General features: G+C 49.6%; 6 protein-coding genes and 1 pseudogene across 7 annotated transcripts in view; 2 read left to right on the top strand and 5 right to left on the bottom strand.

The window, feature by feature from the left end:
* Window positions 1–5785: 5785 nt before the first annotated feature.
* On the bottom strand, window positions 5786–9463 carry LOC123825879 (galanin like peptide). The gene is made up of 4 exons (XM_045849534.1): window positions 9380–9463; window positions 7839–7896; window positions 7061–7138; window positions 5786–5841 (listed from the first exon to the last, which is right to left on the bottom strand). Exons 1-4 carry the CDS (start codon window positions 9461–9463, stop codon window positions 5786–5788), a joined length of 276 nt encoding a protein of 91 aa, XP_045705490.1.
* Window positions 9464–21442: 11979 nt separating this feature from the next.
* Window positions 21443–31448, bottom strand: ZNF444 (zinc finger protein 444). 2 transcript variants are annotated; one of them, XM_045851138.1, is made up of 4 exons: window positions 31356–31448; window positions 28159–28503; window positions 24243–24327; window positions 21443–22555 (listed from the first exon to the last, which is right to left on the bottom strand). In XM_045851138.1, the coding sequence occupies exons 2-4, from the start codon at window positions 28468–28470 to the stop codon at window positions 21969–21971; spliced, it is 984 nt and encodes a 327-aa protein (XP_045707094.1). In that variant the 5' UTR covers window positions 28471–28503; window positions 31356–31448; the 3' UTR covers window positions 21443–21968. The 2 variants fall into 2 exon arrangements, with proteins under 2 accessions (XP_045707094.1, XP_045707093.1); XM_045851137.1 differs by lacking the exon at window positions 31356–31448 and adding an exon at window positions 31169–31341.
* A 13156-nt stretch (window positions 31449–44604) lies between these two features.
* Window positions 44605–61826, top strand: ZNF787 (zinc finger protein 787). The gene is made up of 3 exons (XM_045850906.1): window positions 44605–44764; window positions 54809–54897; window positions 60169–61826. Exons 2-3 carry the CDS (start codon window positions 54819–54821, stop codon window positions 61233–61235), a joined length of 1146 nt encoding a protein of 381 aa, XP_045706862.1. The 5' UTR covers window positions 44605–44764; window positions 54809–54818; the 3' UTR covers window positions 61236–61826.
* A 5371-nt stretch (window positions 61827–67197) lies between these two features.
* Window positions 67198–94180, bottom strand: NLRP5 (NLR family pyrin domain containing 5). The gene is made up of 12 exons (XM_045849531.1): window positions 94117–94180; window positions 90913–90990; window positions 89411–89467; window positions 86898–88497; window positions 85499–85669; window positions 82852–83019; window positions 78740–78910; window positions 76632–76802; window positions 73238–73408; window positions 72042–72212; window positions 70158–70328; window positions 67198–67996 (listed from the first exon to the last, which is right to left on the bottom strand). Exons 1-12 carry the CDS (start codon window positions 94178–94180, stop codon window positions 67813–67815), a joined length of 3177 nt encoding a protein of 1058 aa, XP_045705487.1. The 3' UTR covers window positions 67198–67812.
* Window positions 72540–72636, bottom strand: LOC123826916 (annotated as a pseudogene).
* Window positions 94181–102394: 8214 nt separating the features above from the next.
* Window positions 102395–120488, bottom strand: NLRP8 (NLR family pyrin domain containing 8). The gene is made up of 10 exons (XM_045849524.1): window positions 120125–120488; window positions 117460–117534; window positions 112494–114090; window positions 111775–111945; window positions 110375–110542; window positions 109373–109525; window positions 106989–107159; window positions 105840–106010; window positions 103849–104019; window positions 102395–102524 (listed from the first exon to the last, which is right to left on the bottom strand). The coding sequence occupies exons 1-10, from the start codon at window positions 120486–120488 to the stop codon at window positions 102395–102397; spliced, it is 3171 nt and encodes a 1056-aa protein (XP_045705480.1).
* Window positions 120489–127587: 7099 nt separating this feature from the next.
* The window catches only part of NLRP13 (NLR family pyrin domain containing 13), a 14491-nt gene continuing 1076 nt past the window's right edge, over window positions 127588–141002 (top strand). Inside the window, exons 1-8 of the mRNA XM_045849515.1 lie at window positions 127588–127888; window positions 128643–128705; window positions 129891–131475; window positions 132509–132676; window positions 133774–133941; window positions 135153–135323; window positions 137879–138049; window positions 139735–139905. Coding sequence (XP_045705471.1) covers window positions 127588–127888; window positions 128643–128705; window positions 129891–131475; window positions 132509–132676; window positions 133774–133941; window positions 135153–135323; window positions 137879–138049; window positions 139735–139905 — 2798 coding nt within the window. The remainder of the gene's footprint in view (window positions 127889–128642; window positions 128706–129890; window positions 131476–132508; window positions 132677–133773; window positions 133942–135152; window positions 135324–137878; window positions 138050–139734; window positions 139906–141002) is intronic.

Genomic DNA, 141002 nt, shown 5'->3' with positions numbered 1-141002 from the left:
TCTAGTCTAGTGAATTACGGTATTTATCATACAGCTGAAGTGTTTGAAGGAATCAAGATATACAAAGCCGTAGACAAATATCACAAAGAAATAGAGATCTACAGGTTCTAACCAGTTTGAGATCGATCACCTACGTTTTTGTTAGTTGTAAATGATTTTTTAAAAACCTTTTTTAAAATTTATTTTGATTGCGTTTATTGGGGTGACATTAGTTAATAAAATTACATAGGATTCAAGGGTACAATTTTACAACAGATCCTCTGTCCCTTGTAATGTGATCAGTGGGTTGGGCATTGTCTAGCAAAGCGAAAGGTCCGGCGTTTGATTCGCGGTCAGGGCAAATGCCTGGGTTGGCGGTTCCGTCCCTGGTCGGGACATGTACAAGAGGCAACCCAGTGATATTTCTTTCTCACATCAATGTTCCTCTCCCTCTCTTTCTCCCTCCCTTCCCCTGTCTCTAAAAATAAATAAATAAAAATAGAAAAATAAAACACAAATAAAATAAGATGTCCTTCCTTCCCCTCTCTCTAAAAATACATAAACATTTTAAAATAAAAAATAAAGAAAATGACAAAGTTTGAGAAGAACGTGTTTCTGAGAAGATACATAGCAAACCAGAGGCTGAACACCAGGAGAGGAAAACAATGATCTCATACCAACTTAGCAAACCAAGATATTGAACAAGTGAATAGTGACTATTCATACACAAAGAAGAGTCATTTTAAAAACATTTAAATCTGTTTTTAGTGTCTTGAAATTAATACATTAAACTGTTGTTCAAAATAGATTCAATGACTGGTTTGATATTAGTCAACTTAACCTCTTCTAAAAACTAGAGAGACAAAAATGGAAATAGTTTTTTAAGCCCTGGCTGGGTCCTCAGTGGGTTAGAAAGTCCAGCCCATATGCCAGGGTTTTGGATTCAACCTCCAGTCAGAGTGCCTTCAGGAATCAACCAATGAATGCAGAAATAAGTGGAACCACAGATTGATTTCTCTCTCCCTTCCTCTACCTCTGTAAAATCAATACACTTTTAAAATTAGTTTTTTAAAAATAAAAACAATAGAAACCAGGAAAAAGCACACAGATACCACTTTCCATTTCATTCTCCCCAGGGTTGGGAAAGGGGGGTTTATAGAGAGAGTGGGACTCTACATGGACCTTGGTTTTTGTTCCTGCAAATTAGACGCTATAAAATCTGAAAAACTATAATGGGGAGGGTGGGCTATGAATGTTTTTGTTTGAATCACTGAGTCAATGTTGAACTTTAATCAAGGAGTGGGTGTAATTGGATCAGTGGTTTGGAAAATTCCTAGTGTTGATCAAATCAGAACAAATCCATTCAAATAGCGAGTTGTTTGTGGCAGGTTAACAGTAAACCAGTTTTTTATTTAACCTTTTAGATGAATTGGAGAGTGGTTGGCTTTGGACTGATTTTGGTTTAGATATATATGGAATCTTAAAACCAGTCTTTCAACCCTACGAATCTCAAACTCCTTGTGAGTAGAATGGGACTGGGGAGGTTATTCTGTACCTTGTGTGGGGTGTAGAAGAGTAGAAGGTTGTTTTGACCCCCAAATTGTAATGATTATTTTCTGATGTTTTCTGGCCTTTTTTCCCCCTTAGAACAATGGAAGTTATGTCCACAAGTCAGCATGAATAATGACGAGACCCAGAATTAACTGGGCTCTGCCCCACACCACCATCTACCTACCCAATGCATCTGACTCTTTCTTTCTAAAAATTCATCTCTTAGTGCGTAGCCTTCAAAAATATTGTTTTTGAACTCCACATTTTTAGAGCCAGTTTAAGTTCACAGCACTCTGACCTTCATTATTTTAATTTTAGATCTGCTGTAAAGTCTCAACTGAGCTAAAAATGGCTAATTTTGGCAGGTCTATAAAAACTCTGAGCTCATTTTGTTTCAGCATAGAATGTTCACGAATCCTTCTTAACGAAGAGATGGGAAGTCATCAAGGATCCAGCCATGTCCCTGACCAGACAGAATGCCTCCTTAAATGTCTCCATAGCAAATCTATCCCTGGAAATATTGATTTGTTTGCTTTGCTTTCCCACCCAGCACCCCTAGTCTCTCTGCTCTGCTTATCCAAATACAATCTATTTAGTTAATAGTTTTGTGCCCTTGCTGCCTTCCTGTTTTAGGAGGGGTATGTAAGATGAAATCACTAGGGATCTGGATGAAAGCTCACGGGAACTCCCTAATCATCATTTCTTCAAATATTTCATCCTCTCCATTTGTATTTTCTCCTCTTTGGGGGAAGTCCTGTTCTCCTACAAATCCTATTACTGCACTAATTTCTTTATACCTTCTGGTTGCAAGAAAAGTCTTCTATATCATCTTCTTCTCTTTAATTTGTTTTTCTGTTGCATTCATTCTACCCTATGTCCCAACTAATGTTTTTTTTTATTTTACCTATTATATATAATAGGTAAAATATATGTATTTTAACTGATATTCAACTACATTGATGTTTTTAAATTTTATTCTTATTGCTTTTGGCTGATTCCTTTCCTGATGTTTGTTATTTGTATTCATATTTCTTGAATGATGGTTCAAATAGTCCTGTTTCTGAAAGTATCTACACCAGTGGTTTTTTTTTCCTTTTTTTTCCTTATCTTTGGTTTGTGCTCCATTTTTATAGTCTTTACTTTCTGGGTTAGTTTTCTTATTTGGCCTGTGAGTTAATATCCTTTTGCATGGGGATTCTCACTTCAGGATAACTGCGTGGACCGAATGGATACTTGTAAAATGTCTAGTGGACATCAGGCAATGTCTAGACATTTTTGGTTGTCACATGGGGGAAAGGATGCTCTTGCCATCTAGTGAGTGGGAGGCCAGGCACACCGCTCAACACCCTGCAATGCACAGGACGGCCCCACAACAAAGTGGTCCCCTCCAAAATGTCAGTAGTGCTAAGGCTGAGAAAGCCTGGGATTAGGGTAGTGTCTGTAGTTGATAAACCTGGCAGAGCATGTTCAGCTGGAGACTAATCCGTTTTAGTAGCAACACCCTAGGGGAGAGATAAGGGGATCAATCCACTGTTAACTCTCTCTTTATTGTAATGCTACCACTAAAATTGCAAATGTGGCACCCTCCACACACCCCTCCACATGGAGATTAGCTTTGAAAACATTCACTCCTTAAACATCAGATAATAGAATCACTTTAGCCCAAAGAACAAACAAAAAAATCTGGTTGGTGCCTTTGCCCCACCCTCAGAGAGTTATTTGGCCTGGAGCGAGGCTTAGATAGGATTTTTTTTTCTCTCTCTCTCTGTCTTTGCAGAGAGAGGAGAAGAAGGAAGGGAGAGAAACATCAGTGTGAGAAGGAAACTTTAGTCAGTTGCCTCTCCTATACTCACTGATCAGGAACCCAACCCACCAACACACATATGTGCCCTGAGCAGGAATCAAAGCAGCCACCTTTCACTTTGGAGGACAATGCCCTCTCCACTGAGCCACACAGGTCAGGGCTTAGAGAGGGTTTTTTTAAAGGCTTCTCCAAGAGACATGGAATATTATTCAGCTTTAAAAAAAAAAAAAGAGGAAGTCCTCCCAGGTTGGGGTGGCTCAGTGGATTGAGTGCTGAACTGTGAATGGAAGGATCACCCCATTCAAGGCACATGTCTGAGTTGCATGCCAGATCCCCAGTAAGGGGCGCACAAGAAGCAACCACACATTAATGTTTCTCTCCCTCTTCTTCTCCTTCCCTTCCCCTTTCTCTAAAAATAAAATAAATAAATTCTAAACAAAAAAAGAGGAAATCCTCTCACACACTGTAACACAGATGAACCTTCAGGACATTATGCTCAGTGAAATAAACTAGACTCAAAAGCACAAATACTGGGATTGGAGACGGAAAGGAGAATGGTGAGTGCCGGGTGCTGGGGGAGGGAGGGGGAGCTGTTGTTTGATGAAGACAGAGTGTCTGTTTTGCAAGATGAGAAAAGCTCTGGAGACAGAGACGGGCGGTGGTGATGGTTGAACCATATTATGAAGGTGCTTAATATCGGTAGTAACTCTGGACTGTGCGCTTAAAATGGTTCAGATGATAAACTTCATGTTACATGTAGTTTATCACAACCAAACCATTTCTAAGTATTTTTAAAAGACTAGTTTGGGGAAGTGGATGAAGGAAGGACGGTGGCCAGACAAGTGTGCACCTCTCTCCTCCTTCCTCAGGTGTGTCTTTCACCTGACTCCTCTGAGCACAGGAGATGGGTCTCTCACCTGCCGGGAGTCACCAGGACACATGAAGGGTGACTCACACCTGGAATGAGGGTCTTCTGTCCTTTCAAAGACCTCCCTGTCTCCCACTGTGCATTGTAGCCAAGGGTGGCCAGATGGTGAAAATGAAGCACAGGTCTCCCCCTCCCCCGGCAATATTCTCTTCCCCTCCCACTGGTTGAGTGCAACCAAAGACAAGACTCTAAGTGACAGGTGAACCGCTATGTAGAATGAATCTGGGTGTCTCCGTCATGAGAAGAGCATCCCTGGCTGACTGGAGATACCCTCCTGGGACATTGGGTGAAGAAGAAAACATTTTTATTGTGTTGGAGTTATTGCAGCTAGGATTGGCTAACTTTCCAGGTCAAGGGTGAAATAATAAACATTTCAGGCTTGCCTTGGTTGGGTAGCTCAGTTGGTTAGAGCATTGTGCCGATATGCTAAGGTTGCAGGTTCAATCCCTTGTCAGGGCACATACAAGAAGAAGGCATAAATTCATGGAACAACAAATCCATGTTTTTATCTCCCTCAAATTAATAAACAAAAATTTTTAAAAGACATTTTAGGCTTTGCAGCCTCTGCCTACATCATTCTGCTTTGTTCTTTCTCTACCACTTGAAAGTGTAAAACTTGCTCTGGCCCCTGTGGCTCAATTGGTTGAAGCATTCACCAGTACACCAAAAGGTTGGGGGTTCAGTTCCCAGTCTGGGCATATGACTGGGTTGTGGTTTCCACACTCTAGTCCAGGCACATATGGGAGAAGGCCTACCGATGTTTTTCTCTCACATCAATGTTTCTCTCTCTCCCTTTCTCTCTCTCTCTGAACTCAATGGAAAAAAATGTCCTCAGGTGAGGATAAAACAAACAAACAAACAACTAATGGACCATGAAACACAGAGAAGGTCAGATACCCAGGAATGGACAACAGCCAGAAACTGGAATTAAATTTAGGTCCTTTCATTAGATAACCCAAGATCTCTTGTTTCCAAAAACTTATTCCCACACCTGACCCTATCATCCTTGATTTTGCTACCCCCAATAAATTACCATACTAATTAATAAAAGAAGACATTGATTATTTTGGAAAAATTATTCTCTCCATTCTGCTTCATACCTTGAAAGGCAAGCATGATATATTTTGGAGAATCTTTTCAAGTCAAGATGTCATAGCCTCTCTGAGTGGAAAGGCACATTAATATTGTATCATTCAAGAGCTCATGTTCTGATCAAATGATTCCCAAAGAAGACAGGTACTTCCAATGGACTGCAGGAATGCTTCCCTATTGGCCCCAGAATTTGCTAAGTGGTTCCAGAATTATTCTTGACTCTGTTCACTTACTTTATACTTTTTCCTAAAATAAATCAGTAAAACCTGACACAGGTCAGGGACTTTGGAGACAAATTCACCAAATGTTCCAAATTTTCTTCATGAAATCTGGGGATGGGATTTCAGGATCTTTGTCTGGGTAGAGGGGTCTAGACTGGGTCTCAGAAGGAGTCACAGAGGAGAATGATGAGGAGTAGAATCTGGAGATGCCTATGAAGGCAGGACCACTTCCTCCTTGGGGATGTTCTTGTGGAGCACACCCAGATCTGGGGGCAAGAAAGAGGTGGATTTAGACTAGGTGTGCGCCCCACTACTCCCTGAGCTTGGGGGTGGAACTGGGGAGAAAGACCTCTTTAGTTCATCTCAGATCCAACAGCCTTCCCTTTCCTCCCCCTTTTTCCATTTTTGTTCAACCTTTTCTTTGTTTTCATCCACCCACACATTCCCCTGTCCCAACTCCATGTTTTATTTATTTTTTTAAAGTTATTGATTGACTTGAGAGAGAGAGAAACATCAATTTATTGTTCCACTTATTTATACACTCATTGGTTGATACCTGTGTGTTCCCTGAACTAACACCAAACCTGTAACCTTGGTGCATTGGGACGACACTCTAACCAGCTGAGCTGCTCTGCCAAGACTCCACCTCTATGTCAAGAAGCCACATGTTGGTTATGGGTATTTTCAAGGTTGGGCAGAAACGAGTGAATTCAGAAGACATGGCATCTCCTGGGTGGTAAATGTTCAATATATGCTTTTCAAATGAATTAAGTGCAGTTGAAATAAAACCATGGGGTTAATTTCAAAAAAGTAGAGAAGGAAATGGAATGGGGCTGAACAACCAACTGTAGGAAGGCAAGCAAAGCTGGAGCTTGAGCATTGATCTTGATCATGGCTGGGTGGGATGGTGGCATGTGCAGCCTATACTCGGGCATTTAGTTCAGTTACTTAACAAATATTTACTAAGGACTCATTATACTAGGCAGTGAGCAAGACAAAGGAGCTCTCTCCTCAAATGGAGCTGTAGATTTTATTGGGAGAAGGTGGAGAATGAACAGATAAATATATGAAGCAAGGAGGAGTCATACAGTGATCAATGTTACTGTTGGAATATAATGAGATGGAAAAAAATAGAGAAAAAGGAGCTTTGTTTCAGGGAAAACATCTGAGGAGGAAGTGGAGACTGAAATGATTTCTGAAGGACAGGAAGGATCTGGCAGTGCAAAGCTCTACAACCAGAACTTTCTAGACTGAGCCAATAGTGGATGCAAAGCTCCCAGAGTGAAAGGGACCCAGTGTTTCAAGAAAGTAGATTTCAGGCCAGATGGACATTCTGAGTTGAGAGTAGGGGTGGTGGTTGTAAGGGGGGTTCATGGTGGATCCCTGTTTCTTCTCCACCCTCCCTGACTTTCAGTGCTCTGTCTGCCACTTCACTTTTCTCCTTCTCATGTTTATTTCTTTCTCCCATATGTCCCCTGCCTTTACCTCCAATCTCTGGTTTGGCGAAAGTCTCCTTCCAAGTCCTCCTGGAGACAGGCTGAGGGTGGAAATAGGGCAACTCATCTAGGAACAAAGCCAAAAATCAGTCTGTCTTCAACAGGACTTTATACTACTTCCTTATTTTCTTGGGATTAAAGTACTAAGTGGATCTCATTGAGGGGTGATTTTGCCCCCCTCGGGACAATTGACAATGTCTGCAGACATTTTGGTCATCACAACTTGGAGTTTGTTTTGCCCTCTAGTGGGGGAAGGCCAAGATGCTGCTAAACACCCCCTAATGCACAGGATGCCCCCACAGTACAGGAGGACCCAGCCCCAAATGTGAACACTGCAGAAGCTGAAAATCCTGCCTCAGATACACTCCACTGACCCCATTTTTTCAGGTGCCAACCATGAGAAAATCAGGTCCCATTCACAGGCTGCACTCACTGTGGACATACTCCGGTGTGCAAACCCCTGTGCACTTCTGAGATCCTATCCCTCAAGATGTGGAGTGAGAAGGGGAGGGAAATCTCAAAGATATTACATGGTCAGGCAAGAAGAGGAAATAGCAGGAGCTGGGGCAACCAGGGGGAAGTGGCTGGGGAGGGGGTCTTGAAAGTGTATAACTTTACAAATAACAACCATGACTCATTTTGTTCCTCCCCTATGCTGACTCCTGTCTGAGCATTTGAACAGTCTTCCAAGGAGTGCATGGCCCCCGCAGCGGTCAATTCCCAAAGACTCAGTGGGGACAGGGAGGGCAGTAATGAAGGTGACTCACCGGTGGCCTTCCACAGGGTCTGTAGGGTTGTCACCTTCTTCCCGTCCTGCTCAGCACTCTGGAGCAGGAGCACTGGGGCTGAGAATTGGAAGGAGAACAAGGCTGGGTGGTCCTTGGAGGGTAATGATAACTCTGTTGTGACCATCCCTACTTGCCAGTGAGGAAGGACACTGTGACTCTGGGAAGGAAATTCACCTGCTCACAAGGACCACTCCAAGTGGCAGAAATGGCATCTGAACATGCCTGGATCCATCTGGATCCGGGTCTCAGGTGCCTTCCACCACACCATGGTGGGAGGCAGGGTTTGCTTGGATCATCAAATGAGGACCAGGATAAACCCTGCTCTGAGCTCCACAGGGGTTCTCCTCATGTCACGAGATTGCCACTAGGCAGCACATTGACAAGCACCCAGTAAGGATGTTCATGGAGACATGGGGAGTGAGGGATGGAGGAGTTTTCCCAACATCCTTATGAGGCAAGAGCCATCTTGTACCCATTGCAACAGATGAAGAAACTGAGGGAGGTGAAAGTCACACACCAAGCAAGTGGCAGAGCTGGGACTTGAACCCAGTGCTCTGACTTCAGCTTGGGAATGAAACCCGTGGACTTTAGTGGATGTGGGTTGAGGGTCCAAGCCTGCCAGGGATGGAGCGCTCAGAGAGGCTCACTCACCGGGACCCAGAAGGTAGCCAGCACTCTGGGCGACCAGCCGCCTCAGCCCTGGACAGAGATGGAGAGATCAAGACCCAAAGAGACAGAGAAGGTGGCGGGCACCCCACAAGTCAGGGGTAATGTCAATGTGCCACCTCCCCCCTCCCAGGATCTTGCAAGGATGAACTCAGTTCACCCTCTAGTTCTTTAAAAATTTATTTGAGAGAGAGAGGAAGTAGGGGCAGGGGGAGAGAGAGAGATAGATCAACTTGTTTTTCCACTTATTTATGCACTCTTTGGTTGCTTCTTGTATGTGCCCTGACAGGGGATTGAAACCACAACCTTGGCATATCAGGACGATGCTCTAACCAACAGAGCTAACAGTTCAGTAGTTTTACAAAGAACTTCCAGGGACAAAGGGATTAAGCAGTTTTGCCAGAATTCCTGCTGCTAAAAAGTTGCAGAACCAGGATTTGTACCTCAGTGGGGGTCTCCACCGCCCAGAACCAGAGATCCTCACAGTGTGGTCTGGGACACGAGTTAGGGGTTAGGGACCAGGGCTCCTGAAGGGAAAGGCTGAGGTGGGACTGAGTCCTCCGCATGTGGACCACGCCCTCCCCTGGGGCAGTTAGGCCGGCTCCGGGGGGTGGGGGGAGCGGGGGGCTTGGGTGGCGTCTTCCGGAGCGGGAGCGATGCTAATCTTCAGGACGTTTTTTCCTTTGAGTAAACTGAACCCTGACGCCCTGGACTTCAGCTGGATTCTCTAGTCTACCCCCGTGAGCCAAGGAGAGGAAGTCAACTCCTTGTCTTTCTGGACCTATTTTTACATCTTTCCCCCCACGCCCGGGCTCAGCCAGAAACATCAGAAACCGGTGCTGGAGGCGGCTCACCCAGGGCCGCGGTAGCAAGTAGGGGGTCACCACCAGGCTGAGCAGGACAGTGAGCAGCAGGACCGGACAGACAGACGGAGCCATCGCTGGGCCGCAGGGCTGAGCGTCTGCAGCAGAACACCTCCGAGAGAGGGTGGTGAGTTTTTTATTTCAATTTTGGGGGCATAATCAACATGCAGAAAAAAAGTACACATTGTAAAAACTGCAAAGAGATGGTGGTGAGTTTATTTTATTTTAGCTTTGAGGAGTATAATCAACATGCAAAAACATTGCACACTTTTATTTCATTGTAGCTTTTGGGGGGTATAATCAACATGCAAACAATGTCAAAGTCATCATTTTGCTGAGTTTGGATGCAGGCACATGCCCGGGGAAGCCCATCAACCACCCTCAAGGCAAGAGCCAGCCTTGAAATGCCTGACAAAATCTCCTTGTGTTTGTTTTAGCTATTTGTTTGTTGTGTCAACATGAGAGCCATTAGCCTGACGTGTTTTTCTTCCTGTTTTATTGAGGTTATAATTGACATTAGCTTTCAAGTGTTCAGCATAATTACTTAGCTCACATATACTGCAAAATGATTACTGCAATAAATTCAGTTCACGTGCATCAGGTTAGGTATGAAAATCTTTGTTTCCTGTGATGAGAACATTTCAGATCTACTCCCTCAGCCACGTTCAAATACAGTGTCGTTAGCTAGAGTTACATTATGCCCCCAGCACCAATTTTTCTTGTAACTGGAAGTTTATGCCTTTTGACCCCCTCCCCCACCTCCACCTCTGTCAACCACCACAACCCGATCTTTTCTGTGAAGTTTTGTTTGTTTTAAATCCTCACCCAGAAATAAATTTATTCATTTTAGAGAGTGAGAAGAGGGAGAAACAGCAATCAGTTCCCTCCCGTATGCGTCCCAACCAGGATTAAACCCTCAACCTTTTGGTGTTTCAGCCAACTGAGCCACTCGGCCAGGGCTATGATTTTTTTTTTTATTCCACTCACAAATGAGCTCATACCATTACAGCATTTGTTTTTCACTGTCTGAAAGTGCCTCATTGTCAGACAGTCCTCCCACCCATTCCCAGCCCTGCCCTGTCCCCTGCACCCCTGCCACCGCTGACCCCCCTCCCCGGTGCTCCACCTCCCTGGAGTTGGTCTAGGTCTCCTGGCTCTGCGAGTCCAGCTCTGTGACACCAGCTTTTATGCCTCTGGAGAGGCCAAGAGGACGAGGCCGTGGTGGAGGGTGAGGAGGTGAGGGGAGGACAGCCAGTGCGGAGGATGGGTGTGGGTGAGGAGTCACCCACGCCAGGGGCTTTTATTCACTGGCCGGTGAAGTCGGGACAGGGACGCATCCCACAGGGAAGAGTTTCTCTGCCTCAGTTTCCCCCTTTCTATCCCAGATGCATGCTGCCTTCCTCCTCCCTCTATGACTAGTGTTGCAGACTCTGAGTTTTATTCAAGAATCATGCCCTGCCCCCAGCCTGGCCAGGTGGCCCAGATGGTTGGAGCATCATGACATAGACCAAAAGGTTGCATGTTCAATCCCCACTTCAGAGCATATACCTGGGTTGTGGGTTCAATCCCAGGTCAGTGCACAGACAGAGGTGTCTGATCAATGTTTCTCTTTCACACTGATATTTCTCTCTTTCTCTCTAAAAGCAATGAAAAAAATGTTTTTGAGTGAGGATTAAAAAAAAAAAAGAATCACTCCCTCTGTCTCTCTGTATCCGAGTAGGTTTGTGCCTCAATTTCTCCCGGGTGTCCCTGCAGCTGCATGAGTCTCTTGCCATCTTGCTGCCTCCATTTCTCCTCTCCTGTGTGAAACACCTTGTTTGGACCCCAGTCAGTATTTGCTGGGTGAACAAATCAAATGTGTGTCTGTGCCCTGGCTGGTGCAGCTCAGTGGATTGAGTACAGGCTGCGAACCAAAGAGTCGGTGGTTTGATTCCCAGTCAGAGAACATTCCTGGGTTGTGGGCCAGGTCCCCAGTGGGAGATGCACGAGAGGTGACCACACACTGATGTTTCTCTCCCTTTCTTTCTTCTTCCCTTCCCCTCTCTCTAAAAATAAATAAATAAAATTTATTAAAAAATGTGTGTCTCCATATGTGATGTTCTCTCTCCTTCTCTGTTTTTCTTTTCTTAATTTTTGAACATTTATTTCTCAGTGACACTGAACATACTGAACTATATTAGTTTCAGGTACACAGCCCAGTGATGAGATGTTTACCTACCTCGTGAAGTGATCACACTGGTATTCCCAGTGCCTGCCTGGCCCCATCCACAGTTAATACAATATTATTGATTATATTCCATGGACTGTTTCTGTTTTTCTTTCTTTTTTAAAAAGTCATTGATTAGAGAGAGAGAAATTTGTTGTGCCACTTGTTTATACACTCATTGGTTGATTGTTTATTTTTAAGATTTTGTTTATTTATTTTTAGAGAGAAGGGAAGGGAGGGAAAGAGGGAGAGAAACATCAATGTGTGGTTGCCTCTCATGCGCCCCCTACTGGGAACCTGACCTGAACCCAGGCATGTGCCCTGACTGGGAATTGAACCAGGGACCCTTTGGTTCACAGGCCAGCACTCAATCCACTGAGCCATACCAGCCAGAGCTCTTTGGTTGATTCTTATAAGTGACCAGACTGGAGGTCAAACTCACAACCATGGCATATGGGGCTGACGCTCTGACCAATGGAACCACCTGACCAGGGCCTGTTTTTCGATGTACCTCTCTCAGTCTTTCTCTCCCTCTTGGGCCCAGCGGCCGCAGTTTGTCAGAAGAAAGAACCTTGAACGAAGAGGGCATGTCCCCCTGGCCCTGCCCTTTGCTTCTCCAATGCCTGACCAGTCTCCTCATCTCTGTGGGGTGCTCTGGGGTGCACAGCCCCCGAGACCCTGGCCCATTTTCTGCCATCTGTGTCTCCCTCTCTGTCTTCATTGCATCCTCCCACCCCCAAGAAGGGGCCTTTCTGGTCCCAATCCTGCGAGGAGTGAGAGGAGAAACTGAGGACTTCAAGCAAAGAGCCTTGTGGGCTCCTGACCTGATTTGGCTCCTTACCCTCAGTTGCCTGTGCCTGGTCAGGAGAAGGAGTGTGGGGGGCAGGGGGGTCTGCTGCTAGGAGGGCAAGTAACAAGGGGCTGTAAATGGCTTTGCTTGGAAAGAGGCTGGAGGAGGAGGGGGGCTTTGGGCTAGGGATGGAGAGAGGGACAGATGGTGCTGAGGGGAGGTGGTTACCTGGAGACTGACGGAGGCTTGGAGAAAACAGTCATAAGACCTCACATCCCCTTTAGTTTATGTTTATTTTTTTATTGCTTTAATTTGTTATTCCACTTATGTATTCACTGGTTGCTTTAAAATTTTTTTTTACTTACTGATTTGAAAGAGAGAGATTTGCTGTTCCACTTATTGATTCATTCATTGGCTAATTCAGTTTTAAAAATATGTAGTTATAAATTTATTTATTTATTTACTTACTTATTTATGTGGCCGAGATGTTTGCTGGTGATAACTTTTTGAAAACATCCATATTTTGTCATCACCTTTCTTTTTTTGTTTTTTTAGTTTAATATTTATTGTATTTTTTACGTTACTTTATTCCCTTATGCCCTACTCTGTATGTGGAATCTAATGAACCAACAAAGAAAAATGGAGACAGTCTCATAGATGGAGAGCAGGATGACAGCTAGTGCGGGGGAGGAGGTTAGCAGGTAGAGGGATTGAGCAAGAAGGAAAAAGGACTCACAGACCTGGACAAAAGTGTGGCTGAATCTTGTAGGTGCCTTGACTGGAGATTGAACCCACAACCTTGGTGTATCAGAATGATGCTTTAACAGAGTTACTCAGCCAGGACTGACCCCACACCCTCTTTAGCCAGTTTGTGAGAATTAAATACAGAGGGTCCAAATCTCATGCAAACCCCCCCAAAAGGTGTGGACACCCGCCGCTCTTTTCCTATTACAGTTACTGAGCTGAGTTTCCGCCTTGAACTCACGCCCTGAGCAGTAATGTGGAAACGTGGACATGAACGCCCATTTCCCTGGGCTGGGCACTGGAGCTGTGTCTGATGTGTATTTGGCTCCTGTTGGCAATGAGTCTGCGGGACTTAATCAGAATAGCTGCAGTTTCTCTCTGTGCTGCAGGGGACCTTATGCTGTGCCCGGCCCCAGGGGCACGGCAGGGCCTGGGGTCCAGGCTGATCCTTCCTTGTTTCCTCCTTTTCTCCTTCCATGCTTCCTTCCACAGAAGGGATTTTGTGCCTCAATGTACCAGGTCCCTGTCCACAACCAGTTAAGCCCCTGACGTAATTATTCCAGCCAGCGAGAGGAAAAAATATTTGCATTTCTTTGGATAAATACCCAAAAGTGGAATTGCTGGGTCCTTCTTTGTCTCTTGCTAGAGCTTTTTTTAAATTTATTTTTTCCATCACAATTTATCTCCCCTATACCCTCTGCCACCTCCACCCACACCACTCCCTCCTCCAATCACCACACTGTTATCCGTGCATCCATTAGTTCTTTGTTTGTTTGTTTTTTGCTCAATCCTTTTCCCCCTTTCCCCCAGTCTTTGTTTATTTTTGTATTAAAATATTTTATTTATTTATTCTTAGAGAGAGGGGAAGGAAAAAAGAAAGAGAGGGAGAGGAACTTCGATGTATGGTTGCCTCTCACACTCCCCCTACTGGGGACCTGGCCCACAACCCAGGCATGTGTCCTGACTGGGAATCAAACCAGCAACCCTTTGGTTTGCAGGCCGGCACTCAACCCCCTGAGCCACACCAGCCAGGGCTCTCCAGCCTTTGTTTTAGAGTGTATTTTGTCTGATATAAGTGTTGCTACCCCAGCTTTTTTGTTTCCCTTTGGATATCTTTTCCATTCATTTACTTTCAGTCCATGTGTGTCTTTCCACTGGAAGTGAGTCCTTGCAGACAACATATGTGAGGGTCTTGTTTTATTATCCATCCAGCCACCATATGCCTTTTGATTGGAGCCTTTAATCCACTCACGTATAAAGTAACTATTGATAGGTATGTATTTATTGCCATTTTATTATTCATATTTTAATTTTCCCCCTTCATCTTAAAGTAGTCCCTGTAACATTTCTTGCAAAGCTGGTTTGGTGGTGATGAACTTTGTCAGCTTTTTCTCATCTGGGAACCAGACGGTGATACTAGTGTATTCACCCAAGCAGAATGCACCTCGCTCAGGGCAGGAACTTGACTTGTTCACTGCAGCACCTTCAGTGCTTTGAGTTAAAATCAGCACCCAGCCCTGGCTGGTATAGCTCAGGGGACTGAGTGCCAGCCTGCAAACCAAAGGGTCTCCAGTTCGATTCCCAGTCAGGGTACATGCCTGGGTTGCAGGCCAAGTCTGCAGTGGGGAGTGCATGAGAGGCAACCACACATTGATGCTTCTCTCCTTCTCTTTCTCCTTCCCTTCCCCTCTCTCTAAAAAAAAAAGTAAAGTCAGTGACTAGAATTCTTGTCTTCAACTGTCATTGGGGAGAGAGACACTGATTGTGACACCCAGAGAAAGGGTCACGATGTCCCAAGCTTGAAGCCACAGGGAGACAGGATGTCCTGGTAGTTTCTACCTTGAATGTGGGGGCCCCAAAGGGCCTAGGGAGGTGTCTCTGTCCACTCCTAAGAGTTTTTGGGTTTATCAATGGTGTGTGTGTAGCTCCCTGTCTCCAAAATTATGACGGGGAATCTTCTTTCCTGCAGCCCCTGCCCTCCACACACACGCTCTGCGTCTGCCGGGAACAGTCATTCACATCCGCAGAAACGAATAATCCACTCCATTCATCTTCTACCAAGTACGTGAAGAAGTGAGGTAGGAGCGGGTAGCCTGTCCCCCACAGATAATGTATTTAAATATCGAGAGGATCAACACTCTAAACTGGGAGAGAGAAGGGAGAGCTGGAGCAGGAAGCAGGAAGGACAGGGTTTCCTTTCTGTCTGCTGCCTCTACTTTAGATTTAGAATACTGGGAGAACATGTGAGGAACAGAGATAGGGTGGATAGAGATAGATAGATAGATAGATAGATAGATAGGAGAAGATATAGATGATAGATGATAGGTAGATGATTGATAGATAGCTGATAGAGGTTGATCATTGATAGAAATAGATATAGACAGGTAATAGATGATATAGGTAGATCACAGGTAAATGATGGACAGAGGGATAGACAGGCAGATAGATAAAGATATAGATAGTAGATGATATAAATCATAGATAGATAGATGATGGATAGACTTATGAGTGATAGATGAATGCACGGATAGAAATGGAAGACCACTGAAAGCTACATAGCTAAATAATAGTATGGGATCTTAATCGTATCTGTCTTAGAGTTTTGTGAAGATTAAATAAGTTAGTAAATTTAAAGCATTCAAAGCAGTGCCTGCCACCTAGATGACACTCAAAAAATAGGTGAAATGACCAGGTAGGTACCTAACTAGATATGTGAATGGATGGATGTATGGAATGATGGATGATGAATAATAAATGGATGGATGCATGATAAATAGATAAATGGATGATGGATGGATGGATGGATGATGAATAATAAATGGATGGATGCATGCATGATAGATAAATGGATAGATGATGGGTGGATGGATGGATGGAAGGAATGATGGATGGATGGATGGAATGATGGATGGATGGATGGATCAGCAAAACAGACAAAAAGAGAAGACAACACAGAGGGTCCGAAAGCATATGTGCATCTACAATTAGATTCACACTGCTCCTCTGAGTTAAGGGACAGAACGCCCACACTTCCTGAGCAATGTGACATGCTAAAGACGGCAGCTGCTGCATCAGACCTCTCCTCTGCACCAGACACTGTGCTCCCACCTGTATATGTACCAATGCATTTAATCTGAAAAGTAGCCCTGGATCCCAGGTAGTATGATGGCCTCATTTCTCATGGGGGAAACATAGGTTCCGAGAGCTAAGAAAACATGCCCAAGATCATAGATCTCTTTCCAAAGGGACAGAGGCGAGATCCACGCCCAGATGGGCCAGCTCCTGGGCCAGCAGCTCTAACAGGCTGAATCTTAGGTTCCACCTCCAATCACATCAAGTGGGCAATGACCATCTCAGTGCGTCCATAGTTCTGGGAATTCCCGATTCATTGGTCAGGCTCACATCCGATTCAACATTGAGACATTATCATATCTCCTGCAGCCTTTTAAAAATGTTTCACAGCTGAATGTCCACTCACTTTTTGAAGGTGAAGACGTGCTCTTGTTCCCATCACCGCTGTTGTCATCAGCAGCCAACACGCCCCCATCTGTGAGGACGCCGGTCCACCAATCAGCACTCCCCATCACACCTCTGCCGCCAGCTCGGCTGCAAGATCAGCCTCAGGGGGTGGAGCAAAACCTTGCATGGCCTTGGCAGGCTGTGTTTCCTTCACTAACAACTATGGCTCCCACGACTTTTCAGGGACGGCTGGGCCTGGGGGGGAATTGTTGACTGTGATGATAGAAGAGGGGGTCTCTTTCTCAATAGCCATGTGCATGTTTTCGAATGTTCCCTCCCTTTGAGGTAGAAAAACCCACGTCCACGTTCTGTGTGGGCCAGCAACGTGGTGTTCACAGAACTCTCCCAAGATTTAAAAACACAGACCCACATTCATCTTTGAAACTTCACCAAAGAATTCCCCTCATGTACACATACAATAAAACTTGAAAGAGGGTTCTGTAAGGTTTACCTGGGGATCGAACTCACAGTCTTTTGGTGTACAGGACTACACTCCAACCGAGGGGTCAGGCCAGGGCCTCCTTATTTTAGACCAAAATGAAGGGGTTACAATGAATTCTGCAGGGGTCACGGGGTACTATTGTTTGGGTGGGGGTTCTGCATCAGGATGAAGACCCTCTTCCCTTTCCTGCCCATCATCCACTCAATTGCAAACTCGAATGATGACAGTGTAGAGGTCAGACCTTTCACATGAAGACCTGGATTTCCATGTTCCTACCATATGTCTGGGGGTCTGTAAACACTGGACCCAAGACTCCAAATGGCAGCCACCTGCTAGGGCTCTTGACAGGGCTTGTTCTTCCCAATTCACCGAAGACCTCACCAGCCCTATTGTCACCTCGAGGCTCTGGTATATTTCACTTGGATTCTCTGCCCTAGAAACTCTCCGGTGCCTAAGATTAAAAGGCGAATGCAAAACTTTCCCTTGGGTTTTGTGATGGGAAGTTGGGTACGTGCCATGGTGTTGAGCGGGCTGCCTGCCCTGGGATCACACCCTCCCTGGTGACTTTGTGTCCCGGCAGCTCTCAGCCCCTGGGCAGTGGTGTATCTTTCTGCCTCTGCCTCACATCCCATCCGCCTCACGTTCTGCTGCTTCCTCCATGGATTGGAGGAAGAAATAAATCAGATTATTTTTTTAAAACAACAATATCCTCACATAGCAGTTATAAGTACAATTGAAGATGGCGAACCCTGCATATAAAGCAGGTGAGGAAGGGGGCCTCTGTCAAAGATCATAATCCTATTAACAGTAATCATCACGCCCTGGCTGTTGTGGCTCAGTGGATTGAGCACAGACCTGTGAACCAACAGGTCCCCAGTTCAATTCCCAGTCAGGGCACATGCCTGGGTTGCAGGCCAGGTCCCCAGTAGGGGGTATGCAAAAGGCAACCACACATTGATGTTTCTCTCCTTCTCTTTCTTCTTCTCTTCCCCTCTCTAAAGAATCTTTAAAAAAAAATAGTCATCAGCAGCACTTACTGAATTCTGAGTGCTGTGCTCAGGACATATGTTCCTGACCAAGGATGAACACAGAGGCTCAGAGAAGTTAAGTCACTTCCCCAAGATTGCACAGCAAGTAAGCAATCAGATTGAAACCCAAGCATCTGGGCTCTGGGGCCTCTTTGCATCAACATCAGGCAATCGTGCTTCCCAGCAGTGGTCAGCTGTTTACCGATTACGGAACAGGGGACCATGGTTGGCTCCCAGGTCACCCTCACGTGGGAGGGGGGAAGTGGCTGGCCTCTTCCCTGAACTACTGACTCACTCTTACCTGCATCGCATGCCCCCACACCCCCCACCAACTCAGCAGCCAAGACCCTGCTTTGAAAGTATAAATCGGATGGTGCACCTCAGGCCTAAAACCTTCCAATACCTTCCCAGCATGCCAAAAATAAACTACACTCTCACGAACACTCGTGACTCAGCTCCTTCCACGACGCCCCTCCTGGTCTGCAGGCGCTGGCTCACTCCTCCCAGTGGTCTTGGTCCTGGCTGGCCCCTCTCCCTGCACTGCTGTCCCAGCGTCACCCAGGCCCCTCCTCAGAGCCTTCCCTGGCTACTCGATCTCCACTTCCCCCCCAAAATGCCGTCTTAATCCTATCACCCTCCTTGACTACTTTTCCTTCATTTTCATTGCAGACACTATTGTAGATGTCCCCACTTACCTCCCCGCTCCCCCGTGTCTGTCAGCACACCATTGTCTGTGTCTGTGGGTCATGCACAAATCCTTTGGCTAATCCCTTCGCCTTCTTTTATCCAGTTCCCCCACCCCTCTGACAGCTGTCCGTCTACTCCATGTGTCCATGCCTCTAGTTCTGTTTTGTTCCTCAGCTTATTTTGTTCATTAGATCCCACACACAAGTGAGATCATATGGCATTTGTCTTCCTCTGACTGACTTATTTCATTGAGCATAATACTGTCCAGGTCCATTCACACTGTCACAAAAGGTAAGACTTCCTTTTTATGGCTGCATAGTGTTCCATTGTGTAAATGTACCACAGCTTTTTTTTTTTTTTTTTACCACTCATCTACTGAGCATTATTTATAATAGTTAGGACCTGGAAACAGCTTCCTTTACTTTTTAAATCAGATTGATCACTATTGCAACCCCCCCTATTTAGGCATCTGTTGGTTTTCTGTCTTCCTTCTCCCCCAGGGCGTTAGTGCATAAGTGCAGCTGCACAGGGTCTTTGTTTTAGCTCTCTTCTGACACCTGGCCATGCAGGTGCTCACGAGACAGTTGCATCACAACCACAATCCAGACTCTGCAATGTGGCTTTGCAACTCGGGCATCGAGAGGAAGGGTCCTTCCTAACCTTTGAACATTGGCTGGCCCACACTGACCGAGGTGGTGGCAAGTTGTGCTGGTTTCACAAGGCTTGCACACCTGCGCTGTCCCTGCCACTGCCACCAGGCAAGTCCAGCCCAGCCTGCTGGGCAGTGGAGGTCTGGTCTTAGATGAGGCTGATTTTTGCTTAGTGTTAACTTGCTATGCCTCTCTCCTCGTCTCTTCCTCATGCCCAGGGTCACACGTGAGAGTATTCGGAAGCCGTGGGTTTAGTTTCAAGCTATGATAAGCAGGTCAACACACACAGCTTGACCTACAGGAGGAAGGTCAAGAGAAAGACATAGTTTTGGGGTTTATTCTGGCAGTGGACCAACTGGGGAGCAGTCACCCATGTGAGATGCAATGAAGATGGCCCAGGTTACCCTGTCACTCACCTCCTCACACAGCAAGTGGAAGGGGGCTGGGCCTGGTGCTGACCCCAGTACCTGGGCAAAGAGAGGGATATGAGGTACGTGTGGCAGCCAGAGAGATGGGAAAACTCAGCTCACCTCTGTGGGGTCCAGACCCCAGGGAGGTGGAGCAGAGAGGACACCATCGCCACAGCCCCATCTGGAGCCTCTGGCCACCTGCTGGTTCCCGAGAAGACTTCCACAGGCCCAAGTCTGGCTCCTCCTTACTACAGAAGCAGCCTGTTGACAAAACCACAGCCCAGACTTTCCACACCAGCAGCCTGGCCACTTCCTCTCTCTGTGTGCCTCAGTTTCCCGGTCTGTTTAAGGGTAACAGTGCTGGTGTCCTTCGTTATGACTGAGTTAGTGAAGCCCTGGAAAGAGGACCTGGCCCACAGGAGATACCAGTTTTGCTCTTATCAGAACCCCTTCCACAGAGCCCGGCCTGGCCTGATCCCCTCCACCCTGGCCATATTTTGAGGTACTGCAGCTGATGATGTATCATCTCCAAGCAAGTTTCCTCTGTTAGAAGGCAGGCATAGTAACAAGGACCTCCCAAAGCACCTGTGGGTGCTCACACTGGACCAGGCCACACTCAGCATTTTGCACTCATTCCCTTGCTGAAATCCCAAACCTGTGCCCTGTCCAGGACCCTTATTAGCTGTCTTGTAAGGGGACACTAAGGCCAGCACCCTGTTGGTCACATTGCCCCTTGAGATGGCCTGACACCCACACCTTGCTTGCTGCTTGGGCACTTTCCCACCTTACGGGTCTTGAAAAGGGGCGTCTCTGCTGTACACACTTGACAGTCAGCTAGTTGCTTTCCCAGACTCCCTTGCAGCTAGGGCATGGCCCCTGGCCTGGGTTTTACTTGCCAGAAATACCAGCATCTCCTGGGAGAGGGCAGGACCTGGGCCTCAGGACATATCTGAACCGAGGGCACAGGGTGAGGGCACTGGTCTGCACTTGAGAGAAAGCCACCACCAGTCTCACCCCCCCACCCCACCCCCGCTTAGAGGGCCCCAGACTCATGACTGCTAGGCCTGTACCCCAACCCCAGGTGACTAGCCTCCTCTCCTGGCAAAATAAGCCACCCAGGAGACCTTCTGAGTGATACTTGGGGGTGGTCCCCTACAAAAAACGGGGTGACACAACCCAATAGTCTTAGCAAGAGATATGGGTACCATTACTTAGTTATGGAGGTAGAAGCAAACTCAGAGAGGAGTGTCACCTAACATTACACAGCCAAGAAGGGTTGAGACTGGTACCCGAGCAGGCTTGGCCCTGAGCCAGGTCCCTTCCCCGGCCCTCGTCCCTGCCCCTGTGAGACAAGATGCAGGTGACTGCTTCCAGGGCCCCGGGCAGGTTTGACGGAGAATGTGCAGGAGCATCTCCCACTGCAGAGATGAAGGAGCATTCATCTCCTGTCACTTCTCATGGGGTGCCCTCTAGACTCCACAGGAACTGCTAACCGAGGGCTGTGCCCAGGCTCCCAGGCCCCCCTGCCCCAGGCGGCCCTGGAGAGCGGGCCTACGACAGAGCCTGGGACTCCGACAGTGCAGCTCATCGGTGACTTTATTGCTCTGCAGATGCTGGTGAATCGTCGCTTCCAACGTGCCCCCCAGAGCCCACATCTCTGTCCATCTCCTACTTTCCTGGGGCACAAGGAGGAGTGAGACCAAGGAGGCCACAGCCAGACCCCTCCCCTGAACCCCAAGCTGCCCTGTGGGGGTCTCCAAGGGACAAGACCGAGACCCTGCCTCCAGCCCCCTCTCCACCCACGAGCCTGCCTGCTGCTCCGGCCCTGTGCTCCTCTTCGTGGCTCCCAGCCCACCTCGCTGCCCTCCCCGGTACAGGGCAAGTGGAGGGAGGGGGCAGTGGGGAGAGGAGAGCACAACGTGGAAGCACCTCTCACAGGGTGAGACTGGGTGTGAGGTCAGGAGGGGTGCAAGAGGGGGAGCTGAACCAGAAAATGAGATTCGGGACAGAAAAAGCTGGGAAGGAACCGAGAACTAGGGCATCGGATGCTTTAGGTTTAAACAAGGGAGAGGAGAGGCGAGGAGCGGGTCCTGGAAGCAGGCAGCTACCCCAGGGGCCACGGCGGGAAGGGCCCCCCACCCTCCGGCCCCGGCGCGCCTGGTGTGCCCGTGGTGCTAGCCGCCCGGCCGTGGATGCGCTGGTGGCGCAGCACGTGCTCTCGGCGCCCAAAGCCCTTGCCACACTCCCAGCAGGCGAACGGCCGTGCGCCCGAGTGCGTCTTACGGTGGCGCACCAGGTGCTCGCGCCAGTAGAAGGTTTTGCCGCACTCGCAGCAGGCATGCGGCTTCTCGCGGGCAGGCAGCGGGCGCAGGGCTGGCCCGGGGATGCCGGGGTGCGTGCCGCGGTGACGCCGCAGGTGCTCCTTGCGCCGGAAGGCCTTGCCGCACTCTGGGCAGGCGTGCGGCTTCTCGTTCGAGTGGCTCTGCCGGTGGCGCAGCAGGTGCGCAGGCTTCAGGGAGGCCTTGCCGCACTCTGGGCAGGACACGGTGCCTGCGGAGGCCAGGAAGGTGGGCAGGCCAGGCGCAGGCAGGGCAGGCGGGTCCAGCTGGGGGCTGTCTGGCTCCTGCTTGTAGGGGCGTGTGGCCTGGGCGTCCCCCGGGGCCAGCTCCTCAGTCCCTGGGGCAGCATCTCCTGCCGGGCAAAGGCACAGTCAGGGTGGGGCGCCATGCAAGGCAGAGAGGGCAGGACCGGGCTGAGGTGGAATGAAGGGGGTGGAAGTGCTTAACCTCAAGGTGCATTGGAGTGGGCTTCACATTCATCCCTGCGACCTCCACAGCAGTGCCTGGTGCAGAGTCAGTGCCCACCACAGACGTGCGGGTGGGTGCATGGGTGAGGGGAATGGGGGACATGGCACAGGATACAGAAGAGGGGGTGGAAGGGAGAAGTGATGGGTGAATGGCAGGTCAGCGGGTGGAGGGGTAGAGGGGAAAAGGGGTAATAAACAGCCGAGTCAGGATGGGCGGGTAGGTGGCTGCTTGGCTGGGTGATGTCCAAGGGGCGGGCAAGAGTCTGACTGGCTATTCGGGGGCCAAATGGGAGGGTGGATGAGTGGCCAGACATGACCCACATTTCCTTTCTCCAGTTTTCCAAACCACTCTGCAGAGCTCCGAAGAGGCACGCTACGTTTGTTTTCTTACACCAGGGCAGGCATGACCAAAATAATAGTCGCCAACAACCACTGCCTCCCCCATGGGCCTGGGGCCTTGCCAGGCACTTCTGCTGCACCAGCTCTCGCCTTCTGCCAGCGTCCCGGCAGGAGCAGGCCCGGTCACTGTCCCCCCGCCCCCAACGCACACAGGGGGCACCCTGAGCTCAGAGGCCTTTCCTAGGGCCCTGCCCAGCCCCGAATTCCCACCCCAGATCTCGGCCCCTTTCCCCCAGGCCCACGGCACCTGGCACGTTGTGGTTCCTCCGTCTTTGCCTTTTCGATGATGTTTCCAGTGGTTTCCCTGAGATGATGGACTCCCAAGAAGGGCCACCTGCCTGTCCTCCATCCTCCCTGGGTCCCCACCCTCCCCGTGACCCCTGCCCTCCCCAGGTCCCTCCCTCTTTGTGGCCTCCATCCTGCTGTCCCCACATTCAACCTTGAGATGACCCTCAAGCTGCTTTGTTCTGCGCCTATGCCCTCTACCACCTGAAGCACTGCACCTGGGCTCCCAGAACTTGGTTCCACACTGACCACCACACTCTGTCACCCCGTGGTGGACACCCACTCTGTCCCCCTCCTTTGACAAGGTTCAGCCTCATTCCCCTTCCTCACCCTCAGGCGTGTGGTCCAGACAGGGCTGGCTCCAGCCCCAGTTGCCGCCCCCCAACCACCCCACCCACAGGTGTGTGCCAGGCCTGTGTGCACTTGGGGCTGGGTGCTGCTCCTCTGGCCACAGCACCCAGATCGGGAACAAGAGGACTCAGTCGGAGCCGAGGAGACGCGACCTGGGGACTCCGTGCAACTAGCTGAGAGCATGAGTGCAAAGGTCCAGGGTCAGACTGCCCAGCACAGTCCCAGCTCTGCTGGCACCTGACCTCAGGTGAGCTACCTTACTTCCGTAGCATGTCTGCAGCGACAGCATGTGGAGGACGCAGTGGGATTTCAGCTCGCTGGCCAGAGCCACACCTGGCTCCTACATCCCCAGTGCTGCTGTCCTGCCTGTCCACCCCCACTATGCCCTCTGGGGTGGGGGTGCTGAATGCATCTCTAGCCCCTGGGGCCTGGGGCAGGGTCTGGCACACAGCAGGCAAGCCAGGGACACTCACTGAACAGATGAGTGACAGGAGGGGTGCCCCACCTTGGGCTGCGAGAAAGGGGCCAGCTGCTCACCTAATGGAGTCACCCCACCATCTTCTTTTTGGAGGCCGACCCCAGAGCCGTCTGTCACATCGCGAGGGGCCCTCATCGCTGGTCCCTGAAACGAGACACCGCATTCTGAATTGAGAAACCTGAGGGATGGCCTCGACTTTCCTCCTCCTATTTCCCCACCACCTTCAACCACTCACCACATCCCGCCACCCGCCCGCCCTGGGGGCAGCCGGCTTCCCTGTGGAGGACATGCAGCCACCCCGAGTGAGGCCTGGCCTTGGCCGACACCTCAACTGCAACTTCCGGAGACCCCGAGCCAGACCCGCTGCGAGTTCCTGACCCACAGAAACCGTGAGAGATACTGAACATTCTGTTAATCCACTACATTTGGGGCGGTGTTACGCAGCAACAGGTAACAGATACACCTGCTCTGAATATGGCCTTCACTTCTCACTGCCCTTTGCAAACTCTGTGACAAAATTCAGAAGAAAAACACACAAGCTACTTTCAACTCAGGGAAAGAAATAATAAAGTGAGCTCAGAATGGGAATCTCCTGCCCTAACGGTGGACAGCTCCAAGTAGGGTGGCTGCGGTCAGCAAGACCTGCCTATTTCTGGCTCCTTCACACTCCGGTCACGGTTTCCCAAACCCCTGTCCCCAAGGAAAAGATCAGAATTCCCCCAGTGCTGATGCAGGGTTGGCTCACGAGTCACCCGCATCCAACTTGCTTCCTTCCACTGTGCGGGTTTCGAATGCTTTCCGACTGAAGTGACAGTTAGGGCAAGAACCAGCCATGCCCAAAACCTCATCAGCTGGCAAGAGGACTCAGCAGGAAACTCCGGACCTTCCACGAAAGCACCTTGTTTGGGATGTAAAAATGCCTGCCCGTGGTGAGGGCGGTGGCAGGATGGGCAATCTGCGATCACCTTCCTGCACACCGGGAGCTGACCACTCTAGTGCACACCAGGCTGTGATGAGCCTGCTGCTTCGGCGGCGGCCCTGCCGCCCCCTCCAGCCCCACCTCTGGCCGGGCCCTCACCTGGAACTCTGAGACCACACCACCGCCACCGCACACAGCTCGTGTGACCTGGGTGTGCCAGGCTCTCAGACCTCCACTCTTTGGCCTGGAACACCCCTTCCCAGCCCCTTCACCATCTACTTAGGGAGCTGACCGAGCCCCCTGTCCCTGCCACACACGTGGTTTACAACCCTGCTACACAGGGGCATCCCCTGGTCTGGCACCTCTCACAGCGCACTTTTTAGCAGGTTCACTGCGGCCTTACAGATGTATGAGAAACACGTATGTTTAAAGCCTGTAAACCAGTGAGTTTCAACACACGTATCCACTCCGGCGGCCGCCCGTGCAGTTGAGGTGGCGAGCCCTCTGGTGGTGCTGGAAGTCCCCGTGTGCGTGCCTGACCCGCCCCCCTCTGGCCTCCGGAGCACAACCATGGAGGATTTCCCCCACTGCAGAAGGTGCTTCGTTTTCTAGAACTTTATACAAATGGAACCACACAGCCAACGCCTTTCAGGCGTCTGGTTTCTTTCATATAACATTGTTTCGCCATCAGGACACTGGCCTACGGTTTTCTTGTCACGTCTTCGGTTTCAGGATCGGGGTGATGCTGGCCCCACAGAACGAGCTGGAAGCCGTCCCTCCTCTTCATCTTCTGGGAACAGTCTGTGTGGACTCGCTGTCCTTTCTCCCTGATCTGTCAGACTCCCCCGACGGGGTCGCCTGGGCCCATCCGTCTCCTCCAACAGATGATGGAGGGCTCTGGGGGGACTGCAGGGGCACAGGGACTGGCCTCGGTGGGGGTCCCTGCTGCCGATCCTTTAATAAATAACAGCTTTATGGAGATACGATTCATATACCGCAGGAATCGCCCACTTAAAATAGAACTCAGTCTATTTGTGTCTAGGATACTCCCGAGCTGTGCCACCATCACCACAATCCATTTTAGAATACCCCCGTCCCCTCCAAAATAAACCTCAAACCCATCGGCAGACCTCCCCCTTCCTCTCGGCCAGCTGCTGGGAGCCACTGGTTCACTTCCTGCCTCTGTGGACCTGCTGCTTTGGGAGGCTTCACAGAAATGCAGTCACACAGGACCTTTTGCTGTTCACGTAACGTTTTCAGCGTGCATCTATACAGCAGCATGTCCTTCGTTCCTTTTCACCGCCAAGTAATACTCCACTGCGCGACCATCCACGCTGGGTATACCCACCCCAGCCTGGCGCACCCACTCCCCAGCTATCAGGAGTGACACCACCCAGCCGTCCGTCATGCCCTATGTGTACGCTGTCTGGGCCGACGTACATTGTCCTTTCTCTTGGGTGTGCACCCAGGAGGGGACAGGCTGGCTCCATGGCACAGCAAATCCTCACTTAGTGTCATCGACAGATTCTGTGGCTTTCGGCGAAACAACGTATAATGCAGCCAACGTGACCACAGGCTTGTTGATATGCACAAGTTCAGTTCCTGCAGCATCTCACCGATGTTGAAGGAGACATCATTCCCGGACCGCCCGCAGCCCCACGTCTAACCCTTCGGGGGAATTGACTGCCAGACAGTTTTCCTAGACGGCTGCCTCATTTGACCTTCCAACCACCACAGAAGTGGGTTCCAGCTCCTGGCACCTCAGAAGCTAGATGATGAGTGAGTGGATGGATGGATGGATGTCAAACCATTGGCCTGTGCCCCAAAGAAGAGGACCAGCCATGGGAGTGTGGGGCATGCAGGGAGGGGTTGTCGTGAGGCCAACCACGGCCCCAGTTGCCTCCAGCCACAGACCTGCTCGTGGGACCAGCAGTGAGTTACCCACCACCCCGTCGGTTCAGAGGGGGCTGGGCGGCACAGGGTCTCACCCCAAGTCTCTGCTCAGACGGATGGAGGCCGAGCACGTGGCACAGAGACCTCCCCAGCTCCCTGGTCAGCACGTCGGAGACAGGAGGCCAGGAAGCCACAGTGCTGGCAGGCTCTCCAGCAACTCCTGGGCATGTCCAAGTCTCAGCACTTTCCCTTCTCTGGAGGACCCCCAGGCGTCCTGGGGCCCTCTGGTTTGGGGGTCACAGACAGAAGCCAGACTGTGCAGAGGCTGAGCACTGCCCACAGAGCAGCCACGGGCGCTTAGGGATCAGAAGCAGGAATCTAGAGCCATGGCACATGGGTTCTATCCCCCCCACCGCCCCCTAACTAGCTGTGTGACTTTGGACAAGTCGCTTGACCCTTCTGAGCCTTGTGTCTTCATCTGTGGAACAGTGAGAACAATGGTGCCCAGTCCTTACCCCACAGGACAGTGGGGAGTCCGGAAGGCTGTGCTGACAGCGGGATTTATGGGGGCTTATTGGCTAGGTTGTTTCAGGGAAACCTCCAGAGGGGGTGGAAATTGAGTGAGGTCAGCCTCGGTGGTCCGCTGTGCCTCCACAGCGGGCCCCCCAACAAAGACCCTGGACACCAGGCTCCTAGAGCTCCCCTGGTGGGTGACGCTCGGTGCCCTCTGCAGGACCCCTGAAGGGGAGACCAGGAGCTGTGGGCATTGGGCTCCCCCAGACCTGCCCCACCACCTCCTCCTGGGGCTGACCCTTCTATGTGACAATCCACTCCCGGGGGGCAGCTTTACAGGAGCTCTGAGTCCTTCTATTGGAGTATCAAACTAAGGGTCGTCCTGCAGGCACCCAGGGATGTCAGAGGGAGGGGGTCTTGGGGACTGTGCCCTCGACATTACACTGCTGGCCTGATGCTCCCGCCCACAGTGTCCCCGCTGGGACCTGTTCTGTGTGCTGGCTTATGGGGGACTGTCACTCCCATGGGCCGAGGACCAGACCATCAGGAGAGGAGATGGAAGGCTGTGAGGGGCAGGCCTGTCTCTGACCCCAGGGAGGTAGCAGTGGAGGGATGCGGGCATGTGTGTGTGCGCGCGCGCTCATGCTCACCCAGAGCTCCTCCAGCAGGGCCAGGGCCTCCTCGCCGCTCTGGGGCCGCCGACTGCACACCCAGGCCTGGACGTCCGCGGGGAAGGCACTCAGGAACTGCTCCAGCACCAGCAGCTCCAGCATCTGCTCCTTGGTGCGCACCTCGGGCTGCAGCCAGTCTCGGCACAGCGCGCGCAGCAGGCCCAGCGCCTCACGGGGGCCCGGTGCGTCGCCCAGGTGGAAGTGGCGGAAACGGTGCCACGGGGAGTTCAGGGCCAGGACCTCCGCGGCCTGGACCTCCTGCTTCACGGGCTGCGGGGACGGAGCCTCCATGGGGGCGGGCAGAACCCAGGGCGACCACAGCACCTGTGGGGAGGGATTTCCAGCACAGTGAGAGCCCGGCCCAGTCATTCTAGAAGCCATCACCTCCTGTCATTGAGGGGAGGGCAGCAAGGGTGCAGGTGGACACTCTAGTATCCCCTCTTAGAAGCAGAGTGACCTGGTATAAGCAGTGTCCTCTCTCTCTGCCTCAGTTTCCTCCCCTACAAAACAAAGTGCTCACCTGCCTGGTATGCCTGAGGGAGGGCGGCCCCCCAGGTGGGGGAGCCAGGGGTGCTGCTAAGTATCCGACAGTGCACATGCTGCTGAGGCCAAGACACCCTGGCCTGGAAGTGTGGCCCTTGAATGGTCTAGGGACGCTGGGGGTGCCGAGACCCTCCCAGGACACGGCGAGGTCAGAACTGTTGTTATCATCACACTAAGATGTCATCTGCCTCTTTCCCTCGCGTGTCCCTGTATCTACGGTGGGGTCCTCGGAGGCTGACGGCCGCAGGCTGCACACACAGCAGATACGAACACCCAGTCTCTCAAGTCAGACTTTGGAGAGATGCGGGAGGAAGAAAGCTGCTTTTCCAACTCTTCCTTTCGGAAAACATGATTTTTTTTCATCATAAAAATGTTATATGCGAACACAGGAAGGCAGATCACTGCTACTTCTAAATGCGTTAGTCCTGTGAAATTCGCTTGGCCCTCGTTTCTAATGTGATACATGCTCAAAGCCCTAACTCCCATAAACAAAACTGCTTTTGGACCTTTAATAGCTTTTAAGGCTATAAAGAGGTCCTGAGTTCCAATTGTGAACCCCTGGCCCGGAGCTGGGGTCAGCAAGCGGCCACCTGGGGGCAGATTCTGCCTGGGAGCCTTTTTATTTATTTATTTTTTAATTAAAAAAAAAAAAGATTTTATTTATTTATTTTTTAGAGAGGGAAGGGAGGGAGAAAGAGAGAGAAACATCAATGTGCGGTTGCTGGGGGTCATGGCCTGCAACCCAGGCATGTACCCTGACTGGGAATCGAACCTGCGATGCTTTGGTTCGCAGCCCAAGCTCAATCCACTGAGCTACGCCAGTCAGAGCTTTTAATTTTTTTTAATGACCTGCTTTTTAATTTTTTTAATGACCTGCTTTTTAATTTTGTTTTAATGACCTGGCTGGCGTAGCTCAGAGGATTGAGCTCGGGCTGCGGACCAAAGTGTTGCAGGTTCGATTCCCAGTCAGGGCACGTGCCTGGGATGTAGGCCATGGACCCCCAGCAACCACACATCGATGTTTCTCTCTCTCTTTCTCCCTCCCTTCCCTCTCTAAAAATAAATAAATTTTTAAAAAGTTGAGTTTCTCAAAAGAAAGTACTTTAAAAATAATTTTTTTAATGATGCAGGCTGGATTAATTAAATGGCTAAGAAATAAGCTCTGTCACTTCCAACTTCCAGCTCTGCCACCGATCTGCTGTGTGATCATGGACACACGACTTGCCCTCTCTGGGCTTAATTTCTCCACTTGTAATACAGGACTCATCACGGCTCCTTCCCCACAAGGAGTTTGGGAAGTGGGCAGCACTTAGAGCTCAGCCAACATCCGTCTCCTCCAGGTTCCTAACCTCCACCCTGTGGAGTTTGGGCTAGATTATTCTGTTGTGGCAGGCGTCCTTTGCCACAGAAACGTTGAACTTCTATCCACCAGACACCAGTAGGATCTTCCCAGTTGTGACAAGCAACATATCTCCAGATATCGCCCCGTGTCCCCTGGGGACAAATATTGACTCAGAGCACCAGGGCTCCAGAGCAAATGCCAGCTCTGCCACCGACCCACTAGTTGACCTTGGACAAGGGACACCCGCACCTTTGACACATCGCACCTCTGCTCCTGGACCTAAAAATCACACTAGCCCAAGAGTCGCGGAAAAAGTCGCAGAAGTTCAACATTTTCTGTGGCAAAGGACTCATGCTGAGGACAGCACCTGGGCTAAGCAAGAGTTAAGTTATTTCAATTATTGGGGGCGGGGGCGGAGCGGATGCTGCTATTAACAAAATAAGCACATGCATTTAAAATCTAGCTACAAAGTAGAATAGGCGTAAACATAGGAAACAAAAGATGGTGGTTACTGGCTGACTCGGGTAGATGAGGGGCGCGGGCGGCCTCCGATGATGATAGCAAACACAGACCTAATTAATGAATTCACTCCCTTGCAACAAGCTGAGGAAGTGGGAGGCTCTTCTTCAAAAAAGAAAAAAAAACCGAGGAAGAAATCATCAGGGATCACACAAGGTATAAAAAAGGGTGTGAAAAAGGCACACAAAAGGAACCACCTGCGCCCATCCAGGTGGGGGCCACGACCTACCCCTAAACCTGCTTCCCCCAAACCTTTCCCACGGGTCCAGGAGGTCCCACACTGGTCCTTAGGGCCCAGCGCCCATCCTAGCGGGGATCCCCGCCCCCACTTCCTAGGCCCTCCCCAACTCCGCTCCCTCCGTTTCCAACTCTTCCCCGAGACCCCCCACCTCAGGGGTCCACAACCCTCCCCCTCCCTCTTCCGCTCGCTCTCCCATCGCTCGCTCCCACCGCCCCCTTCACCCCGGGCCCCTTTTTATACCCTCCCCCAACTCGCCCATCCCTTCCTCCGCCGGCTTCCAGCACCCTCTCCCCAAAGTCTGATCGTCTCCACAAATCCCTCCCTTATTTTCTCCCCTTACTCACCTTACTCTCCCAGGCGGATCCCCCTAAGACCCCCCTCACCTCCTCGCACATGCGCAATAAGCTCACAGGGACTCCATGCCCCAGCAGGCTTTGCGCCAAACTCTTGTGTGACCCTCCCCACCAAATACTCCTGGAGACCTAGTGTGTCGTTCCCTTGACGAACCACCCCCAGCCCTACGGGCCTCACCAGCACTACATTTCCCAGGTCGCCTCGCGGCAATGGTGGCTTTCCATTGGCTCTCGTCTTACGGACTAGCGCTCGCCCGTCCCCGAAAGGTTTCTCCAGCCAGAACTACATTTCCCAAGATGCAGCGAGTGCTGCCTGCGGCCTATTGGCCTTCGCAAACCCGGCCTTCCCTGGCACACTGAACTTTGGACTACATTTCCCAGAAGGCAGAAAGGGTTTCTCATTGGTTCGCACGCGGAACCTGAGCATACGCGGACGTGAGAACGGGGGGGGCGGAGCCGAGGGAGGGAGAAAGAGCGGCGTTGTCGTGGAGACCCGAGGAGGCTGGACGCTGCTGGGCACTGGAGAAATGAGGCCCCTGACCTGAGGACCGGGCGGACGAAGAAGGAGGAAGGGCCCGGACTGGAGCTCTGGCTAATCATTGCGTGCGCGGTGCATTTCCTTGACAACTGGTCGCCTCTCACCCCTCCTCCACATGGCGAAACTAACGAGGTCCCTGGTCAGTGCGGGGTCCGGACTTTATCCAGGCACCCCGGTTCCTCTCTTCTACGTGTACCTGGCACCCTGGCCTCAGTTTCCCTTTTGTGAATTGGGCGAGGGTACTACGTGCCACATGTCCCCGACGTGTCTCCATCAGACACAGTGACTGCCTCAGTTTCCCCATCTCAGAAATGGGAACAAGTGTGAGACAGGGCTGGAGCTCCGAATGTGGCGGGTTCCAGGCGGCGTAGACCCCAGAGAAGCCATCGCCGCGTCTACACCAAGTGTCCTGCCCTGGGTGGCGTGGGTGAGACAGACCCACGGATACGGGACGACATGGGACAGCGGCAGGAACAAGCAGTGCTTAAGTGGACAGTAACTAGGGCTTCGCCAGCTAGTGGTTGACGGCTGAGTTACACCTTTCCGTCCCAGGCTGGGTGGCAGCCAACCCCTCTTCGGGGCCTCACCTCCCGCCACTTCTCTGTCCTGCCGGATCTCTAGTTCACGAGTTTCAGCTGCACCGGTCTTTCCGCTCCGGGGAGCATAGGTCCTGTCCCTGCTCTGATCCCAATGCCCTCTTGACTCTCCACTTGAACTGGTGTGTTTGTTTTTTTTTAACAAGTGACATTTAATATTACTTTGTATTAGTTTCAGATGTACAGCGTATTGGTTAGACAATCATATAGTACTTCACGAAGTGTTCCCCGGTATTTCCAGTACTCTGGCCCCATCCATAACTATTACAATATTATTGGCTATATTCCCTGTGCCTAGTACCCTGGCTACATCCCTGTGACTAGTCTCATTTGTATTTCTTAATCCCTTCACCTTTTTCACCCGCCCCCCCCCTCCGCCAGCTCCCTGTGTCAACTGTGTCCATTGTATCTATGAGTTTGTTTTGGTTTCGTTCATTTATTTTGTATTTAGATTGCACATATAAGTGAAATCATATTTGTCTTACTCGTATTTTACTTAGCTTAATACCATCCACGTTGTCACAAATGGTGAGATTTCATTCTTTTTTGGTGATTAAGTAATATTCTATCGTATATGTGTGCCACAGGTTTAAAAAAATTGATTTTAGGGGGAGAAAAGAAAAAAAACGCACCATTTTTTTGGTTCCACTTACTTATGCATTCATTGGTTGATTTCTGTATGTGCACTGAGAATAAAACCTGCAACATTGGGGTATCAGGACAATGCTGTACCCAACTGAGCTACCCAGCCAGGGCTACACCATGACTTTTTCATCCACTCATCTTCTGATGGGCATTTAGGTTGTTTCCAAAACTTAGCTGTTGTCAATTATCCTGCAATGAACATGGGGATGCATATGTCTTTTCAATACAGTGTTTTGGACTGTTTTCAGATAAATACCCAGAATCCACTTGGATTTTCTAATAGGTATCTCAACCAAAGAAAATATCTCACCGCCCCCCTCTGTCATCTCCCTCAGTAAAGAAACTTCCTTCTCCCCCTACTACTCTTCCATCTTAGCAAATAGATCCATCATTCACCCAAATGTCCAGGGCAAACAGGGAAAGGTCCCCCCTCATTGTCCTGTGCCATCACCCCCAACATCATATCCAGGCACAGGTCCTGCTGGCTCCATCTGCAAAACAGAGTCAGCATGGGTCTGCTGCTGGCCACCTTATCCCCTGGTCTCAGTCCCTGTGACTGTCGCCTGAGCAAGGGCATGGGCCCATGGTCCTGTTCCCGCCATGGCCACCTCCCACCCCTGTACCCCAGTCCCTTGTGCAGCCAGAGCAATCTTGTTCTTTTAATTGTAAAGTGCACGTAACATAAAGTTTACCATTTTAACCGTTGCCAAGGATACAGCTCCATGGTGTTCGCATTGTTGTGACAACCAGCATCACCATGCAGCCACAGAGCTCTTGTCACGGTCCCAAACTGACACCCCATCCCCATTCCCCACTCCTCCCCCTCCGCCAGCTGCTGGCACTCACCACTCCACTTGTTCTGTCCATGAATTTGACCTATTGAGGCAGGATAGTAAGAAGCAGGTAAAAATTCCAAGGCAAGTGGAATGGGAAAACAGAGAAGACAATTAAACAAGGCCAAACAACCCGAACAATTTACAACTGGCTAGTGAATCGCAAGAGCTTACCTTCCTTAACAAGGGACACTTGAGAACAAATGGTTTATACTTCTCTTCCGTGACCAGAGAATACACAGCTGAATCACCCTGGTCAGGGAGATAGGGGACAGAGACCCCATTAATGCCATTTTTTGCCAGATAAACCCAAGAACAGATGAAGCCAGGGGAACAAACAGCAAAAACTTGATTAGAGCCAGGCAGACCCAAGATAAATGTAAAGCAGTGAAGCTGACCAGAGAATAATCCCAAACTCCCGTATACGCTCACTTTGATGCATCAGCATATTCAAAACACACCTGGAAAGCTGATGAATATTCTGCTGAAACCCTCCCCTAAGATTCTCACCTGCAGAAGAGAGAAAAAGCCCTCAAACAAAGACCCGGTATGGGCTCACTGTAGCACAGACCCATGCCTTTTCCTCAGCGTGAAATTGTTACTTTCTTTCTCCTAAACGCTAAGTAAGGGTCCTCATGAGACCTGCAGCCAGGGAAGTGGTAGGCAGTGGCAGCCAGAGCTGGGCTTACCCTCATCCTGTCTCCAAGGCCCATTTTTCTCGGACTTCCCAGTGAGCTGACAGCAGCCCCACCCTTGGCTCACTCCTTCCCTACAACTTCTCTAGGGAGCCAAAGTAGCCAGCCGAGGCTCTCTCCTGTTGCTTTGTCTACCCTAAGTCCTTCCCTTAAGTGTCATTGTCCTCTGCTTCAACAAACATCTTCTCACAGTCACCTGGACTCGTGTTGTGAAGTCTTTCCTGCACAAAGTGAAGAGCCCACACACTACAGGCTGGCCTGAGACAGACCCACTCCCGGCCAGTCGCCATCCAGTGACACTGGAGAGTCACATAACAGTTGTCCTTTTGGGACTGTTGTTTCATGGAGTGTGACATCCTCCAGGTTCATCCTTGTTGTAGCATCTGTCAGAATCTCTGGTTTTGTTTTTTTTAAGATTTTATTTATTTTTAGAGAGAGGGGAAGGGAGGGCGAAAGAGAGGGAATGAAACATCAATGTGTGCTTGCCTCTCACGCCCCACTACTGGGGACCTGGCCTGCAACCCAGGTATGTGACCTGACTGGGAATCGAACCAGGGACCCTTTGGTTCACAGGCCCATGCTCAATCTACTGAGCTACACCAGTCAGGGCTAGAATTTCTGTGTTGTTTTTTTTTAATCCTCACCCAAAGATATGTTTATTTATTTTAGAGAGGAAGGGAGAGAGAAACATCGATCAGTTGCCTCCTGTATGTGCCTCCACGGAAATGAACCCACAATCTAGGTATGTGCCCTGACTTGGGAATTGAACCTGCAAACTTTTGGTGTATAGGACGACACTGCAACTAACTGAGCAACCTGGCCAGGACAAAATTTTTGTCTTTTTTTACAGCTGAATAATATTCTATTGTATGGCTGGGCCACATTGTATTAGTCCATCCATCGGACAGCTCTTCTTAAAACAAGCGGAGCCCTGGCTGGTGTGGCTCAGTGGCTTGAGCTCTGGCCTGTGAACCAAAGGGTCACCAGTTCGATTCCCAGTCAGGGCACATGCCTGGGTTGCAGGCCAGGTCCCCACTGGAGGGCACACAAGAAGCAACTACACACTAATATTTCCCTCCCTTTCTCCCTCCCTTCCCCCTGTCTAAAAATAAATAAAAACCTTTAAAACAGAACTTAAGTACAATCATGTCACCCTTTTGCTTAAAATTGCCCAGCACAAACCCTTGACCCTGGTCTGCAAAGCCCCACATAATTGTACCCCTTCCATCCCAGAATTCCTCTGGGTGCCTTTGTGCAAATAAGAAAAGGGCGCTCCTGAGAAGGGCCACGGGCCTGAGCCAGGTAGATGAGGAGGGTGCAGCTCCCATTCCTGCTGGGCTGGGTGCCAGTAGGGACCGTGCAAGGGTTCAGCAGAGCCTCAGCCCAGCACCACCCCCGGGGCATGATTGCTGAGCCCCACCCCGTGGGCCGCACACGCAGGTGCCTCTGAGTCAGGTGCCTAGAGCTGCACCTGGAAACCCATTGGAAATGCAAATTCTCAGCCCCCACCGCAGCTGCCTCAGACCCACTGAATCAGAAACAACACCTTTGTTTTTCTTTAGTTGACCTACAGCTGAGAACTAATCAGAGCCAGCCCAACGTGGATGCAAAGTCGAATCCCCACACCCACCACGGAGTGAAAACAGCTGATTTGACCACACCACGTCCTGTCCCATGCTCATGTACTGGGTGCCCCCTATAAAGCAGATGCTGGGCAAGCCTGGGGCGGGGGGGTTGGTGGGGGATACAAACTCCGGGTCCATTCCGAGTTCCCAGCGCTCACTGCACGTGGGTGTGTGCAAGACCGCCACCCAACACCCCCTACCCCAGCTGGGACACTCCTGGCAAACCAGGTGATAGGTGTGTTCATCTGTCCTGGAGATCACGTGCCCTCAGGGTCCCAGGGAAACAATGAGACACCCCCCCCCCAACACACACACCACTCTAAAAAAGAGGCCGAGTTTATTGGCCTACGCAGAGCTTGACGCTGCATTCTTGCCAGTGACTGGCAGAGGCCGAGGCGGTGTTCTGGCCAACGAGTGTGAAGGCAATTTCGTGGGCAAGGCTATCCCAGCTCTTAAAAGAGAGGTGTCCTGGCGTGTGTCTGTCTGTGGATGATGCTTTGAACTGTGGGAGTCATCAGGGTGCCCTGAGCAGAGGGAGGAGCGACAGGGGACTGATGGGGAGCGGAGCGAGCCCACCTCTTACCTCCCAATTTTCGTTGCGGGAAATAAGAAGTCACCTGGAGCCGCTCTGTTCTTGAACCCAGAAGTGACAAAAGTCACACGCCCATCCAGGGTCCATTTTGTGGGATGTACAGTTGTCCAGAGCCCCAAGCAGAGTTTAATGCTCTCTGTGGCCATCCCGAAATTGCTTTCTAAATTTTTTAAAAAGATTTTATTTTTTAGAGAGAAGGGAAAGGAGGGAGAAAGGGAGAGAAACATCAATGTGTAGTTGTTCCTCACATGCCCCCTACTGGGGACCTGGCCTGCAACCCAGGCATGTACCCTGACTGGGAAACGAGCCGGTGACCCTTGGGTTCGCAGGCCCATGCTCATAAAATTTTTATTGATTGATTTCAGAGATCAATATGTTCCACTTGTTGATGCATTCCTTGGTTGAATTGTGCATGTGCCCCCAACAGAGGATCGAACCCACAACTTTGGTGTATCCAGGACGATGCCCTAACCAATTCAGCTACCAAGCCAGGGCATCCTAAAATCTTAAGGATTTTTTTTTTTAAAACTTGTGTCTCTGCATTTTTTCATCTGCTCTGGGCCCCACACATTAAGTAGCCATTCCCCTAACATCACACTGCTGATTTGTGCAGTATTTTCACGCCAGCACCATCTCTTCAGCCCTAAAACGCATCATCAACCTGCTCAACCTGCATGAGTGCAATGAAGGGGCGACTCCCTGGCTGTCCTTCCTCCTCTTCTTCACCAGCTAACTTGCTACATCCCTCGGAGTTCAAGTGTCGCCTCTTCTTTAAAGCCTTCCCAGAACCTCCCCACCCCCCCAACTCCAATAAACCTGAGAAGCACCGCTTCTGAGCTTCCCCAGTGCCCTTTCTCTCTCCATCTCCTGCCTGGACTGTTTATTTGGTGTGTCTGGCCCGCCTACCAAACGAGTGAACCAAATAACAGTGTTGCCAGCTCCCAGGTGGGGCCTACTGCGTAAACAAGGACCGAGAAAAAGTGCTTCTCGCCCTAATTCCCAGGCCCCGGGGGGCGAGAATTCCTTTGGCAGCCCACACCCTACCCAAGCCAGCCTGCTCCTTTGTAGCACCGCTATAATTATTACCCAAAATAATAATTAACGTTTCTCTTTGTGTGGGGCTCCAGAGCCGGCAGGTACAGGAGGGTGCGGAGGGGTCATCCTTGGGTCTCCACCCCCGCACGCACCCGGAGGCTCAGGCACTGTTTGGTGGATAAATGGATGATAAATGAGCAGGTGAACGCAAGAGTGGGCAAAATGCTGGAACACAAGCAGGGCAAGCCCCTGTCAGTCTGCAGCCCACAGGGAGGACAGCTGGGGGCCTGGGTTGGAGCCTGAGTCATGTTCTCCCAGCCCCAGGAAACACTCGAGAATGAATAATTAAATTGTGAATGAATTGCTTAATGATGGGCTGCCCACAGATCAAAGTGTCAGCCTTGTTTACAGCGGCTCGGGGAGGTTGGTTGGCGCACCTTCCCCAGAGGAGGCAGAGGTGGAGCCGGAGCAAGGTTTGGCGACCAGAGATGGCGGCCGGTCGGGGGGCCTGCTCGCTACCTGGCTCGGCTCCGGGAGGACCCTGGGCCAGCCCAGACCGTAGGTCTTCTCCTGGCCAGACACGCTGTTCCCGGTACACAGAGGCAGTGAGCAGAGGCTACCACAGGGAGGAGTCAGGCAGACACTGACAGGCTCAGGGGTCCGCGTGTCTGCGGGGTGGGGTGTTTTACAAATTTCAACGAGTAGGTCACTTTGCGGATGTGAAATCCACCCATAAAGAGGGCCGACTGTGTCTTACAAGTAACATTTAGTTTCTTTCCGCAAGAGAGAATCCTGCCCTGGCCTGGTGGGTCAGTTGGTTGGAGCATCGTCTCACATACCCAGAGGTTGTGGGTTGGATCTCTGCTCGCGCGTGTGCGAGAGGCAGCTGGTCAGTGTTTCTCTCTCCCTTCCTCTCTCTCTCAAATCAATAAGCATATCCTTAGGGTGAGGAAGAGAGAGAGAGAGAGAGAGAGAGAATCAATCCTAATCAAAGCTGATAAATATGAAGCACAGGGTGCTGTGTGAAGTAGACTTTTCCCAGTGCTGCTGATTCAAGGATGTGAAGAGCTGGTGGAAGGGTTAGTGCCTTTCTACAGAGGTTCCTGAGGATCCAAAAGCAGCCGAGAGAAAGAGAGAGAGAGAGAGACATGCAATAGACTAAGACATAGAGATAAAGATAGAGAGATGAACATAGACACACAGAGATATAGTCATGGATATAAAATATTAGAGGGAGCCCTGGCTGGTGTGGCTCAGTGGATTGAGCAGGAGCTGTGAATCAAAGGGTCGCTGGTTCGATTCCCAGTCAGGGCACATGCCTGGGTTGCAGGCCAGGTCCCCAGTAGGGGGCATGCAGAGACAACCACATATTGATGTTTCTCTCCCTCCCTTTCCCCCTCCCTTCCCCTCTCTCTAAAAATAAATAAAATCTTAAAAATATTAGAAGGAGATAGAGAGTGGGAAAGAGAACCCCAGTGGGGCTGGACTGAGTTCGGGGTTGCCCTTCACTGCCCTCCAGGGACCCCAGGGGCCAGGGAGGTGTGAGGTCAGGTCAGCTGTAGCACCAGCAACCCCATTCATCTATGTGCCGTGAGCACTTATTTTAGAAATGAACCCCTTCAGCAAAGATAAAGAGAAGCATCTCTTGGTCCTTTTCAAGCTCTGGGCATTCAGGTTGAATGTTTCATAGCTCCAAGAACATGCCACCACCCAGAGAGCAAAGCAACAGATTTTACAGTTTATTTACACCAGGTTATACCACTTATGAGTTCTCGTTAATGGTCTTGTAACATTTTGTAATTGCCGAAGCAGTTTCTCCTGAAACATGCTGATGTGTAAGAGGCTGTCATATATTTGTCTTGTCAAACAGGATCATAATATATTTTTAAAATTAATGAAAAGCTTATTAAGTTGGCTTTATAGTTAAGGGAGTCTTTGAGGAGTTTTTGTTTTTGGTAATCTTCTCAGGTGTGAGGAATTTTAGGGAACAGAAAGTGACATCAATAGCCAATTCAGGCTCCTTTGGGGATTTTTTTTTGAAGAGGTGCTTTATTATTATTTTTAAAGATTTTATTTATTTATTTAGAGAGAGGGGAAGGGAAGGAGTAAGAGAGGGAGAGAAACATCACTGTGTGGTTGTTCCTCACATGTCCCCAACTGGGGGCCCAGCCTGCAACCCAGGCATGTGCCCTGACTGGAAATCGAACCAGTGACCCTTTGGCTCACAGGCCGATGCTCAATCCACTGAGCCACACCGGCCAGGACAAAAAAAAAATTTTTTAATTAAACTCAACCACCTATTGGCTCCCTATCTCAGTTTCTACGTTCTGACCCCATATATTCCAAATCCCTCTTTGCATGCAACCTGGGACCCTAGCTCAGGGTTACCACCCTCTGCAGAGTCTTGAAATGTCTGCCTTTCCTTCTGCTGGTGTCCTGATCTAAATTCTTGTATATCGGGGGACAAAAGCTGAAACTCAGCAGCGACGGTGAAAGGTGGTGGGAACACCTCAAGGAGGTGGAGCACATCAGGGAAGCTCTCTGGTACCTTCCCAGGGCCACAGGCTAGTGTTACCTTGCGGGTCCGTGTAGGGGGACCCCGAGGCATGCAAGGGTTGGGATGAAAGGTCTTGGAGGTCAGTGTGAACAGCTCTGGCTTCCTCCTTAACAGGAGTGTTGTGGATGGAGCATTAGAAAGCTCTTCCTGGGGCTACTGGGGGGAGAGATTGAAGGCAGGGAGGATGGGACAGAGCCCAAAATGGTGGCCTGGAGCTGGGAGAGGGCTCAGCAAGCTGTGTTCAAATCCCAGCTCCACTGCTTGCTGTGTGGCCATGTGCGTGCTACTGAACCTCTCTGAGTCTCAGCTTTTTTGTCTGAAACTCAAGACAAGGGCCTCCCCTGCCTCCTTCAAGTAACATTGTGAGTGTGAAGGTGCTTGGAACGTGTGGAAGTCTTGGGTGTCCCCTTAGGAAGGGGCTTCCCCAAATTGCGTGACGAGGGAAATGGCTCTATGCACAGCCTTTGGTGTCAGGCAAATGTGGAATGAACAAGGCAACCACGTGGTGTTGAGCATGTAAGCTCCTCTCTGCCATCACCAGTTTCCTCCTGCATGAACTGGAATGCACAGCAGCTCCTGCCCATATCAGTTGGGATATGCTCAGTCCTGGGAAGCTCATCTCCACTTGCTTGAATGCAAAGGAGGATTTATTGGCCAGCAGGAATGTCCTGAGCAAGGGACAGTTCTGAGGTCAATTTGATCCAGTCACTCAAAAATGTCACAAAGGGTTAGCCTATTCTGTGGCTCTGTCCTCAGGCTGGTATCCCTCATGGTGGCAAAATGACTGCCACTGCTCTAACCATTGCATCACATATCTCCCCATTCATTAAGAGAGACGGGGGAGCTTATTTGCCAGAACCCACTCAAAACACTTCTTTGTCATATTGGCATGAATTGGGACCCAGATAAGGGCTCTGGGCTCTGGGATTTTACTTTGGTTAGCTTGGATCTAAGGCAAGTGTTACCCTCATGTTTTAAAATATGGGGGTGGAGTTGCCCCCTCCCTCCCATGTACAGAGGAGGCATGGAAATCTGAGGAAACTCGTGAAGAAAAGATGGTGGATGGGGTTACAGTTGCACCCATAGTGTCTGCTACCCAGGGCAGCCAGATTTAGCAAATAAAAATGCACAGTCCCACCTGTATCTCCAACCAAAGACAGGTATTTTGGATAGGCATTGGGATAGTTTCATATTAAGAAAAATTAGTTATTGTGTGTTTGGAATGCAAACATAGCTGGAGCTGACCTGGAACCAGGGTGTCTCAGACTTACTGTGAAAAGTTTGATGTGTGTGTGTGCGCACGCGCGCGTGAATGAGGGGACTTCTCGGCACTTGTATTTCGACAGCTGCAAACTCTCCATCTCCCCTCCACCCACTGCTGTTCCTGTCACTCAGCAGAGGAGATGTCATGAGAGGAACCCATGAGGGGGCTGTGAGGGGTTCGGAGTAGGAGTTGTTCCTTGGGCTCTGCAGCTGGGATGTCAGTAACTGCAGCCACACTGGAGGCTTACACATCACCTCATCCAACTCGTCTTCACTCCCTCCTCTCAACACTGGATGGGGCTTTGGGTGCACAAAGTGCTGTGGGAGACTGGGGATCCTCACAGACTCACTTAAAAGGTGAGCTGACACCCACACCTCAGAGGGTTTCAAGGTATTAGGGGCACCCCAATAAGTGGCTGAGACTAACTCAGCCAGTTAGTCTCTCTGTCCACCTCTTGTCTCTCTGTGTAGCTTCATTTTCTCCTCTTGAAAGTTGGCTTTCTCCACATGGTGACAAAGAGGCTGCCATTGCTCCCAAGTCATATCCCGGAGAGGTAGACACTATTTTCTCAATTCCAGAGGGAAAAGTCCCAGGGAAGTCCACAGATGACCACAGATAGAACTGCTTCTCTCCATACTCGTGTTCCATTCTCTCTCTCTTCCCCCATGATCTTCCACAATCTTGTGGCTTTCAATTCTGTCCAGATGCTGTTGAATCTCCAAAGGGGAGTCTAGCATTGTTTTTTGCTGCCTAGTGCAGGGGAAGCTTCCTGAAGAAAAACACCCATGTCTTAGTCTGTTGTGGCTGATATAACAAAATGCCACTGCCTGGGTGGATTATAAACAACAGAGATTTAATGCTCACAGTTTTGGTAGCTGGAAGTCCGAGATCAAGGTGCCCACATGGTCACATTTCTGGTTCCTAGCTAGTGAGAAGCAATCACAAGGCCACGCTCAGTGCAGCCCCTGGGTGGGAGCCACATTCCAGGAGTTATTAATTCCACCCGTTGGAAAGAAAGGACAAGTTTTGGTGGTGAATTAGGCATCTCTACGGCAACCCCTTCCTGTGCCTGGGAAACATCTCAACATCGATTTGGCTGTCTGAAGAGAGATTCTGAATGACCCATGATTTTTTTAAAGTAATTTTTTTCACTTATTGATTTTGAGAGAGGGAGGGAGGGGAGAGAGCAATTTGTTTTTCCACTTACTTATGCATTCATAGGTTGCTTCTTGTATGTGCCCTGACCGGGGATGGAACACACAACCTTGGCATATCAGGACAATGTTCTAACCAATGGAGCTACCCATCCGGGGCTGAATGACCCATGATTTTAATCAGAAAGTCATCTCTCATGTCACATCTCAGTTGACACAGAAGCCAGCAAGGGCCTATCTTGTTCCTTGTAGCTTGTCAGTCCACTGACTTCCATCTCATGATTCAAGATTTCACCTGTAGGTCCTCAATTTAACCATTCAGGAGGGGGCACAGGAAGGCGAGGGTGGAAGCTGTGCCCTCCCACTACCGGGCCACTGCAGGCACCTTGTCGATGATATGATTCAGAGGAGCGCAGGCGTGTGGCATTTTGTACTCACAGGTTGCACAGTGCAAACTTCGGGTCCATGCTAATAATCTGTGTTGACTGTTATTCTCACAGCACCATCCCTCTCTTCTGAGACACATTGAAACATTTACCTTGTGACCTTTCCAAAGGTGAGACAGATATACCTTGCTGTACTCCCATGTATCGTTAATACATTCCTGTTTTTTTCTCTCTCCTGGAAGATGTTATTCACTCAACAGTGCATATCTTATGATTGATGCTGATGGAGAATTTGGGGTATATAGCATCTACAGGAGTAGAAATAATACTCCTAATGAGCATTTTCAGTGAGACCTTACTATGAGCCTAGAATGGAAATAAGCACACTTACACAGAACATTTTGCTAAATCAAGGCTTTGAAAGGTGTTATCCAAGTGAATTGTACATCCCCTTTCCTACTCCCAAGCTTGGTGACTTTTGTGGCAATAAAATGGTTATAAATAGTAATAGATCAAATCATCAGGCGCTTAGGTGAGAGCCATCCCAGTACAAAACACAGAAGGGACTACAGGGACCAGCCTGCAAGGACACTCTGGTGCAAACAATTTTAAAATACATTGTATAGAAGTATGCTAACAAGATTGGCAAACATTCAGCCAGTGCTCACTAGTTGCCTGCTTTGCATGGGGCAAGGGGATGAATCCTAGTGGCTGTGACCAATATTCTATTATTCTAGGTGGCAGTCTGATTAGCCACAGTTAAATGTGAGCATTGGCAGCCGGACTCCCAGGTTCAAGCCTGGTCTCTGCATTATCGGCCTGTGACATTCTGCAAGTGCCTTGACCTGTCTGTCCTTCCTTAGCTGCAAAGTGGGGACAAATTAGAGGTTATTAATAGGAATTTATGCATGCAAAGCCCTTGGACGCTCGCAGTGTTATTACTCCAGAGTGGAGAAACTGAGGCTGAGAGGTAGACGTGGACACAAAAGGCATCTAAGGCCAGCACGCTCTGTCCATTCTCGAAAGGACCAGGGTCGAAGAGGCAGTCCCCTTCAGCACGCGGGCGTCGGTCACTGCGAGGAACATCGGCAGGGAAGGGGTTATGATGATAGAGAGGAACACTGGAGGACCTGGGGCGGCACGAGCGGCCCTGGGCACTCGCTGCGAACCTCCCGCCCGCCGCTGGCCCGGGGAGCGGACTGCGCAGGCGCGGGAGCCCCGCTCCCGGCGAGGGGGGCAAGGCTCTACACACCGGAAGTCTCCGCCTAACGGGCCCAGCCCGCGCCTCCGGCCCGGGGGGGGCGGGGCCGCAGCCCTTCGGCGCACCGCGCCATAGAGCGCGCCCGGAGGACCCGCATCCTAGACGTGCCCGGAAGTGGTTTCCTGAGCGCCGACTCCGCACCGTCAAGCCGGAGGGGGGGCGGTGGCCGGGGGGGGGGGAGGGTCGCGGGCTCACCATCCTAGAGCGACTGGAACGGGGTGGCGGCCGGAGGGGGTGGGGGGAGGGGGGGAAGCGGCGCGGGCGGAAGCGGCCAGGAAGGTCACTTCCGGCCTGGGTGCCCGTCCCCCTGACCCCAGGGTCTGAGTCGCCGCTGCCGCCGCTGCCACCATCCGCGAGGGAGGAGAGAGGAGAAGAAGTGCGGCACGGCGGCCCCGGGACCTAGGAGGTGAGGGGCGGGCGCGGGAGCGGAGGGCGTGCGTCCAGGGCCGGGGGGCGCGCCTCGGGAGCCAGGCTGCGGGCGGGGGGCAGGCGGGGAGGCGGGCGACGAGCGCGACTGGGCGGTGAGTGCGCGTGCGCGCTGCTGGGGGTGGGGGGGCGTGAGGGCGCGCGGCCGGCCAAGCGGGGCGGGGCGGGCGGGTGCGCGCCGCGGGGTAGCGCGTGCGCGGCGGGGAATGCGGGTGCGCGGTCGCGCTGAGGGGGTAGCGCGCCCGGTAGGAGGGCGCGTGCGCAGCATTCGGGACTCTGCCCTGGGGCTCAGCTCTAGGGCTCAGCACTGGGTGGGGTCGCCGCGTCCCCCCTGGCCTTCCTGGCTGGTAGTGGCCGGAAGTGGTGGAGACTCTGGGGGAAGTTGAGGGTCTGGTTGGGGGTGGGCGTCGCGCTGGCCGGTCCCGCTTGACCGGAAGTCTGTCCCCCACCCCTTCCCCTTTTCAAAGCACCCAGACCCGTTGATGCCCCGGGCGGGCCGTGTGCGGCCTTTGATTCCGGCCGTAATTGAGGGTGTTTCGGCCGGCGGAGGCCCATTCATTCGTCCTGAGCGCGCGGGCGTAGGAGGCGCGTGCGCCGGGGGGGTGGAGGAGTGGTTAGGCCAAGGTCAGATCCCATGTGGTCCAGGTGCAGGGCGAAGACGGCGGTCGGGCCTGCTGGTTACCCCTGAGGCTTGCATCCCCCCCACTGTGTCCCCCACTCCGGGGCACAAAGGAGGACACTCCAGTCTGTAGAGTTGAGCGTTCCTCAGATCTGCGCGATTTTGCAAGCCCAGGATCGCGCAATCAGCCAGAAACATAACCCAGGGGTTTGAGAGTCGACAGGCAGTGTGGACGCAGGCTCCTCCAGTGCGGGGACGAAGGACAGGGCCTGGAGCAGAGACGTAGACCTGGGCAGAGTCTCACCCGCTGACCAGAGGCTTCATGGAGAGGTCCAAGGGGCCAGGGTAGCCCAAAGCTCAGCCTAGCCCAGCCTAGCCCAGCTTAGCGGGGCGGTCCGACTTTTAGGAAGGGAGTGACTTGGCCGGGGTTTTCCTGTGTTTCCTGGTGTCAGGCTCCAGGTTGGGTAATGCCAAGGACCCAGCTGGGAGGCAGAACTGGCCTGGCTCGAGAAGCACAGGTGCTGTTGATCCCGGCTTATCTTCTCCCTAAGTCTGTAAGCCTCTTTGCTAAATGCAGCTGGCCTTCAGCGGCTGCGGGTATTGGCCTCCCCTTGGTTCCCTCTGTCTCAGCCTCAGGGAGGATTCAGATCAGATTCCTCCCGGCCTTATATCTTCGTCCTTTCCTCCCGGAAGCCTTACAGGCTAGCCCCCCACCCGGGCACTGCAGGAAGGATTTATCATGGTCCTGGGCCCCTGCTTTGGGGTCAGACAGACCTGGGTTTGAATCCCAACTCCACCAGTCAGACCTTTGTGACCTTAGGTAATTAACTTGGGTTTCCACCCGGATAAAACGGATAATAATGGCGTTGACCTTGGTATACTTGCCTTTTAGAGCCAGAGAGGTGGTTGTAGAGTGTGCAAAGGGCTCTGGAGCCAGGTGTTCTTAGGCTGTCCTTGGCTCACTCTCTTCCAGCCCCATGACCTTAGACCTGTCCCTTCCTCTTTCCCAGGCTGTTTCCTCTTCGTCCCCAAAGGTGGAGAGCAGAGCCCACTCTTCCCTGGATAAGCCTTGTCTATCAGCCTGCCGCACATTCCCGCCCTGTGCTGGGCACATGGGCAGAACCCCCTGCTCTGGGTGGGAGAAGAGGTTAGTTGGCACCCATTTCTCCAGGCTCCCATGGGCCAGACCCAGAGCTGGGTGATGCTGGGTGTCAGTTCTGTTCTGGAGCAGCTCAGAACCCTGTGGGGAGACATGAGCACAGAAGCACCAGGCAGAGGGGTTGGGGGTTATGCAGAATAGTCCCCCTGGAGCTGTGGAAGTGGGGAGGGGAGGCAGGGTGCTGATGTTAGGGGCGATGTGGGCTCTCAGCGCAGGAAAGATTTCACAACCCAGGTCCAGGTGATTTTGAGAGTACGTTTATTAAAGGCGGGGACAGTGAAATGAAGGAAGAGCTTAAGAAAGAAGCATTAACAGGAGTCAGCCTAGGCGGGGCTGCCTTGGCCCTTCGGAAACATGGGGAAGAGGCAGAAGAAGTGAGCCAGTGGGGCTGTGTGGACTCGGGAAACTAGTTCCTGAGGCAGAAGGAGGGCCTTTGGAGAACGAAAGCAAAAGCACCCACCTTAGGAAAGAAGAGGGGCCGAAGTCACAGGTGTGCTCTTGAGTGGGAGCTGTGCGGGGGGCAGGGGTAGTTCTTCTGCCTTAATGGTTTTTATCTGTTTTCTAAAGGCGGGGACTTCAGGGAAGGTCTCAGGGGAGGGGGATCTCAGTAGAATGTTCGTTAGCTGTCCGTATCAGGGTGTGTGTCCTGTAGGGCCGTGGGCTCCACTGATTGGCTGGCACTGGGGTGGCAGTCCCTGGTCGATGCACTGGTCCTGATGCAGCCACGGTGCCGCTTCCCCTGGACTTGCTGCTTTCCTGGGCCTGGAGCTGAAACACAGTGGAGGCCTCCGCGTTGTCTCTAGTGTGACCAAAACGCTGGCTCTGTTCCTAAGGTTATTTGATGCGGGCCAGAACATTGTTGTCCTGAGGGCTTGGTGCCAACGGGAGTGGTCTTTCCAGAGGGGAGGGGGGAGGGGGATCAGGGTGGTGGGAGAGGCCAGTTCCAATCAGCTGCTGGTCTCAGTTTCCCCATTCCACTTGCCAAGGAATTTTCCCAGCTTTGTGCTTTCCTGCCTCACCGTGGTCAGGGCCAGGGAAGGATGTTTGGGGGAAGTGGGTTTTCCTGAGACTCTAAGGACTGAGGAATGGGCTAGGAGAACCTTGGACTCTAGGAGGACAGTGGTGAGCTGTGGGTGGGCCGTGGTGAAGGTCTGGCCACGTGGTTGTCACACAGGCCCCTAGCCTCGCTTGTTCCTCCTGGGCGCTACCCAGGGTGTCCTGCTGGAGGTGGACTGCAGATGTGACCACACTCGCTTGCCGAGCACTGGGCAGGCTCCTGCCTGGTGCTCACTGTCGTAGGCTGTCAGAGGTCCTGGGTGGTGGTGGTTCCCCCATCTGAAGGGCCTGGGACGGAGCCCAGGCATCACACGGTGTCAGAGTGCCGGCTGCCTGTGGTTCCGGGGCATGGCCCTTGACCGTGGTGCCACCAGCTCTGTTGTCCCGTTTCTTCTGGCGGAGGCTGGGGTCTGGGGAGATGGGCTGCTCTGCTGAGGCCTTTTAGGTGTCGGTCATTGGGCTGGGTTGGGCTGCTGACTGGCTCAGGGGACTCCAAGAGCCTGCTCCTCACTTCAGGTGTGGCTTTCGCAGCTGGCTGGCCAAGGGCAGGCAGGGGAGCTGTGCCACTGCCGGGTCGGTAGCCCTGTTGCTGGGCCACAGAGAGCCGTGGGCTTCCTGCTTCTGTCTGCGCCTGGCCTTTGTGCTGCCAGAACACTGGCTTCTCTCTGGTGGGAACGGGGAGTCCGGGGTGGCCTCGTGACAGGTGATGCAGGGGACGACCCAGGGAGGCATCAGGCGTGGTCCCAGCCTTGAAGTGCAGGCAGGGCAGGAAGGGATGGGTTCCTGGGGCTGCTGTGTGCGGGTCTGTGCCAGGAGCTGGTCCCTGCCCTCTGGGAGTGGAGCTCAGGGCTCTCAGTCTGCTGGGGGCGGGGCCCCTCCTCCCCAGGGATGCAGGACTCATCTGTAATGATGGGAGGTACAGCAGACAAGTACCACAGTCCTAAGGGAGACGGACAGAAACCTCCTTGGAGTCGGGCCGCCTAGCGAGTCCCGGCCCTGCTACCCTAGCTGTGCAACAGGGCGCTGTGCATATCTGAGCCCTGGTGTGGGGCTCTGACCGGCCCAGCCAGTGCTGCGGCCCTTCACTGAGGACCCTGGCCCTGTGGGCACCTCACAGGACGCACTAGGGCAGAGGGGTGGGGCTGGAGTCTGACTCGGCAGCCTGCCCCGGGAGCTTGTCTCTCCAGGTGGTTGCCTGTGGCCTCCCGCACCTGGGGTCTGCAGTGTAGCCTGTGCTTGGTGAACCCGTTCTGTTGTGAGAGGACAGTTATACAGAGGGAAATGACTAGGCTGGGAAGGCTTCCTGGGGGAGGTGCTGTTTTCACCGGGCCCTGGCAACAGACCTGGAAGGATGTTCCTGAAGAAAGGCCAGGGTGGGAGCTTGCGCCCATCCGGAGGACGAGGGCTGGCTTGGCGGCCTGACCGAGGGTGACAGCCCTGAGGTGGCCCGTAGGGGTGTTCCAGATCTTTTGGCCTGATGAGTATTTTTGTTTGCTAAACAATTTTCAGTTACTCACCAGCATTCAAGCATCTGGAAACCCTGGGTGGCAGCAGGTGGCCACTCCCAGGTGGGCCTGCTGCCCTACCAGTAGGTTAAGGTTCTAGGAGTTCTAGAAAGTCTGTCTGCTGGGGAAAGTGGGGCATGGTGATGGGGGCCACACATGCCCCCCTGACCTCACTCATGTTCCGGCCTGGGCCCTGGGGAGGCTGCCGAGGGCTGCAGGTGGGGTGATGGGCAGTGAGGGCATGAGTCCCAGGGGACCTGTGAGGCCAGGTGGTCCAGGTGTGAGAGGTGGGCGGAAGGAGGCAGTGAGATGCCTTGGAGAGGTGCCTGGTCGCGGAGTGAGGGGGAGACGGCAAGAGAAGAGAATGGGGCCTGCGGTGCCACTCTGTCGGCTGCACGGGGAACCTCAGGGAGGTGCAGGTAGCGTTCCGAGGCTGTGTGATCTCCTGGCTCAGTCTGAAGGGGGTGGGAAGTTCACTCAGACCAGCCACCGGGGTCGGGGGCAGAGATGTGCCCTAGTGTCTGACCACAGGTGAGGGCCACAGGGAGGCCAGGATTCAGGCCTGGAGGGAGGGCTGAAGCCGCTCACAGAGAAGGGAAGTGAGGACAGACTGGTGCTGTGGGGCTTCCCACCCCTGGGGGCCACCCAGGGGGCAGTGCCAGCGGGCTGAGGGGGCTGTAAAGGTCAGAGGCAGCCGTGCTCAGTCGGCAGCAGTCCAGTGGACGGCAGACCAGGCCCCAAGGAGGAAGTGAGGAAGACTTGTGGATGCTGGAAGGAGGAGACCCTGTGATGTGATAGGGGCCAGGCACAGCCCCCAGGGAGGGGACACTCGAGCTCACCCTGGAAAGGTGAGCCGGCCCTGGCAGGTGGAGGACTGGGCGGGCTTTCTAGAGAGACAGGAGGTGGACTGGGTGTGGGGGGCCTAAGAGGGCTGCACCTTTGCAGGGTGCCTGGGGGGAGAGCGGACTGGCCGTGCAGTGGGGTGGTTTAGGCTGGGGTGGGGGCGGGGGTGACATGAACTGAGCTTCCTCTAGGAAAACAGCGTTATTGAGGTGTGGTTCCCGCACTGTACCACCCATCTCCAGCTCGCCCAGTGGTGATTGATGTGTTTGCAGGGGTGAGGCTGTCAGCACTGTGCTTTTAGGGTGTTCCTGGGATCCCCAAAAGAGACCCTACCCTGGCCCCAGGAGCCTCTGAGTGGTCATCTGGCTGTGGATCTGCCTGTGTGGACGTTTCATGTACAAGGGGCACACTTGTTCGCTGAGGTGACGTGAGGTGGACAAGGGACACACTTGTTCACTGAGGTGACATGCGAGGTGGCTGGTGTCACAGCTCCACCTTGGTCTCTATGACTCGGGCCTCAGCGAGCGAGAGTGTGCCGGGCTGTGTGGATGTGTTGTCATTTCTCTGGGGCACGTGGCCAGAAGCGGGTGGTGGGGTCCCATGGGTCCAGGGCCTCCATGTCCTCGACCACACCTGCTGCCTTCTGCATCCGTCCCCGTGGGGGGGGGTGTGTGTGTGCTCAATGACAGTGACATTGAGCATCTTGTCACGTGCCTGTCAGCCCCTTGCGTGTTTTCTTTGGAGACATGGCTGTTGTGATTCTTTGCCTTTTTTAACGGGTTATTTGACCTGCACGACTTACAAAGATGAGTTTGTCTTTGATTGGGGGGGGCGAGCAGGGAAACACCCATCCACGTGACTTCACGAGGTGGGGAGTCATGGCCTCAAAGTGGTTGCTGGGTTTGGTGAGCTGAGGGTTAGTGGAGTAGTGGTTGGGGTGTCCGGGGGGGTCAGGGGAGGAGGGGAAGCAGGGAGTTGGGCGAAAGCTGACGGGCTGGTGAGAGAAAGGCAGGAGCAGGGAGAGGAGAGGGGCAGAGGGCAGACAGTGCCTCCTGCCCGGGGAGAAGCCCAGTAAGTGAGCCAGCTGCTGCGGCTGCGGGGCGAGGTGGGGAGGAGGAGGAGGAGGAGGCGGGTTGGCATTAGAAGAAAGCGCTGGGTAATTGGTGGGCAGGCCTCCAGAGGAGGTAGGTTGGCTCTAATAACAACAATAACAATAATTTGTCTACAGCTTAGTAGCTGCTGGGCACTGACAACTCTGCGTGCTAATTGGATCGCTCAAGGGCCTGGCCAGGGTGGGTAGGGAGTGGGGATGTGGAGGGGCATGGCATGTCTTTGAGCGGCCTGCTGAGAACTGGGGGAGCTGGGTGGAGAGGTTGAGGCAGGGTGGGAGCCCCTTCTCAGCCTCAAAGTTGGCCACTTCTGTGGTCAGGCCCACTCTGGAATTGCCAGGGCCTTGTCCAGGGAGCTGTGGGCCTTGCCAGCTGGTAGGGCTGCCCAGGCCATGGCCCTCGTAGTGCTTCTCTGTAGTCACCACTGATGGGAAGGGGATAGGACCAGAGGCCTCATAAGCTGTGTGAGTGAGGGAGGGAGTCTGGATGAATGAAGGAGCGAGCGAGTGAGCAGGAAAGACCCGGTCACAGTAGCGAATGCCCCTCTTGGCGTTCCCTAGGACCCTTGCAGCGCACACCCAGCTGGTCCTCGAGCACCCAGCTGTGCGCGTGCTTGCTGTTCCTGTGTGCTGAGGCCTGGAGTGGCCCAGCAGGTGTGCAGGGTCACTGGAATGTGCAGGTAGAACCCATTCTTAGCTGGAGGGCAGGGTCAGGCGGGTGAGCCTCTGTGCCACCCCTCATCTCAGCCTCCACCTTCCCTCTGTGGGGGAGGCAGGCTTCTCCTCTGCCTTCTTAGGCATTTAGGGTTTCCGGCGGGGCACACTTGGATAAGAGAAGCCTAAGAATTGTGTTTCCGTGGCAGGAAGACCCGCAGGGTGCCCAGGCCAGCGTGTTGTACAGCTGGGGAGATCCTTGGAGGGTCTGTTTGCACAGATTGCTGCCTCGGCCTGACTCCCCGTGGCTGGAGATAAGACTTTCTTCCTCCCTGCTGACGGGCACTCTCAGGGTGGGGCTGGGGCTTTATCTCCTGCTGTAGGAAGAAGGGGGGCTGAGTGCCCTTCTTGTATCTGCTGTTGCCTTGAAGTCAAAATAAACTGGCAAAGTGGGCTGTTTCTGGCACTTTTCCTCAAGTCCAGCCCTCCTGCTTCGTTCTCCTTCACCGTCTTCCCAGCCCTCCCCGCCACGGAAACTGTGGGAGGGTGTGTGTGCTCCTATGTGCACGTTTCCTCTGCTGGGTCCTGACAGCGCAGCTCCTGGCTGTCAGTAAGCAGGCACCAGCTGAGAGGCGGCCTGCACTGTTTGCACTCTGCAGACAGAAGGGGCACTGTCCCCAGCTGCCCAGCCCAAGACTGCCCCTGAGCCCACGGGTCCCCTGGGACAGATGAGGGTGCCCTCGCTGCGGGAAGCCAGCCCCCTTCAGTGCTGCGCACCCAGCTATTCCAGGGGAGCACGGGGAGCCCCTGGCAAACAAGTCTGGACAGGAGAGGCAGAGGAGCAGCCTCTCCTGTCCCCCCCCCGCCCCCCCCCCCAGTTTTGGCGTCTTTACAGCATCTTTGTTTACAGGGTAAACAAAGGGCCCAGTCTTCTTTTTTTAAATCCTCGCCAGCCAGAGGGTGTTTTTTTTTTTAAGATTTTATTTATTTTCAGAGAGAGGGGAAGGGAGGGAGAGAAATGTCAGTTGGTTGCCTCGCACACGTCCCCAACCAGGGACCTGGCCCGAAACTCAGGCATGTACTCTGACTGGGAATAGAACCGATGACCTGTCAGTTCACATGCTGGCACTCAGGCCACTGAGCCACACAAGCCAGGGGGAGGATGTGTTTTTATTGATTTTAGAGAGAGAGGAAGGGGGAGAGAGAGAAAATCATCGATGGGAGAAACATCCATTTGGGGGTCAAACCCATGAACTAGGTATGCACACTGACTGGGAATCAAACCTGTGACCTTTTAGTGTAGGGGACAATGCTTTGATTAACTGAGCCACCCAGCCAGGGCCTAAAGTCTGTTCACTTTTTAGCTGAGCCGTAACTCCCACGCTGTGAGATTCACCCCTTTATGAGCGTGTGCAATTAAGTGTTGCTCTCCTGTTCACACAGTGGGCAGCCATCACTGCTGTCTCGTCCCAGGTGCTCCGTAGGTCCAGAAACACCCTGTGTTCCCACCCCACCTGGCCGCATACCTCATCCCAGACACTTCTATGTGGCCCTTTGTGGCTGCTCCTTTCACCCAGCCTTTGGGTCATCTCTAGTTTCCTGCTACTGTCAGCAACAGCACTGCGGGAACATTCAGCTCAGGTCTGTGTGGACACCTGCTGTATTTCTTAGGCACACCTGGAGTGGAGTTGCAGGGTCGCCTGGTAACTGCTTCCCCTCTGAGGATCTGCCAGACCATTTTCCACAGCAGCTGTCTGGCCCCAGAGCCATGCACGAGGGCCCCCGTGCAGCGCCTGTGTTTACCGGGTGTGACCCGAGTGCCGTGTGAGCCTCCATCCTGCTTTACCCCACAACACCGCGAGACGGTCCCGTATGATGCACAATCCTCTTGTCCATCAAAAACAACATCAACAAAAACAATTTGTCTTCTTCCCTTACCAGAGAAGCATTATCCATTATTGTAAGAAAGTTACAGTTGCACTTTGGGTTCCCAATGGAGACAGTCAGTGACTGCTGTTTTGGAGGCCGTGACACCCATGGGCCTTGTCTACCGGGGGTGCCCCTGGGTGCTTTCCAGTTTTCCCCTTCTCTGAATCTTGCTGTGATGGATTTTTAAAATGTGCCTGCAGGAAGCATTTTCTGAGGTTTGGGTTTCCCCTCAACAGGTGGAGGAGCAGGGTCATGGGTCAGAGGCTGCCTTGCGATTGGTCCATGTTGCCTGGACTGTGTGGGTTTTACCCGCCCCTGGCTCCCTGTGTTGCAGGTGCTGGATGCTCAGCACTCGCAGCATCTCGGGGTGGGAGAGGTGGGGAGTGGGGGCTTCTCTGAGGGGGGTGAAGCCCCGAAGCCCTGGTGGAAGGTGGCTGCAGGTGGGCACATCTCCTTCCTGTCCTGACCTCACGTGTCCTGGGAGTTGTCCCTGGAGCCTGGCAGGCCCTGAGTGATCTTGCTGCCCTGCCATGGCTGCTGCCGTCCAGGTGTCTGTCCTTGTGCCTCCAACCTCGTTTCTGCATCTGTAAAACAAGTGTGATGGTGCCCACCTCAAAGGGACCCGCATTTCTAATGACTCTCCAAGCCCGACCTGGCATGTGAGGCCCAGTGGGAGAATCTGAGCACGCTCCCGCCGGCCTGGATCTGCCCGGGTCTTTGCATGCATGGTCCCTGTCTCTCCTTGCATGCCTCTCCTTCAGCCCGTGCCTCTGTGCCTGACTCTCTTCCTGCCAGTTGCGGCCCCCGTCCTGGTCCTATGGAACTCCTACATGAGAATGTGGGGAAGGACTGAGGGAGGCTGTGTCCATAGGTCTCCATGCGGGTTGGAAAGGGGGCTGTCACTGGGGTGTGCTGGTGGTTCTCGGAGGATGCAGCTTGCTTGCTGCACTTCTCATCCCCCAGACTGTGTGTTGCCTTGGGCTGGTCCCCTGTTTGGTGGAGACAAGAGGGCCAGGCCGTTTCTCCACCATCCTTGCTGTCTGCAGAACCAGGCCGTGGGGGACTCTGCTGCGAGCAGTACTTGAGCTAAAACGTGCCCCCCGTCAGGCATCCCATAAACTCTTTTCTTCTCTCTCATCCCCTTCTTACAGGGACCCACACATGGAGCTGCGGGAAGAGGCCTGGTCTCCGGGGCCGCTGGATTCTGAGGACCAGCAGATGGCTAGTCACGAGAACCCAGGTGAGGTGGCCTCCGCAGGTGTCAGCGGGCCATGCCCGCCCCCCAGACCCGTGTCTCTGGGAGCACCCATCCTTCCTGCAGAGGCCCCTCCTGGGCTGGGGAGAGTCTGCAAGTTCCCTTCCAGCTGCCGGCCTCGGGGTCGCCTGTTCACCAGCCCTTGTTAGGTGTCGCTCCTGCTGCCCCCATTCTGCTGGCCGCAAACTTGGAGGGGGGCCATTGCTGCTGGTGGCCGGGACGTCACTGGTAGAGAAAGATCGGACTGCAGGGGAAGCTGGGCATCTGGGTTTTTGTGTGAAATCTTTCACTTTCAATTCGGCAGCGGGTTTATTTAATAAAGTATCTGGGTTGAATAAAACATCCTTAAGTGGAAGCCATGTTCCCTGTCCAGGGGTTTCATGCGGGGCACTCAGGAAATAGAGTGTGATATCGTTCACACTGCTGCCCGTGCGTCTCCCCGGTGTTACTGGGACGGCCGCTGCGGAAATACTTCCGGTGCGCCCCGGTAGCGGAAGCAGCAGCTGACTGCGGAAGTGAGTGGGTGCGACCGCGTACTAATAAAACTATACGCAGTGCGGGCGCTGAATGTGTATCCCTGCTCCTGCATTGCCTGGATGTCTGCGGGGACAGGTTGCGGGGCCCTGGGGATGGGAAGGGGTTGTGATGAAACTCTCCGGTGCCTTCTGCTTACACGTCTGAGGTCCGCGGAGGACCGGGAGGGGCCCCTGGGCAGGTTCCGCCGCCTTGTTGCGGGTGAGCCGTAGGGGCCATGGGGCCTGCCCCCGTCCTCCCGTTTTCATCCTGGGCCTGCTCCCTCCTCTTTTCTGGCCTACGTCCTTGGCCGTTTTGCTTTTCAAAAATTAACTTGAAAATCTGGTTCACTGGAAATTTCAAACAAATAAGCAGGGTAATGACTGTCCACTTTGCCCTACCAGCCTCGGTGGTTAGCAATACTTGGCCAGTCTCCTTTCACCACTGTCTCCCTAGTTCTGTGGGTTTGTTTTTCCTAGAATATTTTAATGAAAATCCCAGACATACCATTTCACCTATAAATTCTCCAACAGAGATAAGGATTCAAAAACAAACAAACAATCCCAACCAAATGAGAAAACCAACTACAGAATGTTTATCTCACATAATAAAAAGTTACTCCTTATATGATCTAACACCCAGTCCATGTTAAAATATTCAGAGATGTCTCCAAAATGTTATGTGTCCCTTGGAGTAAGCCAAGTTTTAACTTTACAACTCACTTGTTAATGTAGTTCTTTGCATATAACATTCAGGTGGGTTCTCATGTTCTCGTTGTCTAGCTTGCTATCCCCAACCTGTTTAACCTGTCAGGACTCTGTTGGAAATCTCTGCTGGGGTGCCAGCACCTTGTAACGTCCCCTAGCTCTGCTGACCTCGGTCCCACCTGTGAGGTGACAGTGCTGGGCTGATGCCCCCTGGGAAGCCAGGAATAGCTCCCTGGTCCTGTCTTTCTGGCCTGTGAGGAACCTTGGGTCTGGGCCTGGGGCAGGCACATGGGCGGCCAGAGGGCCTCCGTGGAGAGGTGAGTGACTATCTCCTGGTGCAATTCAGCCTAGCAGACTCCCATCCCAGCACAAGGAGCAGCCTGGCCCTGAGATGCCCTGGTGCCCCTGGCCAAGTAAAGTCAGGTCTTCCACTGACTTTGAGGCTCCGGGGCCCCAGAGGAGTCACTGAAGAGAAGGAGAGAAGGGAGGTGGTGAGTGCATGCTGAGCCCCAGTGGGTGGAGAGGCTCTAGGTGATGGCAGGCAGGGTGCCGAGGGTCCCTGGCGTCCTCATGTCTGTCATGGTCCAGGTGCAGCTTCACTCCGGGGAAAAAGTGGGTGGTGTGAGCCCAGACTCAGGCATCCAGTGGGATGGCCCTGCAGTCTCCCTCCAGCCTGACCCCACACACACTGGACTTCTATGCATGTGCTCCTCCACTCAAATACACTCTGAAGGAAGCTGGTCGGCTCTGCCAGACCCCAGCCACTGGATTGCCAGATCGCCGGCTGCACTGATTTTCCTACCGTCCCTGTGTCCACCATTGGCGTCCACCCTTGTCCACAGCTATCAGCATGAACCTCTTGAAATGGAGGCCAGGTCCTGGCTCATCTGGAGTGGTGCCCATGCCCTGCGCTCATCTAGTCTGTGGCCACCTGGCATGTTGTCCCCAGCACAGATGCATCCCAGCACAGTTGATAGGAGCACTAACTTGTGTGGTGTCACCAGCGGGATTCCAGCAAAGACCGCCTGTCTGGAGAAGGCCATCTGAGCACAGGCCTTGCTGAGGAAGGGGCTGCCTGCTGAAGGAGATGTGGTGGCTGATGGACAGCTTGAGGAAGGACATGAGGCTGCGTGGCAGGGCCTGTGGGGACCCTTTCAGCTGTCCCAGGGAACCCACCCAGTGGTGGCTCCAACCAAAAAGATGTTGAATGGTCCTTGGCACCTGGCTGGAGGCAAGCAGTTCCAGGAGTGGTTAATTCAACCGTTCCTTTGGGAGCCACCGGTGTCCAGGCCCTGGTGGCCTCTTCTGTGCTGTCCAGGGTTGGAGCCTCAGCTCCAGCCATCACTCCCTCCTAGGAAACCACCAAGGACAGAGAGACAGGAAGGAAAGGAAGGGTGGGGTGAGGGAGGCAGGGCCTGCTTCCTGGGCCCTCCTTTAGCCCGCAGCTCCAGTCTCACTGGCCAGATTGGGACACGTGACCTAGGGAGGTGCCCTTCAAGTCACCCTGACTGGTTTATTCTGGCTCAGCGCCATGTTTGGGACTCTGGCGAGGAAGAGGAGACTGCCCCTGCATCTTCCTGCACGGAGAGTAGCATCGCGTGGTCTCACAAGGACTCCGGGAGCTGTCTGGAGCCATCATGGGGAAGGATGCTGAGCCTGGGGAATGTTCTGTGGAGGTGGCTAGCTGCTCTGGAGCTATGAGCAGCCTTTCCCCAGGCTGTCATGGGCCAGAGACTCCTTCCCCAAGGCCAGTGGCTTTGTAAACGTAGTGTTCCTTAGAGACCTCGGGCTGGGTGGTAGGGCCTCAGGATGAGATGTCTGAAGAAAAGATTCCAGCCCTCTGTCCTCAGAAGTTTGGACTTCCCTGCCCCGATGACAAGGAGGCACCTCGAGAGACGTGGTGGAGGAGACAGTGTCCAGCAGGCCAGGCCCCAGCTGCCTTCGTTCTGGTGCAGTGGCTCCCACTCCCACGGCGTGTCCTCGTGACTGGTCAAGGCCCGGAGTGGACTACAGGATTGCTTTGTGGGTCTGCACATGCCCCAGGCGCCTGCATTTGTTTACATGGGTCTGAAGTAAAGTTCCCCAGGACAGCCCTGTGCCTACTGACAGCACAAGAAACGTCTCTTCCCACCTTCTGTCATTCACCTTCCGGTCAGGTTGGCCCTGCTGCCGGGCTGTGGCCCGTGGTGACCACGCTGCTCGGGCCGGCACAGCGCTTTTCCAGTCAGTGACTGAGATGGAAGAGGACTAAGGAGTCAATTTTGCTTTCAGATGAGATCGACTTACCCAGGGCATTTGGGAACCTCAGAAATGTTATCCTTTTCCCTTGTATGTGAACCTTGGTGGGGAGTGAGTGTGTCCAGATTCCCGATGCTGTTGGTAGTGGCTCTTGCTCCGTGGATTTTCCCTGTGTGCCCCGAGCTCTGCACTGGGCACCCTGGGCCAGTGGGTCATCTCACGGAAGTCTCTCACCCTGCCTGGTCGGGACGCTGATGGGAGGTGCTGGGTGCAGGGACGGCAGTCTGCCGCACTATCTCACGGGCAAGTCCATGATGGCGAGGAGGACAGATCTGCAGCCCAGAGCCCAGTAGGCTTCCCAGCTGCGGCCTCGGGCCCGTGTCCTGGTGGCCCCAGCCTGGGGTTCCCAGGGTGGGATGTGAGGGGTGTGGGGCCAGGCAGTGGGGGTGTAGCAAGAGCCTTCAGGTCCATCTTGGGTCCTTAGCTACAGGTGTTCAGAAAGAGAAGCAATCCAAAAAATGAATAGAAATATGAAAGATCCTGAATCTGAGGAAATGGCAACAAGATGGCAACCAGTGTCCTGGGAATCACCTGCAGGGGATGGAGCTCTGCTGTCCCCTCAGCTCACTGTCACGGGTCGTCGAGCTCTAGACGCCTCTGAGAGGTCACCTCAGATGCCGCACCTGAGCCCTGGATCCGAAAGCCCCACATAGAACACAGCCCCACACGGCAAACCCCCCTGCCCCAGGGGGCCACACTGACAGCATGCCCTAGGCACGCAGACGTCTCTGTGAGCCCGGAGCAGTCGGATGGGGACAGACCAGCAGCCACGTGCCTGTCTGGTGTGACCGTCCTTGGTACCTCGTGACCTGCTTCACATATTCACCCGTGTGGTCTCGGGGACAATGTGGGGCGGTGTGTGCCTCACGGTGTGTGGTGCTGGAACACCGGAGTGTGCTCGGGGCACAGCTGGGCCACGCTGGGGTGGTCAGCCCGCCGGAGCCCTCTGGCTGGCCCAGGCCCAGCCGGCCGGGGGAGCAGGAGTTGCAGCAGGTGCACAGACCTGTCTCCAGGTGGATACAGGGGAGGTGGCCTTGCTCCTTTATCCCTGGAGACTGCTCAGGGCCAGGGTGGTGTAAGTGTGCGAATGGCTGTGGGGGTGCCCTTGGTTTGCAGGCGGCAGGACCAGGGCCCCGTGTGAGGAGGATGTTCTGTAACAGCGGCTGCATTCCGTGAGGGCAGGTGGGGACTGGGACCACTGGCTGGCCTGTGGTCCCGTTCACCGGGCTGGTTCGTCTTCCTTCTCTCTCCTCCACTCTCTGGCCAGGGTCGTGTCCTGCAGCCCACAGGTGATGCCATGGCCCTCCAGCTCGGGTGCCGTCAGGGTTCCTGGGCCCCGCCACCGTCTCCCTCTCAGTGAGCTCTCCCCAGAGCCTCCTGCCCCCAGCCTGGTGTCCCTGCTGCACTGCAGGCACTGTTCCGGGGGTGGGGTGACAGCTGTGAAGTCCCGAGGGACTGGGAGTGGACAGGTGACTGTTTAGTGAAGAGGCAGGACTAGTGGTGCTCTGAGGGAAGGAGGGTGGGGGAGGGGTGGAGACGGACAGGACACCTCCGAGGGCCAGGGTGGTGCAGACAGGCGCGCCCTACCGAGGCCAGGTGTGGGGGGAGCCTGGGAGGCCGCACAGAGGCCGGTGGGACAGCCCAGGTGAAGCCCCCTGCCCTGCGGCTCTCATACCTGGGTGGGTCCTATGTGAGTTTCTCTCTGACTCCTGTCCCCTCCCACCCTCTTGCCTCCTAGTGGACATCCTCATTATGGATGATGACGACGTCCCCACCTGGCCCCCGACCAAGCTGTCCCCGCCCCAGTCGGCGCCCCCCGCCGGCCCCCCGCCTCGGCCTCGGCCACCTGCGCCGTACATCTGCAACGAGTGCGGCAAGAGCTTCAGCCACTGGTCCAAGCTGACGCGACACCAGCGCACGCACACGGGCGAGCGGCCCAACGCCTGCACCGACTGCGGCAAGACCTTCTCGCAGAGCTCGCACCTGGTGCAGCACCGGCGCATCCACACCGGCGAGAAGCCCTACGCCTGCTCCGAGTGCGGCAAGCGCTTCAGCTGGAGCTCCAACCTCATGCAGCACCAGCGCATCCACACGGGCGAGAAGCCCTACGCCTGCCCTGAGTGCGGCCGCAGCTTCACGCAGAGCAAGAGCCTGGCCAAGCACCGGCGCTCGCACAGCGGCCTGAAGCCCTTCGTGTGCCCGCGCTGCGGCCGTGGCTTCAGCCAGCCCAAGAGCCTGGCGCGCCACCTGCGCCTGCACCCGGAGCTGTCGGGGCCCGGCGTGGCAGCCAAGGTGCTGGCGGCCAGCGTGCGCCGGGCCAAGGCGCCCGAGGAGGCGGCGGCGGCGGACGGCGAGATCGCCATCCCTGTGGGCGACGGGGACGGGATCATCGTGGTGGGCGCACCGGGGGAGGGGGCCACGGCGCCTGCAACCGTGGCGGGTGCGGGGGCCAAGGCGCCAGGGCCCCGCTCGCGGCGCGCGCCGGCCCCCAAACCATACGTGTGCATGGAGTGCGGGCAGGGCTTCGGGCAGGCGGCGGGGCTCCTGGCGCACCAGCGCGCCCAGCACGGGGACGGGCTCGGGGCGGCGGGGGGCGAGGAGCCTGCGCACATCTGCGTGGAGTGCGGTGAGGGCTTCGTGCAGGGCGCGGCGTTGCGCAGACACAAGAAGGTCCACGCGGTGGGCGCGCCCTCCGTCTGCAGCCGCTGCGGACAGAGCTACTACCGGGCTGGCGGGGACGAGGCTGACGAGGACGAGGCGGCCGGCGGCCAGTGCAGCGAGTGCCGTGGCGTGGAGGCTCGGTAGGGGTGGGGGGCCCGAGGGGGGGCAGGGCCCCTCGGGCTCGGCGGGAGCGATGGCGCAGGACCCAGAGACCCAGGGAGAAATGGACTGAGGGCGCCCCTACCCGCAGCGGCCTCAGGGAGGGGCGCCGGGGGGCGGGGGTGCTCGCCTGGCCTCCGCGCCCTCTCCGAGCCCTGGCGCTGGACCTGGCCTGCCCCTCATAGGTTCTCGGCAGAGCCCGAGGTAGAGGATGTGAACTAGAGACCAAGAGACGACAAACCCACTGGCGAAAGACCATTTCCTCACTTTCTCTTCCCCCACCGTTGGGGGCGTGGCAAGGAGTGGAGAGGGAAGGGAAAGAGGGGTCCTTTTCCCTTTTAGAATTTTCTTTTAATTGTACCCACCCAACCCCACCCACCATTGTTTTTCTTCTCTCCCATGGGTTCGTTCTTTTTCTTGCCTAAGCCCTCTCTCCCCAAACGGGCCTGGGGCACAGGAGTGTGGGAACGGAACCAGGCCGGCACAAGGCCCCCTCAGAGAACTGGGGTCCCTGTGTCCAGGCCTGGGCGGAGGCGGAGGGGTGCGGAGGCCAATAAAGGGCACTATCCGATTGTCTTTGCTGCGCCTGCTTCTTGAGTCGGGGAAGGAGAGGAGGGCCGAGCCTGTGGAGGGACACCGCCCAGGGGCCAGGACCATGGAGCACAGTGGCAGTGGCTGGGCAGCTGCCCAGCGGATCCATGCCCACCTGGGCTGTTGTCCCTGAAGGTGACGTGACCTGGGCGGCTGCTGTGGGCTCTGGGTCACAGAGGGGTAGCCACCACGTGTCCAGCCTTGTGAGGAGCTGCAGGCGGCTGCTTTTCAAAGGAACCCCTCAGTCTCAGTTAACATACGTCCTGTTCCTTTGGTGGGGGGGTGGCATTCCTACACAAGGTGGTGAGGAGCCTGTGCTGGCCTCCTCCGCCAGCCCCAAGGCCCCTCCCTCCACCCCCTGCTGGGAGTGGGCCGGCTTGGCCTGGAGATGCACCTGGGCCCCCTCCTCACATCCCACTGGGGGGCAGGGTGGTCAGGGGGTGGGGGGTGAGGTTGGGTCACGTCTCATTGCAGAGGAGGCTGGAGGTGTCCCTGGCTGGGCTGCTCCTTCCCTGGGATGAAGCCACACTGTGGGCCGAGGGTAAGGGACGGGTGGGCAGTCGCCTGTCTGCCTGGGCGGGGTCCAGCTGCAGGAGCCAGCTGTGGGGCGGGGTGGCCATTGGTTCGTCAGGGTTGGGCCCCTGGTGTCAGTTCCAGTTTCCTGGACCCCACAGCCGGGGGCCTGGGGACCTGTGTCTCTGGGATCTCGGGAGACGGCTGTGGGTGGTCCTGTTGAGGAGAGATCCCTGCCAGGGGCTGTTCTCAGAGGGGTTGGTTGATGGGTCGTGGTCGTGCAGAGGAGGCCGGAGAGGGCCCCACGCTCCTGTAACCTCTGCAGACAAGGAGACGGATGGGTCACCAGCTGAGGAGGGGCTGCAGGAGGAAGCGAGATTTCTGGTTTGAGCCCCAAATCGGCTAGATGGGGCTCTGTCACCCTTGAGCAGATCATGACACCCCCCCCCCACAAGGGGACCTTAGATATGCAGAGGTTGGGGGTGGCCCCCGGGTTGGCAGGGTGGGGCTCCTTGGAGGATGTATTAGCCCACCGGCATGATTTTTAGGTCAGAAAGGCATGTTTTCAATCCCGTCACCCTGCTTGGGGTTGGCAGACCCAGTCAGGGCGATTCTGACCTTTCAGGTCACATGTTAAGGGAGGGACAGGGTGGAACTCGGCCCAAAGAGAGCACAGGGGCTCCAGGGCTGTGACAGCACTGCCCGGTGTCCCCAGGGCCCGTCGGCGGCCTGTGGGCCTTGGGTGCTTCTGGAGGCAGGAGGGAGGAGGAGCATTGTGGGCACCAGGGTGGACAGTGGTGCCCAGGCACTCCCGCAGAAGCCGGCAGTGGGGTTCGCCGCAGCAGCTCAGGGTGGAGCCGGGAGGCGGACACAGGGAGAGTCCACTCTCATGCTGCCTTGTCCTCGGCTTCCTGCCCAGCAAGGGGTGGCAAGAACGGTCCAGGGCTAATTTCCACGGCCCCGGGGCAAGTGAACTAGCCTCTCTGGCCCTCGGGGCCTCCTCTGAGCAAAGAACTCGCCTGTCCCTGTGACTGTTTCAAAGGCTCCCCTGGGGGTGTCTGTTTCAAGGGCTCCCCTGGGGGTGTCTGTCGGGGCCTGGTGCTCAGTCCCCGAAGGCATGTTTTTAAAGTCTGGAGTGAGCCCACCTGAACACACCGGTGGCCCATTTTGGTCTGAGGGCCTATGGTTTCCATTGCTGCAGCGTGGATGCCAGGGGGCCACGTGCTCAGCACAAACAAGCAAGCAGAGGGGTGATGTGCAGTGGCGGATGTGGGGCTGATGAGGCATCGGGAACCCCTTCACCGAGTGCACCCGTGTCGAATCAGCGAGGAGCACAGGCTGAACATCCGACCGTTTTCCCTGCCCTCCACCCTTCGACAGAGCTGAAAACATACAGTGAGAGTCAGGGTTTTGGGAGCCCGCATCCGAAACCTTGGCCTCCTTCTCAGGGTCTTGAGCCAGGATTTTAAAAGTCCGATGTTACTTTAAAAATCTGGATTTTCCTGATTTCTCTCGGAAAAAATCAGGTCTGGACAGCCGTGGTCGTGCGGAGGAGGCCGGAGAGGGCTCCTCATTCCCGTAACCTCGGCAGACAAGGGTCACCAGCCAAGGAGGGGCCACAGGAGGAAGTGAGATTTCCAGTTTGAGCCCCAAACCTGCCCCCTGAGACTCTGCCACCCAGGGCTTTGTATTGAACAGAGACAGCTGGCAGGAGGGGTGTGTTTGTCTGTCTGTCCTTCAGAGTCAGACGCACCCCCAAGCCCAGAGGCAGGGCTGCCAGTTGTGAGGCAGGAGACAGCACAGGAAGAACTCTGAGGCTGCAGTACTGCCACTGACCAGCATTTATCACCCTGGTTGCCAGGAAATGCCTTTTACCAGTTAGGTAGAATAAATAGTAAACCGAGGCAGGAAGGAGACAAATCTCACATGCTAACTCAGCAGTCCTGAGCCTGCTCTGATAATATTGCCAGGTGTCCTGACATCACAAGAAACACTGTGTTAGCAAGAAAGAAGGGAAGTCCTTGAAATTCTATGTAGCATTTCTATTATCTGGGAAAGAAAGCCTTGAAACAGTGCTTTTATCCCAAGACCTGGAATGTGGGAGAGGGTCCCTGGTGCCCCAAAAAAGAGCCCATAAAACAACGTTGGTTAATTGCCGATCTCTGGTCACTATTTTACAAGGGGGTCCCTGATGCTTACAGAAAGAGCCCAAAATAACTTTGGAAAGTGCCCCAATTTTAATTAACTGCCTCCTGTCACGTATTTGTTTTACAACAAGGTGAACAAATGGGGCCTGGAGCAAGATAAGGATTCAGGATAACAGACCCCCACACATACCTAAGTTTGGGTAGTCACATCCCCCCAGGAAAGCTGGCACCACCTTCCGTTAATATGTAACTTTTTCCCTCCTATCCCACCAACTACATAAATCCTCAGAACAAAGGTGTCTCTCTCTCTCTCTCTCTCTCTCTCTCTCTCTCTCTCTCTCTCTCTCTTGGCTCTTGGGCCACAGGGCCTCTGGCCACCTGGCCTCAAGCTGCCCAGGGGCTTGCCACCCTGGTCTCCAGCCTCTCTTGCTTTTCTCACCCTGCTTTGCCCTGAAACTTTCCCTTTCACCTCCCTATTCTACCCAGTCCTGTTCTCTTCCATGGGAACAGGCCACTAATAAACTGATTACATACTACTAGATTTGCTGATATGTAATTCTTTACATGGGTCAGCAAGAAGAACCAGGTCTCCCCCGTCAACAGTTGTTATTGGTCACGGGGACCCTGACGCAGGGGTCTGTATGGCCTGCAGACCCAGGCTGCTTGGGGATTCTCTTCCAGCTGGGGGAGTTGGTTCTGGAGGCCAAGTGTTTCAAGTCTGGGATACACACTCTACATTGCAACCAGGAAAGGCAGATATAAACTACATGCAAATACCACGTCATTTTACAGAAGGGACTGGAGCATCCGAGGATTTTGGTACCCATGGGGGCCCCGGGGAAGGGGTCCTGTAGCCAATCTGCCACAGATGCTGAGGAACAACTACATACATCTCTGGGTGGGTGTGTATTTGTGTGTCTCTGTTATAATCCACTCATCTTTTCCCTTCCACTTACCTCCCCAAGAGGCAAAACATTTTTTAAATTTTTATTTATTTTCAGAGAGAGGGGAAGGAGAAAAAAACATGATGTGTGAGAGAAACTTCAATGGGTGGCCCCTCGCATGCCTCCAACCAGGGACCTGATGGGCAACCTGGGAGTGTGTCCTGACTGGGAATCAAACTGGGGACCTTTCGGTCCATAGGCCGGTGCTCAATCCTCTGAACCACACCAGCCAGGACTGAGGGAGTTGGACAGAGCAGTTTTGCTGCTCTAAGGAGCCTACAGGAATCTCTTCATTCCTGTCCTGCCACCAGCAGCTGCGGCTGCTGCATGAAGGCGGGGGTGGGGGCGGGGCGGTGCTTTATGTTCTGACAGGTAAGGCCTCTCCCCCGGAGGGCTGCTGTGCTCCCAGCACTGCAGGAAGTGACTGTCCCTGTCTGCACTCCCCACCCCACCCCAGGGAGGGGGAGGGGACATGCCGTTAAGGGTTTGACAGGGCTGATATCTGACTCAGCGAGGGGAGATACAATTTCTTTTTTTTTTATGAAACTTTTTTTTCCAAGCAAATATTTCTTTATTTTATTTTACTTTATCAATTTTATTTTTAGAGAGGGAAGGGAGGGAGAAAGAGAGAGAAACATCAATGTGCGGTTGCTGGGGGTCGTGGCCTGCAACCCAGGTGTGTGGCCTGACTGGGAATCAAACCTGCGACACTTTGGTTTGCAGCCCACACTCAATCCACTGAGCTACACCAGCCAGGGCCAATTTCTTTTATTTATATATTTTTAAAGATTTTATTTATTGATTTTTAGAGACAGGGGAAGGGAGGGAGAGAGAGAGGAAGAGAAACATCAATGTGTGGTTGACTCTCATGTGGCCCCCATTGGGGACCTAGCCTACAACCCAGGCATGTGCCCTGACTGGGAATTGAACCAGCAACCCTTTGGTTTGCAGCCCATGCTCAATCCACTGAGCTACACCAGCCAGGACCTTTTTGGGGTGGGGGTGGGGTGGGGGCAGGTTGGGGGCAGTCAGGAGGAGATACAATTTAATGTGCACCTAATGCATGCCCGGCGCTTCATGGACATCTTGCCTGAACTTTACACTGACCCTGGACAGAGGAGAAGCTGCCTTAGAGAGGAGACCCAAACACTGGGGTCAGCCCCCAGGTTCTGCCATGCCATCGTCGCTGGATTTTGTTTCGGCAAAGACACTTGCCTGAGACCTGTGGAGGGTGGCCGTCACCACGGGATGAAAATACTGCCCAGAACCCCATCTAGCTCAGCAGCTCCCTCCCTCTGGACCCCCTGCTCCTGGACCTCAGCGGCCCCTCCCTTTCCTTGGCCCCTTGTGCTGCTGTGGATGCGTCCAGAGCAATGTACCCACGGCCTCTGTGTGTCGACTGAGCTGAGGCATGCAGGGCAGAACCACTCCCTGCAACCCTGGGAGGTGAGGCTTCTTGTTCTGGAGCTTCCTGGGGGTGGGGGGAAGCTTGGTGGGGAGGGGGTCTCTAGAAAAAGGCTGGTGTCTCCTGCCACCATCTGAATTCTTGAGAACAGCACAGCATATGTGAATTAGTGAAAATATTTATTACAAGATAACAGGATTTGCTGTTACCCATGGGTTTGCCTCTTCTGGAATGTCGGAATTGGACTCATGTGGTGTGGGGCCTTTCACGTGGGTTTCCTTCCCTCAGTCACATGCATCTGTGGTTCCTTCAGGTCTTTTTGTGGTTTTGTAGCTCATTTCTGTCTTTTAACATCCTCACACGAGGATTTTTATGACTGATTTTAGAGAAAGAGGAAAGGAGGGTAGAAGGAGAGAAAGGGGGGAAGAGAGGGAGGGAGAGAGAGAGAGAGAGAGAGAGAGATCTGTTGCCTCCCGCAGACAATCCTCCCGGCTGGGGATTGAACCTGCCACCTAGGTGTGTTCCCTGACCAGGGATCAAACCTGTCACCTTTTGGTGACCAGGGCAACAAATTAACCAGCAGAGCCACCCGGCCAGGACTTGCCACATCCTTCTTAGACATTCAGATGGGTACTCGTTAAAGGTTTATTTTTACCACCACTGGAGTCGTGTTGTCAAAATTCCTACGTCCTGCCACCTCCGCTCTTGAGCAAGAAGGACGCTTCACACCTCTGCAAATGCTCAGTGTTTATTGGACGTCATCTGAGAGGTAGGACAGACATTTTGCAGCGACTTGGGTCCTGCGACTTGCAGCCTACGTCTGAGGCCACCATATGAACCAAGGTACAAAGGACACACAGGGTCACCGCCAGCGGGGGGCTTTGTGACAATCAGACATCTGTTTCCGCTTCCGAGGAGGAGCGCCCCCCTTTGGGGCACAGCGTACTGGGAGCAGACGGCCTTCAGGTCGAGGTTCCTCCGCCACCCAGAGCAGGTGGGCGGGGTTTCCTGGCTTCGGTTTTCCACCAGTACCGGTCGTCCTCGTCGAAGGAATACCAGTCATCGCCAATCACCATGTGGGGCTTCAGTGCCTGGACCTTCTCCAGCAGTTTTCTTGTCGGACCAGGATATTGCCACTTCCACAGCCTGGCAGGGAATGGGCGGGGGGTGGGGGGGGCACACAAAAAGGGCTCATGACTCCAGGAATGTGCTTCCTACTCTTCTCCCTCCCTCCAGATTCCTGGGAGCCTCCCATCAAGGATCTGAAACCTCTTGTCTGTGGAGGACGTTGGTATGCTCCCCAGAGAACAGAAGTCAAGTCTCTGTCTTTTACAGGAATCGGCCCCTGGCCGCAAACCTACGGGGCAGGCCTGGCCGAGTCACCGAGTCACCGTGTCCTTCTCGGGAACCAACGTTGTGCCAGGTCCTGCTACAGGGTTTGGAGGCACAGCGACGAACACGGTGATGCCCCCGCCCTCACACAGCTTGTAATTCAGAAGAGGACGAGGAAACAGGTAATCACATAGATACCTGGGGGGGGGGGAGGGGAGGAAGGGGAGGGAACAGGCCCCCAAAATGGCAATTAGGAAACTCCAGGGGTGACTTCTGTTTCTCTGGGGAGCCTGTTCGTCAAGAGCTGATTTTGCCTATGGCTGGGCTGCTTCCTCCATCCTGATACCGATGCTCTCTCTCCTCCAACCCGAATCTGCCGCCTCTCCAGCTGAATTGAAGTCCTTGCTGTGAGCTCACTCTCTCTCTCTCCCTCTCCCTCTCACCACATCGAGACCCCAAGTCTACTGAGCCGTGTTCTCGAACCCACCGCTCACCTCCTGTCTTCCTTTCCCTCCTGCCTCCCACTCAGATCCCGCACTACAACCACTCTTTTGCGGGCTGCTCTTGACATTCATCAGCTGAAACCTGACTCCGGGATAGATCAGGGAGCAGGGCCACAGCGGAGAGGACAGCTGCTCAGCTGGGCAAGTTTGCTCTTGCTATAAATACGTCACAGCCAGCCCCAGAGGACTGTCCACTGTAGTCACGTCTCAGCGAACCATTTGGGGGCGCGAAGCACATGCACGTTGTTGTGTGACCATCACCACTGTCTATCCACTTAACTCTTTTCTTCGTCCTCAGCTAAAACTATGTGCCTATGCCCTGGCTGCTGTGGCTGGGTGGACTGAGTGCCAGCTTGTGAACCAAAAGGTCGCTGGTTCGATTCCCAGTCAGGGCACATGCCTGGGTTGCAGGCCAGGTCTCCAGTTGAGGGCGAGCTAGAGGCAACTGATTATGTATCTCTCATACATCTATGTTTCTGTCTCTTTCTCCCTTCATCCCCCTCTCTAAAAATAAATACAATTAAAGAATATACCACTATGTGCCCAGTAAACGACACAGTCCTCTTCTTTTTAGTTGTCCCAGGGCACCCCCACCCCACCCCATTCTACTTTCTGTCTATGGATTGGACCAGTCTAGGTACCTCACACTAAGTAGAATTATGCACTATTTTTGTCTTTTTGTGTCTGGCTTATTTCACTCAGTATAATGTCTCTACGGTTCATCCACATCATAGTAGGTGTCAGAATCTCCTTCCTTGTAGAGCTGAATACTAAATATTCCACTTTGTCAACGGACCACATTTTGTTTTTCCGTTCACCTGACAATGGACACAGGGTTGCTTCCACCTCACGGCTATTGTGAATAAGGCTGCTGTGGAACACAGGTATGCAAGTCTCTCTGAGGTCCTGCTTTCCATACTTTTTTAAAAAAAGATTTTATTTATTTATTTTTAGAGAGGGAAAGAGGAGGAGGGAGAGAGGGAGAGAAACATCTCTCAATGTGTGGTTGCCTCTTTAGCGCCCCCCACTGGGGACCTGGCATGCAACCCAGGCATGTGCCCTGAGTGAGAATCAAACCGATGACCTATGCTTCGCAGACCGGCGCTCAATCCACTGAGCCACACCAGCCAGGGCCATACTTTTAATTACATACCCAGATGTGGAATTGTTGGCTCAGATAGCAATTCTATTTTTTAGTTTTTTGGGGGATAGAAACATTTCATTTGTATGTTGTCTTTCCACTCTTCCCAAACCCACCCCAGAGTAACCTTTGTGGTATTGGTGCCTTGCCTCTATCTCCCATCATCCCTGGGTCCCCAGCACCCAGCCCAGTGACTGGAATGCAGCGGATATTTGGTTGGATAAAGATCCACCAACTTTGCCATGATCTTACTTTCTCTGATAACCCCCTTCTTTGCCAACTAGCATGTAAGAGAAGGTTTGTGTCTGAGAAGACAACTGCCAGGACTCACCCAATAACTTGTAGATTAGACATGGGGTGTTCGAAGGCTGAGCACAGCTTCTTTATTCCCTCAGGAGTGAAATTATTCCGCATGAGGTTCAGGCTGCTGAGGTGCTGGTTGGAGACGAGAGCCGAGGCCAGGACCCCACAGCAGTCAGACGTCAATCCACATGCCTCCAACCTGCAGGGAGGGGGCCCCAAAACATCCCCAAAGATCAAAAATTGATCTTTCTTCCTTCAACCCAATTGACTTCCATCCTCATTGTTAAAAAAAAAAAAAGAACAGGGGCACCCAAGCTGGGTGGCTCAGTTGGTTGGAGCATCGTCCCATACACCAAAAGGTTGTGGGTTCTATTCCCAGTCAGGACACATGCCTGGGTTGTGGGTTCAGTCCCCAGTTGGGGCACCTAGGGGACGCAACCAGTTGGTATTTCTCTCTCTCCCCCTTCCTCTCTCCCCCCAAAATCAACACACATACATCCTTGGGTAAGGCTAAACAAGAAAAAGGGGAACTGTGGGCTCCACTCCTAGAGTTTTGGACTCAGCAGTTCTGGGGAGGGACCAAAAAAAAAAAAAGTGCATTTCTAAGGAGTTTCCAGACACCACTTCTGGTTCTCATGCCGATAGCTGCTGATGACTCATAGTTGTGCAAAGAAAGGAAGGTAAAGGGTGAGAGTGTCTATAACTAGGACACAAAACAGGGAACACAGAGAAAGACTTGCCGAGAAAGTGCAGGACCTTTCACCTAAAACTGGAGAGTGGAGAGGAAGTGTGCTCAGTGGGCAGGGGGCAGGAAGGAGTGGTGTGCTTAGGAAATGCAGTGTCCCATGTCCTCGTGGAAGGAGGGAGTGGACACCTATGTCGACAGGGTGTCTGGAGTGGATCGGAGACAGCGGTGTGAGGGGAGGCTGGGTATTTTGGGGTCCCATGAAGGGTTTAGGATTTTACCCTCAGCATGGAGACACCAAAGAGCATCGTTAGGTGTGATAACAGTATTGTAAATTGTAACAGGGTTCTCATACAGGGTCTGGTACAAATAACACCCCCTGTTTAAATTACAAAATCATAAGCGTGCCATTCTGTAACATAATATCACACTCAAGCACATCATATGACCTCTTAGGTGAAATGTTCAAATTAAAAGTATAAATTATTACACCATGTTATTATCATACCAACTGCACTCAAGCAAGTCTCACTTCTGCCAGACCCTGTGTATTTTAGACATGTATGTTGGGGTACATGGGGGTGGAATGTTAAAACCGATAACTTGGTATAACTAGTTCACCACCAGGTAGGTAGGTAGTTTAAACTAGCTGGTGGGTCTAGAAGTTGTAGATGTCCTGATTCCTGTGGATTTGGTGTATTTGGGAATTCTGAATTGGGAATTCTGCCTCATCATGTTCTCAAGGTTCATCTATGCTGTAGCCTGTGTTAGCACTCCATTCCTTTTTCATGGCCACGTAATATTCCACCAAGTGTAACAGAACCATTTTTTCCACAAGCCTCCTGGGCAACCCTGAGGCTGACACTTGGTTTGAGAACTGCCAGTGTCCCCACTGCCTTTCTGGCCCTTCTCTCCTTTTAAACTGTGTATTCTGCAATGCCAAAACCTATGCACCTTGGTCCTGCCACCAGTTGGCACCCTGCCGAGCACCCAACTCTTCTGATGAGCATGTATGGAGGGCTTGTGACCTCCAGACAATGCTCCCAAGCCCCTGCCATCCCCCTCCTTCCACAGGTCGCAGCCTCGCCCCACTCGGCCCTTAGGCCAAGAAGGTCCTGAGTTCCTGGAATCGTGGGACTCAGATCCTGGTCTCCATTCCAGCAACCTCGTGCTCGGGTTCCCCTCCCTCTGTGCTCAGCCCTCCAGGAGGCGACCCTGGGGGCCTACCCGAGTCTCTTCAGACCTGTTGTCCTTTGCTTCAGTCCCTCACACAGGGCTGCCACCCCCACATCACCCAGGGCATTGGCGGCAAGGTCCAGGCTCCTCAGGTGCTTGCTCCGGGTGATCACGGTGCACAGGCTTTTGCAGCAGGCGGCTGTGAGGCAGCATTTCATCAGCCTGCAAAAGGACACATGTATGTGTGTGTGTGCGTGGAGACAGAGCAAGAGACAGATACATACAGAGACAGAGAGAGATATAGAAAGACAGAGAGGCAGATATATATGGAGAGACAGAGACAGAGACAGAGATATAGAGAGACAGATTTATATATATATATATAGAGAGAGAGAGACAGATATGTATAGAGAGACAAAGATACAGGGAAATATAGAGATAGATTTATATATGTGTGTGTATATATATATATAAATATATGAGAGGGAGGTAGAGGTATATATATATATAGAGAGAAACAAATATAAAAAGATAAATTTAAATACATATATAGAGACAGATATAAATATATATACACACATATATATATTAAACTGATAAGAACAGATACTATACTTGATTTTTAGCCAAAAAGCCAAGAAGTGATTGAAAGATAGCTATATATGAGAGATAGATAGATATGTATAGAGAAATAGACAGAAATATATAGACAGATTTGTAGATATATAAATAGGGAGAGAGAGACAGAGAGAGAGAGACAGAGAAAGATATGTATAGAGAGATAATTGTAGAGACACAAAGGTATATATATGTCTACATATATATATATATATACATGTATATATATATGGAGAGAGTGATAGAAGTGTGTGTGTGTGTGTGTGTGTGTGTGTGTGTATATAGAGAGAGAGAGAGAGACAGAGACAGAGAGAGAGAGACAGAGACCAAGAAAGGGAGAGGGAGAGACATGCAGAGAGGTAAAAGGAGCAGTGCACAGGTTTCGGAGATTCACAGCAACCTCCAACTCCATGGATCCTGTTCAGAATAATTTCTGTCCTTCCCACACTCACTGTCCTGTCCAACACTTCAACTTACACACAGTGTCCACTGGAGACCATGAGGCTCCAAGGACCCTGGAGCTTCCATTTAGGTTCCAGGCCCACTACTCCTAGCTCCTGACAATCCAGGAACCTCAGCCCCCATGCTGGTAGAGGCAACCCCACACCCCACAACCAGGGGAGACTCACTCCAGGTCTTGGAGGTGACAGGATGTTTCCACCAGGACCTCACACAGAAGGTTGATGCCATCATCTCCCAAGGGGTTCACGCTGAGGCTCAGGTGCGTCAGGTGACGGTTGCTCGTTAGGGTGAGGGCAAGGAAGCTGCAGCCCAGGATGTCCAGGTTGCATTCTCTGAGCCTGCAGGGCACAGGCAAGGGAGAGAGAGTGGACACACACCTGACTCAGTGTCCCCTTGGGGAAGCCACTTTAAAAAAAGAAATCCTTGAACAACAATTAAAATAAAAAACGAAAAAGAAATCCTTACTCAAGGATGTTTACTGACTTGAGAGAGAGAGGAAGGCAGAGAGAGGGGAAGAGGGAGAGAGACATTGACTGGTCGTCTCCCGTACCCACCCTGACGGGGGCTCAAACACAAGACCCAGGTCTGTGCCCTGACCAAGAATCAAACCCACAACGTTTTGGTGAAGAAAACGACACTCCAACCAACTGTGCTACCCAGCAGGGCTCAGCTGCTTCTCTTAGCCTCTCTTGCTCCTCATTTGGGAGGAGATTGTGCTGGTATCTAAGAAGATCATCTAGCATAGGTGACAAGATGACCCGGATGTTCTCAGCACAATGCCTAACCTGAGTGCTGGACGCTTCGACCCTCTCTTTCCCATTTTCTTTCCAACTCAAGGTATGAGTTGCCTGTTGCCGTGGTCACAAACCACATGCCTTAAGTCACACACGTCGTCCCGCAGCTCTGGAGGCCAGAGCCTCACTGTCAGTGGGACCCTGTTCCTTCCGGAGACTCCAGGGAAGAACTAGCTCCCTGCCTTTTCCAGCGTCTACAAGCTGCCCAGATTCCTCCGTGCCTGGTCCTGGGCCCGCAGCCTCACCACATGGACCCTCATTATCGAATCTCCTCTGAGTCTCTGGGCTCCTTCCTTCCCTTCTAAGAACCCTCGTGATGACACTGGGCCCAGGCAGATGACTCGGGGTCACCTCCCCATCTCGACATCTTTCCACATCTGCAAAGTCGCTTTTGCCACGGAAGGTCCTCTACTCACAGGTTCCAAGGATTAGGACACGGACAACTTTGGAGGAGGGGTCAGATCGTTCTATCATTCCATCTACTGTACTCGGGATGTCCCCATTGCCGAGTTACCAGGGGCCCTTAGAATGCTAAAGGTCATAGACATGTGCATTAAAGTTCTATTCTTTAGCAGAATTTCTGGTTGTAGGTCTACCATGAACTCGTATATTTTTCGCTCCTGTGGAATCAGAGGTCAACAAGATGGAATGACAGAAAGCAAAGTGATTCCACGAAGCAAGCTGACAGTACGGAAGAAGAACAACAAAAATCTCTCATTCTTACCATCAACCAGAGATTTGGTATAACCCTGGCTGGACGCCTCAGTTGGTTGGAGCATTGCCCCATACAGTGAAAGGTTGCGGGTTTGATCCCCAGTCCGGGTGTGTGGGGGAGGCAACTGACAGATATCTTTCTCTTTTTCCCCTCCCCCACTTCTCAAATCAATAAACATAGCCTCAGGTAAAGAATGAAAAAGATTTGGAGCCCTGGCTGGAGTAATTCAGTGGATTGAGCGCGGGCTGGGAACCAAAGTGTCCCAGGTTCAATTCCCAGCCAGGGTACATGCATGGGTTGCAGGCCATAACCCCCAGCAACCTCACATTGATGTTTCTCTCTCTCTCTCTCTCTCTCCCTCCCTTCCCTCTCTAAAAATAAATAAATAAAATCTTAAAAAAAAAAAGAACCACTTTGTTAAAAAAAATATTTGGGATAGAGAGTCAATTTAGCCACACAAGGAGGCACTTGTTAAAATAGCCCTAGGGGCACCTTACCATACAATAGTGTCCTTCTGGCCACACACACACTGTGTGGCCATTGGCTCTGTGTCACTGTTCAAAAACCTCACTGACTTACCATTCAATTCACCTCTATCAGAATTTAAGCCGTGCAAAAAAATAGGGACCCCATCCATCTTTCATCTCCCTATCACTAGCAGCTAAGAGCGTGCACCCAAAGTAGGGGCTCCATAAATACAGCCGACCTGTATAGTCACGAGTTCTGTATTTGGGAGTTTGCCTTCTCACTCAAATTTACGGGTGACTGTCCCCCCATCAATACTCATGGTGCTCACAGTCCTTGATGGACACACGCAGAAAAATGGGAGCTGCCTGTCACTCATGTTCCCAGCTAAGGTTGAACTCACGTCCAGTTCTCCTCCTGCAGTGAACAAACGTCCTTTCAGAGAATGCCACATTTTCTGTGTCTCTGTGGTTTTGGGGGGTTTGTGGCTTCATTGTTTAAGATGTGGAGCTGAAGTGTGGTCTAGTGTGTTGAGCACAAGAAAGCTAGGGTGTTTCCAGAGCTTGGCTATTGTAAAGCTCTGGAAGCAGCCCAGGTGCCCATCAGGAGCTGAGTGGCTAAAAATGCTGTGGTGCATTCACACGGTGGGAATGCTACACGGCTTGTAAAAAAAGAAGAAACTCTTACATTTTGCGATAACATGGATGGGCCTGGAAATAATTACGCTAAGTGAAATAAGCCAGTTAGAGAAAGACAAACAACCCATGATCTCATTTATATGTGGAATCGAATGAACAAAATAGAAACAGAGGCGTGGACACATGGAGCAGACTGACAGCTGTCAGAGGGAAGCAGGGGAGGGGAGACTGGGAGAAGGTAGGTGAAGGGATTAGCCAAAGAGAATATATGCTTGACCCATAGACACAGACAGCTGCGTGGTGATGGCCAGAGGGAAGGGAGTCGGGTGCTAGGTGGAGACGGGCGCTGGGTGGAGACGGGCAACGGTGAGGGGTGGGGAATGGGAACATCTGTAATAGTGTCAACAATAAAAATAAAGTTAAACAAGAAAACTGGGATGTGTTTTAAGGAGAAAAAACACGTATAGCATAGGCTTTGTTCAGGCACGATTCATACCACTCTTGACCACAAGTTCAATATTAATGAATCCGCAATACGTATTCAATATGGGGTTTTAAACCAAAACCACCCCCAACAAGGTTAGCTATGGATCCATGGATGAAAATGTCATGACCTTGGCAATAGGAATTGAACCCCGTGTTTTCCCAGGGTATCAGGGTCCACTCTCAGTAATTCAATGTTCTCTCTGACTTTACAGAATGTGAATACCACACATCGTGACAATCGACTGTATTTGGACAAACAACTTTCCACCACAAGCAAATGTAAACACACAGAGAGAATTTTCCAAGGGAGTGTGAACTCTAGGAGGTGATTCGTAGGGACACGATGGGTCACGTGGCAGGCACCTCCTCCTGAGCATTTGCTCCCTCCCCACTCTTTTGAGACAGTCACATGCCATTTACCACAAAGCCACCAAGTCCTCACAGGGGAGTGCATTTGACTCACCTCAGCCTCTGTAGAGCACAGGTGACAAGCTTTAAGGGTCGACACAATGCAGTCACACCTTCTGCCACCAGTGTGTTGGCGGACAGGTCCAGGTGTGTCAGTCTCTGGTTGCAGCAGAGCACTGAGGCCAGGTCCCAGCAATTGGCGGCTGTGAGACTGCAGTTCCCTAGTCTGCAAGAAGACAGCCCAGAAAAGAAATGAGGAGGTCCGTGCATCACATGCCTTGCTTCCATGCAAGAGGAGAGAAATGTCACTCCCATGGCTGGCATGCCCTCACAGACATACGGCGATGTCACATCGTGTCTGTGTTTACCTCAGGCACTCAACTGCAACGCTTCCGTCCAACAAGAGGGCTGAGCGTGGTGGCGGGTTAGACCTGCGGGGCCTACAATGGGAAACCCAGAGGCCTCGTGACTCTGCTCACTCATCTGGTTGTTTCTGCTCCCACTTGCACTACAGGGCAAGGCTTTTGCCAAGACAAGTGACCTTGCTCTTTAGGGGAACCTACATTCAACACGTTGTGACCCTCAGACGTAAACGAGGTCACCCGTCCATTTTTCAAAGCTTAGGAAGCAATCAGACTTTGAAAGTCAGGGTTTATCACACCCTCTGTTGTGGCCTGGGGGCAAAGTGAAATAAACGAACCCATCTAACGTGCTTAAAGCACACCCTCTGTGTTATTTATTGATAGTGATCTGTTTTGACAAAGGGATGCTGGTTGGGTTGGACTTCAAGAAGACACCCCAAAATATGCCACTTTTGGATTATTTTCAGCTAATGGCAACTGAGAAAAAGCAGAAACAATAAGAACTGTCTGCCTTCCCCACCACCTGCCTAAAAGTGTGGCAAAGATTTCTCTTGTGCAAGTGTCCCCCTCTCTTGTACCAGGGGAGAACAATGGCCCTTATCACCAGCAATAGAGAGGAGTCTTCATTTAATCCTTATCTACCTTTAATTCTCCCCATATATGTCCTAGTCATGTTCCCACAACTTATCAGCCCTAGAAGCCCCCATCCCCTTTTCTTTGTCTAATTACTTCTCCATAATTTATTGCTTTTTGTTAAAATGGTATATAAGTTCCTGAGTCTACCCTCTCCTTGGGTTTCTTACTTCCTTTCTGGGACATCCTCACATACTTACAAAATTAATATCGATAAAATTTGCATGCCTTTTCTCTTGCTAATTTGTGTATTATCAGTTTAATTTGCAGGCCCCAGACCTGGAACCTAAGAGGGAGGATAAAAAGTGTGTGTGTGTGTGTGTGTGTGTGTGTGTGCGTGTGTGTTTTGTTTTCCTCCTTTAAAGACTAATGAAGAGAAGATATCTTGCTCCTACTATTACCTTCTACAAAGGGTACTCTGTGTTATTATTTGCTTTTCAACTTTTGCTAAGGCTTTAGAACTGAACTCCTGCTGAAGAAGGCATGTTACATACTTTGGAAGCGGTGTGGAGAAACCACCTTGCCCAGGTTGGAGGACAGACAGCTCCGGGGAATGGATCCGTTCTTGAGGGCTCAAGCAGAAGCTCCTGCTTTGGCTGTGCCCTGCACTCCCTGTGTGACCTTGGACAAGAGACCTCCCTCCTTCTGCTGGAGCTGGCTTTCTACGTCAGCGAATGGCAGGGAAGCAATTCCTACCTTCTAGGTTGTTTGTGAAGATGGTGTTAATGGGGAACAGAACCCTTAGCCCAGCCAGCAGGTCTAACCACAAGCCTTTGCCTCCCTGGGGTTTCAGCATTGGTGAAATTTTCAAGTATACCACACAGCATTGTAAACACCCAGAATTTACTCATCTTATGACTGGAAGTTCGTACCCTTTGATCAACATCTCTTCATGTGCCACCCACTGCCCCTGCCCCCTCCCCGCCCCCCAGCCCTAAGTAACCACCATCTTCTCTTCGAGTCTATAACTCTGCGAAGACACAGGTGTTGCTTATTGGGTCTCTATTCCCATGAGATCTGAACTCCCACTGCAATTCTTGGCTTATGCATCAGCCAGTTCCCCTCTTCCTCCCTGCCCCCCTCCTCCCCTCCCCTCCCCTCCCTTCCCCAGTACGTGGTTGGCCTCAGTTCAGACCAAACAGCCCCCGTGAAAGGGAGCCCCACTCACATCAGCCTCTGCAGGGAACACTGGGAGACCTTCATGGCCTCGCAGAGAGACAAGACGCCCAGGCCTGCCACCTTATTTCCAGCGAGGCTCAGACATCTCAGACTGGTGGAGGTCAGCAGGATTTGGGAGAGCAGCTGGCAGCAGGGGTGGGTTAATCCGCAGTGATCTAACCTGCAGACACAGCTCCAGTGAATCACACCCTCGTCTGTCCCCAAGGCAACCCAGCTTCCCCCACTCCCTGCAAACCAGCGTCTCCCATCACCCCCTCTGGCTGGCGCCTGGACCCTGGCTGTTGTGGCTTCTGGGTCTGAGCACCTGCTGTTCCTCTATTTGTAGCATCCTTGCTCGTCCCCAGGCCGAAGTCTTTATGCAGTTTAGGCTCTTGTTCAGAACTCCTGAATCTTCCTTCTTCCAAGCAAGCCTGTCTCATTACCTTCAACCCTGCCCGCCCCACCTCACCCCTCTCCCTCTCTCCAGCATGATTTTATTCACAGCATTGGTCCCCTGCAAACACTCCATCTATGACATACAAAACCGTAAGTGTAATGTATAAACATGGGGGTTTGATATATTTAGCGATGGTAATATAATTGCCATTGTAGAAATAGTTACCACTCTATCAGATCACATAGTTGCCATTTCTTTCTTGTGGTGGGAATAACCATGACCCAGTCCCTTAGGAGAACAGGCAGTGATTTTCTCTGCAAAGAAAGCCCAGGGAAACCCTTCCTCCAGGAAGCCCTCCTCCAGCTCTCTTGAGTTGCTTGCTTTCCATTAGGCAAACACTTTACTGCCTTTATTTTTATTTTTTTTAAGTTAGTAGAGTGGCTTAATCTTAATACAAAACTTTTATATCCTTTTGCTTATAGAACATATAGGTCTTTAATGCCAGGTCTAAATGCCAATACATATTTGTATCATATATTTAAAGACAGGTCTAAATACCGATACATATTTGTATAGTATATTCAGCTTCAGGCAAAGATTTCTCCCCAAAATTTATGTAAATGAACACATACTTGAGTACCTAAATAAATAAATGAGCAAGTCTCTTAGCAAGTTTGGTGTCTATTATGCAATATCATTGTCTATAATCATTAGTACATGCATTGTATGCCCACGATCTGCCGTATTTCACCATATATAATATGCACTTTTTTTGCCCAAATTTTTGAGGGAAAAATAAGGATGTGTATTCTACAGGGGTAGTACCTGGAATACCTTTTATTTGTTCTTGTGTTTGGTAACTATTTGTTACATAAAATTTCTTGTACCATAATATGTTAAAAAATAAATGGTAAAATCCCTTTAAAATGCAACCCTCCAGAAGTATCTAAATATAAATAAATAAATTAATTAATTAAAAAATTAAAATGAAAGATTTTTTTTCCCTAAAAGTTTGGGCCAAAAAAAGGGGTTGCACACTAGACACAGGTGTGCATTAAACACGGCAAAATATGGTACTTGTCTATAAGTTGCAAGTTTGTAGTCTTAAATAATATCTTCTGGTAACTGGCGTTTTACTCTGTTTTCACAGATTCACCTTTTAAAAGTAATTTTACAGTCCACGTGTAAGTGATATCCTACAGTATTTGTCTTTCTCTGTCTGCTTTGCCTACTCAGCAGGATACCCTTGCAGTCGACCCAGGTTGCTGCAAACAGTAGGATTCCTTCTGTTGGCGCAGCTGGGTAGGTTTTTTTTTTTTTTAAACTATGCAAAGCTGTTCCTGCTTCCACGTGAAGGCAGAGCTGGACTACATTTCCCAGCCTTCCTTGCAGTAGGAGCGATCACATGACTGCGTTCTAGCTCGGAGAATGGGTAGGGGAGGTTTTGGAGCGCCCCCTCCTTCTGTAAGCTGAATGTCTGTGCCCAGCAGGGTCTTGGAAGTGTTAATGGCAGAATCTTTGCTCGCTTGGACATCCATCTGAAACCCCTTGGGCTAATTCTGTAGAGTCAAGAAATACCCTTCTGTTATTTTTGAGCTGTTACGCATTTGTGTGTGTATTTGTTCCAGGACCTAGGAATACACTTCTGCATAGACCACGATTTCAAGTACGGACTCTTGAATTGTAGACCAACATTTTGGAGTCCTCCAAACACACGTGTTGATGGTGAATAACTGGGGGGTTCCTTGGTCTTGGTGTACCCATGGGAGTCTGTGAGCACCCTGAGAAAAGGAACCTGCTCCCACTCATTCTGCACATCGCGGGACCCAACGCATAACGTTAAGAACATCATCTGAGCTCCCTGTTTGCTGAATGCATGAGAACATTGAGTTTGCACCTCACAGTGAGTTTGCAATCAAAACGCTTTACTACATCTGCCGGTCTGTCTTTCTGAGCTGTCTCCCATTTGGAGGTGAGCCAATCAACCATCCCCCGTCCCCCTCCACCCAGTGCGTAGGTCTGGGACTACCGCAGAAAGCGAACCAGAACAACACCCCTGTCCTCGGAGTCACCACAACAGGGCTGCCACCTCCCACCACAGAACTTTGCACGCTCTCTCGGTCCCCAGTAGCCTCTCTCCCTCTCATCTTTTCTAACAATGTGTCTCTTCCCTATTTTATTTTATTTTATTTTATTTTTTTTTTGAGCTGGAGCTCCAGAGAGACTCAGCAGCTGCTTCCTCTTCATTCCCAGAGATGGTTGTAACACTCACCTGTGCTGGGCAAACACCTGTGCACTAGGGTTCTTTAAGGCCTATCATGCCCTGGCTGGCTGGCTGGCTGGCTGGCTGGCTGGCTGCCTTGAGTTACGTTCTTAAGAGGGACGCTTGCGAGCTACACAGCTTCCCTGCACTGTGTGTGTGTGTCAGAAAATAAAGCTGGAGACAGAGTTCGTCTTCTGTCTCAGGACACCCTGGGCGCGGCAGTGCCTTCAAACCAGGTCACTCGAACCGACAACACCCTGGCCCCAGGATGTACAAAACTGTGGTCACAGTCCCAAACCTGGGATGACCAAAATGTCCCTGGAAGGGAGAATGGCGACACCGACCGTGGTACATAGTTGCCACCCTATGGCACCCAGCAATAAAAAGAAACACTCAGCCCCAGCTGGGTAGCTCAGCTGGTTACAGCGTTGTTCCCATATGCCAAGGTTGCAGGTTCAATCCCCGTCAGGGCACAGACAAGAATCAACTAATGAGTGCATAAATAAGTAGGACAACAAATCAGTCTCTCTCCTCTCTCTCTCCTCCTAAAAATCAACAAATAAAAACATGCTAAGGATACACAGAATGGGTCAGGTGGATCTCAAGGACATCTGCTGATAAAAAACAAACAAAAAAAGGCAACCTCATGCCCTGGCTGGTGTAGCTCAGTGGACTGAGTGCTGACCTGTAAACCAAGTGGTTGCTGGTTTAATTCCCACTCAGGGCACATGCCTGGGTTACAGGCCAGGCCCCCAGTGGGAGCCATGTGAGAGGCAACCACACACTGATGCTTCTCTCCCTCTCTTTCTCCTTCCCCTCCCTCTGTCTAAAAATAAATAAATAAAATCTTAAAAGAAAAAGGCACCCTCAGGCTGTGACATGCTGTGTGATTCCATATACATATGTTATGGGCAGGGGTTGGGGGGGGTAGGGTGGGGGTGTGTGTGCAGCACGAGGGGGTGGCCTTTGTGTATCTTGGTCACACCGTGGTCTCACAAATGCACACACACTGGCATTTTATGTGATACAATGACGTAGAGGGGCATACATTCATCGTGACTCTGTCGAGGTCCTGGTTTTGACATTGTACTACAGTCATATAAGATACAGCCACAGGGAGAAATGGGCTGAAGGGAACCCACGACCCCTCTGTGATTTTTTAAAATGTTTATGAAACATCAAAAGTTACTTTTTTCTTGTGGTAAAATAGACACAACATAAAAGGGACCATTTTAAGCATTTTTAAGTGCAGAGTTCAGTGGCATTAAGTACATACATGTTGCTGTACAACCATTCCCACCCTCTGTTGCCCGACTTTGCCATCCTTCCAACCCTCTGCAATATTTCTGAAACTCATCCTGAATAATCATTTCAAAATAAAAAGTAAGAGTAATATGACAGCAACAAGACAACCGCCCTCCCACATACAATCATAAAAGCAAAAACCTTAGTCAGGACTTACCTTAAAGACTCCAACACACAGTTAGGGTGTTTCAGCGCTTCGTATGCTATCCTTAAATCTTCCTCCTTCAGGTGAGTGCTTTCCAAGTTTACGTACTTAATACTGGGGCTGATGATGAGCGTCTTCCAGAGGTGATGGAGACCAAGGGTAATCTGCGTACCTTTAAATCTACGAAAGAGAAACAAGAGAGTGTGAATTAGGTGCATGGTAATGTTTTCTTTCCATGTCCCTCCCATCCCAACTTCCATCTTTTGTTAATTTGCATTTATTTAATGTTTTAAAAAATATTTTATTTATTTTAGAGAGAGAGGAAAGGAAGGAGAAAAAGAGGGAGAGAAACATTGATTGGTTGCCTCTTGCCTGTCCCCAACTGGGGATCCAGCCTACAACCCAGGCATGTGCCCTGACTGGGAATCAAACTGGTGACTTTTTTGGTTCACAGGGTGGTGCTCAATCCACTGAGCCACACCAGCCAGGGTGCATTTATTTAATTTTAAAGCAACAAATACTTAAGTGCCTGTGGTGCAGCGGGAACTGGGAGGAGAGTATTTTCAATGCAAATACTCTGTTCTCCTGAAGCTTAAGCTAACAGAGGAGACAGTCACCAGAGACACACGAAAGGATATGCTTAAGAATATAATATGGGCCCTGGCTGGTGTAGCTCAGTGGATTGAGCGTGGGCTGTGAACCAAAGGGTCGCTGGTTTGATTCCCAGTCAGGGCACATGCCTGGGTTGTGAGCCAGGTCCCCAGTGGGGGCCATGTGAGAGGCAACCACACATTGATGTTTCTCTCCCTCCCTTCCCCTCTCTCTAGAAATAAATAAAATCTTAAAAAAAACCAAACCTGTTAAAAAGAATGTAATATGATACATGAACAAACAAAGTCAGACTAACTCATAGAGAGAACATTTTGACAGTCACCAGAGGGGAAGCGGGTTGGAAGGCTGGGCAAAAAGGTGAAGGGATTGAGAAGCACAGATTGGCAGTTACAGAACAGTCACGGGGATGTCAAACTCAGCACAGGAAATACAGTCAGGAATATTCTAATAACTATGTATGGTGCCAGGTGGGTACTGAAAGTATCGGGGGGTGGATCACTTCATAAATTATATAAATGTCCAATCACTGGTATGCTGTATACCTAAAACTAATATAATATTGAATATCAACAAAAACTGAAAAATAAAAACTTAAAAAAATAAACTGTCTCCCCCCAAAAATAAACTATGGTATATCCATTAATAACAGAACTCCAGCTCTAGCTGGTGTAGCTCAGTGGATTGAGTGCCAGCCTGCAAAGGGTCATCGGTTTGATTCCCAGTCAGGCCACATGCCTAGGTTGTGGGTCAGGTCCCCGGTTGGGGGCGTGTGAGAGGCAACCACACATTGATGTTTCTCTCTCTTTTTCTCCCTCCCTTACCCTCTCTCTCAATAAATAAAATCTTAAATGTCCTCCCCAACAAAAAAAATAGAACTTCACACAGCTCAAGTTGAAGAAAAAAGTCCAATGTCAGAATAGCACGTATAACATGACCCAAAGGGTTAAAAAAATTCATCCACCCATATGGGCATATAATTTCATGGAAAATAGGTGAGATGTTGAGAGCTGTTTACTAGGGAAATCGGAAGTTCAAGAGGCGTGTGGGGTGGGGGTGGGGTTTACTTATCACCTTTGTGATCCCTAAATCTCTGCCATGACGTGAGTCACTGTTGTATTACAAGTGCTGTGACAACTGAGATTAGAACAAACCACAGGGTGTGACCGGAGTTTAAAACAGGGACAGCTACTGGGGAGGAAAAGCAGTCAGGTAACAGTGACAGGTGCAGGACTGAAGATGATAAGGGCCTCGTTTGCTATTCTGGGATCACCACGCTCCTTGACACAGCCCCGTTGAAGGAAGGCAGAAAGATGCCCTGGCTGGTGTGGCTCAGTGGATTGGGTGCTGGCCTGTGAACCAAGGGGTGGGCAGTTCAGTTCCCAGTCAGGGCACATGCCTGAGTTGCAGGCCAGGTCCCCAGTAGGGGGCACATGAGAAGCAACTACACTTCAGTATTTCTTCTCCCTCTTTTTCTCTCTCACTTCCTCTCTCTAAAACTAAATAAATAAAATGTTAAAAGAAAAAAAAAAGCAGGAAGAGCAGTGAGGGTAAGATGTTTGCAGCCAGGAACCTAGTTGTGTTGCCACATGGGCTTTCCTTGGTCTTGAAAGGAAAATTAAATCAAACCTTTGAAGTTCAATGAGCCCTTCATCTCCCACTGCAGGTGCCTGGTGAGTACCCTGGGGTCTACAACAGACCCAGAAACTATTAGACGTTCAAATATTTGTGACCTGATGGATTAGCCTAAAAAACACTAAGGAGTGATTTAAGGGCTTCTGTAAATCATTTACTTGCCTGAATTGAACTCCCCTCTTTTCTTCCCTACTAACAAAATCCTATTTATCCTTCAAAACCCTGAGTAAACGACCCCCACCTCAGTAATCCCTACCCGCAAGGTCTTTAGTCACTCCCCACCCTGTGCTTTTGGGAACTTGGTTCCTATACCTCCCATAGCACATGTCCTTTCCAAATACATTTTATAGGTTGGTCTTGGGAGGTAGGCAAGGAGACCTGTGACAAGCCCCACAGAGGGGCCGAGCGGCCTTACATCAGCTTCTGGACTCTACAGGTCGGCTGTCTCAGCTTGACGCACAGGGTCTTCATGGCCCATTCACTCAGGATGCTGCCGCTGAGGTCCAGCTGCTGCAGGCTCGGCTGGGCGCTGAGCACAGAGCAGAGGTTCTTCCACCACTCATTCACCAGGGGCTTGATCTGCACCCTGCAACGGAGAAGGAAAGAAACACTTGCCTGCACAGGATGGATTTGATCATGAACACTGGCCACAACCGTGTCGGAGAAGAGAGACCAGGCCATCAGAACAAGACAGGGATGGCTTTAGAGGCTCAGAGGACACTTCAGGGATGTTGCTTCATGCTCTGCACGTGCACACTCCTGCTGTCCCCTCTGTGTCCTGAGTGTTGGGTGCCCAGGGGTATGGAGAGGATGATTGGGAGACTCAGGCTGTGGCATCAGATTGTGTTTAAATTCTAGCTCCCCTTTGAACATAAAATGGCGCAGCCACTATGGAAAACAGTATGGAGATTTATCAAGGAATTAAACATAGCCCTGGCTGGGTGACTCAGTGGATTGTAACATCATCCCATACACCAAAAGTCTGTGGGTTCGATTCCAGGTCAGGGCACATATCTAGGTTGTGGTTTGATTTCTGGTCGGGGTGCATACGGGAGGCAACTGATCAATGTTTTTCTCACATCAATGTTTCTCTCTCTCTCTCTAAAAAAAGTCAATAAACATTCTCCAATGAGATTAATAATAATAATAATAATAATAACAAAAACTTCCATATACTCCAATAATCCCACTTATATGCAAGATTTAACATCAGGCTCCTAAGAGATTATTTGTACTCTATGACTCACAACAGCCAAGGTACAGAAACAAGTTAAATATCTGTGGATGGATGAATGGATAGAGAGAAGGTTGTGCACACCCCATGGGATAATATTATTCAGCCTTAAAAGAGGAGGAGCTGCCTGCCATCTGTAACCACATCGGTAAATGCAGAGGACATCATGCTGAGTGAGAAAAGCCAGATACAGAAAGATGTACACGATCTCACCTACAGAATCTAAAGCAGTCGAAGTCACAGAGGCAGAAGGTGCCTGGTGGTTGCCAGTGGCAATGAGGCAGGGGTGTGGCGTGGCGTGGGGCATGGGCGGTGGGGGTAGGATGGGGCAAAGGGCACAGAGTTTCAGCTGCAGGAAAGGGATAGCTAAAGCACAACTATCATTAACAGTTGGGTGTTGCACACTTGAAATTTTCTAGGAGGGGAGGTCTCGAGTGTTCTCACAGCGCACACGCACAGGAACACGGGAGCCAGGTGAGTGATGGCCATGTTCATTAGCTTGATTGCAGCCATGATTACCTCAACACAGTAACACCTCCCTCGAGACAGAAAGGAAGACACTGCAGAGGGACACACTCACCCTTGCAGAGTGACCAGCTGTGCCTCAGTAGACTCGTCTTCTGAGAAGATCTCTCTGACGTCCATTCGAATTTTCTGCAGGTTCAGGCAATGCTGGACACAGAAGGAGGACACGAGGAGGTCCATCGGCCGGCTCACCATTAGCCTCACTTCTTGGAAGTCTTTCAATGCAGAACGGACAAACTCTTCATCTTGGGTCTCAAAGAGACAGTAGAAGGCGTCCAGGAAGTCCAGAGTCGAGGAGGTGTTGGCCTGTTGACCCAACAGAGAGACCCAGTGGAGAAGCACCCGCCTCACCACCAGGGCAAGGGGACACCTCAGCAAGTCCTTCAGCGTCCTCACCAGCTCTTGGTTCATGAGGCCAAACAAGAAACGCTTCATCTGGAGCAAGTGGACGTTGAAGCTGACCTGTTTGAGCTCCTTCGACGTCTTCATGTTCTCCACATACAGAGGGTGGGGATACCACTCCATTTCCAGTCCTTCTAGCACATAGTACAAGGCAGCACAGAACTCTTGCAGGCTTGGGTGCAGGAATGTGAAACACCTGTCCTCGTGGGTGTCTTGGAGGAGGATGTTTCTGCGAAACAGAGAGGAGAGCTCCAGCTCTGTCAGTCCGTGGACGGCCAGGTCATCGGGGTAAAACACAAACTTCATGGTCCAGATGCCCTGCACGGCCATCCGGCACAAACCCTTCAGAATGACTCTTTCCTCCGGACTGAGACCACGCCCTGGGGCATCTCGAGGGGTGAGCTGATGCACCACAAAGGTAGTGTACAAGCCTGTGAGCACCTGGCAGGTAGGGAGCAGGCTCTTTCCTGATGCCACCTGCAGCTCGAGAGCCTGACAGAGGAGTGACCACACAGTGGACACCTTGCACATATCAATCAACATGTGGTTGTCTACCACTGAGTGCAGGAGTTGCATTTTTTGGTCCTCATTCTTGATGTGCTCGAGGAACAACTGGATCCTTCTTTCCATCGAGATTCCTTCGACAAAGAGGTACTGGGGAGTGGTGACCATGGCTTTGAGCTTTTCCACACCTACATCTCTGACGGTGACTATTAGGGAGGACTCTGGGAACAGGACCTTTCTCAGCAGACTATATATCAGGATGGACCCCGTCTGCTTCTCTGTCCAGTCGGTACAAAGATGCATGTTGGTATCTTCGAAGGCAGCGTTCAGGTCGTCAAAACCATCGACCACAAACAAGAGCTTTTCTGGCTGGGACAAGATCTTCGTCGTGGGGTCTGAGGAGCCTGGCCACTCCCTGAAAATTAACTCTGCAAAACTGCTTTTCTCCCTCAACAGTATGTCTCTGGCATCAAGGAAGAAGATGTAGGAGAACAAGCCCTGGTAGAGCTCCCCATGGGCCCAGTGCAGCAGGATTCTTCTGGCCAAAGTCGACTTCCCTACCCCTGGTCTTCCGTGCAGGACCACGGTGAGAGGCCGGAAGCCCTTCTGGTCTGGCGTGAAGACCCCAAACAATGTTTGCATTTGTGGACAATCAGAGGCAAAGGTTTCAAAACCATGGTGGGCACCCAATGTCCCTGCGAACTTTTCCATCACATGATGTTTGTAGAGCCACTCGTCACCTCCATGGTCTACATGGGGCCAGAGAAGGGAAAGGGAGAGCAGGAGGCAGAGTTTGAAGGTGGGCTGGATTTCAGACATTCTATGGGTATGAGACTTTTTGTTTCTCTTCAGCAACCTGTTACTGGTGATGAGCTCCATTCCTCATCCCTTCACTCAAAGATCACATCCTCAAAGGCTTGCAGACTTTCTACCAAGTAACTCTGTTTGTCCCTTTAACCTGATCTTTCTTTTCAGAACCTAATAGCTGAGACCTTATATTCTTTTTTTTCCTTAATATTCACCTGAGGATTTTCTTTTTTTAAATTGATTTTGGAGAGGAAGGGGGAGAGAGAGAGAGATCAGTCTTATACATGCCTTGGCTGGGTAGCTCCGTTGGTTGGAGCATCATCCCATACACAGACAGGTTGAGGGTTTGACACCCCATCGGGACACATATCTAGGTTAAGAGTTCCATCTAGGTTGGGGTGTATACAATCAATGTTTCTCTCTCACATCTCTCTCTCTCTCTCTCTCTCTCTCTCTGTTTCTGTCTCCCTTTCTCTCAAATCAATAAAAGTAACCTCGGCTAAGGATTAAAATCCATAATAAAATAAACAAGTCACTCAACTTGTCTCTCTATTTAGCACCTGCCCAACGGACTGGTCCTGGGTGCCCAAATTCTATAAGATGAACTTGGGAATTTGAAATTTACCTTTACAAAAATAGGCTGCTGATAATGACAGCAGACATCTGGGGACCTGTGGTGCGGATCCCCAGAGCTCTGAGGGAAGGGACAGACACATCAGAGACAAACGAGGATGGATAGAAGGAGAGTGGACTTTCCCGGCATCTATGCTCTTCAGACAGTGCACCCATCAACTTCATTCCAAGATGGCAAAATCAATCAATCAATCAATCAATCAATCAATCAAGGTTCTTTACCTTGGTCTTTTGTCTTTGTTGTGGTGGTACCATTTTTTTCCATATCTTGTGACATTTCTGCAGAAGAGAGGGAAGAAGAGTAAACTCATGCACACTTAGGTGAATTACCCAGGTCAGACCAGCAGAGTCCCTGAGACATGGTTTGCAATGCCAGATTCTGTCTTCTGACCTGTCTGGAGCCACGGGCTCAACTAGAGGGTCAGAGTGTATGTAAAATGAGCACTGGGTTCAAGATGAGAAGGTTTGGGCTCTAGTCTTATTTCTGTTTTTTGTCATTTGGAGACCTTTGGGTAAGTCATTGAAATGAGAGGTCAAACCTAGTTATTAAAAACTAAGGCTTTGGAGCCCTGGTGGTGTTGCTCAGTGGGTTGGAGTATCATTCCATAAACCCAAAGGTTGCAAGTTCTATTCTGGGTCAGGGCATGTATGAGAGGCCTCTTAACATCTGTTGCCTCTCAAGAGATGGATGTTTATCTCTCTTCCTCCTTTCCTCTCTCTCTAAAACCCAATTAAACATTAAAAAACATTAAGGGTCTGGAGTCAGACACTTGGTCTAAATGTGAATTTTGTCACTATTGGTGAGGACTTACACAACTCAACAGGCTTACATAAGGAAAAAAAACAATAAAAGAAAAAAGAAAAAACCCCCCAGGCTTATGTGCTTCTGTATGTTTATCACAGGAGCAAGGATAATAGTTCCCATGCTGTTAAGTTGCTCTGAAGATCACATGAGGTGATCTGGTAAAGAACAGCACAGCCTCCAACCTCCTGTAGCTAACACTTACTGAGAATAGCCACTATGTATACTTACTAGGACTGGTTGCCTACAAGTGCAGCTACGTACATAGTTTGTCTTAGATGAGGTGGGAATGAATTGCCCTGTTTTAAAAATAGTCATAAGGATCGTTTTAGACTCGCCAGTTACAGGAAAATCATGTATTTGATCATAGATACAATGGAAAACCATTTCAGGATTGTTAAGCAGGGGAGTAAAAGTATCAGAAGGAAAATCAAAAAACAATTTTTTAATTATTGATTGATTTGAGAGAGAAAGAAACAATTAGTTGTTCCATTTATTCATGCACTCATTGGTTGCCTCTTGTATGTACTTGGACTGGGGATCGAACCAACAACCTTGGCTATTGCAATGAAGCTCTAACCAACTGAGCTACATGCTCAGGGCTCAGATGGATATTTTTAAAAGATCACCTTGGTCCTTATTGAGGGGAAAATGGATTTCACATAACCAGAGTGGAGACAGGTTAGTGAGTCAAGGGTGGTGATTCTGACACACAGGCTATGGGAAAGAACGTGTAGAAACGAATCACACTTCAGAGCTAGGTCTCATGATTTTCTGATAAATTAGGCAGAGGGCAGAGTAAAGAAAGAATCAGGAATAAACTGACTTAAAAAATGAATGGGCTTTTTTGGTGAGAGTAGCTCCATGGACAGCAGGGCCCATGACAAAGGTAGAAAACGTGTTACCCCTGCCCCACACTGACCTGGAAGTCCCTCCATGCTGGTCCCTGGATCAGTCTTTGGGGGTGTAGAATCTCCTAGTCTTTCAGCCAGTGAAGACTCTGCAACACAGAGCAGATGACAGTTTCCACAATGTCACAGCAATGACCCTGACCAGGGATGAGGGCACCCTCTGCCCTGATTACTGAGGAGAACCAAGATGAATCAGTATATCCTGTGACCAGCCTGGGATGGAGGCAGAGCCTTGGGGACCACCACCACCACCACCACCACCACCACCACCACCACCACCACAGAGAAGCAACAGACATCCACGTGAAGAGTGCTCCAATTTTGAACTTGGAAACAAACTTCTTTTAATAATTATTTTTTTTAAATTGATGAGAGAGAGAGAGAGATTTGTTCCACTTATTTATGCATTCATTGGTCAAGTCTTGTACGTGGCCTGACTGGGGATCAAACCCACAACCTTGGTGTATTGGGACAATGCTCTAACCAGCTGAGCTCTCTGGCCAGGGCCTGAACTTCTGTCCTCATTTTGCTGTATGGTCTGAGGTAAGCCACATAATGGGGCAGTTTATTGTGGTTACCAAATGTTTATCTTCAGGAGTCATCCTAAACACTGTTCTTGAACTTCAGATTAGTTAGTGAACCCCTCACTAGATGCCTGAGAGTTATCCAAATAGTTACACCTTCAATTCACGAGGTCTCCCCTTCCTTGGTCTACTTGCTGCAAAACATCTCTTTCAGCATTTCCTGAGGCAATGGAATCCCATCTACCCAGTTTCTCCTGCCAGAAGCTTATATATCATCCTTGGTACCACATTCTCTCTCTGCATGTAGTCCTCCTCATTTCTACTTCTTTTTTAAAAAAAATCCTGACCTGAGCACATGTTTGTTGATTTTAGAGAGGAAGGGAAGGAGGGAGAAGGAGAAAGGAGGAGAGGGGGAGAGGGGAAGATGAGAGAGAAACATTGATCAATTGCCTCCCACACCCAGATCAGGGATCAAACTGCAACCCAGGTATGTGCCCTCATCAGGGATTGAACCCACAACCTCTCAGTGCATGGGATGATGTTCCAACCACCTGAGCCACAATAACCAGGGCTCCATTTCTACTTCTTTCTTTTCAGCTGCCACTGTCCTCCCTGTCCAAACCACACTTCTCTCTCTCCCATGGCCTCCCAATGGGCCTCCTTACACATATTCATGACTCCTTCTGGACCATGCAACCCTTCAGTAGCAATGATGAAATGGCTATTGGATTATTTTCTACTCCCACCCCTTTATAGCTATTTAATTGCTTATTCTTTGCTATTAAAATTATTTTCAAGATGCTCTGTTGTCTGATAGCCAGTCCATCTCTCTGCTGTCATCTCCTGCCGTGTTCCCTCCAAGTCTGCATGGTTTGCTCTGGCTCTTTGTTGAACTCTTCATAAAGCTGTTAGCTCAGAGTGTTCACCACCAACACGCCCAGGAAGCTTGACTAACTTCTTTTCTTCATTTTTCTCTCAGCCTAAACCTTTCTTCTTCTTCTAGGAAGTGATTCTAATCTTCACTTTCCTCTAGTCTGAAATAGGAAACTTTCATATTTTTCTACGCCTTCCATTTTAAAAATCACCTCTTGCCTTAGCTGGGTGGCTCAGTTGGTTGGAGCATTGTCCCACGCATGGAAATGTTTCAGGGTCAATCCCTGGTCAGGGCACAGAAAGGAGGCAACCAAAGTTTCTCTCTTGCATCGATGTCTGTCTGTCTGTCTGTCTGTCTCTCTCTCAAAATCAATAAATGTCTCCTTGGGTGAGGATTTAAAAAGATTATCCCTTTATGCTTCTCCTCACTGCTGCACTGAAAGCTGAAACTCTCTGGTGCAGGACACAAGAAAATTTAAATATATGCTAAATGAATATTTAATGAGAAGCCTCATCTTTGTCAGGCATTAGCTCATGAACTTGGTCAAACTGTGGAACTCGGTACAACTTGTGTTTTATCTTCTGCCATGGAGAGCCTATTTCGTCAAGTAGGTCTGAGGTTCAATGGCAGGGCACAGACAGCATAGAGCCAAAGCTGGGGGACCAACTCAGTAAACATCAACCATCATTTTAATGTTTATAACCCTCATTGCCTGTGAATAATACCAATGAGCTTTCCACACAGGGCTTGTTTTTTGAAGCTTGGGAGACACGGCATCTCTTAATGTCCTTTGTAGCTACAGATGCTGAGTCATGTTGAAGCATGTGGTACCTGGGCTCTCCAGGGCCAGTCTGCCTGCCCACATCTGGGACTCTTTGCTAAGTTTTTTGGTCCACAGTTGAAGAAGAGAATTCTTCCTGGTAAAAAGGATAACTATTTTTTTTCCTACTACCTTTCTCCTAAATACGTCCAGATAATCCACCTATTGATCTAAGTATATCGCTCTAATACAGCACCAATGGTCTGAGTAAGGTCAACCCCTAGAAGCGTTCCTCAAACCTTAATCCCTCTACTCAGGGTGAGAAATAAGGGGGGCACCCATGGTACAATCACCACAGTGTTGTCAGTAAACAGGAAGCGTTATTAACCACTTTCTGTTTATCTTCTTTTTATTTTTAAAGATTTACTTATTTCTAGACAGAGGGGAAGGGAGGGAGAAAGAGAGGGAGAGAAACATCAATGTGTGGTTGCCTCTCTCATGGCCTCTACTGGGGATCTGGCCCACAACCCAGGCATGTGCCCTGACTGGGAGCTGAACTCTTGACCCCTTGAGTTGCAGGCTGGCACTCAATCCACTGAGCCACACCAGCCAAGGCTCTCTACATTATCTTATCAAGCCAAACCTTTGTCACAGCACATAGCAGTATCACAGCTTCTGTTCCAAGACATGGAACCCAAGGGTCAGAGTAGGAGGGGACATGCCCCAAGTTACAAGTATAACAAGGGGTAACTCCAGAATGCAAGTTTAGTAGGTACAACTCTAAATCCTGTCTACTAATGTCAACCAAATTCTGTCCAGGTAGAGTGAGGGTCCTTCTAGCTATTTCTTCTCCTTCTTTGTTTCACAGGCTAGAGACAACACAAATTTCCAGCCAGAGAGTAACCAGTGAGTCACTTCTCAGAGTTGGGGCTCACACTCTGATGGGACCCAATGAGAGAACAGTGGTGCCCTCCCCATTCCCATGGGACCTTGAGATCGCCCCCCCGCCCTCCCAGCTCTTCTCCCACCTCTAGACTGGCGCCATGCCTTCACTCACTTTCCACTTCATCCCTCGCCTTTTCAGAGAGCGCTGGCAGGTTCATCTTGTGAAAGATGTCCATGCATATCTTCCAGACAAGAAGTGCTCTGCAATGCTCTTGCAAGATGGAGGCTAAATGTTCTGTATTGGAGTCATCCACCTCACCCCATGGAAAAGAGCATGTGACCAGTTCTGCAGCATTTTCCTTTAGCAAGATCTTAAATGTCTGAAACTCTTCTTTGCCCAGCTGCCCGAGACACCACTGCAGTCCACAGTTGGATGCGCTGGCTTCTGCCATCTCAACACAGGGCCGAGGGCTGCGGTGTTGATGGAAAGGAAGACGCTTTGGCTGCAGGGAGCAAACGGGACCTGGTGGGGGGGGCAGTGACAAAGTTGAAAGGACAGTCTCGAATCAAGTGATCACGTTGAAACAACCAGCATCTATCAGCTCACTAGATGGACAACATTCTCTATGCCTTTGTTAAACACACCGAGAGAACCCTAGTTCACACAGGTAATCATGCTTCCTAGACAAAAAGGACTTGACCTGGTATCTATCTTGTTACTAGATTATAACGGGATGTATAAGGGATGTTTTCCTGCCTGTTTCCCTGGTTCCCAGAAAAGCACCAGTCATAGAGTGAGACTCAAAACCCTCGTCAGTGAATGCTTTTGGCTAATCTGTGAATACTCAGGGGAACAAGCAGATAATTTCCCCCCACTTACTGAAAATCAGTTGCACAGTTTTTATATTTATTTTTAGGAGTTTTGTTTTAAAATTTTTATTGAAGAAATGTATTTTGGAGGCAAAAGAATACGGTTGTGAAAATATCTGGGCTAACATATTTTCACATATGTACCTACAAAGAGAATATTTTCCTAATTATATCAGCAGAAAGAAGCCAACTGAAGGTATTGAGGATTTTAAATTGATTCACCATAAAAATCAACTTTGAAGAAGTTCATCAGATACTTTGTGAAAATTTAATAAGAAAAATTGAAAAAAGATTTTTTTAAAGAAAAAATGCTAGTTACAGAGCATGAGACAGATAAGTGACACGATTTTTAGATCAATTCTGTTGTGCTCATTAAGGTAACATGAAGGTACATAAACACAGTCGAGAGTTTGGTATAAAACCATAGGATCTCACTCATATGTGGAATCTAAAGAACAAGATAAACTGAGGAACAAAATAGGAACAAAATCAATCAATTAAAAAAAAAGGATGGGTTTGGTCCTCAGGCAGTGGTTTGCTGAGAGAATCAGATGAAGATGTCAGCTATCAGCATTACTACTCAGTTTTGTATTCTTTTCAGCATTATTTAATCTATTCTTTGGCAAAGCAGTTACATGAAGAATCAAGGGATATAACTGTGTTAAAGGACAACAGCCAAGGTCTGGAAACAGCCCAAGTAGATGAGTGGATAAAAAAGCTGTGGTACATTCACACAGTGGAATACTACTCAGCCTTAAAAAGTAAGGAAGCCTTACCTTTTGCGACAGCATGGATGGACCTGCAGAGTATTATGCTAAGTGAAATAAACCAGTCAAAGAAATATGAGTGCCATAGGTGGATTCTAATGAACAAAATGAACTAACATGCAAAATAGAGACAGACTCATAGATAGAGAGCAGGCTGATAGCTGTCGGGGAGAGGTAGGGGAGTGGAAGGGTTGAACAAAAAAGAGAAAACAAAGAAAAAAGTCATAGACATGGACAAGAGTGTGGTGATTGCTGGGGACAGAGAGGTGAGGTGTGATGGAGGACAGTAAAGGAGGAGTAAATGATGACAGAAGAAGACCTGACTTGGGGTGGTCAACACACAACACAGTGTCCAGATGATGTGTTGTAGAATTGTGCACCTGAAATCTGTATCACTTTGTTAACCAGTGTCACCCCAATTCGATAAAAAGGAGAAAAAGTATGAAAGCAAAATCTAATATTAATATTCATAAGTGAATTTGCAGACCTAAAAAAGCTAAGGAAATCCCTTGAAAAACTATTGGAACTCACAAGTCATCATTAAATTGGGTTGGTAACAAATTTGACATTTAAAATACCACCCTAGGTGATAAAATAAAATTCCACCCTAATTCTAATAACTAGTCAGCAAACAAAAGACATCAGATAAGATGTAGCTGTGACAGAGCTAAAAATGTATTTTAGGAAAGTGAAGTGTTTGTTTTGAAAGCTTTAAAAATGCTTCTGACAGATAAAAACCTGGATGGGAAAGACAGAGTGTATATTTTCAGAATATCAATTCACCCAAGAAGCTCTGCTGACAATTTTATTGGGACTAGAAGCTCATTCGAGTTCTTATAAAAGCCAAAAATAAGACCATAAAATTCTGGTAAAAAAAAAAGTTTTTTTATTCTGCTGGTGTCTAAGCAAGACTGTAACTTCCATGAGAGAAGGTCACCATTTCTGAGCATCTGAAACATAAGAGATGCTACTTAAAAATATTTGTTTGTGAATTCCTACTTCACAGGTAACCCCCAAACACAATCCATAGTAGAAAGGAGAAAATTCTTCAGCTCAGCCCACTTTCCCCTCTCCCTAAAACTTTAAAGCTCTCCTAAAAAGTGGACTGGTACAGCCTGAGCTGGGTGGCTCAGTTGGTTGGAGTGTCATCCTGTCCACCAAAAGGTTGTGGGTTCAATTCCCAGTCAGGGTGCATGCTGGAGTCAACCCATTGATGTTTCTCTCTATATATCTTTCTCTCCCTTCCTCTATCTCTAATGAAGATATCCTCAGGGGAGGATTTAAAAAAAAAGTAAACTGGTGCAAATACATTTGAAACACGGGACAATTAATAAATACATTATAGAAGGAACTCCCCTAGTCAGTGAAAACAACCAATAGTTCAATTCATTAAAATGAGCAAGAGTTGAAAAACTTAAAAAAAAAACAACAAACGGATGTGGCTTTCATTTGTATGAGAAACCTATGTAGTCATGAATGATAGTGATGACCAATAAGAATGACAAGTGGCAGGTTATAAAAAGGTGAAAATAGGCCATAGAAGTCAGAGGGGGGTGGATATCTTGGCTTTATGAAGCCAGTGGGTGCCAAGTCCTATATGTCGAGCTGGCCATGTCCATAATGTTTGATTACCTACTGTTTTGCTGCAGGCTGAGAACGTGTGCCTGATCGTGGGTGGGTGTGTCCCTGGGAGCGTCTCTTTAGAGGGCAATTTGGCAAGATCTGTGCATGTTAAATGCAACTATTTTTAGACACAGGCTTGTCTGGGACAGCAAGAGTGAAGGCTAATTGGTCAAGAACAGGTGTGTTCATTCATTCTCTCTTTAAAATGCTCTGCATCCTTAAAAATGCCCAACAGCCAGTGCCAAATGGTGCCTGTGGCTGTAACATATTAACATCCCCAACCCAGTCCACTCACGATTTTGGGGGGATAAGCAGGAAATGGATTGAGTGGAGGAGGGTGAACTGAAGGACACATTTTACTTTATACCTTCACATCAGGAGGGTATAAAATACTAAAAGGCATTTTCTGTGAAAATAGCACTGTAGTGGAAGCTAGTCGAAATAAGCACATTTTACTAAAATGATCGAGTTGTTTATTACCATCACCCATCCATGAATGATGAGGGAGGAGAGAGGGAGACAGAGAGAGGAAATTACTGACGATGGACAGATGATGAAGTTTACGCACTAGATTATTCAAAACAGAACTCTAGCAAGAAAACAAGCTTTTCTACACATTCCCAATTGGTAGTTAAGACACAAAACAAACAAACAAACAACCCCCCCCACATATTTCTAAGAACAAGTTAAAAAGGGTGCATCTTAACCACAAAAATATAAAACTTCCTAGGCTAAAATTAAAATTAAGATTTCTTTTAACATAAAAGAAACTGTATACATGGAGATTGAAAACAACACACACACAAATCTCTGAACTATTTGGTTAAGTGATGAAATTAAGGAAGGAAGAAAGAGAACGTGTTTCAGGTGGCCACACCCACTTTTATATATACACACAGTGATTTGAAGGAAATATTTGAATTGAACACACAGCACAATCATGAAGATCTAGAGATGCAAAAAGAGAACCGAGACTATAAAAAGCCACAAACCCTTAGTGGTAGTAGCAAAAAGTCCGGCACAGGGAGAGCTATTATTATTTTTTTAAGATTTTGTTTATTTTTTTCTTAGAGTGGGGGGAAGGTAGGGAGAAAGAGAAGAAACGAAACCTTGATGTGTGAGAGAGACACCAATCAGTTGCCTGTCACAGGCCCCCAACCAGGGACCTGGCTCACAAGCGAAGCACGTGCTGGGACCAGGAATCAAACCAGCGACCTTTCGGTTTGCGGGACGATGCCCCACGCGCTGAGCCACCCCAGTCAGGGCAGGAGGGGTCCTCTGAGGACGAGAGGAAAGAGAAAACCTATAGGTTGCTCCTTGCTAAGAATATACAAAAGCTGGAGCAGCCAAGAAACAGAAATCGACGCGTGCCTTCTCTTGTCTAAGCCCCTCCTCAGCAGGTGGGCAGTGCGACCCTCACACTTTCTGCAGATAATCTCAGTGTCTGCAGTTGACCGTCCTCCCTCCACAGAGTCAAAAAGTTCTGGCTCAGGGAATAGCTCCGAGTATTTCTATGAAAAGCATTTTCAAGGCGCAGCTGATGAAAAGCTGTACCTCTTCCAATACCTCCCAGAGAGGGGACGCCAGTCAATCACACCCAACAGACACAGGTGAGTGGGGTGAGGTGGAAGGATTAGCGGGAGGGCGGGGGTGCAATTCGGAGGGGGGGGGTGAAGGTTATTTTCGGAGCCTACGCGACTCGCCCAAGCTTCGCTTTGTCTCCATCCTTTCTCCGCCCTCTGCCTCCCCTGGGACCTCACAGGTGTTTCGTGACCCCCAGAAGCCGCTCCCTTTCCAGGGCTTGGCTTCCCAGGGCTTGGCGGGGAAGCCGGGCTCCACCCTGGCCGCCCCAGGCAAAGCCGTGCCGTTGGTCTGCGACTCGGTCCCCGCCCTTCACAAACGGCACCCTCAGGATGGGGGACTGCGAGCCACCGTCCGCGGGGGAGCACAAGTAACGCAGGAACGCCCCTGGGCTCCCACAGAACGAAGACCGAGGACCAGATACTCGCTGACCTTGACCTTGTGAGTCACGCCCCGCCCCCCCCGCCCCGCCCCCAGCTCTGTCCTCTGCTGTAGACGCAGGGACTGCAAGGGGTGAGGCGCGTACCTAAAACACGCCACACAGGCGTGTTTTGTTTGGGAGACGGGACATGCCAACCGTTCAAAGGGTGTCTTTGGCCCCTGGACTTCGGAGAGGAAGGGGCACCGACTGCGGCTCGGGTTTGAATCAGTAACAGAGACAATACGCACCTGACTCCACGCCTCACCTCCAGGGTCAGATCCCAAGGAGCAACCACGCGCGCATAGTTTTTGGGGAATCCCGGGTGGTGACGTCGTCGCTCTCCATTGGCTGCCTCCCTCCGAAGGACCAGGCGCAGGCGGATGAGGGGCAGCTGCCTGGGACATCTGCGCACCCCGCGCGTGGCGCCCCTGTGCCCCGGGCCTCGCAGTGAGCACAGCCTGCAGCTGGCTGTCCGCGGGTTTCACCTGCGGTCACTTATTGACCGCTCTCTAAGGATGTGGTTTGTTCCCTCGACTTTCTCCATAAAACTCTCTTACCTGGGCTCCCCGTCAACTCCTAGTGGGCATTTCTGTTTGTTGTCTAATAAATATTCTCCAACATGCTGAATGTGTCTGCCTTGGGGCGCAGAAACACCAGCTGTCTTGAGCCTCCAGTCTCCCCATTACTGGTTATCTCCCAAAATCTTATTTTATCTTATCTCATCTTGCTTTATCTTTAAAAAACAGATTTTATTTATTTTTAGAGAGGGGGAAGGGAAAGAGAAAGAGAGGGAGAGAAACATCAATGTGTGGTTGTCTCTGGAGCGCTCCCTATTGGGGACCTGGTCTGCAACCCAGGCAGGTGCTCTGGCTGGGAATCAAACCAGCGACCCTTGGTTCACAGGCCGGAGCTCAATCCACTGAGCCACACCAGCCAGGGCTATTTTATTTTACTTTACTTTACTTTACTTTAATTTTTTATTCCTTGGCTTAATTGAGAATTGGCAATGCTGTGTGGGTTGAAGCTTAATTTGATACACTTATGTATTGTGAAATGTAATGCTATCTCCTACCAATACTTCCCCAATGCCACGGCAGGTTAGACTCAACTGGGGGAACATTTCTAATACCGGAGTTTAAGCCCCACCCGCTTCCAGTCGTCAGGATGCCTGGGGCTGGGGGCACTTTTAAAGGTCTCCTGTGTAACACTGCGTGCCACCAAGATCGGGGCGCACTGCCCGGCTCTCTGCCCTGGTCTCCCCAAGGCTTGCTCTCTTACTGCTTTAGGAAAGGGGGTGTCTTCTGGGCCGTTTGGGGGAGCATGTCAGTGGGCAGGTGCCTGGCTCTGCAGGGCCCACGTCTGAGTGCGCGGGCCCCAGAGAGGGAGCTGCTCATTCCCGGGGGAGGGGGCGTTTCACTGGGGCCCTCCGTTGTTCCAGCTTCTCCACTCGGGGCTCTGCAGGAGCCAGAGCAAATCCGTGACAGGGCTTGCCTTTGCGGGGGCCTGCTTTTTGTCTGCCTCTTAAGAATGGGGTGGGGTGGGGGTGTCACCTGAAGCTGTTATAAAACAATATGGAATGTCAACTGTAATTGAAAAATAAAAATAAATTTTAAAAGAGGGAAAAGGCCTTGGCCGGGTGGCTCAGTTGCTTGGTTTTCCATCCCGTGCACCAAAATTAGGTTGTGAGTTCCCTCGGGAGGCAACTGATTGCTGTTTCTCTCTCTCTCTCAAAAATTAACAAACATATCCTCAGGAGAAAAATAAATAAAGGAAAACAACAACAAAGAATGGAGTGGGGTTGAGGACCTCCTCTCCTCTTTTGCAACAAAAACCCCATTAGAGAGTTGAGAAACTCACGTAACACCCGATTGTTACTTCGTGTAGAAAAGATGACTCTTTCAATGAGTTTCTTTGGGAAGGAAATGGGAAGGAAATCCCATTCAATGGGATTTCCAATGGGAAGGAAATCCTGCGATTGCTTTCTCCTTCACTGAGTTGCAAATGCTGGCCTAACTCCTTTAATCATGTCCAGTCAGACTGGACATCTCTGACAGGAGAAAGTTTGGGGTCGGCCGGGAGATGTGGAGTCCCTCCCCTGGGCATTCATTCCTGCAGCTTCTCAAAGTCCCCTCCTTAAGAAGACTAAGAAGGCTGGTCCCTGCTCTCTAAATCCAGTCTGGGGTCGGTTCAGCCTGCTGCGAGCCGAAACAATTCGCTCTGATTGGTTTTACAGTATTCATGGATTGACCTCATTTGTATTTTTCTTTTTATTTTTCTTTTCATTTTTTATTGTTCAATTACACAGTAGTCCCCATTCCCCACCCCCCCATTACTCTCCCCTGCCCTACCCACCCCCACCTCTCACATTCAATATTTGATTTTTATTTATTCATTTTTAGTGGGGAAGTGGGGAGAAAGAGAGGGAGAGAAACATCAGTGTGTTGTTGCCTCTTGTGCACCCACTACTGGGACCTGGCCCACAACCCAGGCATGTGCCCTGACTGGGGATCAAACTGGTGACCCTTTGGTTCTCAGGCTGGTGCTCAATCCACTGAGCCACACCAGCCAGGGCCCAATGTTCTTATTACTCTAGATGTAAGAACTAAACACGGGGGAGCTATGCCCTCCTGGACACTATATTGTCTTCCTTGGAAATGTCCTCCTTTTTGAATCCTCACCTGCGTATATGTTTATTGATTTTAGAGAGAGAGAGAGAGGAAGCGAGGGAGAGAGAAACATTGATTGGTTGTCTCCCATATGGTGATCTGACATGGGATTGAACTTGCAACCTAGGTATGTGCCCTGACCAGGAATCGGACCTACAACTTTTTGTGGTGTACCCAATGATGCTCCTACCAAGTGAGCCACCCAGCCAGGTCAGAAAACATTCTCTTTTCTAAGAACTGATGTCTGAGTCTACTGGTGAATAAATGACATTCAAAAAGTTTTCAAACTTTATTCATGTACATTTTTAATTAAATTCTCCCGCTGCTTTATTAGGTGAGGCAGAAATTTCTAACCCCAGACCCTCCACCCCTCCCAGGGAGCTGTTTGAGGGGCATGCCCCACACCATTTCCCAGAACGAACTGAGCCACTTCAGACTCAGAAGGTCCACAGAACATGCGTCCGATTTCCCAGGAGTCATCAGGGAAAAAAGGTACGGGGGTGTGGTGGCGGGTCCCTGGGGTCAATTCGTCGGTGCTGCCCCATGAGAGCCCTCAGTGTGCCAGTCCTGTACGACCTTCAGGATGGCCTCGTCCACTTTGGGGCCCTCCAGCCGGGCCATCATGTCCACTCCAGAACTCTGTTTCTGCTCCCTGCGAAGCACAAAAAAATGGATTCTTTTCCATCCTGGAAAAGTGGGCAGAATCTCTAGGATGGAAATGTACCCCCCAGGAGACCCCTCGGCTCTGTCCTGAGACCCGTGGGGACGCTCTCAGGAGCTCAGGATGGAGTCCGAGTGCCTCAGTTCCACCCCTTATGAGGTGGGGTGGGCAGCCCCCCAGACGTCCCCCCCACCCAGTGACCCTTCCCCTTCTATACACACTCTTGTGGGGCCCCCTCTCTCACTGACCCCCAGACAGGGCAGAAGTGATGTCATGTTCTCCTTCAAGATGAAGCAGTAAAGACTCTGGCTCTATTTTGGGATTCCCCCCCACCCCCCTCCGCCAAGCTCTCTCATTCCAGAGGAAGCCAGCAGCAACATCAGGAACCCCTTTATGAAGAGTTCATGGGGCCTTCTGCCAGCAGCCACGTGGGTGACCTTCAGTCCCCAGCAAACTGCAGTGAACATTGTAACTGAGCTGGCTTGGGACACCAGGAGCTAGGACCAACCAGTAAAACCCCACCTGTGTCTCGGGCCCTTGGAAACTTTGTAAGAAAAGGAGTGTGTGCGGTCTACCATTGCTAAGTGTTGCGGCAATCTGTTACAGAGCCACAACTAGCAGATACAACAGGTGTAGTTGTGACCTTGACCCAGATGCACTGCTGACTGAGGGTGTCATGGGGTCAGGTTCTGTGCTAAGTCTCTTATAAGGGCACTTTCCTTTGTTTAACCTTGTTTTTATTTTTTATTTTATGTGTTTATAGAGAGAGGGGAAGGGACGGAGAAAGAGTGGGAGAGAAACATAGATGTGCAAGGGAAACACCCATCAGTTGCCTCTCAAACACCCCCTCTTGGCACTCAATCCACTGAGCCATACCAGCCAGGGCATGTTTTTGTTTTGTTTTTTTGTTTTATTTTGTTTTTGTTTTAATTCTCACCCAAGGACATGCTTATTGATTTTAGACAGAGGGGAAGGGAGGGAGAGAGAGGGAGAGAGACATCGATCGGTTGCCTTTCGGTGCCCCAACCGGGACAGAACCTGAAAGTCAGGCAGGTGCCCTGACTGGGAATCGAACCCAAAACCTTTCTGATTATGGGATGATCCTACAACCAACTGAGAGCAGAGCAGGTACACTTTCGGATGAAAAAGAAATATATCAGATAGGAGAATCCAGGTAACATTCTCCATGACATCCAGGTGAGAGTTGGGGTTCGACCAGCCACAGAAAGAAGAGTATAAATCCCCAGGAAATGAGAGGAGAACAGTAGCAGTGCCTGCAATGGCATCTTAGGTCTAGGACCTTGTCCAGACTTACAGAACAACCTTCGTGTTCAACGCCTTCTCCTGAAAGGTCTCACAGAAGAGCTGTAAACCTCTGAGCCCAAAGTAGTTCCCACTCAAGTCCAGATACCGCAGATGTTGGTGGACCAGGAGGACCAAATTCAGAGCCAGGCAGCAACAGGAGGTGAGCTGGCAGGCCTCCAGCCTGTGAGACAGACAGATGGCAGGAAAAATTACCTGGCCCCACCTCCAGGAGCTGAGCCAGAAACCACACGCCTCACAGCCTAGAAACCACACTCTGGTGGGAAATGCGATTTCAGTACCTGCCAGGTGCTGGTTTGTTGTCTGTTTGTGGTGATCATTCAGAGGGAGCCATGCAGCCCTGAACTCTGAGACAGTAGGAACCATGTATCTCCTTCAAAAAAAGGTGAAAACTCACGAGCAAAATAAACGAAGGGACAAAATAGAACCAGAGGCATGGACACATGGAGCAGACTGACAGCTGAGGGGCTGGGGAGGTGGGACTAGATGAAAGAAGGTGAAGGGATTAGCCAGAGAGCACATATGGTTCATAGATATGGACAGCAGCGTGGTGATGGCCAGAGGGACAAGGGGCAGGGGCTGGGTGGAGGTGGGCAAAGAGGGGGAAATGGGGACATCTGTAATAGTGTCAATAATAAACATTGAGTGTAACAACTCATTTAGAAAATATTTATTTATTAAAAGAGTTTATTTTTTTAGAGAGAGGGGAAGGGGAGAGAGGAAGGGAAAGAGAGGAAGAGAAACATCTATGTGTGGTTGCCTCTTGTGCATCCCCTACTGGGGACTTGGCCCACTACCCAGGCATGTGCCCTGAATGGGAATCAAACCGGTGACCCCTTGGTTCACAGGCCTGTGCTCAATCCACTGAGCCACACCAGCCAGGGCTAGAAAGTACTTATTCGGCATCCCCTATGTGCTGGGCACTGCCCAGGGCTTTGATGGCAAGAGGGGAGAATGTTACACTCTCTGTGGCATCCTGGAAGTCATGGCTGATCGGGGTAGGGACATGGCTAGGGAGAAGGAGGCAGGAAACCAAAGAAATATATTCTGTTCACCTTAAAGAATAGACAGCCACATATTTCTCCAGCAAAACAGGCTTATTTGGGGACAATAAAACATTGGCATTAGGTGGATAAAGAAGTTGGGGTACATGTATAGAATGGAATATGACTCAGCCATAAAACCAGTGGGGTCTTACAGTTCACAACAGCATGGATAGACGGGAGGGTATGGTGCTGAGATACATCTGTCAGAGAAAGACAAATGCCAGATGATTTCACTTACGTGTATGGGATCTAATGAACAACATACACAAATACACAAACCAGAAACAGAATCGTAGGCAGAGAAAATAGATTGAAGATTGCCAGACAGGAGAAGTGTGGGGGACTGGGTATAAAGGGGAACAGATTGAGAAGCACAGATTGGTAGTTACAGAGCAGTCAGTAAGTTGAAAAGTATAGTGTAGGGAATATCATCAACAATAGTGCAATAACTGTGCATGATGGTTACTGGAAATACCGGGGGAGCACTTTATAAATTATACAAATGTCTACCTACTATGCTGTACTCCTGACACTACAATAAAGTAATATGAAATGGCAACTACAGTCGAGAAATTGAAGAACTCTTTAAAAAAAGAAAAGGGTATTTACACACAATGGAATATTATTTGGCCGTAAGAAAGAGGTTCTGCCATTTGGGACAGTGTGGAGGGACCCTGAGGAGATTACACTCAGTGAAACGACCAGACCCAGAAAGACAGATATGGCAAGAAGTTTGCATTTCTAACAACGTCCCAGATGCTGTTTTCCCATCTGAGGACCACACTTTGAGAACCAGTGCTCTGCAGCTCCCCAGCCCTCCAACCCAGTGAAGGAGAAAACCCCCAAATGCACTAAGACTCCTCCAGATTCTATCCTGAGAGAGTTGTACCATCCTTGTCCTGCTCCCTCCACCCTGAAGGAAACAGGGGTCACTCACTCAAGAACCTGTAGTCCAGAGTCAGAGTTCATCAGGGCCTTACAGAGTAGAATTACCCCAGCGTCCCTCAGGCTGTTAAAACCAAGGTCCAGACTTCTCAGGGTTTTGTTCTGAACAAGAGCATAGACCATATTCCAACAGCAGCCAGAGGTCAGGGTGCAATTTCTTAGGCTGTGAAGAAAACACGTAAGGGAAAAACCAACCAGCACATTCTTAGAGCTGACCTCTTGCCTTTTTTTGGGGGGGAGGGGGGGTATGACAGCTTTATCGAGATATCATCAACACACTATACAATTCACCCATGTAAGGTGCATGAACATTGATTTTTAGGACATTCGCAGAGTTGTACAACATTTACAATGTTGGAGTATTTTCATCATTCTCAATTTCTCCCCCCAATCTCACCGCACCCCACCCTGGCTCCAGCATCCGCTCATCTGTTTCCTGGGGATTTAAACAAAAGGATTAAAGTTGGGATCTGGAAGAGCTAGCTGCACCTCTGTGTTCATTCCAGTGTGGCAGATTTGCCTCTTCTGGACAATTGATATAAATGGAGCCATATGTTATGGGGATTCATGTCTGGCTTTTCTCATGGGCCAAAATATTTTTAAGGTTTATGCACATTGTAGCCCTTATCAGTACTTTGCTTCTTTTTTTAAAAAAAATCCTCACTTGAGGATATGCTCATTGATTTGAGAGAGAGAGGAGGCAGGGAGAGAGGGGGAGAGGGAGAGAAAGAGAGAGAAAGAGAGAGGGAGGAAGGGAGTGAGGGAGGGGAACATCAATGTGAGAGAGAAACATTGATTAGTTGCCTCTAGTAACGCGCCCCAACCGAGCATCAAACCTGCAACCTAGGTATAGACCAGTTATTGAACCCGTAACCTTTTGGTGTCCAGGATGATGCTCTAACCAACTGAGCCACCCAGCCAGGGCATAATATCTTTGTTCATTGACAGTTAACATTCAACATTAGGTGAGTTTCAGGGGTACCCCCTACTGATCAGACATTTATATAACATATGGAGTGATTCCCCTGGTAAGCCAAGTACCCACCTGGCTCCATACACAGTTATTACAGTATTACTGACTCCCTTCCCTGTGGTGGACTTCACATCCCCATGACTGACAAGAGAACAGTTGGGGACTTACACCAGCCTCCGGAGGGGACACTTGGTGTGTTGTAAGGCATCCCAAAGCTCCTGGGCCCTTTCCTCCTTCATGGGGTTCCCAGCCAAGCTCAGATGGGTCAGTCTCTGGCTGTTCTCGAGGGGACAGATGAGACTGTTGTAGTGGAAGAGTGTGGGGTCACAGTTCTCCAACCTGTGGGACAGAGACATGCAGATGGGAGGCAACTCCTGCCCACCTGTGATTGGGTTTTGAAAAAAAAATATATATATATTTAAATTCTTTATGTATTGATTATTTTAGAGAGAGAGGGAGGGAGAGAGAAAGAGAGAGAAACATCAATTTGTTGTTCCATATATTCCTGTATTCATTGGTTACTTCTTGTATGTGCCGTGACCGGGGATCAAACTCACAACCTTGGCATGTCCAGACAACGCTCTAACCCACTGAGCTACCCAGCCAGGGTCATGACTGGGTTTTCTGTCTCCTACTCAGTGATGGAAATTTCAGTGGGGATTTCCTTCTAAATGCAAAAGCCTCATGGTACCTCTGGGACCAGCTCTGAGGGCTCCAAGGTTTTAGGGAGAGGACAGGAGGATGTGAGAACTGCAGATTGCAGGGACTGTGAATCAGGGAAACTGTGATACCATGCACTCAAGAGGGAAGAGACGGAGGTCAGCGATGGAGGGATGGGTGTCAGATACAGACATGGTCCAGGAAGAGATGTCATCCCACTATGTAAAAAAAAAAAAAGAAAGAAATAAAGAAAAGAGATGCATTGGAGATATGAGTAGGTATTCACAGGCATTCATATTAGAGAGTCTAAGATGGATAGTAGGGTCGTGAAACATTTTTTATGAGTCAGGAAAGAGATGTGCATTTGATATCTGGGGGAAGTGGAGGAGGGGATGGGGGCTAGGGGATGATGGCAGGAGGCTTGACTTGAGGTGATGAACACATAGCTCAGTGTACAGCTGAGGTGCAGGTCATGTACCTGAAACCTGTAAAATTTCATTGACCAGTGGCACCCAAAAAGTTAAAAATAAAATAAAATGTCTACCTCCTGATCATATAATTCTACTTTTAGTAACCTATACTAAAGTAGTAATTCAAAATACACAAAAATATTGTGATATTAAAAAAAAATAAAGCCCTGGCCAGGTAGCTCAGTTGGTCAGAGCATCGTCCTGATATGCAGGTTGTGGGTTCCATTCCTAGTCGGGGCACATACAACCAATGGGCTGGGCTGGGGAGGAATGGTGGTGGGGGAAATGGAGACAACTGTAATTGAACAACATTAAAAAAAGAAAAAAAGAAGAAAAGAAGAAAAAAAGAATCAACCAATGAATGCCTGAATAAGTGGAACAACAAATCAAAGTTTTTTCCTTTCTCTAAAATCAGTAAGAAATATTTTAAAAAATAAAATAATAAAAACAATGTGATATCATTTTCTGCCCAACAAGTTGGCAGAAACAGAAACAAGAATATTGACATGTTGGGATGGGTGTGAGTGTGTGATTATGAATGTGCAAGTGTACACATGTGATTGTGTGTGATTGTGTGAGCATGTGATTGTAAGTGTGTGGTTGTGTGAAAGTGTGTGATTGTGTCGGTATGAGTGTGAGTGGGTGTGTGACTCTGTATGTGATTGTGAGTGTGTGGTTGTGCACGCACAAGTGTGACTGTGTGTGAGCATGTGATTGTGAGTGTAAGTGTGCGATTGTGTGAGTGAGAGTGTGAGTGTGCCATTATGAGTGGGTGTGTGTTGCATATGTGATTGTGAGTGTGTGAGTGTGTGATTGAGTGTGAGCAGCCCACAGCTCCACTGCACACAGGACAGACACCTGCAGTGTCGCACATTTGTATAAATGTTATCACTGAGCAGCAATGAGGAATGGGCCACAGGCACAACTGAACACAGATGGACACTAGCACGGGTGATCGGAAAGAGAATACCCAGGGGATGAGGCCACATAAGTGAAGTGCAAAGCCATGCAGAGCCACACTGTGCTCTGTTCAGGGACGCATGTTGGGTAGTACCATGTTCACCCAAATGTAAGGAGCTGCATCGACCCAACTGAAGACAGTGATCGTCGGGGTGGCGATTGTGGGGGCGGGCGGTGATTGATGCACACAGTGAGGGAGGGTCTAGTCCATAACGCGGAGAATGGATGCACCTGGACCATTAGAATTACATTCTAGGTATCAGGTGTGACTATGTGCTTTTATGTACACATTCTCTCTCTCTCTGCTCAACACTCCACTGACCCATCTCTCTAACTATTTCGATCACCAGACCCAAGTTCGCTCCTTGAAACACACATGCCCCCTGTCCCTGCCTTTGTCCCAGAAGCACGAGTCCTTCCCAACAAACCAGCAGCAGTCACAACACCCAGAAAAGGACTTACGACAGTCTCTCCAGTTGGGTCACGGACAGGTAATAGGCCCCCGCGTCGTCTAGGGAGCCATTGCCCAGCATCAGTGTCTTCAGGCAGAAGTTAGCTCGGAGACTCCTGGCAAGGCTACGCAAACTTTTACGGCTGATGGGGCAATCTTCCAACCTGGGGGATGGCACAAAGACCCTGGAGCTTAGTCCCTGGGAAAAACAGTGCCTCCAGAGCCACATACACCTCTCCCTGGTGACTCTCCGGGACCTCTGCACCTTCCCCAGCTGGGATGCGGGCATCAGCTTCAGCAGAGTCACAAATTAGAGCAGCAAAAGGACACACACTAGGGGGGCTGTTGCTGACCGTCCCATAACCGGCTCGTTTCAGCCCTTGACATTCAGTGGCAGCGCAGTGACAACAGTAAACAATATCGTCTATGAGAAATTTGCTGAGAGAATAGTTCTTGTGTCCTCGCCACATGCAAAAAGGGGGAAATATGTGAGGTGCTGGATGTGTTCATGAACTTGATCATGGGGGTCATGTAAAAATGTATATCTACATTAAATGACTTTGTGGTATGCCTAGGAAAAAAAAAAGAACCCTGGCCAGGTAGCTCAGTGGGTTATAGCATCAAGCTAATACACCAAGGTTGCAGGTTCAATCCTTGGTTGGGCACATACAAGAAGCAACCAATGAATGCATCAACAAGTGGAACAACAAATCGATGTTTCTAGCCCTCTCTCTCTCTCTCTCTCTCTCTCTCTCCCCCTTCCTCTCCTTCTCTCTATGATCAGTAAATAAAAAACATTTTTTAAAAGGAGAGTGAAATGGATTAAGAGAAAGATGACCTATATTAATATAAAATACTATCACATGTCAATGGTAATTGACAAATTAAAAAATAAAGACAGCTTGCAAGGCTAAGAAAAAACACTACCTGCAGACTGACCATGGGACCCCCACCTGGGGGAAAAGACCACCTGGGTGCCAGGTGTTCTCTCTCAGTCTGGGCTGGAGTCTTACCTCAGACACTGCAAAAAACACTGATGGTATTTCAAGGCCATGCAGAGAGCTCCCATGGCCTCCTCCTGCAATGCCGTGCCTCGGATCTCCAGGTAGCTCAGACACTGGTTCTCCATCAAAACGAGGATTAAATCTTCAGTCATCAGGGAGCAATGTATGTGCCTAAGACTGGAAGGATAAGCGGTGTCCAGTTATAGTAGGATATCACCAGCTGGTTAGTTCTTTTTAAACTACATTATCCAGGTATAACGGATATACCCCAAAATGCATGTGTCCTTTATTTAATGTACCCAATTCGAGCAGCTGGGGCATGTGCTTGCACCTGTGAAACCATCACCAGCCATCAAGTGGCTATGTAGTTCTTTTCTTCCTCCAGCTTTACTGAAATATCATCAACATATAACAATGTATACATTTAAGGTGTGTGATGCATTGGTTTGATACATTTATATACTGCAATGTATAGATAATGCCACTGTAGCGTTAGCTAAGACCTCCATCATGCCACATAATTTCCATTCTATAGCAACTTTGGAGTATACAATACAAATCATCATAACCCTAACGCTAACCTGCAACCTATCGGTGTTTTTTCCACGGTGGCCGCACCAGTCTGCTTTCCCACCAACAGTGCATGAGGGTTCCTCTTTCCTCTTTTCTTCACATCCTCCCCAGCACTTGTTTGTGGATTTACAGATGGTAGCCATTCTGACAGGTGTGAAATCTCATTATGGTTTTAATTTGTGTATGTCTGATGATTAGTGATGGTGAGCCTCTTTTTACATACCTAAGGGCTCTCTGTATGCCCTCTTTGCAAAAAATAATCTCACTTATAAGTGGAATCTAAAGAAAAGCAAAACTCATAGAAAAAGAGGTGAGGTTTCTGGTTATCGAAGGCGGGGGAGCTGGGGAACTGGGTGAAGATTGTCAACAGGTACCAACTTCCATTCATAAGATAAACGGGGCCTGAGGATAATGTGAAGCCTGGTGACTTTAGTAAACACTGCTTGGTGGCATATCGGAAAGTAGCTCAGAGAGTAGAATCTTCTTGTTACAAGAAACATTTTTAAAAAATTGATGAGAGAGAGAGAGAAAGAAAAACCTAGGTCAGTTGCCTCTTGTATGTGCCTCAACCAGGGATTGAATGAACCACAACCCAGGTATGTGCCAACTGGGGGTCGAACCCACAACCTTTAGGTATACAGGATGATGCTCCAACCAACTGAGCCACCTGGCCAGGGCAGAAACTTTTTTTTTCTTTTTTGGTCACTGTGAGGTGATGAATGTTAACTAAACTTCCTGTGTGCCCTTTGGGACAGTATGAAGGAAGCTAGAGAGTATTAACACTGTGAACTACACAGACAGACGACACAGTCGGCCGGCATGAGTTTGGGACTCACATCAGTTTCCGCAGTTTACAATGGGGGTGCTTCAGCGCTGCTGAAAGGACCCTCACTGTGTTGGGCTCCAGAATACTATCCGTCAGAGCCAGGGTCTCCAAATCCTCATGTGTCTTGAACACGGAGCAGAGGTCTCGCCACCACTGAAAAGGCTGATTTTTGCCTTCTAGTCTGTGAGGAATGGAGAGGATTGGAAAGGATGCATGGTTTGGAGAGTAAACTGGGGAAAACCAGCCAGTAAAACCAGGGCCAGCAGCCCCTACCCTGGTGATGAGAACAGATCCCTGATGACTCTGGTTAAGACTCCCTTCATTAAAAAATGCCCAGAGAAGCCATTCCATGATTTCTCATTCTATTCCAGGAAGGTTCCTAGTCTCAGGTAAGGATGCCTGTATTTTCCCAGGAAGATTCCTGGTCTCAGGTAAAGACACCTGTATTTTCCCAGGAAGGTTCCTGGACTCAGCTAAGGACACCTGTATTTTCCCAGGAAGATTTCTGGATTCAGGTAAGGATATCTGGATTTTCCCAGGAAGATGCATGGGTTTAGGTAAGGACACCTGTATCTTCCCAGGAAGATTCCTAGCCTCAGGTAAGGACACCTGTATCTTCCTGGGAAGATGCATGGCTTCCCCTAGCCCTAACCCTAACCCTAGATGCCTGGGATAGTTTGGCAAGGTCTCAGATAAGGCAGACTGTCAGGGAGAGGCTAGATCACTCACCCAGTGGAAGGAAATGCACAGGGGTGGAGGCTGCTTGCCTTGGCGACAGTCAGGGCAATGGTCAGTTCCATCTCCTGCAAATGTTCACAGTGCTTGAGGCAGAAGGCGGACACCTGCAAGTCCTTATTGTTCTTGATGCTCAAGGTCACTTTATGGCACTCGTGTAGGATCTGACTCAGAAACGCCTGCTCCTGGGTCTCATACAGACAGTAGAACAGGTGCGGGGCCCCATGGGGCACAGTGGGCAGGCCACACCCCTGCTGCAGGCCTGCCATTTTCAGTAACTCCTTATTCCCCAAAGACAGCTTGCATCCAAAGGACCGCTCCACTGCCAGGGCACAGGTCTTATTGAAGAGGCCGAACAGGAATATTGCCATGTTGGCAAGGTGGTTTCTCTTGCTCCCTGAGTTTTCTACCAGGAGTTTCATGTGAGCCTGGTCCAGCATCTGGAAACCGGGGAGGCTTTGTGGGAAGCAGAGGACGTACAACAAGGCTGCAAAAAATTCCTGGAAGGTCAGGAGGGCAAAGGTGTAGTGGTCCTCACCACTGGCAACCCTTCGAAGAATGTTCACCTTGAGGAGAGCAGCCATGGCCATCGTGTCCAGCTTGGCCTGCTCAAGGTCCTTTTTACCAAACACCCACCGCTTGTTCCACATCCCATCAGCTGCCAGGTTACACAGACCTACCAACAGTTCCTGGTGAGGGTCACTGGGAAGGCTTCCAGCCAGGTTGGGAAACACGCTAGACAGGTAGCAGGCAAAGACGGCGGTGGCGTTTGGGAACACATGGGCGAGATTGGCACCTCTCTCCATCTGCTCTTTCAGACGGGAACAAACCAGCCAGCAGATCACAGGAACACGGCACATAGGGAAGAGGATGGGGTTTCTCATGATAAAACACAAGGCTTCTTCCGCCTGCCTCTTGTTCCTGAAATATCTTCTGAGATACTGTTTTTTTTCTACCTCATTGAACCCTATGAGTGTCATGACAAAGGGAGACTTTAGAAATGACATAGCGACCCTGCAGGAGGATAGCCTCAGTAGGATCAGCAGCGTGGCTTTGGGGAGCATCCTTCTGCTCAGCAGACTGGCCAGGAGGACAGATGCTGGCAGCTTCTGACTCCAGTCCTTACTCAGGTCCTCTGGGCGATCTGTGAGGGTCAACGTCAGGTCCTCAAAGCCATCCAGGATGAGCAGTAGTCTCTCTGGCTTAGACATCATCTTGGACAGGAGAGCCTGAGACCCCGACCACTGGCATGACAGCAGCTCACACAGACTCTGCTCCTTGTTCTGGGCCACATCACAGCAGTGGAGGTAGAAAGCATACCAGAACTTGTGGCAGTAGAATGTGTTTCCTGCCCACTTCAACATCACCTGGTGGGCCAGGGTTGTTTTTCCCACCCCAGCGACTCCCAGCAGGACAACCGTCTTGGGCTGTTGACCTTGAGGCCTCCTGGGAAGAAACAGACATGATAAGAGCTTCTGGTGTGTGATTATGTCTTGGTAGAGGAAGTCCACTTGGTTCCCAGGCCACATGGTCCTGTTCCCCACCGGGGAATACTGACACTTCACACGCAGTCGGTAGTTCTGTATTTCATCTAGGTTAGTGAGATGGGAGAAATACACGTGACATCATCAGGGTTAATTGTAGGAACTAACTGAGCCTTAGCCCTGGCTGGGTAGCTCAGCTGGTTAGAGCATCATCCAGCTACACCAAGATTGTGGGTTCAATTCCCAGTCAGGGCACATATAAAAATCAACTGATGAATGTGTAGATAAGTGGAGCAACAAATTGATCTCTCTCTCTCTCTCTCTCTCTCTCTCTCTCTCTCTCTCCCTCCCTCCATCTATCTAAAAACAATAAAGAAAAGTTAAAAATTAAAAAAAAAAAGAAAACCAGCCTTAAGTTTGCCAGCAAGCCCCACTATACACTCACCTAAATGGAACACTTTTCTGGAGAATGGGACTCAGTTAGGAACTACGAGTCCCAGAAAAGTCAACTCAAAGTCAACCTAAACCAACCAAGGACTGCTTTTGACATGAGATATGAGGGTAGGAGGGTGTCAAGCTGTTGACATTGGTATGTTGGGTCCACAGCTTCAGGGCCAACTGGAGCCACGACTCTTTTGGCCCATTCTCCACATGTCTTGACTTACAGATAGAAGATTGCCATTTCAGCTTTATGTCATTTCCATTCAGGGTAGGAATAATGGGGAGACGGGACCTGCTAAGAGCTCCTGTCTACTTTGACCCTCAGGCAAAGTCTGCTTACATCTCATGGCCTAGGACAGTCATCCCAATGTCAAGAAAAGCTGAAGAAAAGTATTTCCCATGGGGCTGGGCACTTTTTATCTGTTAGCACATGAGAAGGCTGATGAGAGACAGATAGGATTGGTCACACACCTCCATCTCAACCTGCAATTCTCTTTCTCTCTCTGCTGTGCCCTCAGCTGCATGCTTCACGAAAGAGAAATGGTGCCTGGCTCCAACTATATCCCCTCAAATGGGCAGGAAGCTGCTGACAAGATGTCTGAGAACTACTAAGCCATTAGCTTCATGACTTGATGCCAGTCACAGAATCTCTTTGCCATCTCTAATATTGAAATGGGATGTATGGCCCTGGCTGAGCTCACAGTGTTAAAACTGGCAGCTCTTGCCCTAGCCGGGCGGCTCTGTTGTTTGGAGGGTCTTCCTATGCACCAGAAGTTTGCAGGTTCCATCAACAGTCAGGGCACATACCTGGTTTGCAGGTTTGATCTTTGGTTGGGGCACATGTGATAGGCAACAGATTGGTGTTTCTCACATTGATGTTTCTCTCTCTCTCTCTTTCAAATCAATGAACATATATCCTTGAGTGAGGATTAGGAAAAATCAAAATAGCCCTGGCTGGTGTAGCTCAGTGGATTGAGTGCCAACCTGAAAACCAAAGGGTCGCCTGTTTGATACCCGGTCAGTGCATATGCCTGGGTTGTGGGCTGGGTCCCCACTAGGGGGCACATGAGAGGCAACCACACATTGATGTTTCTTTCTCTCTCTCTCTCCCTTCCCCTCTCTAAAATAAATAAATAAATAAATAAAATATAAAACCAGAAATTCTCCAGGATTTGTTAAGTGAGTGAAATTGAACTAGGCTAATGCTAGAACTGACCATTTGCATCCTGCTCTGTGTGTTCCCATGACAGATTAAAATGTTTCCCTTTGGCAGCCCAGTTGGAAGGCTAGTTTCAGCTAACATAACTTGGATATTATCTACAATCCTACTTTTGACAGTCCAGGTTAGAAGGGGTGGGGGAAGTAAGGATAGTAAGAAAGTAAGGAAGTAATGCTGCCATGGAAAAATTTCTCAAAAAATTAAAAGTAGAACTACCCAGTGATCCCAAGTCTGGGCATTTACCTGAAGAAACTTAAAACACTAATTAGAAAAGATCTATGTATCTATATGTTCATTGCAGTGTTATTTACAATAGCCAAGATAGGGAAGCAACCCAAGGGCCCATCCATAGACAAGTGGATAAAGAAGATATGGGAACATATATACAATGGAATATTACTCAGCCCTAAAAAAGAATGAAAAGCTTACCATTTATAACAGCATGGATGGGCCTGGAGGGTATTGTGTTCAGTGAAATAAGTCGGTCAGAGAAAGACAAATACCATACAATTTCACTTATATGTGGCATCTAAAGAGCAGTATAAATGAACAACGAAAAAGAAAACCTGAAACAGGTTCATAAACACAGAGAACAGACTGACAGTTACCAGATGGAAGTGGAAGGGAGAATGGGTGAAAAAGGTGAAGGGATTAAGAAGCACAGATTTCCAGTTATAAAAAGAGTCACAGGGATGTAAAGTACAGCACAGGGAATACGGTCAGTAATACCATAATGACTATGGATGGTATGAGGTGGGTACTGGAAATATCAGGGATCACTTTGTAAGTTACATAAATGTCTAATCACTATGCTGCACACCTGAAGCTAATATAATATTGAGTGTCAACTATAATGGAAAAAATAAAATATTTTAAATTAAAAAAATTTAGCCGTTAAAAAAAAGTTGACTGGAAATATAGAGGAAAAGGAGAAACACTGTATAAATAAATCATCAAGTCTTCAAAATAAATCAATTATTATTTTTTCCAAAAAGCAAAAGCAAAAATAGCCCTGGCTGATGTGGCTCAGTGAATTGAGCACCGGCCTGTGAACCAAAAGATCTCCAGTTTGATTCCCAGTCAAAGCACATGTCTGGGATGCAGGCCAAGTCCTCAGTAGGGGGTGTGCAAGAGGCAACCACACATCAATGTTTCTCTCCCGCTCTTTTTCTCTCCTTTCCCCTCCCTCTAAAAATAAAGAGATAAAATCTTTATATATATATGAAAAAAGATATCCACTGTATTTGTCCACCTACTCACTATTCCTATTCTGGCCCTGATTTTTCTCTGGAGAATCCCTTCCTGCTCTTGGTCTGCAACACTGGGTGGGGGGCTGGTCCTACCACTTAGCTGTCTCACACACATGCTGGCCAATCTCAGCCGACCAGAGCATTTCATGACCTGCTCCATGGATGAGCTCCTGCCCTCACTTCATTCAGCAGAGTCTGTCTGGGGACACTCTTATTTCTGCTAGTGTTACTAAGAGGGTACCACCTGTGCCTAGAGCAGCTCGGGGCACAGGGAGTCACTGTACAGGGGGAGAGGCCACTCAGGACTAAATCCATGAGAAGGGAGGGAGCTAGGACAAGAGAAACAAGGTCACCAGGATGTAGTCTGAGCCCCTACATCTGCCCCTACAGGTGGGGTGGCTGGGCCTCCTAATTAGATGAGTCCACAACTACTCTTTGTTCTTATGTTCTGCTTCACGAGAGAGACACCAAATTCATTTACAATCCCCCTTGCCTGAGGAATCGAGTTTCTCTTCCCAGCCCATAGCCCATTCTCCTGGAGGGTTTCTCACGACCCCGACACTTACCAGATTCTCCTGCCTCCATGTTCATTTGTGTTCCTCTGGAGTTCAAATCCTCTGGCTTCAAGTTTGGTAGTATATCTGGAACAGACCAAGAATGAAGCTGTCCCATGGGAGTGAGAAGATTGACAGATGGGATAGCCGTGGCCACACCACTCAAATATCTCACTCCTTAGTTCTGGGAGAAGAAAATTAGCTAGACCTCATTGTGGCATCAGAGAGTGAGGAAATGGTACTATTTCATGATGGACTGAGGAAGGTGTTCAATGCCATATACGTTTATCTCCCAGCCAGACGCTAGGGTTGAAATACAGACAGACCCTCATACATGTATATATGTGTAAAATACAGGCATGCTTTAATATCTACGTGGATGTCCACATCTGTGTATGTATGTGTACAAATCTATGTGTGCATTTATATGTATATAACATTGTACATAATGGCCATTGATTCTTGTTATTCATCATCGTTATGTTCTGTAAAATCATGGTTAGCACTGAATTAACCAACATGGACCCATTGTTCCAAGGCAAACACAGGGTTTGAGTCCTATAGCCTTTGGTTGCAATATTTCTAAAAACCCTTTAACACATAAGCTTGGTCTATATGTGTTTTCTGTCTTTTTGGTGGTTTATTTTACTTTTAAGATGTTTTAATTACCATTGACAGTCAATGGAATACTACCTGGCCATAAAGAGAATGGAATCTTACCATTTGTAACAACGTGGATGGACCTAGAAGGTATCATGCTCAGTGACATAAGTCAAACAGAGAGAAACAAATGCCATATGGCCTCACTTATACTTGTATGTGTGTTTTCGTCTAAAGATACCTTATTTGCTCTGACTGGTGTGGCTCATTTGGTTGGGCATCATCCTGAAAACCGAAAGGTCACTGGTTTGATTCCCAGTCAGGGCACATTCCCATGTTGCAGGTCCAGTCCCCAACCAGGGCAACTGACCGATGTTTCTCTCCCTCTCTTCCTCCCTTCCTTCCCTGCTCCCTCTAAAAAAATACATTTTAAAGTGTATAATTCCAAAGTAAAAAAAAGATACCTTAATCAATGTATACTGTAGATTCATTCACTTTGGATGCAAGACCAACAGCACGATGACTGAAGTCTGAACAGAGCTTCCCTCACACATGTATTTTCTCCATGGGGCACATCACAGCCCCCCTGAGATCAGGACACTAGCTAGCACTTCACCACTACACTTGGGGGTCATGTGCAACAGTGATACCACCACCAAGAAGTGTACATACACACACACACACACACACACACACACACACGGCACCCAACAGACTGTGGGCTGGACACTTGTTTCCAGGAAGGGAGATGAAGCAAGAAGACAGAGTGACACCTTGTTCAGCTGGTAATGTGCCTGTGCAAATTTCTCACCACTCTGCGCATGTCTGTGAGTGATTTGGACAGCACCTTGCATATGGATTTGAGCTTACAAATAAATTTTTAGTGAGCAGGAGAATCTGCAAGTTCTCAAGATCGACAATGTAGAGAAACATATAAAATACACGCATATGCATCCATATACATCTATTTGCATGTATGTTACCTTCTTCCCATTTCCCCGCAGGGTCTAATCAACACCGATGTCTTGGGAGTAAGGGGTTCCTGGTTTCCGATTCTGTTTTCCATCCATACTCCCTCTTTCTCACGTGTCTAGCTGCTTCCTCGTTGGTTAGATCCCAACCTTAGCATCACTTCATCCAGGAGGACTGCCTGGGGCACCTTGTCAAAAGCAGATCCCTCTTGATTGTCTCTTCCTTCAACAGCAGTGTACCTATGACATGCTAGGTACCGAGCCAGGTTCTGGGATGACAGTGGCCAATGAGACAGATAAGGGACCTCGCCACCTGCTGTGTAGGTTTGTGAATTGTGTGGTTCATGTTTCTCCATTCTTATCAGTATTTGAGAACTTGTAATGTCAGGTATTGGAAGACATGTGTTAATGTCTCATGCCCTACTTATGGGTCTGTCTATTGTTTTTTTTTTTGTGCGTGTGTCTTTGAAGATGTGTTATTGATAGAGAAATTTGCAATTTCAATCCCTCTTGTGGAATTGAACCCCTTTATCATTATGAAATGGCCCTTTTTTTTTAAGAGTTTCTTTTATTTTTAGAGAGGAGGCTAGGGAGGGAGAAAGAGAGGGAGAGAAAGATCCATGTGTGGTTGCCTCTTGAGAACCCCCTACTGGGAATAAGGCAGGCAACCCAGGCATGTGACCTGACTGGGAATCTAACTGGCAACCCTTTGGTTCACAGGCAGGCACTCAATCCACTGAGCAACACCAGCCAGGGCTGAAATGGCCCTTTTTAATCTTTAATTTGCTTGCCTTAAACATCAGGCTGCCGACCTCACTGTAACTACACCAGCTTTCTTCTGTTTAGTGATTTCATCACAGCGTGTTTTCTTACCATTTTACTTCCAACCGCTCCATGTCTTTGTCTGTGTTCATCTCATATAAGCGGTATCAGGTTAAGTATTTTTAAATATGCGAATAGGATAGTCTTTGCCTTTTGGGATCAGGGTCATCATCTCACTCCACTACTTGCTCTCTTGTTCAAGTGGCCAGTACGGGTGGCCAGCAAAGCCTTCAGTTCTTCGGCACCCAAGCCCATCCTGCTTAGTGTCCCAGATGACCACTCACCTTGTAGTTCCCTCTGTACTCGAAGACATAGTAGCATCTGGTTCATCTTGGCAAAGATGTCATGGGTCACATCCCAAGCTAGTCGTCCAGGGAAGTACTCCATCAAGAGATGAATCACCTCCCCCCAGGTGGCTGTCTTTACTTGGTCCCAGGTGATCTGGACAGAACTGGGTATGGGGTTCTCATTCACTAAAAGTTGCTTGAACCTTTGTAGCTCCTCTTTGCTTAGGTAGAGCATGTATAGCATGACCCCATCTTTCAAAGGGGAGGAGGAGAAGGACGAGGATATTAAGGATGAGATAAAAGATGAAGAGGAAGTTGAAGTGGTGGTGGTGGTGGAACCAGAATCCACATTCACACTCATCTTCACTCAAGTCCAAGAACCTCAGGCACCACTGATAAAAAAAATGACCAATCAGAAGACAGAATGGACAAGACCTGTGGAGACATGAAATTATAAAAAAAAAAATGAAAACACTACCCAAGAGGACAGATTTACTTAATCCATATTTTGGGGATCCTGGCATGTATCTGGGACTCTCTTCACCTCCTGAGCTCAAAGATTCTCTTTCCTGTGGAAAAGCTTGGTGGCCCATCCAGCATTTGGGCTCAGTATTGAGACTCAAATCTGCTTTGTAGTTCTCCCTCTCTCTCTTCTCTTTTTCAAATCCTCAACTGAGGACATGTTTACTGATTTTTAGAGAGATAGAAAGGGAGACAGAGAAACATCAACGTGAGAGAACATTGATCAGGTGTTTCCTGTATGTGCCTCAACTGTGGATTTGAACCTGCAACCTAGGCATGTGCCCTGACTGGAAATCAAACCTGCTGCCTTTTGGTGTATGCTATGATGCTTTAACCAACTGAGCCACCAGGCTAGGTCTGTGGTTCTTATTCTCTGTTCCACTTATGGACGAGGTAACATCCCTTCTTTAGTTAACCACAGAACAGCTCTGTGTCTCTTTCCTCATCATTGATACTTGGGTCATGTCATGCTTGCTCACAGGACTGTGAGGATTCTCAGAGATAAGTCCACAAGGACATTGCAGGCAGTTCCTGGCACATCGTAGTGAACATTACTCAGGGTTTACTTTTACTCCATGGTTATTTAAAAAAGTGCCCGGAGTAGAAGGTATGTTAATCCTCACTATCCATCCCCTACAGTCTACCATCTTTCCTTGTCTTCTTCTTCCTTGTTTACTTTGGACGAAAGTGGAATGTGGAGAAGAAAGGACAAAAGAAGGAGGTCCCTAGCAGGAGATGGGCTTTCTTCTTGGTCAACCTGCTACTCGTATCCTATTGCTTCTCTGAGCTGTCTATAATGATTATGTTTCAACTCTCATCCCCATTGTCAGAGAACTTTCTGGATGCTTTCCTTAAGTCATCATGTACTGAGCACTGACTCAAAGCTTTATCTATCTTTTTTGAGTCATTGCTATGGTGTTGGGTCATCACAAGCTCACTGTGGTGATGGCCACTTCTTCAGTAAGCACTCCACCTTCACCTCCATTCTTGAAATCTGTCATTTCTGAATCCTGGCTGCTTTCTACTCTACTCTCTGCCTCACTGTTTGTCTTTCGTGACTATCTTGATTTTTTAAGTCTTATCTGTCAATGGCTACCGTAGACCTCTGAACACCTGGAGACCCATGACATCTCTTTCAGGTGTAAGGATTTTGCTAGATCTGACAGTCACACTCTGACATCTGGAAGAGAAAAAAAGTGTGTGGGGGGTGGAACTTAGGTCTTCCCTCCAGGACAGAAAGGCTGGGTTCCAGAGATTGGTAAGGACTTTTATCAATGGATCAGAGCTGGTCCTTTCCAAAGGTGAATTTCTAGCCTTTGCGTTTTTGACACGGGTCAATGGCACTTGGTGAACCCAAGTGTCCTTGATTGTAACTGTCAGAAAAGATAGAAAAACAAAGAAAAAATCCCCCACTCACCCTTGAAGAAAATTAGGCTTCCTGGCTCCTTCCTGTCAAAAACATCTTGCAAAGCAGAAAGAAAAAGCACTTGGTCCGCCCTGCCCCAGCTCTGATATATTGGCTCAGGGACCCATTCCCATTGGCTGGGCCTGGGCCTGCTTTGCACAGATTTGCATAGATTTGCAAGTTTAGTAGGTGGCTCAGAGGTGATGAGAGGCTGCTGGCTGTTCAGACAGGTGCTTCTGATTATCGATGAAGGAAAACTTTTTCTGCCTCTGAGATTCAGAACAAGTGATTTCAACAAGTGATGGGTTTGGAGAGCTCCCCGGATCCCCAGAGTCCATCCAGACACTCTGCTTCCCATTTGGAAACATCTAGAGCGATTTGCTGAATGCGGTTGTTCACCAGCGCAGTCTCCCCTACTCGGAGTGTAATTCTACTGAGCCACATGAGGGCCTTGGGGTCACCAGATGACTCAACTGGAGGCCTAAAGCCATGGACCCTGTCAAAGGGAGAGGCAACAGACCTGGCACGTGCGCGTTCCTAGTAGTTGTCCCTCTGTTTTGTCAGATTACGCAACAAGCAAACAAGTGCCGTGCAGTTTCACCTGTTCCTTTCCAATTCCTTACTAATTAATTAATTGGGAATCAATAGAAGGATCCTAATCCCATGTTTCTCATCGAAGCCATGGTTCTGTATCAGAATTCAATGTTCCTGGTGACTTTGTAGAATGCAAGTATCGTGAAGAATGAGAATGGGATGTACTTACAACAGCAAATTCATTAATTACAGTTAGCGTATAATGTATTAGTTTCAGGTGTACAACATAGTGATTGGATATTTATATGCCTTACTTACAAAGTGATCCCCCTGATAATTTTAGTATCCACCTAGCTCCATCCAGTTACTACAATATTATTGATTATATTCCCTGTGCTGTATTTTACATCCCTGTGACTGTTTTTATAACTGGCAATTTGTACTTCTTAATCCCTTCACCTTTCCCAGTCACTTTTTTCTAATTCTTTGTTTTAATTGATCACTTACAGTTTACATTCAATATCCTATTAGTTTCAGGTGTAAACATATAGTGGTTAGACAATCATATACTTTATGAAGTCATCCCCCCAATAATTCTAGTAACCACCTGACACCATACAGAGTCATTACAATATTATTGACTCTATTCCCTGGAAACAGTATGAAGAAAATTAACAATAGAACTGTCATGTGACCCAATGATTCCATTTCTGGGTATTTAGCCAAGGAAATCCAAGACACTCATTTGAAAAGATTTGTGCATGCTTTCTCATTCGTACACCTTTTTCCAATGGCTTCCTGATTGCTGATTTAAAACGGCTTGTTTAAACTTAAAGTCGTGGAAGTTGTTGACGAACACCTTCACTGTCTGTAGAGGTGGTGTTCAGACTAGTCTGCAGAGCTTCAGTGGAAAAGTCTTCATGTCCACGATGAAATGGTTTCAGTGGTAGTGTTACTGGAGTTGGGAGAAGACAGGGTCATGCATGCGGCTGCCTCTGTGATTTTATTGATTTGTTTTTAATTTTATTTTTAAATTTATTGAGAGAGAGACAGAGAGAGAGCAGGAGCACGAAACATCAATTTGTTGTCCCACTGATTGATGCATTCACTGGTTGATTCTCCTATGTGCCCTAACCAGGGATGGAACCCGCAACCTTGGTATAGCAGAATGACAGTCTAACCAACTGAACCACCTGGCCAGGGCCAATTTGATTTCTCAATGGCAATTTGCATTCAGTGGTTTTGCCGCCTCTGATCTTAAAGCCTCCTCCCTTCTCTCTTCCTCTCCTTTCATTGTGGTATGTGGTCTCCCAGCTATTTGGAGGAGGTACTCATATCAACGGCTTTTTGCTGAAATGGAGGGCTCTATTTACACCAGGATGATGAGGGTTTTAATTGCAAAGCCATCTCTGCATGCCTCCCGGCAAGGAGGCAATTTACACCTGGAGGGGGGATGGGGTCAGAGCTAATAGGCAGCAGGTGGGTGTTGGTGGCTCCCAACCTATCAGGAATTAGCCTGGATCTCTCCAGAGGGGGGAGGGGAGAGAACCACCAACCAGACGCCTACCGACAGACCTGTGAGGAGGTTGAGGTCGGCCTGAATGCCCGAGGTCACAGGCTGGGAAGGGAGTGGAGTTGACTTCTCCCAGGTCCCTGCACTGGGGCATCGGGACACTTGTACGACATTCGAAATCTGATCGGTAAGCCGTATCTCCTTTCTCTTCTGCTCCAACCCTTTCTCAAACCTGGCATCCCTCCCTTTCTTGGAGGCATTTTCTGGCTGGCATTTTCTTTTCTTTCTTTTTTAAACACAACTTTATAGATGTACAAAAACAGCACATATTTAAAGCGTGCAATTTGGTGAATTTGCACACAGGTGTTCCCCTGTGGAAGCATCACCACAATCAAGGTAGTAAACCTATCTGTTGCCTCCAGAAGTTTCTTTGTGATTTTCTTTGTGTGCATGTTATAGCAACACCTAACATAGGATCTACCCTCTTAACAAAATTTTAAATGCCAATACAGTACTTTTAAAATCCTCACCCGAGGGTATTTCAAAAAAAAATCTTCACCCAAGGATATGTTTATTGATTTTAGAGAGAGAGAGAGGGGATGGGGGAGGGAGGGAGGGAGAGAGAGACAGAGACAGAAAGAAACCATTGATTGATCATCTCCCACACGTGCCCCAGCTGGGAATCAAATCCACAACCTAGGCATGTGCCCTGACTGGGAATTGAACCTGCAGCCTTTTGGTGTATGGGATGATGCTCTAAACAACTGAGCCACCCGGCCAGGGCAACAGTACAGTTTTGTTGACTTTGCTGTATAGAAGACCTCTAGAAATAATTTATTCTGCCTAACTGAAACTTGACACTGTGAAATGCACACACACTGAAATTTTACCCAGCCTTAAAACACTTGGTGATTCCACTTCTGTGAGGCACCCAAAATGGCCTTCCAGAAGCAGAGAAATCCAGGATGTTTCCCAGGAGGTGAGGGCAGGATGAGCATGGAGTTGTGGCTACTGGCTCTTTTCTGCATCAGATGCAGGAATTTGTTGCAGGTGTCATTTCCTCTCATTAGAAGCTTCCTGCCTCCTGGACCCAGGAGAAGTTAAAAAAAAAAACAAACTAACAACTCAAGTGAATTTCTTCATTCCTCTGTTTTCTCCCTTCAGGGTTTCTGCCACCACTGTGTTCCCTGGCTAATGCCCATTCCCCTCTTTCCATGCTCTGGGCTGAATATAATGGACACTTCATGCCTCGTGCATGGAATTCTTTTTCCTCCTGTCCCTTCTTGTTGGACTCATGATGTCATCCCATGGTGCCCTGGAGGGTCCCTTCTCATACTCAGAGAGACACGTAACCCTAATTGCAGTCGACCCTCATTATTCATGGATTCCATATTTGCAAATTCACCTACTTGCTAACACGTATTTGTAGCCCCCCGCCCCCCCCCCCCCCGCAGATTAATGCTTGGGTGCTTTCTCCTGTTGTTTTTGGACATGCGCAGAGCAGTGGAAAATCTGTCTCATTCCATCTCTCGTTCTCTGTACACGTGTCCTTCCGTGCAGGTCGGTTCGGTGGTGTGGTTTGCATTTCTGGGCTTGTTTTGGGTGGTGTTCCTGGTTCTCAGGAAGTGGGGTCTGGGGTCTTGAGTATGCAAAGGCTGTGGCAGCGTTTATGGAGAAAGCTGGGTGATAGGCAGGCTTCCTTCAGGTGCAAGGGAGAGTGCAGTTGGTCCTGAGTTTAATATTAACAAAACAATACACAGTCAGTAAGGCACCTTTAAACAGAGACTCACACACCCCAAGGTTATGTATTTGTTTGGCTGACAAAAATGTGCCTAGAAGCGGGAAGGAATGTAATCTATAGTGGAAGCTATGGTTCAGGATTCATTAAGTATTCCTGGTGAGTTTAAAAAATTATTTATTATTATTATTTTTAGAAATAGGCACTCCTTTACTTTTAATGGATTTTAGAGAGAGAAACATCGCTGTGTTGTTCCACTTATCTATGCATTCCTTGGTTGGTGAAAACATTATTTTTTATTGATTGATTTTAAGGAGAGAAAGGGAAACATCAATTTGTTGTTTCAATTCTTATTTGTGCATCTATTGGTTGCTTCTTGTATGCCCTGACTGGGGATTGAACCTACAATCTTGGCGTATCAGGATGATGCTCTAACCAACTGAGCTACCCAGCCAGGGCTACTTACTTATTTCTAATTATGGTTGACATGCAATAATATATTAGTTTTGGGTCCCTGGTCACTTATGAGTTGGACTGTTTCAGATTCCATGTATAAGAGAAATCGTATGGTACTTGTCTTTCCCTGTCTGGCTTATCTCACTTAGCAGAATACCCTCTAGGTAGGATCGTCGATGTTGTTGCAAATGGCAGGATCTCCTTCATTATGGCTGAGTCATATTCCTCCGTGTGCATCTCTCTCTTCCTCTCTTGCATTTTTTTTTATGCCTCTGTCCACAGACATTGAGAGAGTTTCCAGTCTAGGCTATTGTGAGCAAGGTACCAGATCTCAGTTCTATGGACTGGTCACTGACTGCCCCCCCCGCCTGATGGATGTCACTGACACTGATTTACAATGGTCTCCTTCCTTTACTCCTTTGATCTCCTTAGTTTCCCTCTCCTCTTTGGTGCCACTAACTCACTTCAGTGTTCTTTTTTATTCATGTTTAGAGTGAATGCCCTGAATCTGAGTGCAGTCCAGTCTTGAATCAGTAAATTTGCTAGGACAGGGCTTTTAGATTTATTATAAGTCATAAAATGCTTATTTCTTTTTTTTCCCCATTACTGTTTACCACTTCCATACCCTCTTCTACTTCTCCCCACCCCCCCACAATCACCACACTTGACCTAATAACATATATAAAACACTACATATTATATTTCATATTGCATATTCTGTAGAAAACATTATGTATTATAGGTAAACACCATATATTATACGTGATTTTAGACACATATAAATTTGGCGTACATAAAAAAGACACATGGCTGAGACCTCATGTGTACCTGGTGCTAGTGGTAACAAGAACAAGGTCCCCGTTCAGAGGAAGCAGACATCCCGGTGTGAGACAGGTTGATGAACACGTATACAAACACAGGCAGCGGGACATGCTAGGAGGTGAACAGAGTGAGGGTATAGCTTCCAGGGGTGTCCAACTCATGGCCCGAGGGCCACATGCAGCCCAGGATGGCCACAAATGTGGCCTAACACAAAATTGTAGATTTACTTAAAACCTTTTTTTTTTTTTTTGCTCATCAGTTCCCGTTAGTGTATGTGTATTTAATGTGTGGCCTAAGACAACTCTTCTTCTAGCGGGCCCAGAGACACCAAAAGTTTGGACATACTTGGACCCTTTGGGAGGAGGTGGGGGGTCAGACTTATGGATTTTCTACTTCCTTTCCTGCAGCTCCTGTTTGTCTTGTGTGTGGCACAGGTGTTGGGGAACCTGGGAATCGGGTGCATTGGCAGAATGAGCTCCTTGGTGAGCATGGCCGGGGACAACGGTTCCTGGGACAAACTTCTGTCCTACCTGAGGGGCCTGGATCAGTGCCAGTTGGAGGAATTCAAACTCGGCCTCCAGTCCCCTCATTGGCTGCCCAGTGGCTCCCAGAAGATCCCCTGGGCTGACGTGAAGGCCGCCAACCCTGCTGACCTGCTGTGTCTGCTGAACGAGCACTTCCCAGGGAGGCAGGTGTGGGACGTGACCCTCCGAATCTTTGAGAACATGAGTCTGACTTCACTTTGTGAGGAACTGAGAGCTGAGATGAATGGTGAGTGGGGGCTGGAGGGATGGGACCGTGTGGGGATGGAGACATGGAGGGATGAGTATGGGGGAGACACAGAGGGATGGGGACATGGGGGGAAGACATGGAGGGATGAGTATGGGGGAGACACAGAGGGATGGGGAAATAGGGGGATGGAGACACTGGGAGCATGGGGGGATGAGGGACCAAGGGGACAGCTACCTTCATGGCAGCAAGAATGTTGCTGTTGGATTTTTATGGGGTCAATCCAAATTGCTGGTCATAGATGAGTAACAATGGGGTCAATAAGTGTGCTACATGGTGTGTTAGAGTGTGACACCTGCAGTGGATGAGAGAGAGAGAGAGAGAGAGAGAGAGAGAGAGAGAGAGAGAGAGAAAGAGAGAGAAAAGGTGGAGGGGGAGAGGCTCAGGTGTGTGATGTAGGGGTCTGGAGCTGTGTGGATTAGGATCATCAGCCACCCTGAGGAGGTAAGATTGGAGCCAAGTCTTGGAGGTGAGAGAGTGAGCCAAATGGACATCTGATGGAAGAGCCGGTTAGGGGATCTGGCTGGACCCAAGCTGGGAGGCATTCAACATGTGCTGTGGGCTTTGCAATGGAGCAGGTTTCCAAAGTGGTTGCATTGATGGAGCTGGGGGGTGTGGCTCCTGCAGTCCACCCCAAGTTTGTCATAGACATGGTTGGTCCTCTGGAGGGCACCCATCGCCGCCTGCTCGTTCCAGCCTGGGGTACCTCACACCCCATCGTCACTGTTTCTTTCAGAGACAGCACAGGCACCCCAAGACCCACACCAAGAAGAACCAGAGATCCCAGAAGACCAGTCAGGTGTGCACACTATTTTATGATGCCTGCAGACAAATTGTTTTATGGAGCATTTTACTGAGTCTATGTTCGCCATTTTTGCTGAAGTTTTATCCAATTGATAGTAGATTCCATGTCTGTTTGTCTGTCTCCACACTGTCTTAGGGAACTCGTTTTAGAATAACTCATTGAGAAAGGTCAACATGAGAGAGGATTTTTAAGAGCTTGTTTTATTAAAAGTTTCTCTAGTGCACACTTTGATGAATAATTTAGGTCAACTTCCAAGTTGAGAAGCATTTCCCACCAGTGTTTCTGGTGGCCAATGTCCTCCAGGGCCCTGTGGTGATAAATCTGATGCCACTTTGATTTTTTATGTTGTATGGGACCTGTCTTTTTTACTGTGATAGCTTTTGGGGTCCTCTACCCCATGTTCTGACATGTCATGGGAGGCTAGGTTCTGGGCCTGGCCCTCAAGTGGAACCTTTACATTTAAATTTAAAAATTCTGTTCTTAAATTTTCTTTTTTAATAGTTATTTTAAGAATTTTATGGGTATAAAGCATTAGATAACAAAATCTTGTGAGGTTTATCATAATTTCTTTTTAAAAAAAAATAGCCCTGGCTCGTGTAGCTCAGCAAATTGAGTGTGGGCCTGTGAACCAAAGGGCCATCGGTTCAATTCCCAGTCAGGGCCCAGGGCCCAGGCTGTGGGTCAGGTCCCCAGTTTGGGGCATATGAGAGGCATCCACACATTGATGTTTCTCTCCCTCTCTTTCTCCTTCCCTTCCCGTCTCTCTAAAAATAAATAAATAAATAAATAAATAAATAAATAAATAATCTTATTGTCTCTTTGACAGTGAGTCTTTCTTCTCTGTTCTGTTTTTCTTCCTGTTTTTAAATCTTTATTATATTTTTTTACATTACCTTTTAGTCCCCTTATATCCCCCTCCCCCCAGCAATCACCACACTGTTGTCCATTCAGTTTTTCTGAAACTCTAATTAGATATTTCTTGTGTTGTCCGAGGTTTTCTAAATATTTATGTCTATCATCAGACTAACTTTTGCTGCCTTTTGCCACTTTCCGCTACTACCACTGCTCCTAAAGGTTAAACCCTTGTTTGTCTTGTTGAAGGCAACGTCATATTGAACAATTCTTAAGGCTGAATGTCTTCTGAGCACTGCTTTGTTCTCACTCCCTTCTCTCTTTCAGCCCACACCAGAATGTGCCGAGAGAGGATGAAGGCTAAAATATTGGCAATGTGGAACCATATCCCTTGGCCGGAAGACCATATATACCTCCGCAACATCACAGCGTGGGAGCATGAAGAGCTTCAGCGTCTCCTGTATCCCAAGAGGACCGGAGCCCAGCCCCAGACGATAGTCTTGCATGGTGCGGCGGGGGTTGGGAAGACCACCCTGGCGACGAAGGTCCTGATGCACTGGGCAGAGGGCTTACTCTTCCAACACAGCTTCTCCTATGTCTCTTACATCAGCTGCCATCAAGTCAGAGAGATGGAGGACACCACCTTCGCTGGCCTGCTTTCTGGGGACTCACCCGACTCTCAGGCCGCCATCAAACACTTCATGAGTCATCCGGAGAGACTTTTATTTGTCATTGATGGCTTTGAGGAAATGACCATGCCCTCCAATGTGGATGATAGCCTGCCATGTCCAGACTGGTACCAGCAGCTCCCGGTGGCCAGAATCCTACTCCACTTGTTGAAGAAGGAGCTAGTTCCCTCTGCTACCTTACTGATCACCACCAGGGACTGTTGCATAGAAGACCTTAAACAATTGTTATTGAATCCATGGTTTATACAAATCCCAGGGTTCACAAAGGGAGATCAGGAGGAGTATTTCTTTAGATACTTTGGGGAACAAAACAAAGCCAGGAGAATCTTGCAGTGGATAAGAAAGCAAGAAGTTCTGTCTCGTTCCTGTTCTGCCCCCCTTGTGTGCTGGATGGTGTCCTCCTGCCTGAAGCAACAGATGACAACATGTCCCTCTTTCCGGCTGAGTGCCCAGACCACCACCCATCTGTACACTTGTTTTTTCTCCAGCTTGTTTGAAACAGCAGAGGTGAGTTGGTCAAAGCAGAGCTGGTTGGAGCAGTGGCGAGCCCTCTGCTCTCTGGCTGCTGATGGGATGTGGTCTTCAAAGTTCACGTTTGCAAAAGAGGACATTGAACATCGGCGCCTGCAGGCACCTCTGATTGATCGTCTATTCAGGCTGAATATTCTTCGAAAGGCCAGTGACTGTGAGGACTGTGTCACCTTCACTCACCAAAGCTTCCAGGTGTTTTTGGGAGCCATGTTTTACACGCTGAGGGGAAAAGAAGGAGCCATCGGGGGTCTCTCAAAGTATCAAGAGATGAGGGTGCTCCTGGATGATGCCTTTGTGGACACAAACTCCTACTGGCACCAGATGGTTCTTTTTCTCTTTGGTCTCTTGAATGGAGACCTAGCAAGAAAAGTAGAAGATACTTTGCATTGTAAGATGTGTCCCAGGATCATGGACAAGTTATTAAAATGGGCAGAAGAGATAGCCACATCTGACACAGTCTCCTGCAGTTTTGAATTACTTCTGTTTTTTCAGTGCTTGCATGAAATGCAGGAGGAGGCCTTAGTCAAGGAAATTTTGAGCCACCTCCTGGAAGCAGACCTGGATCTGGGGGATCTTCAATTCCAGGCTATTTCATTTTGTCTAAAGCACTGTCAAAGGTTAAGTAAGCTTAGACTCTCTGTCAGCTGTCACATCCCTCAAATGGAGTTGACAGCTGATGGGAAAACACTGGGGTATGTAACACATTGCTATTTCTTTCCCCAAATTCTCTCTGCTCTGCCTGAGTTCTACAGTGAAAAACTGGGGATCCTTTGTTGTTGTTGTGTTATCAGTGGTTATGATTGATCCAACATCATCAATCAGCTTTACCCTGGGTGAAAATATTCCTTTAGTTATCACGTTGGGGGTCCCTGGCTCCTTTCATTGATCTAGTTAAAGGTAGAGCTTCTGTCTCGGGCACTGCACATGGAAGGTTTTTTTTTTTATGGGGCAAACATTGTTCTAAAGCATTGTCTTGCATCTGATGTCAGTAGATGAATGGAGGGGGAGCTGCTATTGCCTTCATGGCTAAGAAAACTGAAGGATAAAAGAATAGTTTACTTGTGCTCTTATGGTTATTGAGTAGCTCAGCCTGGATTAGTGCTCAGCTCTCTCCATGAGCTCCAGATCTTACATCAAATGCTCGATGTTTCTCCATTGAATGTGAGCTGGGGTAGGAGTGGGGCTGATGGAGTCAATGAAATTCTGAAGCTTGTTCTGATGAGTTTGCCCCTTTATCTCCTGGAAGAAGGAAAAACCCCAGACCTATTGTATCTACTTTGGGTTCTTATCCTCTGACTTTGTCCCATTCCTGATACTAGTGATTTCCACTCATGACTTCCACTGGAGGAAGAATCCCAGAAATACTTCAGCTACTTTGGGTTTTCTTCCTATGACCTTGTCCCATCATGGACACTAATTTTCTATCTAGATAAGAAAACCTGACTTGTCTGCTAATTATTTCAGGTCCCAGGGATGTCCACCTCACCTCATTTATGTGGTTGCTTTCTTCTGACAAGAATTCTTGAGAATACTACATGTGCAGGAATTACACATGTAGTATTTGGAGAACTATACTTTTGGGATTACACATTTTCATACCCAGAATGCTACTAAATCCCTCATCACATGTTAGGGTCTTTTTTTTTTCTTGCCTCATGTAGACCACATTCTAGGTGTTGATTGAGGTTCATTTACTCATCCGCCTTCTCTCTCTCCCTCATAAAGGACGAGGGTTGTCAATCCCAAGATAACCCAGTGGCAGGATGTCTGCTCCGTGTTCCACAATGGGAACTTGAGTGAACTGGACCTGAGTAACAGCAAGCTGAATGCCACATCTATGAAAAAACTCTGCTATGAGCTTAGAAACCCAAGGTGTAGACTCCAAAAACTGACGTAAGTGTGAGACCCTCACAGTTTGACGAATATGATAGTGGGACAACCCAACTTTTTAAAAATCTTTTAAAAAAGATTTTATTTATTTATTTTAGGCAGAAGGGAAGGGAGGGAGAAAGGGAGGGAAAGAAACATCAATGTGTGGTTGCTTCTTGCATGCTCCTGCTGGGGACCTGACTTGACCCAAGTATGTACCCTGACTGGGAATCGGACCGGCGACCCTTTGGTTCACAGGCTGGCACTCAGTCCACAGAGGCACACCAGCCATGGCAGGACAACCCAACTTTTTAAATTCCTGCAGTAAGCATCTATTTGCCAGAAAGTAAGGTAGGTGCTCAGGGAAATAAAAGAAATGTGCTTGTATTAGTGGAGCTTCTACTTAGGTAGGGTAGGTGGAAATAAAAACAAATGGGAATCTATATGAGAGGCACATGTAGAGAAACTAATTTTTCCTTAAGACGTCTGAGTCGGGCTGCTGGTTCGAGTTGGATGTGAAGGAGTTGAGAACTTTTAGGACGTTATAGGAGCATCTCTGTCGCAGTTCCAGGGTTGTGAACAGAACAGACAACTCCAGCCTTTATGGAGTTTACCTTGTGTTGGAGAAACTCACCTAAATGATCAGAATTGTATATGAAATAGTGACATCTCCCAAAGGAGAAGGAAATCAGTTTTCTAAGAAGGGCCTCCCCACTATCTAAAAAACATTTGAGCTCTGGCTGGTGTGGCTCAGTGGATTGAGTGCTGGCCTGTGAACCAAAGGGTCACCTGTTTTATTCCAGTCAGGGCACATGCCTGGGTTGTGGGCCGGGTCCCCAGCGGGGGCGCATGAGAGGCAACCACACATTGATGTTTCTCTCCCTCTTTCTCCTTCCCCTCCCATCTCTCTAAAAATAAATAAATAAAATCTATTTTTTTTTTAAAAATTCAGTACCATGACTCAAAACCAAATTGTGGGTTCCTCTTATATTTTGTCCATCCTTGAAAGTCTGTGTGTGTGTGTGTGTGTGTCTTTATGATGGAAATTCAAGACAAGGATGCCATATCCCCACCCTGCTACCATCGTCCAAACTAGCTTTCTTGCCTCTTCTCTTCCTCAGATGCAAATCAATAACCCCTGTCAGGGTCCTGAAGGAACTCGTTGTGGTCCTTTATGGTAACGACCGGCTGACCCACCTGAACTTGAGCTCTAACAACCTGGGAGTTACTGTGTCCATGATGATTTTTAAGACCTTCAGGCACTCGGCATGCAACCTCAAGTATCTGTGGTAAGTCTCTTGTTCCCCAGGTCTGTCTCCAGGACCACCCTCAGGGGCGAATATTCATTGGGAGAACAAGAGTCAGCATGGCAGCAAACAGATCCAGAGGAAGATTAGCAGAGGGGAAAAAATGTTCATGGGCGTAGAGCAGTGAATCTCAAATTTCAATATCTATCAGAATCATCCAGGTGGGGTATTAAAACACAGATTCTGGGACCCTGCTTTCGGAGACTGAGTAGGTGTGCCATCTTTGAGGTGATCCTGGGCTGTGGACCACACTTTGAACAGCACTGACTTGGAAAGCACTCTGCCCCAGGGAGGGATCAGGAAGGGGGAGGTCAGCTTCATTCATGTAGCAAGGGGACATCTGCTCAAAGACCACTCTGCCCAAGAGTGATGGCCTATCTTGGGCCCTCCCTGATAGGTTGGAATCGTGTGGCCTCACCTCCATGGCTTGTTACCGTCTGTTCCTGGAACTCAGCAAGAACTCCAGTCTGCGTTTCCTCAGCCTGGGGGACAATGACCTCTCTGATATTGCGGTGAAAAACCTTCAGAAGCCCTTTGATGTGCCCAAGCGTGCCTTGAAGGAGCTCTCGTAAGTCTTCCGTCTTTATCCGAATATGTTCTTTGCAAGTTTGAGTGGCAGGGTGGGAATATGTTTTTGGGAGCTTTGTGGGGGAGCCCCTGTTGTATGTTGTACCTATCCTGTTGACACAGTTCTTACCATTTTTATTCTTCCCACCTTCCTCCTTAGGGCTCAGTCTTGGCCAGTTTTGCCTTCAGCATGATTGTGGGCCTCACAGCCTCTTCGGTGTAGCCCCTGAGGCTTCTGTCAGCTTCCCCTAAACCCAGTGGTGTTTGACTGGGGATGATTTTGCTCCTCAGGGAGATTTGACAATGTCCAGACACTTACTTGGCTTTTACAGTTGAGAGGGGAGCAGGCTATGGGTGTGTGGTGGTTAAAGACCAGTTATAATCAACACCGTACAATGCATCGGGGGATGCCCCACAAAAAAGAATGACCTGACCCAAAGCTCAGTAGGGCAAGGATTGGGAAACCATACCTTGACCCACTTTTTCCTCCTTGAAGCTTTTGTTCTATATCTGATTTAATCTTCCCGTGAGGTTTGGCTCCCAGATGTGTGGCCCTCAGGGACAGGGAGTTTGAGAAAGGAAACAGGGCATTGCTGAGGCTCACCTTGCACCTACTCCTTTCACAGCTTGGAGAAATGTGACCTGTCCGCCGCCAGCTTAGAGGCACTAGCCTCAATTATCACCAGCACCCAGAGAACAACCCGGCTGTGCCTGGGATTCAATCCTCTCCAGGACGACGGTGTGCGATGGCTGTGTGCCTCCCTGAGTCAGCCCAACTGTGCCTTGGAGAAGTTGGTGTAAGTGCCTCTTGGCTTTGTTTCTGAAAGTGACTCTTCGTGAGTGTCAGCCTCGGGGAGAACAGCTCCTTTGTTGGGACCTGTGGATAGCATGGAAAACTCCCAGACACTGGAGCGATTACTCCACATGCTAAGCATTGTTGTAAGACAGATTTTGAGCAGCATCCTGGGTAAATCAAATCCATCTCTGGGGGGTTGTGCCAAGGAATTCCATTTTAGCAAGGACCCTGAGAAATTTTGATTGTTTGAGTCGATCGATATCGGAGTTCCTAAGTTGGGGTGAGGATAAGACAGACAAGCTTCCTGCCTGTGTGGGGGATGTGGTTTTATGGGTCTCTCTCTCTCTCTCTCTCTCTCTCTCACACACACACACACACACACACACACACACACACACACACACACACACACACACACAATCAAGGTAAGAAGAAAAACAATGAGTGAGTACAAAAGGGTGGTGGGGTTGGTTGCCCAACTTATCTGAGGAGGTGATGTTGAAGCAGAGACTTGGAGGAAAGGAAGAAGGCAGGTAGGAAGGAAGAAAAGAAGGAAGGAAAGAAAGGAAGGAAGGAAGGAAGGAAGGAAGGAAGGAAGGAAGGAAGGAAGGAAGGAAGGAACAGGAGGGGTTGCTGTTTGTGATGTGGTAGGAGGAACAGGAAAACAAGTAGGGCAGGAGTAAGTGAGGAGGGTGCATAACGAGAGAAAATGAAGTTAGGTAGCAAAATGCCTGCAGAACGCCAGGCAGGGGGCAGGGGTGTGAAGGAATCTGTTTTGTTTGGGGTGAGATGCAAAATCATCCGAGGATGGGAGATTGGACAGACTCTACTGGGGGCAAAGTGGGTGCAGAACCAGTGCAAGAGGAGATGAGCGAGCTGGCCTGGTGCTGCGGGAGGATTTCAGGGGATCTGGAGAGGCAGAGCCAGTGAGACTTGGTGATGGATTGGAGGTGACTTCAGAGTGAAAAGGAACCCAGACCTGCTGCAGGCAATGGGCTTGGATAGCCAGGTGAAAGGTGGATCGGGACACAGGTGTGGAAGATGCCTGGTTATCCGCCAAGTAGAGATGTTATGCGAGCAGGTGTACACAGGACAGAAGCACTCTAGGGGTAGTGGGGAGCGCTGGGCAGGGGTGAGTCCACAGCAGTGTGGTTACACAGATGTTACCCTGTAGCCACATCTGCTTCTTGGTGCAGGTGGAGAGCAGGTGGAGAGCTGGGGTGTCCTAGGATCAGATACAGTTCAGGTGGGCATAAAAGAGTGGAGAAGGCCAAGGGTCTTGGGGCACCTCCAAGGGGGCAATTATGGTGAAAGACTGGAGAGCTGGCCTTGGCCAAAGGTTAACACTCACCTAGCACTGGTGGCAAAGAACCAGGATATTAATAAGAAGTGATTACATATAATATGAACAAACATTACTCAGTGAGTTTGGGGATAAGCATTCATTTGTGAAATCTTCACTTCCATCAAGGCTATGGGCATATCCATCACCTCCCAATGTTTCCTCCACTCTTCTTAAAAATTATCATCATTGGCCCTGGCTGGCGTAGCTCAGTGGATTGAGCGTGGGCTGGGAACCAAAGTGTCCCAGGTTCGATTCCCAGCCAGGGTACATGCCTGGGTTGCAGGCCATAACCCCCAGCAACGGCACATTGATGTTTCTCTCTCTCTCTCTCCATCTCCCTCCCTTCCCTCTAAAAATAAATAAATAAAATCTTTTAAAAAAATTATCATCATCATCATCATCATTATTTTAATAGTAGTAGCAATATTATAATACTTAATATATGATCTACCCTCTTGGCATATCTTAAGCATAAATAGAGTATTGTTAGCTGTAGGCACAATGCCATATACTGGAGCTCTAGAAGTTATTGATCTCGCAAAACAGAAACTCGGTACTGTTTGACCATCATTATTCTTTTTTTGTTTTTACCCAACCATAATGACTGGCACACTCTTCTTTGTTTACTTATTTATTTATTTATTTATTTTTAAAAGATTTCATTTATTTTTAGAGAGGAAGGGAGGGAGAAAGAAAAACATTAATGTGTGATTATCTCTCGCACGCCACCTACTGGAGACCTGGCTACAACCCAGGCATGTGCCCTGACTGGGAATCAGACTGGCAACCCTTTGCTTCACAGTCCAGCACTCAATCCACTGAGCCACACCAGCCAGGGCTCCTCCTTATTTTTTAAAGATTTTATTTATTTATTCTTAGAGATGGGAAAGGGGAGTTAACATCAATGTGTGGTTGCCTCACTCACGCTTCCTACTGGGGACCTGGCCTGCAACCCAGGCATGTGCCCTAGACTGGGAATTGAACTGTTGCCCCTTTGTTTTGGAAGCCAGCACTTAATCCACTGAGCTTCACCAGCCAGGGCATGACTGGCACATTCTCGCCATGCTTGCTGTCAGGGTCTAGAACAGGCCAGAAGTCAGTGCACACTCAGTGAATCCTGGATTACGAGCCAGGGATGCAGCCCGGTGAACGAGGAGGCCATCTGTGCCTGGGGGTCCTGAGTTGCTCCCTCTGGGACTCTCGACCCACAGGCTCTGCTTCTGCCAGCTCAGCGCGCCCAGTTGCAGGCACCTGTCTGATGCTCTCCTGCAGAACAAGAGTCTGACACACCTGAACCTGAGGAAGAACCAGCTGGGCGATGAAGGGGTGAGGTTTCTGTGTGAGGCACTGCGTCAACCGGACTGCGCCCTGCAGAGCCTGGAGTGAGTGTTACTCTGTCCTGTCCATCAGCAGGTGGCCCCATGCCCATTGGAGTTCTAGGTGGCAGCCTGTTCTGGGTGCAGACATAACTCTTGACACAGAGGAGCCTTAGGTTTGGTAGATGGTGGGGGCGTGTGTGGTGCATTGTGGTACCTGTGTGGGGAAAATGGGGCAACTGTTAAGGACCAACCACAATATCCATTGTCCTCCACTAACATCACTACCAGCCAAGGGCACCTGTTACCCACATCATCACATACCCTGTTCCTAAACTTTCTTGAGTTCTTCAGTTTGAGAGGTAGAAAAACGGTAGTTCTACCTCTATTTTATTTTTCCATGGAAATAGCAAAATTTAGACAAGAGTAAACAGAAGTCTATGTCATCTACTCCATTATCTAATTTCCACAATTATGGATTCATGGCCAATTTCTCTCCCCTAAACCCTCACCTACACTCTTCCCCCAAGATTATGTTGAGGTCAGTCCCAGGGGGTTGTACCCCTTATTTATAAACTCAAGTTTTTGTATATTTGTATCTCCGAATAAGGATGGAGTTGAGCCATGTCTGAATGCTCAAAAGCACCTGTGTGAACATCCAAATGAAAAACTTCGATACAACCTGAGGACTATTTTTTTTTCCAGTTGAGGTTTTTTCCTGCTGACTTGTGGGCATTACCTACCATGGAAATCTAGCCATCTTGTGTCTGATTTGCGTAGCTGTTTATCTAGTTGGCCGTTCCCTTAGACTTGGCCCTTGACGGTTTCAAGCATGTGGATGTTTTCATGTTGTCAGACTCTTCCTACAGGGTGGAAGGATTTTGTTTGCCTTCTCCCACCTTAAGGTATCACCTCCACTTTCACCTCTCTGCTCCCTCTGTCTCTCCCCACCTGTCTCTGTCTCTCTCTCCTCTCTGTCTCCTGTCTGTCTCTTTGTCTCTCTGTCTCTCTATCTATGTCTCTTTCCTATCTGTCTCTCGTATCTTCTGTCTCTCTTTTCTCTCTGTCTGTTTCTCTGTCTCTTTTTTCCTCTCTGTGTCTCATCTCTATACCTCTGTCTCTTCCCTCTCTCTTCTTTATCTTTCTTCTGTCTCTATCTCTCTCCTCTCTGCTCGGTCTCTCTCCTCTCCATCTACCCCTTCTCCCCTGTCTCCCTGTCAACCCTCATCTCCTCTCATTCTCTCTCCAAATATTTACATGGATTCTGCATCTTGAACTCCTTTTGGTATAATAATTCATTGTATGTGAGCTTTTGATGTGGGTTTTTTTTTTCCAGCTCAACTGTTGAGCTCAGAGGCTGAAACATGTCTGTGTCAGAGTCCTTCCAGGGACCCTGTCTCTCTCTGCACCCCCTTCCTCTCTCTCACATCAGTGTCTGTCTGTCTCTTCTGTCTCCCTCCCTCTTTCTCTCTTTTCCCCCTTCCTCTTTCTCTCTCACATCAATGTCTGTCTGTCTCTCTGGCTCCCTCCCTCTCTCTCTTTCTCTCTCTTTCCCCTTTCTCTCTCACATTAATGACTCTCTCTGTCACACACTCACACATACACATGGATGGAGGACCAGCTGCAGGGCCAGTATGAGAAGTCATCTTTGGCATCTCTCTACTCCCTGGAAGAGGGTGAGGTGGGGCTTGAGCTGATAAAGCCCGAGACTGCGGGATGATTTTTCCCTTTTGTACATTTCCATCTGGCAGTTTGTCGGAGTGCTCTTTCACGGTGGAGGGCTGTTGGGAGCTGGCAGACGCCCTGGAGCACAATCAGAACCTGGAGGTGCTGGACATCGGGAGAAACTGTGTTCAGGATGATGGAGGGAGGCGGCTGTGCGAGGTTCTGAAGTGCTCGAGCTGTGTTCTGAGCACACTTGGGTGAGTCAGTGCTGTTCTTTGGCAGGGAAGCCCCCTCTCACTCTTGGGTGGGGACAGGTACTGTCTGGTCGTGTGGTGGGGGTACAAGGGTGAGACTTGTGAAGGATGGCATTCTCCTTTTAAAAATCTCTTGGCTTGTAGATATTCTTTCTTTCCATCAGTACGTTTTGGATAGGAGGTGCTGGGGGAGAGGACATGCCCCTGCCCTGTGAATCTTCACTCTTGAGCAGGAAGAAAAATTTTTGTTTTTGACTGATTTCTTTTTTGGACAGAAAGAGAGAAAGAGAGGAGCATCAATTTATTGTTCCACTTATTGATGCATTCACTGGTTGATTCGTGCATGTGCCCTGACCAGGGATCAAACCCATGACTTTGGGGCATCAGGACGATCCTCTAACCCACTGAGCTACCCCGCCAGGGCCCATGCTTTCATCATATCATGCTATTCCTACCCATCAAATGGGAAGGTATCAAATGGTACCTTCACCTTGGAGCATTCTCTGAGTCCTCCCCAACCTCTTCCACCCTCAGCATTTTATTCGTTAAAATCTTACACGTATAGCCTCACGGTACCTTTCTTTGTAGACTCATGTGGAAATCTCTGCTGTGTTAAGCTGACAGAGGACACATTTCCTTTTACCTTGTGTTCCCAGTAGCTAGCCAACACTATGTCCAGATGTTGTATTGTAGAATTTAGAAATAATGGCTGGTGTAGCTCAGTGGATTGAGTGCTGGCCTATGGACCAAAGGATCGCTGGTTCGATCCCTAGTCAGGGCATGTGCCTGGGTTGTAGGCCAGGTCCTCGATAGGGGGAGCTCAACAGGCGCATTGATGTTTCTTTCCCTCTCTTTCTTCCTCTCTTCTCCTCTCTAAAAATAATAAAATCTTAAAAAAAAAGAAATAACATGAAAGACATGTCATGAAAGAGGCTGTAGTGCTAACATTTTAGTCCTTTCAAGAGTCTTATAAATAAATTCATGTGCAGCCCTGGCTGGTGTGGCTCAGTGGATTGAATGCCAGCCTGCAAACCAAGATTGCCAGATTGATTCCTGGTCAGGGCACATGTCTGGATTGCGTGCCAGGTCCCTAGTTGGGG

This window comes from Phyllostomus hastatus, unplaced genomic scaffold (assembly GCF_019186645.2).
Source record: "Phyllostomus hastatus isolate PE091 unplaced genomic scaffold, TTU_PhHast_1.1 phas_contig_133, whole genome shotgun sequence".
NCBI classification, from domain to species: Eukaryota; Metazoa; Chordata; class Mammalia; order Chiroptera; family Phyllostomidae; genus Phyllostomus; species Phyllostomus hastatus.
Note: the sequence above shows the minus strand (reverse complement) of the source record. Positions and strands in the feature narration are given on the sequence as shown.

Bases quoted from the DNA above. Each gene is read 5' to 3' on its own strand.
- LOC123825879 (XM_045849534.1), bottom strand. From the start codon at position 9,463: ATGGCTCCGTCTGTCTGTCCGGTCCTGCTGCTCACTGTCCTGCTCAGC. The intron at 7,897-9,379 runs GTGAGCCGCCTC...CTCCTGCTCCAG, and splicing joins ACTTGCTACCGCGGCCCTGG to AGTGCTGAGCAGGACGGGAA. The intron at 7,139-7,838 runs GTGAGTCACCTT...CTTTGTTCCTAG, and splicing joins GACCCTGTGGAAGGCCACCG to ATGAGTTGCCCTATTTCCAC.
- ZNF444 (XM_045851137.1), bottom strand. From the start codon at position 31,219: ATGTGCGAGGAGGTGAGGGGGGTCTTAGGGGGATCCGCCTGGGAGAGT. The intron at 24,328-28,158 runs GTGAGCATGAGC...GTCTCGTTTCAG, and splicing joins CCCTGCTGGAGGAGCTCTGG to GGACCAGCGATGAGGGCCCC. The intron at 22,556-24,242 runs GTGAGCAGCTGG...TTTGCCCGGCAG, and splicing joins TGGTGGGGTGACTCCATTAG to GAGATGCTGCCCCAGGGACT.
- ZNF787 (XM_045850906.1), top strand. From the start codon at position 54,819: ATGGAGCTGCGGGAAGAGGCCTGGTCTCCGGGGCCGCTGGATTCTGAG. The intron at 54,898-60,168 runs GTGAGGTGGCCT...CTTGCCTCCTAG, and splicing joins GGCTAGTCACGAGAACCCAG to TGGACATCCTCATTATGGAT.
- NLRP5 (XM_045849531.1), bottom strand. From the start codon at position 94,180: ATGGACATCTTTCACAAGATGAACCTGCCAGCGCTCTCTGAAAAGGCG. The intron at 90,991-94,116 runs GTGAGTGAAGGC...TCTGTGTTGCAG, and splicing joins GGCGAGGGATGAAGTGGAAA to AGTCTTCACTGGCTGAAAGA. The intron at 88,498-89,410 runs GTAAAGAACCTT...GGCCCCATGTAG, and splicing joins AACAAAGACAAAAGACCAAG to ACCATGGAGGTGACGAGTGG.
- NLRP8 (XM_045849524.1), bottom strand. From the start codon at position 120,488: ATGAGTGTGAATGTGGATTCTGGTTCCACCACCACCACCACTTCAACT. The intron at 114,091-117,459 runs GTAAGTGTCGGG...TCACTAACCTAG, and splicing joins CATGGAGGCAGGAGAATCTG to ATGAAATACAGAACTACCGA. The intron at 106,011-106,988 runs GTAAGTCCCCAA...TTTTCTTCACAG, and splicing joins TGTCCCCTCCGGAGGCTGGT to CCTAAGAAATTGCACCCTGA.